Here is a 110,143-nt window from a genome sequence, read left to right as displayed (position 1 = left end):
TAGGTGTTGTTTGTTGCTGTTGTTGTTGTTTTGTTTCAAATTGCCAGTCAACACTACTTTACTTGAGCCAACTTCTGTTTTCTAGCCACGTAAACAAAAGTGTAAGTTTACTTTTAATTGCTTCGTATTAAATATAGGCAATGCCCGCACTATGTATTAGGAAAAAAATCAGAGCTGGAAGGTTAAGTACTGTCTCCCAGTTTCCCAATTTCCCTTTCCCGGGTAAACCAGCTCTGTACTTGTGAATCCTTCCAGAGACAGTCCTTACACACATAATGCAACATATAAACATTAACAAAAGAAACATTAATAATTCTCCGTGTCGCAAGGATTATTATTATGTCAGAGAGAAAGGAACCGAAGCACAGAGAAAGGTTGAGAACACGAGGTACCTGAAAAATCTAGATTTGGGACGCCATTCTTTCCTCTAGGGGTTCTCAAACTTTTCAGTCTCAAAGTTTACATTCCTAAGAATTATTGAGGATCCTGAAGAGCTTTTGTGTGTGTGGATTATATCTGTTTATAATTGCTATATTAGAAATTAAAACTGAGAATTTTTAAATGTTCATTAGTTTATAAAATAATGTCATTACATGTTAACATGACATGTTTATTTAAAAAATTCTATTTTCCAAAACAAAAAGAAATCACTGAGAAGCGTGGCATTGTTTTACTTTTTGGCAAACATTTTAATGTGTGTTCCATAGAAGTCAGCTGGAGCCTCACATCTGTTTCTGTACTCAAACTGTTGTGATGTATTATTTTGATTCAAGTCTGTGAAGGAAACCCAGACTCCTACAAGTATGTCCTTAAAAAGAGGAAACTTCACAGAACCTCGGAAGGGGTCTCAGGGACCCCCAAAATTCCAGACCACTCTTTGAGGACTGTTGCTCTAGGCAGCATTGTCTCTACCCGCAACATATCCAAGATGGAATTGAAAAGAGAATCATGACTACCACCAAATATCTACCATCATTCCCATTTTGCGAATAAGGAAATTGAAGCTACAAGATATTAAGTGTTTAGCCAGAGTAAAACGGCTACTACCTCACTACTGAGAGAGCCAAACAGTTGCTTAGTAAAGATGGAAACAAACAAACTTACATAGTGGAGCAAATACTGTGATTGGTGGTCAGGTTGGGCCAGAGCATGACATGGAACCAATTTTGTGGTGAGTGTCCAAGAATTCAGGAAGAAGAACCTTTGAAGGTCCCCGGGGTTGGAGGGGACTGAGCTCAACCTTGGAAGTTCTATGGCTTTGCATATGTCAAGAAAGGAGGCACTTTCCAGGGGAAAGAAAAGGTGAGATACTCGTTTACATCTGTATAAAACAAAGTGTGTGATTACAGCGTGCATCCCTCCTTGATCTCGCTTTTGATGATAGATATTGGGATGTTCTGAGACGAACAGGGAGATCTTCCTGGCCAAAGATTGGGTTGGAATATGGAATGAAATGAAGTAAATAAGGTTGACACCAGGGTTCAATTTTGAAATTGCAGAGACAGGGAAGTATCATCTGTTTTTTAATTCATCTTGACAGGCAGCCTGGAGTGCAGGAAGGAGCTCTTCCATTAACAACTGTGTGACCCCAGGCAAGGTACTCACACTCTCTGGGCCTCATTCATATTAACACCTTTACCTCACTGAGTAGTCCTGTGAGCGAAGCATATAAGGTGTTTAACAAATAATTGTCTCCTAGGAAGGTCATATTGAAATTAATGGAGGTGTATTATTTTCCTCTTGGGAGCTCCCGTGTCTTCGTGCCCCACATGGAAGGTATCATAGCCACCTGTCCTGACTTCAGAAACCCCACAAAACTGCTTTCGTGGGGCTTTTGAAATTAGACGTGTGTGTGTGTGCACGTGGTCTTGTGTGCGCATGAATGGCTGGATATTATCACCTCTAGAATACCCTAAAAAAAGAAAACACACACAAACCCTCAACTAATTTTTTCACACCCTTTCGAAAAATTTGCTCTCTTTTGTGTGTAACAGCTTTATTGAGATATAATAGTTTACCATAAAATTCAGCCCTTTAAAGCTGATTCAGTGGTTTTTAGTATAGTCACAAAATCATTCACCTATCATCACCACTGTCTAACGTCGGAACATTTTTTCACCCCAAAAAGACATCCAGGATGCATTAGCGGTCGCTCATATTTACCTCCAACCTCCTCAGCCCTAGGCAATCACTACGATATCGCTACTAGGTTTCCCTATTGGGACATTTCATATAAATGAGATCGGAGATCATGTAGCCTTTTGCAACTGGTTTCTTCCATTTAGCGTGTTTGAAAAAAATTTGTTGTCAATGTTTATTTGTTTTTGACAGAGAGAGAAAGAGAAGGAGCATGAGCGGGGGAGGGGCAGAGAGCGAGGGAGACCCAGAATCCGAAGCAGGCTCCAGGCTCGGAGCCGTCAGCACAGAGCCCGACGCGGGGCTCGAACTCACAGACCACGAGATGGTGACCTGAGCCGAAGTCGGACGCTCAACCGACTGAGCCACCCAGGTGCCCCTTTAGCATGTTTTTAAAGTTCAACTTTGGGTAGCATATATCAGTACTTTGTTCCTTCTTTTTTTAGACTCTTTTTTTAAAATGTTTATTTATTTTTGAGAGAGTGGCAAGAAGGGGAGAGGCAGAGAGAGGGGAACAGAGGATTTAAAGTGGGCTCTGCGCTAACAGCAATGAGCCTGATGCGGGGATCGAACTCACGAACCCTGAGATCATGACCTGAGCCGAAGTTGGATGCTCAACCGACTGAGCCTTCCAGGTGCCCCAGTACTTTGTTCTTTTTAATGACTGATACTGTTCCGTTGCATGGATATACCTACCACATTTTGTTTATCCATTCATGAGTTGATGGAAATTTAGTTTGTTTCGATTTGGGGGCTGTTAGGATCACACTGCTATGAACATTTGTGTGCAAGTTTCGTGTGAGTATATGTTTTCAATTCTCTTGGGTGTACACCCAGGAATGGAATTGCGGGCTCATATTGTAACTCTAGACGTAACCATCTGGGGAACTGCCAGGCTGTTTTGCAGAGTGGCTGTACCATTTCACATTCCCACCAACGATGTACGAAGGTTCCAATTTCTCCACATCTTTGCCAATACTTGTTATTATCTTCTTGATTATAGCCATCTATAGTGGGTGTGGGTGGGTGGGTGTGAAGAGGTATCTTATTATGGTTTTGATTTGCATTTCCCTGGTGACTAATGACGTTGAGCATCTTTTCATGTTCCTGTTGATGCTCCAAAGTATATCTTCTTTGGAGAAATATCTCTTCATATAATTTGGCCATTTTAAAATTGGGTCGTCTTTTTATTGAATTTTACACGTTCTTTATAAACATTCCCAAAACTGCAACCTTACCAGACAGATGATTTGCAAATAATTTCTCTCATTCTGTGGGTTCTTTTCACTTTTTTTGATGGTTTCCTTGGAAGCACAAAAGTTGTTAATTTCAGTAAAGTCCTATTTATTGATTTTTCCCCCTTTAGTCGCTTGTGCATTTGGTTTCCTAAGAAACCATTGCTTAATCCAAGACCACAAAAATTCATGCTTGTATTTCTTTCTAAGAGTTTTATACTTTTAGCTCTTACTTCTGGGGCTTTGCTCCATTATAAGTTAATTTTTATGTATGGAGTGAGGCAGGGGTTCGACTGGCACCATTTGTTGAAAAGGTTATTCTTTCCCTGTTGAATTGTCTTGACAAAAACCTGCTTCTTAAACTAGCATTCTGTGGGGAAACGTACTTCCGAATGAGGAACTCGAGGAAGTGGGACCATTGTAGGTTGGCAGAGTACTTTTAGAATCAACAGAGCAATGACTGTCACCACAACTCACGTCCAACGTCTCACTCTTTTAAGTAATTTATGTATACCACTGCTTCATGTATTCCTGACAACAACCCTATACAGTAGCCTCCATTATTATATCCGTTTTACAGATGGGGAACTGAGGCTCAAAGAAGTGGAATAACTTGCTGTATTAGTTATATATTGCTGCGTCACAAATTACTCCAAAACTTGTGCTTAAAATTATGCATATTTATTTTTTTAATGTTTATTTATTTTTGAGAGAGAGAGAGAGAGAGAGACCGAGCAGGGGCGGGGCAGAGAGAGAGGGAGATGCACAATCCGAAGCAGGCTCCAGGCTCCCAGCTGTCAGCGTAGAGTCCGACACGGGGCTCGAACCCACGAACTGCGAGATCATGACCTGAGCCAACGTTGGACGCTCAACTGACTAAGCCACCCAGGCATCCCAACAATGCATATTTATTATCTGTCAGTCTTTGAGGGTCAGGAACGTGAAAGCCACTCTCTCATGAGGTTGCAAATGAGGATGCTTGCCAGGTCTGTAAGTATCTGAAGGCTTGACCGGGGTCAGAGGATTTACTTCCAAGCTCATTCACATGGCCAGAGGCAAGAGGCCTCAGTTCCTCACCATGTGGACCTCTCCAGTGTTGCTTGTGTGTCCTCATGACATAGCAGTTGGCTTCTCCCTGAGTGATTGAACTGAGAGGGAATAGGGAATGAGTTACAGTGAATCTCATGACCTGACCTCGGAAATCACGTATCATACCGTTACGTCTGCCACATTCTATTCGTTAGAATCAAGTCACTAAGTAAGGCCAGCATTCTCTGGGGAGGGAATTAGGCTCTACCTTTTGAAGGGTGACATATGCAAGGATTCGTAGACATATTTTAAAACCGTGACACTTTTATCTCCCTGAAATGTTGGAGTCTTCTGGAATTGTCTTTTCCAACTTGCATTGTCTCTATTTCCTTGGGTTTACTTTCTCTGCCTGTTTTCAAGCCACCCTTTTTCAGGTTAGAAACATTCCTCACATGCCTGATGATCTTTGGCTCTCCATTCATGAAGGACTAAAGTACTTAAGGAAGCTCTGGGGTGGAGAGTGAGGCTTGTCTCAGAAGGAGATTCTCTGTGTGGTAATCAGACCCAGACCTGCTGTCTCATAGGTCGGGGGTGGGGGGGGGGGGGTGGAGGGGTGGATCCCCAAACATCAGTATCTATAGATGTTTTCTCTTCAAGCAGCCTCCATATTCCTGCCAGGGGAATGGAAGTCCGGGCCTGGGTTCTGAAAACCAAGCTGGGGCCAGGCAGGGAGTAGGGACTCTCTGCATTCAGAATGCAGACTTTCACTTGCTTTCAGTACAGCGCCTTCCCTAGGCCACAAGGCCACGCCTGGAGTACGTCCCTGAAGACCCAGGTGTCCCCCAGACCTCCTGTATCTATTGTTCAACCTCTCTCAGAGGTAAACCTCCCATCATCTGTGGGTGTCATGGAGGGAAAGGTGCTTGGCTGGGCAGGATAGTGAAAGAGATTTGGGGGTCCCAGCTGTTCCTTTTAAAGACTTTAAGCCAGTCCTTCTCTCTCCAACACCACCTTGCTCTCCAACTTCCAGAATGTTGTAACTATCACGGGTCCTCTGCCGTATCCTTTCCTGACTTCTTAGTCCTTATGGATTTATGCTTTAAAAAAAAAAATTCCTCTGCTTTCATTTAAGGGGGAATCTAATGGGAAAACATGTAAATAGCTAAACACATATGTTTACATGGTTTCATTTAAAGAACACAACATGTTTTTATCTTTTTACATGTTCATTTTTGAGAGAGAGAGCAAGCGGGGGCGGGGGGGGAACCAAGGACAACATATGTTTTTAAACAGCCTATCAGTTAGGAGTCAGTTGTAGTAACAGAAGAGGTTTGTTCAGAATAGTAGGTGCTTAAAACAAACTGCATGCACTAGAGGAATGGTTTCCAGGCTAGGCCTCCAGGGATGACCCTCAGAACCCTGCAGAACTGACCCTCCAGGAGAGCTGCTACCCGGACCAGAGTCAGGAAACTGGGGAGTAAGCAGCTGCTGTCCCAGCTGCCAGCCCCACCTTAGCCATGATGAGGGATCTGAGAGCTGCCGTCAGACCGTTGGCCTCAAAGCCACACAGAGCTCACTAGATCCATCCAGAAAGTGGATGCCTGGAGCAACAAAGCCGCTCCCCCCTCTACTTAACTCCGTTCTGAATTCAAGTCTTGTGTGAAGGCGTCTGACTGGTGGAACCCCAACCCCTGACACGCATCTGGGGGGGGGGGGCTTGCCATCTTTTAGCTTTCCAGCCCCTGCAGTGCAAGAAGGCACAGCGGAAAGAACTTAGAACAGGTGTTGAGTGTACCAATCTACCTATCCACCACAAAGGGTAAGAAAATGTGGATATCTGTTTTGTAACTGGACACTAGGATTCATTTCCTTGTTCTTCTCACCTTACCTAACTTCCTTCCTCCTAGCCTTGAGTTAAGGATTAAACTCCAGGGCCCAGTCAGCTAAACAATAGACTCTTGATTTCAGCTCAGGTCATGATTTCATGGTTCGTGGGATCAGGCTCCGCTTTGGACTCTGCTCTGATAGCACAGAGCCTGCTTGGGATTCTCTCTCTCCCTGTCTCTGCCCTTCCCTCACTCGCGTGCATGCTTGCACACACACACACACACACACACACTCTCTCTCTCTCTCTCCCAAAATAAATAAATAAACTTAAAAAAAGGCGGGGGGGGATTAAACTCCAGAAGCATCCCCTCTTGCCTTTGGTTAGGGGTTAGCAAACTTGGAGAGTAAATACTTTAGGATTTGCAGGCTAGATGGGCTCTGTCACAAGTATTTGACTTTATTGCTATGGTGAGAGGGAAGCCATAGACAACATGTGCACAAATGAGTGTAGATCCAGTAAGAGTTTCTTCACAGAAGCAGGCAGCCAGCCGGATTTGGCCTGCGGGCCATAGTTTGCAGACCCCCGTGTTTGCTGTTACTGTCTGTTGACTCAACAAATCCTTACTGAGCATCTACTATGTGTCAGGTGCTTTCTGGAGGAGGGGATATAGCAGTAAACAAGGCAGAGACGCCCCATGTCCCATAAAGTGAACATCCTACCTGGAGTAATTGTCTCCTCCCCCACCCCTTCCCTGCCTAACACACACTCTTATTTAACACTCCATTTAAATGGGGTTTTTTTTTTTTTTACTGTTTATTTGTTTTTGACGGGAGGGCAGGGAGGGGCAGAGAGAGAGGGAGGCACAGAATCCAAAGCAGGCTCCAGGCTCTGAGCTATCAGCACAGAGCCCAACACAGGGCTCAAACTCACGAACCCTGAGATCAAGACCTGAGCTGAAGTCGGATGCTCAACTGCCCGAGCCCCTTTAATACTCCATTTAGGTCGACCTTCCTGGACTTTCCTCTCCCCAGCCAGGGTTGGCACCCTGCCTCTGAGCTCTGGCAGGTCCCTGTGCACACTGAGGTCACTTGTACCGACCTTGTGCAGGAGCATTGTCTGCTTCTGTATCTGGTCCCCTGCAGAACTGCTAACTCTACAAGGATGAGAACGTCCTTGCCTCGAATCCCGCGGGGCCTGGCTCAGAAGCAGCCTGTGGTCCGTACGTGCCGAACTGACTTGAAAAACTTTTTGTGGAAGCTGAGAGATAAAACAGTAGACATAGTTGTGGGCACATTGGTCTGGCGTGGCCCTATTCAGATGAGAACTTTTGTTTCTCAGTAGAGCGATGGTGTAATTGACACGCTCCCTTCTCAAGTATGCTTGCTTATGAGTTTGGTCAAATGTTTCCATTCTTGTGAACACCACCACAATCAAATGTAGAATATTTCATCATACCCAGAAGTACCCCTGAACCTTTTTGCAATCAACCATGCCCCTGTCAAAGCCCAAACCCCAGGCAATCACTGATCTGCTTCCTATGGCTGCTGATTAACTGTGTTCTAAAACTTTATATACGTGGAATCATACCGTATGTATTATTTAATGTCTCGCTTCTTCATGCATCACAATGTTTTGCTTATATGAGTAGTCCGTTCCTTTTTATGGCAGAGTAGTAGTCCACTTATGGACATACCACAGTCTGTTTGTCAGATGAGAATTTAAAGATATCTCTGCCTCTTCCCCCAGAGCCTACCATGGGGGACTAGGAGAGTCTCATGTGGCCTCAAATGTACTAGTTGGGTATTATATCTGAATGAGGTTGTCTAGATAGTTGGGTTTGGAAAGCTGCAGTGCAATTGTGACCCCCCCCGCCCCGCCGGCCAGACACAGGACCCCTAGGTCTATACCTGAGTTACTGCCATTGAGCATGCAAATTATTGATGAAACATGCAAAATATACCACATTTCGGCAGCTCTTTCTTGGAATGTTCAACATTTGATAATATAATTGAAGTTGCAAAAAAAAAAAAAAAAATGGAAATGGCCTGGGTGTCTCTGACCCAGGGATACCCTCCCTGTAGTCTATTATTGTGGTTAGCCACCGTGGCTTTCCAAAACTCATTCCTTCTCCCTACATTTATCTGGTGCCTCTGTTCCCTCTAGTTCTGTCTCTCCCAAGGGTGGAGGGAGGCTGGCCCCACCTCCTGTAGTGAGGCCATCCACACAAGATCTGTATCGCCATAAGGATAATCACCCCTTATCTTTGGATAACACTTTTCCACTTTACAAAGCACTTTTGGACCATTATTTCACTTAAGCTGAGCCACAGCCCTGCGATGGAGGCAAGCTGCTTATTATTCTCACCTACGTTTTACAGATAAAGAAACTGAGGCTCAAAGAGGTTATGACTTCTCTGAGAGGCCAGGGAGCTGGGACTAGCGTTCCCGCTTGTGGCTGGCCATCATGTGCATTTTCTCCTTCCCCTGTGGCTTCCTGCATTGTAAAGAGGGCAAGATGTCCCTTGGGTTCCCATTCTTTATCGTCACATTTCTGAATTCACTGGGCAATGAACAGCATCCATTTCCCGAGCTCCTGAAACATAAGAGACAGAATGTGTTCAGAAGGTGATAACAATCATAGATAATTTTGTAGGCATGCCGGCTGAGTCAGGTGCTGTACTAGGCCTTCTAGGGATCTTATCTCTGTATTCCCAACTGCCATACAAGGTAGATATTATTATGCATGTTTTACAGATGAGGGAGCAGCCTTAGAGAAGCTAACTTGCCCAAGGTCACCTGCTATATTTCTAGAAATTCTCTAGCCTCTTGCCGCGGTTGGGAACAGTCTACTGTGCCTAGGCTTTGACATGACTTGATTCAAATGCTGGCTTTCCCCCCTGCTTCTTATATGATCATGTACTTTGAAGCTGTTCTGTCATCTGAAAGATGGGAGGACGAACCCCTCATTCACAGAGTGCTCTTCTGAGGATTACACGTCAGGCCCAACCAAGGTTCGGCCAATGAGAATCGTGGTTAGGCACCAATCTGATCCAAGAGGATTCGAGGGGCCACGAGGCTGGAAAAAGAGGGGTAGGAGGCATAGCAGCATGTGTGACTGTTGGGTATGCCAGAGGGGCCATATTTAAGTCTCAGCATCTCCTCTTTTGGGAACCTCTTTTGGGGGTCTTGTTGAGTGATGCCAACAGAAGCCTGTAGTTGTCGTCTTCAGAGAACGAGGTTTGGTTTGTTCAGGGTCACTGCAGCGTAATAAAGTCCTCCATCCAAGCCGGTGCATTACCTGCCTGTTTACCACAACTCAACACCTGGAGCTTCTGCCTTGCTCCCTCCCCATTCCAATATTAAGTGGAAGATTCTTCCTGGGTACAGCCCTCCCTGTATTCCCTGCAGGGGGAAAGAGGGCAGTACACTTAATGCCTCACCACATCTTTTGAAATGGAAAGGTACTGTCATCCAAACAGTGAATGGGGCACCATGCCCTGTGCCCGCCATAGCCCAAAGGCAAGGCACATGGCGTACAGAGCCCGAGAGCCAAGAGTGGGTGCTTGCCATGTTGAAGCAAGAAGTACTCTGCCCCGAGGAGCTTCTGCTCTCTCTTGGGTGGAGCCCAGGGTTTTCAGGGGGGACCCTTTCATAATGACGAGGTAGGCGCTGTCAGATTCAGGGTAAAGAGTCTGTCTCCGGGAATCTTATTCTCCACGTGGGTTCTAGACAAGGTACCTGACTTCCATCTCTCCATCAATTAATTCACTCAGAAGTATGTACCTCAGATGCTGGTATGGTCCTGACTCTGGGTTCGGCGGTAAACAAGGGCAAAGCTAATGGAGCTTCCATCTAGCTCTGGGACTCACCTGCCTTGGTGACAGCTCCTTGCACCCAGGCCTTCTGGCTGGATTTGCGTGGGGTTATTCATCCATCCACTCTGAATTCAGCTCAGAAGCCCTGGGGTAGCACCGACTGCCAGCGTATGTTGGATTACATCACCACCGTCCCTTCCGTGGCTTCCTATTATTCTTAGAATCTTGAGCGAGGCCTTCCATGGTCTGGCATCAGCCCCTACGTTTCTCCCTCTCATTTTCTGTGCTCCTGTTCCTCACATGGACCACACTCCCTCCCGTGTGCTTTTGCATGTGCTGTTCCCTTTGCCTGGTTGTTCTCTGTGGTGAACAGATTTTAAGGTGACCCCCATGATGTTCACCTCCTGGCCTTCACACTCTTGACTGTGGGGGAACCTGTGACTTGTTTCTAACCAACAGAATGTAGCAAAGGCTATGGAATGTCACTCCTGTGATTATGTAATGTAAGACTCCATCATGCTAACAGACTCACTTTAGAGCCCCCCACCTCACCCCTGCCTCTCTCACTCTTGCTCTCACTGGATTTGAAGGAGCAGGCTTCTATGAGTCCTGCTGTGACAAGAAAATGAATCTGCCAAAGCCTGAATGAGCTTGGTACTGGTTCCTTCCCCAGTCAAGCCTCCATGTGAGAATGCAGCCCCTGCATCACACCTTGATTACAACTTTGCAGAAGATCCAGCTAAGCCATGCCAGGACTCCTGACCCACAGGAACTGAGAGATAATAAATGCATTAAGTCACGAAGATTTTGTTTAAAACAAGGAAACTATATAAATGTGTTACTATTTTCTGTATGCGGCATAGAAAACCAATGTATTCTTTAATATTCATCTAGCTGACTTCTACTCATTCCTTTTCATCCCCATCCCCCTCAGATGCCTTTTCTCAGGGCAGCCTTCCCATCCCTCTCTGCCAAGGCCCAGTCTCCTGTTAGAGGCTCTCAGGTCACTGTATGCCTCGCCTGCACATGACCTGTCCAGGTGTAGTTGTGTGATCAATTACTATGTGCCCCTCTGCTAGACTGTAAGATCCATGCAAGCAGTCTATCATGGTCTCTGCTTCTCCCCACAGACTAGCATGGTGCCTGGCACATGAGTGTGCTCAGTAACCATCTGGTGAATAAATAAAAATTTATCAGGAGGAGTCAGGATGAGTGCAGTGAGAGACGGGGATTGTGCGGTGGTTAAACTCGGGGGAAAGCGGATAATGGCATCCCAAAAACTCACTTTTGTCATGACTTATCTGGACAATGGAAGCTAACCTTGTATGTCGGGGCATCCTTGGTGGGAATAATGTTCCGTACAGCAGTCACACTGAGCCACCCCCAGGGCTTGGCATGAGTGTGTTTCTCTTGGAAGTTTCAGACTCCTTCCTTCTTTCAGAAGAACATTTTGTATTTTGATCACCAGGCAACTCTCTTAACAATGTTCTCCCTTTGAGTTTCTGCTTTGAGGATGGAAAATACAGGGGGAGAAAAGAGGGACAGGTCAAATGAAGGGAGCTTCAGTTTGGCAGTTCGGGAAGGCCCACGCAATGCCAAATAGCCTGCTCCCATAATAGATAAATGGGCGAGTATGTGGCACGAGGTGCTGGATGTGTCCCCTTTCCCCCCAATCCATATGTTGAAGTTCTAACCTCAGGCACATGTTGTATTTGGAGATGGGGTGACTATACTTGGAGATGAGACCTAGAAGGAGGTAACCAAGGTTAAAAGAGGTCATAGGGGTAAGGCTTTAATCCATAGGGCTGGTGCCTTTATAAGAAGAGGAAGAGATACCAGAACTTTCTCTCTGCTATGTGAAGATAGAGTGAGAAGGTGTCCATCTACTGTCAGGAAGAGAGACCTCACCAGAAACCAAATCAACTGGCACCTTCCTCTTGAACTTCCCAGCTTCCAGGACTATAAAACAACAAATTTCTGTTGTTTCAGCCCGCCAATCTATGATATTTTTGTTATGGAAAGCTGAGAAGATTAAGACATGGAGTTATCCAGAAGGCTCTACTCTATGTTGTAAAAATAAGGTTGAGGAGCCTCAGAATTTAGTCTTGTGTTCTCCTGTATCTTCGACGGGATTTTTCCTGTCTCCTCTGGTTTTTCTGGCATCAAAGTTTAAACATGCCCGAGTCTCTACAGCTTTAAACACCCCTCTCTGGGGCCCAAGGCCCTTCCTCGCTACGGCCATGTTTTCCTCCCTACCTACCAGCCAAGCTTCCAGATTGTCTACACTTGCTGGCTTATCATGCTGTCATTTCCGTTTATTCACTCTTCAGTCGCCTCAGTGAGGCCTCCACCCTGCAGTAGCTCAGAAGCTGCTTTGATGTCCCATCCAGCAGACACGTTTTGGTCCCCGTCTGACTGTTCTCTTTTTCTCCGCCCTTTCTCCTCCTTTGAGTTTCTGGACACTGGTCCCTTCTGCTTCCTTCTGTCCCTTCCTGGAGTCTCCTTTGCGGTCTTTATCTGCCATCTGCTACTCTTCTGCCCTCATGGAAATGTTGATGTTCTCCAGGTTTTGTCCTTGGTCCCCTTCCCTTCTCACCCCACACCTCTGTGCATTAAGCTCCCCCAACTCCTTTATGCTCCAAGCATCCACTGCGGGCTGCCAAACCTATAGCTTCAGTCCAGATTCCTCACTGAACTCCCGGCCCAGATATCTAACTGCTGCTGGTGTCCCTCAGTCACCTCTAACTGTACATCTTGTAAGTCGAGCCTGCCGTCTGCCCCTCTCCACATCCTCCCCGCTCCTGCCTGCCCTTTCCCGGAACATGAGACCATCATCTTCTGCTCACTCCGGCCAGAGACTAAAGGTCAGACTCCAATTCCTCTTTTCCTCACTCCTCAGCTCTAGTCAGTCCCATGACCTACCTTTTCTGCCTCCTAAATGTTCAGGTTCATCCACGCATTTCTATCTCCTCTGCCTCTTAATCCAATATGGAGAGCCTGAAAGACTCTGACATGCCTGTTGCCTCCGTATGGCATTATTTTAACAGCCAAAGGGAAAGGTGCAATAGAGGTACCGAGGAAGAGGTCTTTACTCCTTCTAAAGCTTAAAGCTGCAGGAGAGAAGTAGATTGTAGGGTTTAGTGGATTTTTAATGAACGCTGCGTCATTGGAGCCACTCAAGGCAAGGATACTGTAATGTGGTCTACTGCTTTGCGTGTGACATGGGGCTGGACCAGAGGTGGCACTCTGGTGACCACGTCTAGCTCACAGATGCATTCCATTTGGCTCATATATGGTTCAAAGTTGTTAATGAGTTTCCAATATTAAAAAGCTGGAGAGTTCAACATAAGAAAATGGATGTCTAGCTTTTCTGGAAAAAATCAGATTTAGCAATTCTGGGCCCAGAGCGCAGGATCCAGACGGGTTGCTGACTGAGAGCTGTTGCATCCAGTGGCCTGTTCTCCACGGTCTTCACCTGCGGCTTTGCCTACTCATGCTATTGCCTGGACTCTAGAAGCATCCGAGTTTATTAAACCTGAGCTGGGTGTTCTCCAGTGTCCATCCAGCCTCTGCTTTTACGCTATCATATGTCAGCAACGGAGGAAGTTCCCTTGGGATTTTCTCTAGGCTCCGCTATGTCACTAATCCTGGAAAAGCCCCTTCCCTACTCGCCGCAGTAAGAAGCGTTACTGGACCTGTCTGCTTTTTCCTCTGCCTCCACTTCCCTTTCCTGTCCACCCCGCTGGTCTTACTGCTTCGGATACGCTTTTGGTTCAGCTCTTCGGTTCTCTGTGGCCCATTCGGTTCCAATATTGCATCTCTTCAAAGCCCAGCCTCTTCGGGCATTTCGGTAGAGGATGTGTGCCCGTGTCTCACCATTGCTCTGGAAGTTACATGACTTGTAGAATAAGACATGGGAAGATAGGTGAATGGGAAGTTCTCATATAAAGGTTCTGAATGTCCCCTAACAGATGCAGAGGAACTAACAGCTGTCCAGGGAGATGCTGGGCTGGTTAAAAATGCTTTCAGCTGCAGATAAGAGGAAAATGTCCTCAAAATCCTGAATAAAAGCCATGTAAGCAGGTGTCCAGAGCCTTGAGGTTGCTGGAGTTGGTTCAGGGCCCCTGTCACAGTCAGAGAACTATCGTAGTCACATTCAAGGCAGGAAGAAAGTTGTCTAATCAGGAAAGTAAATACTTTCCCGAATACCCCCAGTTGATTTCTGTTTTTATTCCACTGCTGTCACGGGTGTCCTTCCAAAAAGGATACGTTGGTATTCTAAGCATCAGTACCTCCGAAAGTGACCTTATTTGGGGATTGCATCTTTAAAGAATCAGCCAAGGTAAAAAGACGTTGTTAGAGTTGGTTCTAATCCAGTAAGACCGGTGTCTGTGTAAACACCAGGGAAATTTGGACAGAGACAGGCGCACACAGAGGGCAGGCCACGTAAAGAAACAATGGAAGAAGGTGGCCATCTACAGGCCGAGGAGAGAGGCCTGGAGCAGAGCCTCCCCTCAACCCTCGAAAGGAACCCGTCCTACCAACACTCTGCAGGTCTGTGAGACAAGAAATGTCCACTGGTTAAGCTACCCAGTCTGTGGTACCATGTTATGGCAGCTCTAAGACAGTAGGGTCAGGCAGACCATGACATATGGCTTCCTCTGGTTTCAAGAGAGACAGAGAAAGTAAGTATTTCATTGACATAGTGCTGCCCCAAACAAAATGGGATTCAACTGACGAGAAGAAAGAAGGCAGCAGAATTTGGAATGGCCACCAATTGCATCAGCCAATATCCTGGGGAGTCAGAGACAAGAAAAGCTGATCTATAAGAAAGAGTGCAGAGAAAGGATGAATTTCCTGGTCTGTCGATAAACAAACAGTTGGTTAATAGACACTCCCTAAGCACGTAGGGTCTCCAGCCCTGTGCCATTTAGAGGCTACTTCCACAATCAGTCTCTGCCCTTCCCTCAAGTAGCTTGTAAGTAGACTATAAGTAGCTTGTAAGATAGACACAAAATCTGTATTTATGGATCATATTTTCTTGGGCCCCAGTAGTCTGAGCACGAAAAACAAGGTTTATTCCTTTTTTAAAGTTTATTTATTTATTTTGAGAGAGAGTGAGAGAGTGAGCACGAGCAGGGGGGTGCAGAGAGGGAGGGAGAGAAAGAATCCCAAGCAGGCTCCGCACTATCAGCATGGAGCCTGACATGGGCTTGAACCCAGGAACCGTGAGATCATGACCTGAGCTGAAATCAAGAGTCAGACACCCAACCAACTGAGCCCAGCACCCCAGCATTTATTTCTTTGGCTTAGTCCCCACCTACTGAATTGTAGGAACCCCTACCTCAAACCTCCCTCTGGTAGAGACACTAGTTGTTCCCCAGTATCCATTTTCAGCTTCTTCTTTTTCATAATAAAATTCACAAGTTTTAGTTCAGCAAATGACCCCTCAGCCATGGACTGTCTTTGCCCCAGCTTCCCATGCAGTGAGGTGTGGTCACATGACCAAGCCAGGGCCATGGGATGTGAACAAAAGCGATGCATGAAACATTCGGGTCATCTCCTTAAAGGCAAAGTGGCTTGCTCCGGACATTTTCTTTTCTCATTCCTGCCAGCTCAGAAATGTTCTAACTCCAGGAGCAGCCTGGGACCCAGAGGTGGAAGAAGCATATTGAGGATGACATAGGAACTGGCCATCTGGTTTTTAGATGACCTTTGGAGCAGGCCTGTCAACCTTCCCTAGATCACCGGTTTCAGGAGAGACAGAAACAAGTATTTTATTTCAGTGGAAGTATTTTTGGGTCTTTCTTAACAGCAGCCTAGCTGTACCTTACTTGATGTACCCCCTGAGAATAAAGTGGGGGCATCCCATGTGTACTTGCAGACATAGTACCTTTAATGCAGTGTGCAGTGTGTGTGTGGGGGGGGGGCGGGAGGGGGTGCTCTCACTGTGACATGTCTTACATGTGCTTTGTTCCCAAGTCACATAGCAGGCCTGTTTCTGGCTTTCGGTTTCTCACTAGGACCCAGGAGTTAGGGGCGGGACTAGGGCAAGGCCGCACCTAAAGAGGTACTTTGAGGCTGTGCAAGTGTGGGATTGGCAGTGGAGAGTGAGTGGCTCCTTAAATTCTGTACCCTGGGGGCCTCTGGTACCACTCCCCGGTCTAGGACTGCCAGAAGCTATAGCTTCATTGAGGCCACCCTCTTTGTCTCTGAGGGTTCTTCTCCTGTTACATGCTTTCGACCAGGGCCTTGGATTGGTGAGACTGCCTCCTGAGCTCCAGCCCTGGTCTGTCTCTGGACCTCCTGACTCTATCTCCAAGACCTTGTTGGACAGCTCCCAATGGATGTCCTTCTCAATGTCCCCTGAATCTCCCTCATCTTTATTTACCCCTAGACCGCATGTCCTTTGTTCTGTACAGGGCATAGCCTGGTCCCCCACACCTCAGCCCTCACCCACACACTTTTCTCCTTCATCTCCACATCCTTACCAAGTGCTGCCCAGTCTCTCTTGAAAGCATGTCCTGAATCTGTCCCTTTTCTGTTCTCTCGACAGCTACCTTACATCAGGTCCTTGTCTTCCTCACGTGGATCACCATCTCACACGGGCCCTTCCAGAGTTTGGTCACTATACAAGCAGACTGTGGAGTTGGGCTACCAGAGGTTGAATTTGAATTCTACCACCATGTGACCTCGGACAAGCTCTTTAACTGCTCTGTGCCTTAGTTTCCTCCTCTTTACTTATTTATTTCTTTTTGGTTTTGCTCAAGATGACTTAAAAATTTTTTTTTTAATTTTTATTATGATTATTTTTAAAAATTGAAATCCAAGTTAGTTAACCTATAGTGTAATAATGATTTCAGGAAGAGAATTTAATGATTCATCACTTACATATACCCCCACCCAACAACCCTCCAGCAACCCTCAGTTTGTTCTCTGTATTAAGAGTCTCTTATGGTTTGTCTCCCTCTCTGTTTTTATCTTATCTTTGCTTCCCTTCCCCTTGTTCATCAGTTTTGTTTCTTACATTCCACATGTGAGTGAAATCATAGGATATTTGTCTTTCTCTGACTGACTTATTTTGCTTAGCATAATACACTTTAGGTCCATCCATGTTGTTGCAAATGGTAAGATTTCATTATTTTTGATCGCTGAGTAATATTAAATAATATATATGTATATTATATATATGTATATTTTATATATATGTGTATATGTATGTGTATATATATATACATATATATATATATAATATATATATATATATATATATATAAAACATTTAGATGTTATGTATCTATATATCTCTATCTCTCTCTCTATATATATACCCAGCACATTTTCTTTATCCGTTCATCAGTCTGTGGACTGATGGATTTGGGCTCTTTGCATGATTTGGCTATTGTTGATAGTGCTGCTGTAAACATTGGGATGCATATGCCCCTTCAAATCAGCATTTTTGTGTCCTTTGGATAAATTCCTAGTAGTGCAATTGCTGGGTCATAGGGTGGTTCTATTTGTAACCTTTTGAGGAACCTCCATACCGTTTTCCAGAGTAGCTACACCAGTTTGCATTCCCACCAGCAGTGCAAAAGGGTTCCTCTTTCTCTGCATCCTTGCAAATATCTGTTGTGTCCTGAGTTGTGAATGTTAGCCATTCTGATTGGTATGAGGTGGTTATCTCATTGTGGTTTTGATTTATATTTCCATGATGATGAGTGATGTTGAGCATTTTTTCATGTGTCCATTGGCCATCTGGATGTCTTGTTTGGAAAAGTGTCTATTCATGTCTTCTCATTTCTTCACTGGATTATTTGTTTTTTGGGTGTTGAGTTTGATAAGTTCTTTATAGATTTTGGATACTAACCCGATATGTCGTTTGCAAATATCTTCTCTCGTTCTGTTGGTTGCCTTTTAGTTTTGTTGATTGTTTCCTTCACTGTGCAGAAGGTTCTTACCTTAATGAGGTCCCAATAATTCATTTTTGCTTTTGTTAGTTACCCTTGCCTCTAGAGACACGTCATGTAAGAAGTTGCTGCAGCCGAGGTCACAGAGGTTGTTGCCTGTTTTCTCCTCTAGGATTTTGATGGCTTCTGTCTTACATTTAGGTCTTTCATTCATTTTGAGTTTTTTTTTTTTTTTGTATGGTGTAAAAAAGTGGTCCAGTGTCATTTTTCTGCATGTTACTGTCCAGTTTTCCCAACACCATTTGTGGAAGAGACTGTCTTTATTCCATTGGATATGCTTTCCTGCTTTGTGGAAGGTTAGTTGGCCATACATTTGTGGGTCCATTTCTGGGTCCTCTGATCTGTTCCATTGATCTGAGTGTCTGTTCTTGTGCCAGTACCATACTGTCTTGATGATTACTGCTTTGTAGTACAGCTTGAAGTCCAGGACTGTGATGCCTCCTGCTTTGGTTTTCTTTTTCAAGATTTCTTTGGCTGTTTGGGGTCTTTTCTGGTTCCATACAAATTTTAGCATTATTTTTTCTAGCTCTGTGAAGAATGCTGGGGTTATTTTGATAGGGATTACAGTTTCCTCATCTTTAAAATGGGGCTGCTAACAGGTTGTGTGTGTGTGTGTGTGTGTGTGTGTGTGTGTTTAAGACGGAATAGATAACACAAAGTGCCCGATGGAAAAAGTGACATTTTAGGTATAAACTGTTTAGGTCTAAACTATATCCCGTTTAGGTATAAACTGTTGTTGTTGTTGTTATTATTTCACATCATCCCACGCTCTGTTCCTTCCTCCCAGAGTGCCTCTCTAATCAGGTCACTACCTTGCTTGTAGGTTTTCAAAGCTTTCCATTACGCACTGTGGGGGGATGGTTGCAGTTACCGTTGCAATGTGTTTACTCCTCTCTGTATCTACTCCCTTAGTGGCCCTTCCATATTGTCTCTGTGCTTGGCCATGTTTTGGCTAATGAGGTAATGGAAAGTTTGTGCCACTAGGCAGAGGCTTGAAAGGTGCTTTCACCATGGGCTTGTCTTTTAGACTGAGCTGGTCCCCTGGGTCGTAAGAGACCACGTAGAGCAAAGGTCCCAGTCTGTCCTCACTGAGGCCCCTCCACCAACAGCCTACCAACTGCATGGATAACAGGAGTGAGGCTGTTCTAGACCATTGGCCCCAGCCAGGTGCCAGCTGACTGCAGAGATCAGCCCAGCCGGTTCAGACCAGAACTGTCCAGCTGACCTACAGAACTGTAAGGAATAATACATGTCTGTTGTTGTAAGCTGCTATAATTTCAGGGTGGTTTATTGCAAAGCAAAAGCTAACTGAAACACCCAGGAAATCAAGTACCACCTTGTCATCCCAAGAGCAAAGGTTCTCGTGATGACTCAACATACATTTGCATGCCATTCCCACGGCCCCTTATCCTCGAGGCCTCAGTTGGAGGTGAGCACTTGGGTGTTCCCAGGATACTTTATGCCTCCTGGCTTCTAAACCTGTGCTCAAGCTGAACCCCACTCCAGGAATGGTCTTCCCTTCCCTATTCTTTTCTCTCTCACATGCCCTTCTTGGCCTTCTGTGCCTACTGGAATTCAGCTCATCCTTTAAGACTTCTTCAAGGGGAATATTTTCCTGTGGTTGGTGGGCAAATTGGGAGCAGCCTTCCCCTGAAACACTTTACTTGATATCGCTGAACCCCCAGTTCTCCATTGTAATAGGACAGTCTTTCCCAAGGTGGGAGCTGTATTCTTGGAGGTCCAGGAGCACTGCTTTGAGAGAGGGATTCCCTTTTTAAATTTCGTCCAATCATTGTGAATTAACCAAGGCACTGCCGTGTCTTTACTCTCTCCCTAGCACTTGCTGGCCTCCTTTTATAACAAAGAGAACAGCCTCTGGAGCAGGCCGTCAGCAGGCAACAATAATGCTGTGTCATTTCAGTCATTTCATTATATGTAACATGTTTTTCCAGTTTTATTGGGATATAACTGACTTAACCATATTTATTTTTCTGGTTACTTTCTATCTATGACAAATGATACTACTTTCCATGTGTAGTAAGGATACAAAGTTTTCTTTTAAAATAAACATTAAAACATGAGTCAATTTAAAGGGGAAAAAAGTAAATAGTAATATCGTGTGCTGGTAAACCACCTCTCCAAGAAAAAAAGTCCCAATTTAGAGCGTGTGCTGATTCCCATGGTATAAACCCTCCCATCATACAATTTCCAATAACGAAGGTGGCACCACTGAGTGCAGAGCTGGAAAGGAATGTGCAGAATGAACTCTCTGAGTCTGTACAGCTGGCTCAAGTTCACTACCAGGCGGGTGGGTTCAGGTAAAGCAAATAATCAGCCACAGCCGAAGCTTGAGAAACACTTTATTAAAGTCACTTTTGGGGGCACCTGAGTGGCTCAGTCAGTTAAGCATCTGACTTTGGCCCAGAGCATGATCTCACTGCTTGTGAATTCGTGCCCCCGTGTCAGGCAGGCTCTGTGCTCAGAGCCTGGAGCCTGCTTCGGATTCTGCGTCTCCCTCTCTCTCTGCCCCTCCCCCCTCACACTCTGTCTCTCTCTCCTTCAAAAACAAAAAAATAAATAAATACCAAAAAAAAATAAAGTCACGTTTTGCACAAATCGTACTTGTCATGGCAGAGTGCTTGTGTCCTGAGGGAAGTGACTGCTTCCTGCTCCTCTTTGCAAACCTTGCAGTCCTGGAGGGGTCCCCACGGTGGGTACCTCCGACCAGGCTGAAACTTCTGGAAGAGGGTCTGGGTGAACTGCTCTTCCGTTTAGGATGATAGTGATGTGTTGGGACCTCGAGTTCCTGCCTGTTGCTAACTCAGCTCCAGGCAGGGGTGTGGCCCACCGTGGAGGACTCAGGAAGGCACAGGATAATACGCAGGCTCTGGCTCACACAGGTCAATGGGACTTCAGGTTTTGTTCCTACCTAAATGTACTTTTCCCTCAAGGGGTGTACAATAAGGACAAAGATGGGGAGAACTGGCCGGAGAAGGAGACATTAAAGGTCTTGTATTGGTTTTCTAGGGCTGCTGTAACAAAGTACCACAGTTGTCTCACAGCTCTGGAGGCCGGGAAGTGTGAAATCAACATGTTGGCGGGGCTGGTTCCTGCTGAGGGCTGAGAGGAGATCTGTTCCAGGCCTCAATCCTTGGCCTGTAGATGTCCCTCTTCTCCCTGTGTCTCTTCACATTGTCTTCCCTTTATGCATATTTGTTTGTGTCCAAATTTCCCCTTTTTATAAGGACACTAGTTGTATTGGATTAGGATTCATCCTACTTGACATTGATTGTAGTAATTTCTTGATGGGAAGTGGTCCCCCATTAGGGCTCTTAGTCATTGGAGTTGAGCTGGCTTTGGCCACAGGATAGTGTCCACAGGTACGCTGAGAATTTATCCTGCTGAGCAAGGGGCACACCCTCAGGAAATAGCCAGATAACGATTTGCCATTGCACAAGAGGTTTCCTATCTGGCAGGCAGCTGGGAGGCTTTCAGGAAAGCCACTGGGACGTTTTTGAGCTCTGGCAAATACCCAAACCTCTCTCTGTTTACAGGTGAAGGTGTATGGCTTCCATCTGGGTGACCACACTTGGACCAGGTCTCTATGGGGCCCAGACCTCCAAAGATGCTCTGTTTGGGAGCAGGAGCCTGTTTGGGGCCAGCTGAACTTCTTAACTGAGAAGCTTCAGTGGGGCTTTCCCTTGCCCAGCCCTGACCCTCTCATTTGTTACGCTGAAATTGAAGGTGGCAATGGATATCTTGTGAGTGAGAGATAACATTTTACCAATTCACTGTGTTGAATGAGATCAGTAAACATCACGATTGAAAATCTTAGCACTGCCGATCGATATTGACCGAGCACCCACTGTGTGCTGGGTATCATGGGAATATTTATTGAGCACTGCAGTAGAATGCAAAACTAGCCTTGATTGTCTACCTGCCCCTGTAACCATGTTCCTTGCAATGTGACACATTGCTGCTCCGGCCATCAGAAGATGGAGTCTATTTCCCTGCCCTTGAACCTGGGTTGGACTTGTGACTTGGTTTAGTCAATACGACTATGGAAGTGTTGTTTATGCCAGTTTTGAGCCTAGACCTCCAGAGACCTTCCTTGCATGATTCCACTCTTGCTCTGGGAACCACGTGGCTGTGTGTTAACCAGCCTGGGCTAGCCTGCTGGTGGATGAGAGACCTGTGGCCCAGTCACCTCAGTTGAGAGTGAACCATCTCCCCAGAAGCAGAGGCCTCTGGCTGCCTAGCTACTCTCCCCGGATGCATCAGGGAATCCAGCTGAGACCAGAAGAACTGCCCAGCTGAGCCCAACCTAAAATGTTGACCCGTAAAATCACGAACTAAATAAATATTTATGGCTTTAAGACACTTCTGCCTTTTGCGGTGCTTTATTAGACAGGAAAACAAAGTGCTGACTGATACCAGCACTTACCGTGTGCCAAGCTCTGGTTGATTTGAAATCAGGCAGAGTCTTGGGAGAAAAGACTGGTGCAGAGATGGCAGAGTAATGGGCATGGCGCAGTAAGTGCAGAAGATGTGGTGTTTGAGCTGGGCAGGAGTCTTGCCCATGTAGAGTTGGAGGGTCCAGGATGAAACTCCTGGGAGATGGGACTGAGTATGATAAGGCACGAATATGGGATGCCTTAGGCTGGGACCATCAGCCAATGGCATTTACTGAGACCTTACTATGTGCACAGAAGCACCGCACTGGCAATCTCAGATCTGTGTATGGCCTGGCAAGGAAGAGTAGACATCCACGTGTGGAAATCGGCCAGAGATGTAAGGCTGGTGGCTTTTTTTTTTTTTTAAGTAAGCTTTATGATGATACCCAACATAGGACTAGAATTCCTGACCCCAAGATTAAGAGATGCATAGTCTACCGACTGAGCCAGCCAGGTGCCCTGTAAGGGTGGTTTTAAGTGAAACAAGTTGCCGGGGTTGCTTTGTCCAGAGTAGTGAGGATCTTGGCTTGGGCAGAACAGGACTTGATCCAATTATTATTTGTATCTTGTACCTGGTATGTATGTGGCAGGGATAGAGTGATGACGAGGTTGGGGAAAGACTTCCATAGACAGTCTTCCTGAGAAGGAGTCAGAAAACATGGCCACTCCGGCATCCACCTGAGTGGTAACCCCTTGAAGGCGGGTCTGTGTCTTGTTTGCTCTTGACATACCCTGAGACACAGGATCCTGCATACACAAGGCATTCAGGTTGAAAGACTTTCTTTGGAGGCATTTCTCCTCCCCTTCCCTTTATTCCTACTCATCCATTGTATTCGTTTTTCAAATTGCCACAAACTGTGTGACTTAAAAGAAATATATTTTCTCATAGTTCTGGAGGCTTGAAGTCCAAAATCAAGATGTCTGCAGAGTTACTTCCTCTCTTGCTTCTTCCTACCTTCGGGTCCTTGCCCACACAGTCCTTGGGGTTCCTTGGCTTCTAGGCACATCACTCCCATCTCTGCCTCTGTATTCACATGCCCTTCCCCCTGTGTGTGTCTGTCTTTTCCTATCAGAACACCACTCACACCCTACTCCAGTATGATTTTATCTTACCTAGTATCTGCAATGATCCAAATAAGGTCACTTTCTGAGGTACTGGGGGTTAAGACTTCAAGATACCTCTTTTTGGGAAGACAATTCAACCCGTAACATCCATCAAGACCCAGAGGAATGTGTGTTCCTTATCTGACTGCCCCAGTCCCCGGAGGCCGAGTTAAATGTTCTTTCTTCAGAACTCCTACATATTTAATACACGCTTTTATTTTTATTTATTTTTTTTTTTTAAATTTTTTTTTTCAACGTTTATCTATCTTTGGGACAGAGAGAGACAGAGCATGAACGGGGGAGAGGCAGAGAGAGAGGGAGACACAGAATCGGAAACAGGCTCCAGGCTCTGAGCCATCAGCCCAGAGCCTGACGCGGGGCTCGAACTCCCGGACCGCGAGATCGTGACCTGGCTGAAGTCGGACGCTTAACCGACTGCGCCACCCAGGCGCCCCTAATACACGCTTTTAGAGCATTTGACATGTTGATCATTGACATGGGTTGAGTCAGGAGCCTCGCTTCGTTGGTCGTCTCCATAGTGCCTTGTAAAGGGTATATGGTGGGTCCTCCATAAATAAAGACCTGTGAAGCAGCCACCTTTCCCTGAGCTGTCATGCTCAGCGCTGCCCGGAACATTTCATGTATTAATCCTCACAGTGACCCCTGTAAAATATTTGTGTATTTTAATTCCTACTGTATAGAGGAGAATGCTGTTATTTAGAAAGGTGAGATAACTTAGTGCAGCCACAATTGTCTCTAACAACCCGAATGGGCAGCTGAAGTCATCACATGAAAAGTTTTCTATCCCCCCGTCTTCACGTTTCTCAAAGTGCCCCTGATCTGGCTAATTCAACTCTATTCTGTCGAGAAGAATCTGGAGTCCTATTTATTGATTTCGAGGTCTGTGCGACACGTTCGAGCCGTCTACACCCACGTTCGTTGTTTTCCCTCCAGAAGCCGCACACAAAGCGGATCCACCCTGCGGACGAGAGCGCGCGGGCCGCTTTTCCGCGCGCGCCGCTCCTGGGCGCAGCGTGAGGACCGGCTCACTGATTGGCTGCGCGCGGCCCGGGCCCGCGGCCTGCTCCCGCCCCGGCATCTATGCTCGCGCGGCGATTGGCCGAGCGGTCGTGCGCGCAGAGCCCGCGGTCCCGCGCTCCGCGCCCCGCCCGCTCCAGCGCGCCGCTGTTGCATGGGGCGCCGCCGGCGGCCGAGGGAGCGTGACTGCGCTGCGCAGGGCGCTAGGAGGCATTGTCGCTGTAAGTGGAGCAGAGAGCGGCCCAGAACGGGTCCCCACGCTTTGTGCCCCGCAAAGTAAATGTAGTCTGAGGCTGAGCGCTGGAGGGCTGGGGGCGAGAGGGAGAGAAGTGCCCCCGTTTCTGCAGCGTCCTCACCCCTCCCCCAGGTCACCGGGTGGAAAGAGCAGCGGTGCATCAGCTGCGGCTTCTGCAGTGCCAAGGGGCCCGGCGACGTGCCGGCTCCTGTTTGCAAACTGCTGCTGGACCCCGGTTGGCTCGCGGGAGTGGGCGCAGCGGTGGCAGGGAATAGGGAGCCGGGGGAAGCGGTGCCGGGCCTTGGTCCCCGCGGGAGGCGCCCTTGCCGGTGGAAGCTGTTGTGTATTTCGTTCCTGAAGCAGCGTTTTCTGGGCTTGCTTCCGTTCTGAGGGCCTGCAGACGCCTGCCTCGGAGCATGCCTCCTGGCCTCCGGGCAGCGCGGGAGTCCTCGGCCCTTGGCTAGCATCAGCGTTCCCCCACTGCCTGCTTTATTCTCCCAGTCCCCGCCTGCCGCGCGAGCCGGGGGCCGGCGACGAGGAGCCATTGGCTGCGGGCGCCGGGGGGGTGGGGTAGACGAGTGAGGCGGGCCCCTTGTGCCAGGCGCGGGGACCCTGGCCTGGCCCCGGCGCACACTCCTTGGAGACGCCGTCCCAGGGTGCCTAGGTGCCCGGAGCAGAGCGCGCACGGCGCTTAGAACCCCAAGGCTCAAAACCAGGCGCCGGCCCGTCCCGCTCATGCCCCAGCGGACTGCTTTCCCTTGGGTAGAAAAGTGGGTCAACCGTGTTTAGGTCTCGAGGGCTTTTGGGGCTATTTGGATACCATCCAGCCCTCAGCCTCTCACCTTCCCACCTGCTCCCCCGCTTGGCGTGGCCGGAAGGACCCGCAGGAGCCAGCGGTGGGGAAGCTTGCACACATGGCTCAAGAGGCTCGAGTTGCCCTTTGGAGCGGCTGCCAGGCTCTAAAGTTCCCAAGTGACCACACCAGTAACTAAATATAGGAGCAGCTGGTGCGGAAGGGGTGTCGCAGCAGCTCCTTTGCAGGGATCTCGGGGCTCCAGATAAGGTAGTATTCTCACTGGTGATGACAGGAGCCCCAGCAGCGGGCTGCAGTCAGGGTTTAAGCAAAAATCCTCCCTCCTCCAGCCTTGTCTCCGGGTGAAGCTAGGTTATAGATCCAGGAGGGCCTGTTGCCAGCTCCCACAAAGGAAGACAACTTTTCTGGCATTCAGTTTATTATATCCTAACTTACCGTCTGTACTTGTTCAATCACCGACTCGTCATGCATCAGTGTGGGAAGTGCTTAAGGTTTGCAAAGACCTTTCTAGAAAGTTATATCTCATTTACTTTTCAAAACCCAGCAAGGGAGGTGGAATTTCCGTTTTACAAATGCGGCTGCTCACAAACACTGATAACTTTCCAAACTCTGGTCTTAGGCTGTCCTCAAAAAACTTTCCCTAGCTCACTGCAGAAAAACGGACGACAGAGTTCTAGGAGGTCCTACAGCTCCCTCCCCCAGCAGTCTGGGGACAGACAAATTGGCTACCTGTCTCCCTCTTTCTCTGATCTCTTTGGGTCCCTTTGCTCAGACCATGTCTCTCTCCCCTTCATGCAGAGGGCACACATGCTCCTTGGGCCTGGCATCATGGCCCTGCCGGCATCTGGCTCATTCTTCCTTTTGTCACTAAGTTTCTCCTAGTCAGGGGAGGCTCATTCTGGCCCGTGCCCTGTCTCTGTAACTTGACTCCCCCCTGTGTGGGCCTTTTAGGAGGTGCCCAGAAGATATTTGCTGGATTTAAACATTTCCTGAGACTATGATGCACACTCTGAGGAAAGGGGAGGTGGGGGTGTATGGAGAGGGATGTGTTGCTGGGGTAACAGCAGCGAGTATGGCTTTGGACCCTGTGCTCCAGGGTCTCCACGATTTCGAGCACTTGCCTTGAAATTAGCTAAGGCTTCCCTTAGCAGAGGCAGTTCCTTGGGGACACTCTGACTTCCTTCTACCATCACCTCTGCCAGTGGGGTTGGCTAGATGCCTCAAGGAGCCCAGACTTGACCTTGTGGGGCTATCCTGGGGTCCTGTAGGTGGGTTCTGGTTCCAGGAGGGCTCCCTCGCATGCTGATTGCTTCCACTGGCCAGCATAACATTTCTTTTGTAGGATTGCAAGAGATTTGGTGGCCAGAATGGTGCTGACATGCAGATTTTGGCTGACTCATGTTGTTTATATAGACAGGGGCCCTGATACCCTGGGGGCAGCCATGCCTAGGGCCCTTTGCATTCAGTTAGAAGTAGGTCCATAGCTCTCTGTGCCACTTATGTGACCCAGAAAGTTTCCTATTTTTCTCAAAAACAGAAAACAGGAGCAACTTTATTTTTATCTCTACCTCCTTTTGGGGGTTGTTATATGCTAAATATATCTTCCTTTTTTTTTTTTTTGTCAAAGAGGACTAGTATTGGGTTGGATCTAAAGGGAGCAGTCAGTGAAGTTGGACAACCTTGCAGTGCCCTTTTAGGGACCCAGTACAGGCTCCCATCATCCCATCTGGTCTTCCCTCAGTCTGGACCCCTTGCTCCCATCTTGGGCCTTATGCCATACCTGGCCCTGCCAGGTTCCTATTTCACAGTCCTTTCTGTGCCAGAGGGACAAGCCTTTGTCGTCTGACCTGGGAGAGGGACAATCAGCTGGACTTTATGAAGGAATTCTCCCTTGAGCGGGGAGGGGAGGTGAGGGGAAGGGGGTTTCCTGGCCAGTTAGTGAAGGTGGCGATTTTAGGCAGCAGGAACTTCTTGGAGGTCTAGGGTACATCTGTGCTACCCAGAGCATCCTCTGGATTGTACGGGGCCCTTCCTCCTAGTTACCTGCTCTGCCTCCCAGACTTTGCAGGTCACTCCTGTTCCTGCTTTGATGCCCATTCTCCGACCCACACCATAGAGTGTCTTAGCTTGCCACCAGGGGTGAGGTTTTTAACTTGACTGGTTTTCATCAGTGGGCTCAATGGCCTACGGCACCCCCGCCCTGTCCCCACCTTACCTGGTGACAGCTAGTAGAATTGTAAGTATAGGGCCTGGTTGAAAGTAAATCAGCCTAGGGAATCCCACTCAGGGCTAGCACAGACCCTGGGCGGCTTAGAGATCTACCTTCTCTTGCGCTTGTGCCGTGTGGCCAGGATTGCCTCGGTATGTTTCCTAGAAAGCTCTCCATGAAAATCACAGGTCAGAGCTATGTCCTGTATTTCTGTCCTCTTCGTTCTTATGCCCTATGCCTTAGTGGATGCTCAATACATGTTTGTGATTATTGATGACAAATACTGGAGATAGGGCAAGGAAGGAACGTGGAACAGTAGGAAGACTCCTAGGCTGGGATTAGGAGGCCTAGGTTCCTGTTTGCATTTAGCTCGTTTACCTCCCTTCTGGGACCCTCAGTTTTCCCACTCATAGGGGTTAGAGTAAGTCGCCAAGACCCCGACGGCATTGCTATGACTCAGGCTTAAGGGATGGTCCTAAGGGCAGCATGGTGGAGGTGTTGGGTTTAGTTTGCCATAGTCACCACTATTCCCCACTGTCCCACCCTGGCCCACCTTACGCAAGTTGCCTACCTAGCACTTGTAGGCATTTGACTATAGGACCCTTCTCACTTAGACAGTGCCTTAGATTTATTGTAAGAATCCACTGGCTTGTCTTGTATGCAGATCTGAAACCCAAATGGTGGCTGTTGATCATCATCATCACCACCGAAGGATACTAACTAGGCATCTGTATTCAGCATGTGGTATAAAATGCAGGGGGAGAGCACAGTGTAGATCTGCTCCCTGTCTCAAGCTGCACACAGGCTGACTGGGGAGACAAATATGTATACTGTAAAATGCTCATAAACAACCCAAGTGGCTTGTGCTAAGACCTTAAGTGCTGCTGAAACTCAGAGGGAGGAGAAAGCACTGAGGGCCGAGGCAATCAGGGAGGACTTCCTGGAGGTGGGGGGGGGGGGTAGATTCTAGTCCTTCCTCAAAGATGAGTTCCACTGAGTTGTTTGTTCAAAGTCACATGGGTACGAAACCGGGATTAGAGGCCAGTGTCATGTCTGCATGTGTACTGTTTTATCCTCTTTATAAGTTGTTCAGACCTACATGTCCTGGGCCCTGGGCCCAGGAAAGATGTATGTATTTCTGTTCAGTCCTCATATGAATCCAGTGAGGTGGGTGTTACTAAGATCCCCTTCTCAGATGAAGAAACTACAGCTGAGAGTAGTTAGGAATCTTTCCCAGGGCTTCTGAACTAATAAATGGCAGAGTTGGGCACTAGACCTGTCTTCAAAAAACGGTCTTTTTCCATTGCACTGTGTGTCTCAAACCTTCAGTGTCAGCCTCCTTGGTGAGATGCACCCATACACGGAATTCACCCCTGTCACTCAGTGGAAGGGGGGCTTGGCCAGCCCCAGCTCAGCCTTGCCTGCCCTGCCTGTGTAGCTGAGCACCTAGGGCCTTTTTCATGGTCTCTGTTAGCAACTCCGAGCACTACCCTCACCCCCTTCTCTCTGTCCTCACATGCTTCTGCCTCTGACCCTCAGGGCGAGTTCATTGAGCAACCTAGCTGTCTTTGAAGCTGGGAATGGGCACTGACCTTGGCCCCAAGTTCATTCTGTCCCTGGGGTGCTGCTGCCGGTGTTGGGGGCAACTTTTGTAAAGAAGTGAGCACTGGATGTGGAGCTGGGCTGGCCAGATTGTTGCCATTTACTCTCTTTGACCTTGGCCAGGTCATCTGGTCCCTCTCTGTGCCTCAGTTTCCTTCGCTGTAATAAACAGGGAGTTGGAGACCTGTCTAGTTTGCTCCTTCATGTCTTTGCCACTTAAGAATTTTGATTGTGTTCCACAGCCTTCTTTAAGCCTTTTCTCCCGCAGTGATCCAATTTCCCTTCTCTTGTTTCCTCACCCCACCCCCTCTTTTTCCTTCTGGCTCTGGCGGATAAACTCTGCACCAGGCTGATCATCAGGTCTGCTGGCTAAAGCCGTATAAAACCGTAGCCTTCCCTCCATGTTGACAGGTGGGAAGGGAATTCTTAGAGGCCACAGACCAACCAGACTGAGCTCTGACTGGTCAGACCAGCTGCACTTGCCTCTGTGTCCCCACTCCCCAGCAAGCAAGAGGGACCCCGCAGAGGTACCGGGTGAGGTGAACTGGGAGCTAGGGGACCTGTCCTGGTGGTTGTGGACAGGGCACCAGCCCAGAGCTGTGCTCCGCCTCCTCCCCCCTGCTCCACCTGTTAAGTGAGTCACAGGCAGCACATACCTGCGTCCTCACACCCGCCTGGCCACTGTTTCAGGCGCTTGCCCTGTGTCCGGTGAGGTCACACGTGTGGATCCACCCTCTGATGGGCACATCGGCTGCTCCGAAGGCCGAGCTGCGTGTGGCCTGGTCTCTGGGCCTCTCGGGAGGAAGTGAGTGGCCTGGGCCCTTCCCTGCAGGCTTCCTGCAGCCTGGGTCCCACGGGAGGGTGGATTCAGGGATGGGTCCCTGGCTGGGGGGGGGGGGGGGGGAGGGGAGCGGGCGCTTCATGGCCCTGTGTCTTCCCCAGGCACAGGCCCCCTTGTGAGCAGCAGACCGGCCTGGTGGCCGGCAGCAGGACCCCCTCGCCTGCATGCTGAAGAAGATGGGTGAGGCCGTGGCCAGAGTTGCAAGGAAGGTCAACGAGACCGTGGAGAGCGGCTCTGATACCCTGGGTGAGTGAGGGCACCCTGTAGGCGGTGTGCGAAATCAATTTAGATATGAAATCGAAAGAGAATAGCAAAGAGACCATGTCCGTGCGCGCCCTCGTCACGAGGAGAAGTGTGCCAGGGAATCTCATTGCGGTCGTTGTTCAGTTTGTGTATACCAGGCCGCAGTGCGAGACTTATCATGGCCGCGGACAAAGAGGTTTGAAAAACACTACGTGAGGGCTCCCGCTTGCTGGGAGCCGATCTGCCTGCCCTTGCACTGCCGCTGACTCTGAGTGTGTTATGTGCCCTTGACCCAGGTGACCATAGCTGGCACTGCTGAGTAGCCCCGTGTACCAGGCCCTGTGCAGGTGCCTCATGAGTGGTGCCGTATTGACTCTGCACAGTGGCCTTGTGATAGAGCGGGCACTCGCCAAGCATGACCAGCCTTGGTCTTCAGATGAGGACATGAGGGTCGAAGGCAAAGTGGGCTTTTCCCAGGTCCCTCAGCCTGCAGGCCCCTTTTCACGCCACCGTTTTACCTCGGTTGTGTCTTATGTATTTTTTGCTTTGACTTGGTCATGGCATTTTAGGCCAGACAGTTATGCCAAGACTTCAAGCATCTAAGCAAACCGTCCTATGTGATTGAATTCAGATATTTCTTGCCTATTCGCGTGTACAAGGATTGTGTGCATGTGTGTGTATGTGTGTGTGTCTCCCGCTGGCATGTGTGTGCCCCCTTAGAGCCACTGACATGTTGTGAGAACCCAGAGGAGGGGAGCACACTCCTGCCTTGGGGATGACTGCATACACAGAGTGGGATTTGAGTTGGGTCTTTGGCACCCAGAGACGAATTCACAGGTAGGCCGGGATATCTGTGCCCATGCGTGTCTGTGTCTCTCCAAGGAGTGTTTCCATGGAGGTTATTGGCTGACCAACAGCCCAGGGACTGGGAAGATAGAGTATTTCTGTGCGCAGCCTTTGGTCCGGCGTGTCTGAGGCTCCCGGACAGGGCGTGGTAGCCCGGAAAGTGGAGGGTCACTCGGCCTTCAAGGTGAGCTAGGTCACTGCCTCTTTCAGGAAGCCCTCAGCCCTACACCATCCACCCCTGGCTCCCTTCCTCCTCTGTAGCAGTCATGCAGTGTCCCTAGAGGGCAGGGATTTTTGCCCCTGTGCCCCAAGAGCCAGAGCCGTGCCAGATGCCTTGTGTGCACTTAGCGTTTGCTAAACTGAGCTGAAGGGGGAGAGGCATCATCTGTGGCAGACGGTCTTGCGAGTTGTCGTCGGTTTTGGAGGCAAGCTTCTGGGGGAGGCTTCAGCTGGTGAGCTGACGGCCATAGGCCCTCAGGAAAAGCAGCCTGGACTGCTGTGCTGGCCTCTAAGGCGGTTGTACTTAGCCTGGTGTTCAAGACTCGCCACCTGTCATATGGCCTGGATTGGAATCCCCACTCTGCCACCAAATAGCCTGATACCCCAGCAGGCTGCTTAACCTCTGATTTAAGCTGGTTTTCTTCATGGATGTAACGGGGGTGTTAACTGTGCCCACCTCGTCAAGGGAGTTCAGGGGAATGGGGGGTCTGTAAGGTGTTGCCTTCGGGTAGTTCAGTGAGTCTCTGAGGGCTAGGGGCGGGGCCTAAGTCCCTCTCGGCCACAAACACGCCTCCTGCAGCCGTCAGCCGGCCACCAAGCTGGGTGTCTTCACGCTGTCTTCAGATGGGGAGTTCGGTGCAAATCAGCACGTCTCTGCAGTGAATAACCTACCCCTGCCTTAAAATGCTGCCGGGGAGAGGGACACATGTGCAGCTCAGCCTCTTCCAGATGCGTCATGGGAGCAAGGATGGGGGGGTGGCAGAGGCAGGAGGACAAAATTCTGACTTCCTGGAGTCGGTGTTGTTAGCGAAAGGACTTTGGGAGGCTGATGTCCCAGGCAGCGCTGGGATCTCATGCATGGCAGCACCACAAAGTTGCCCCCGTGGCATGGAGGAGCCGGGGGGATGGTGCCCTGCAGCTGGGGAGCCTGGAAGGCCACATGGAGTCTTGACTTAAATGTCTGTGGACCAGAGACTGCAAATGCAGTTCTCTGTGCAGGCCAGGTGCGGATTTCTGTGAAGAGTGGCCGCCCTGCAGGGGTGCGGTGCACAGGGCGTCTAGAGTGGGGTGTGCTGTGACCAGCCCCTTTGCACTGCCCGGCGCCGTGTCCGTTGAAAACCCTGAGGCAGGCGTCAGCTGCCCTGCCTGGCTGCTATGGTACTGGGATTGAAACCCTGAGTGTCCGACCCCAGAGCCCGGGAACTTTCCCTGCCATGCTGTGTTGGGGTGGGGACCTGGGCAGTTGCTGGTCCCCGGCATTGTGCACGCTGCAAAGCTTTAGTCATCTTGGGAGGGGAGTTGAACCTTTCAGCCTTGGCTGTCTTGACTGGAGCTCCAGACTTTCACGGGGAGATGACTGTGTCTTTAAAGTTAGGGCAGACTGAGGGAGGCTGGTTTATTACCTTTTTGGTGCCCAGTGAAGAAGCAAAATGTCAGACCAGGCCACTGTGGGCACCTGCAACCCAGGCCCTTCAGCAAGTGGAGCTCATTGGGCTCCTGCGGTCTGAGGGGTCTGGGGTCTAAGCTGTCCGTATGTACTGATCATCCGCTGTGTGCAGGGTGCTGGGGGGCTCCCGAGGGTTCTGTGCAGTAGAGTCGTGGAGTCCCAGCCCACCACTGTGGGACAGAGAGCAGTGAGTGACACAAGGGCTCCATGCTGGCCCTGGTCAGACACACACCGCAGGTGGTTGGAGTTCACAGGTGGGAGATGTTGCCAGGTGTTGAAGGCATCCAGGAAGGCTTTCTGGAAGAGGTGGGAATGGAAGTGGGTCTTGAAAGATGCGTGAAGGAACCCAGTGTGGTTCTCATGTAAAACAGCAAACAACCTGAAACAGCCTAAAAAACCAGCAGCGGGTAATCACTTTAATAAATTTTGTTACAGCTGTACAATGCAATTTATGTAGCTGTTAAAAGTGGTGCATGAAATTTCATTACGTGCTTGAATGAAGACTGGCAAATCTTTCCGTATAAGATGACTTGGAAAAAAGCAAGGATCCCAAACGGTACAGACAGATACCAGTTATGTTAAATGTGTGTATACTGGAAAAAATTGAAAGGAAATAAAACAAGACACAAAATGGATGTTAGAAAATACTATTGTGCATTTTCAGAACATTCTGTGATACACATATTACTCTTTTAAGTAGCGAAGATAGATTTTAGGGAGAGGACCACCCCCTTCCCCAAAACAGATGAGAGTTACGGAGGTAGCTCCTTGTGTAAGCCCTTGGGTGTGGAATGGGCTTCTCTGGCTTCTCCCTTCTGCTGGGTTCCGCTCCCTACCTCCCCATGCGCAGGTCCGGGGTGCAGCCCTAGGATGGCTGCTCAGAAGCCGCAGGTGTCTCTCTGCAGAGTGGAAGGTCCCAGTAGAGACCCGGCTGGGAGAGCTCAGTTACAGGTTCTCACCTTACTCGGGTAGGTCACCCTGGAAAGCATCACACACGCTCCGCCAGGCGCCTGTGGCTGCCCTCCGGAGCCAGGCTCGCTCCTCCTGCAACCTGAGCTGGGGTTCCCAGCCCTTGTCTCCCCACTGCAGGCCTCTTCATCCTCCGAGAAGTGGGTTCCTTTCCCTCTGGCCCCTGGTCTGCCCCTCAGCTTGAGTTGAAGCCACTTTTCTCCAGCCCCTCACCTCTCCTCAGCATTTTCGATTGAGCTTGTGCAGAGTCAGGAACTCAGGCTTTCCTCTCCATCCACTCCTTGTGTCCTCAGGTTAGTTCTTTCTCTTGGTAAAGGCCTCATGCACATCTGGGCTTCCTGGGTCCTTGAACCCCTGGGGGCCTCTGTCTGACCTCACTGTTCCCTCTGGCCAGTAGACTGGCGGGCCTCGATGCCCTGCACCCCACTTCTCTCCAGGGGAGAGAATCCCAGGCCTTTGGGGATGACTTTTAAAAACTGATCCTCATTGCCAAGGAACGGGGCTTGGAAAGGCCCGGCAGAGTGTGGGAAGGGAGGGCATGGCCGGCTGGGACAGAGGCCTGACAGAGCTGGCGGGAAGGAGTGCCCAGCACGAGCTGCAGAGGAAGGAGCCAGCGTTGCCCGGGGCCCGCTGTGTGCCGGGCACAGGTGTCTGAGACGACCTTTCTGTGGTCTTTGGTACTTTCTGCCTGCGGATTCCCATCTGTGTTCATTTCACAAAAGTTCCAAGTCATTAGCTCAGGGTGTGTGTCTGCCCCCTATCCCGCGGGGTCTCTTTGCCTGCACTTCCTCTTGGGGCTTCCATTCTGTGCGTCCGTCCGTTGCACCAGTATATTTCCTTTCTCTTCCTCTCTCTGCTACATTTTGAGATCTGTCTGCTGGTTCACTATTTGCTTGTCCATCTGTGTTTAGTCTGCTCTCGAACCCCTCATTGAGTTTTAATTTTTAAGGCTACCTACTTTATTTTCAAAAGTTCTGTTTGGTTCTTTAAAAAACCTGATTTCATATACTCTGCTTTCTTTCCAGATCTGATAAATCTTTTACCTTTTCTTTTAAAAACATCTGACTTAAGGGAATAATATCTTATTTCTGTTTTATGTGTTTAATCTCTTTTTTTTATTTCTTTAATCATTTGACTATACTTGTCTTTTTTCATCTTTTGTACTACCTTTATCACAGGGAGTTCTCAGCGGCCCACATCTCTTGTTCCTGTTGACTCTAGCTCACAGTGGGTTGTTCTGGGTGGATCTGATATAATTTGGGACCCTATACTCCTGCCTGATGGAGCCTGGCCTGCATGACCCTGGACTGAGGGCGTGTGCTCCAGAAGGGTTGTGTTTGCTTGCAGCAGATGCTTGCCTGCCGCTGGGTTAGAAACACATCTTTCTCAGCCCAAGGGGTGTCGGGGCCTCTAGGAAACTGAATATTCAAACCCTACACCCACCTGTGGTTTCCAAATCTCAGGGGGGTGATGTGTTTGTTGTTGTTTTTGGTTTTTTTAAAGTAGGCTCCACGCCCAGCTCAGAGCCCAACGTGGGGCCTGAACTCACTACCCTGAGATCAAGACCTGAGCCCAGAGCTGGTGCTTAACCGACTGAGCCACCCAGGTGCCCCTGTTTTTTGTTTTTTTTTTTAATTCAGTGCCCAGGCAAAGACAAAGCAACGTTCTAATTATGAAAAAGCGGGTCTTATCCCTAGTCCAGTCTTTCTCTGAAGGTAGTCCTTCAAAACCCCCGCTTTCCGCGGGGCTCTCGGCTTCAGCTTCCCTCAGGCAGGCCAAGCGCTGCATTCCTGACCTCTTCTAGGCCTTTCAGCCTGAGCCCCTTGGGAATGCCAGCCCTGGCCAGCAGAGCATTGGTAGCCTCCTGCCCCTGTGTCTTTGACATTCCTCTCTGACTCGTGCAGCTTGCTCTTGTCACACACCAGGCCGGGTTGCCGGCTCGTCGTTGCAGGCGTTGCGCCATTTAATCCTCACGCTGACTTTGTGAGAGGGGTGATATTAATATCCCCACGTTACAGATGCAGAAACCAAGCCACAGACCTTTCTAAGTCCAGGGTTTCTAAGTGTTTAGTAGCACGGAGGCATTCAGCTTGCCCCTCCGCCGTGCTGCTTTTGAATTAGGAGTTCCCTTGTTTTCAAGAAGCTGGAGCTAAGGCTGAGGGCGTGACACAGGTGTTGGGAGGTGGGGCCGGTTTCATCACAGCTCTAGGTGACCCTTCCCACTGAGGACTTGGGGAAGGAGATGGGGAGAACGTGGAGCCCCTGCTCCCCCTCATGCTGGCCTCGGGCTCACACCGGTTGGAACCACAGTGGGACCAGCCCTGTTCCTTGAAAAGGAGGAAAATTATCAGAGGCTAGTATCTGCCTGGTCATTTAAGGTGTCTCCGGTGGTGATGGGGACAGCCGCCATGGGCTGCTTCTGTTTACATACAGATTCATGGAGCCCACTCTAGAAGTTTAAAGGTGACATCCCAGGGTGGGCTGGGTGACCTGCATTTTAACACGAATCCTGTATGATTCTCCCCTGCCTTGAATTTTGAGAACCAGTGGTTTATGAATTATATTCTAGAACTTCCTTCTCCTGGTAGGTTCTGGGTGGCTGGGCAGGGAAGGGCATTGTCTGGGCTGGCCTGGGTGTGTGTGTGTGTGTGTGTGTGTGTGTGAGACAGAGAGAGAGAGAGAAAGAGAGAGAGAGTGAGAGAGAGAGAGAAAGGGAGAGAGAGAAAGAATGAATATGAGTGTGGTGTGACCCATCCTCAGGGAACTGAGCAGCTGGGCCACGAGCTGTGAGATGGTCAGGTGGGCAGACCAAAGCTAGTGACAGAAGGGACATATCCCCCCTTTCCTACTTCCCCTGTCTCCTAGGCTCACCCCTACTTTGCTGGGGTGAGTGCTTGTCTCCTCCTGCTCCCACCAGCAGATGGCGCCCTGTCACCAGCTGAGAGCTGAGTGTCAACTGAGACCCAGACTTGACCAGAGTGTTGGCTGGGCATGAGTGCCTATGTCCTGGCGTCCTGATGGGGCTTCCACTCAGCCCAGCTCACGTCCTGTATTTACATTCCTAGCTGACTCCCACAGGATCTGAGTTTGCAGCTCCTTTCTTGAGCAGGGGTATTTAGGAAGCACTTAAATATACTCACTAAATCTGAAGAATGCCTTCTCTGAGGTCAGATACTGCCCCTTTGTAAGAAACACCACATTGAGCACCTACTGTGTGTACCTCACTTGGAGGAACCAAGTGGCCCAGGAGTGGCCAGTGCGGAGGGGGAGGCAGATAGACACACGTATTCTCCCAGGCACACTGTCAGGGAGGGGAGATCGTGGCCCTGAGCCCAGGAGGCCGATGCCGGTGGGGATGACGGATGTGTGTGTTGCTCACCTGTCTCCTGGCCTGAGGGTCAGCCAGGCACAGGTCAGATGTGTGGAAGAGGGAGTGGGCCCTCACAGGGGAGCCCTCAGCCTGGCCGGGGCCACCTGTTCGTTCGCTACGAGGGCTGGAAGCCCCTGATCTGCTGTCCTCAGCTTCTGCCTCTCAGTTGGGAAGGCAGGGTGCTATAGCTATATACATTTGATTAAAACACACAAACAAGAAATGATAGGTATTACATGTGCCCAGTGTGCAACACATGAGACCCAACAGGTAAACAGTGGGAAGCCAGGCTTCCTCCGGCCCTGTCCTCTGTACCCTGACCCCTTCCTCCCTGGCATAGTGTCTTGTGGGAGCAGAGGGGGAGTTGTAAGGCCCTGCTGGGGTTACATTGGCAAGTTCTGGAATTGCTAGGGGTGAGGATGGTTAGCTGGTATCCCGAGGCTTTTTCAGGACTGTTTCTAGTCCTGGTGGGAGAGGACCCCAAAGCCCAAACGGATGTGGCCCAGGTCTCTCTATTCGGGTTCCCCAAATCCCCTTCTAGAACTTTGGGAGCTCCAATGACCAGAAGTCCCACCTGCCCCTACTCTAGCCCCACCGGGGATGGATGCCAAGAGTGGGGTTCACTGGTGGGCAACCTCCAGCACAGCCAACCCGTGTCTTGGGTCCCCAGTCACTGTGGTGCTGACACCGCCGCGCCCAGAATGCATCTGAGGGGTGGATGGGCAGATGCCCTCAGCCTCTCAGGTGTGGGTGCAGAACACTCAGTGCTCCCCACTTAGTCCTCCCCCCTCGTTCTTCTGTCTGCAGAAAGGAGATTGCCCATCTGTGAGAGCTGGTCCAGCCCTGAGCGGCCTCCAGGGAGGCCCTGTGGGAGGTGGAGTGCCCTGTACAGGAAGGAGGCCATGAACGTATGAAATACTTGCAGAACGAAAAATGAATCAAGTGAGGAGGACTTCTGCCTCTCCTGTCTTCGGGTGTTTATGCCCTGGGCGTTGCTTAGTGCCCGTGCTAAGGGGATTGCATGGAAGATGTGGCATTGTGGCTGAACTTAAAGGATGGAGAGCAGGTTTAGGGGAGTGGGTGTGGGTCACGCATCAGGGGAAGGCCATCCTAGGTGAGGTGTCTGTGTGAGCAAAGACATGGCAGCATGCAAGCGGGCACTTGTGACGGGGACAGCCAGGCTGTGACACGGGACGGTAAAGGGAGCCGAGGGTGGCTTCAGATCTGAGGGCCTCGAGTGTCACCTAAAGTAGTTTCTTTTTTTTTTTTTTAATTTTTTTTTTCAACGTTTATTTATTTTTGGGACAGAGAGAGACAGAGCATGAACGGGGGAGGGGCAGAGAGAGAGGGAGACACAGAATCGGAAACAGACTCCAGGCTCTGAGTCATCAGCCCAGAGCCTGACGCGGGGCTCGAACTCACGGACCGCGAGATCGTGACCTGGCTGAAGTCGGACGCTTAACCGACTGCGCCACCCAGGCGCCCCATCCTAAAGTAGTTTCTACAGTGGAGTCCTGTTGAGGCAAAATGAACAAACCTTTAGAAACTCTAAAAGTAAGAGAGAGGGGGCGCCTAGGTGGCTCGGTCGGTTGAGCATTGAGCGTCCGACTTCGGCTCAGGTCATGATCTCGCGGTTTGTGGGTTCAAGCCCCGCGTCGGGCTCTGTGCTGACAGCTCGGAGCCTGGAGCCTGTTTCAGATTCTGTCTCCCTCTCTCTCTGCCCCTCCCCTGCTCATGCTCTCTCTCTCTCTCTCTCTCTCTCTCAAAAATAAGTAAACATTCAAAAAAAATGATGCGGGGCTCGAACTTACAAACCATGAGATAATGACCTGAGCCAAAGTCGGACGCTTAACACCCAGGCACTCCAATAGGAATGTGACTCTTGATCTCGGGCTTAGGAGTTCAAGCTCCATATTGGGCATAGAGATTACTTAAAAATAAAATCTGAAAAGAAAACTGTCTTAAGCCTAGTTGTCCGTAAGTTTGGGCACTGAGACAGTAGTTGAACGTTTATATAAGTTACAGGAATCTTTGGCAATTTTCCACAGATTGGGAGAGCTGTACATTCTGGGTTTCTGCAGTTAGTAAAGAAGACCATTGATTCATAGTTACCTCAGAATCTTCTGGATTATATGGCAAAGTTAGATTTGGGAGGTGGCTAAATCCACCAAGTCACTCCTAAATTAGAGTCACTGGTAGATAACCCTTCTTTTTTTTTTATTTTGTCTTGAGCCATTCCATCCACTAAAATATGGTTTGTGAGCACGTTGGATGTTTTGGCATGTTGGACAAGCTAAACTAAGTTCCTCCTGTTGTATGTAGCCGGGAGCTTTCATTGGCAATTGATAAATTGCCACCTAAGTTTATAGAAATGCAAGGGTCTATCCATTGAGTGTTATATATAATGCAGGTTACATTTGAGTCAGATGGTACTTCTGGAGAGGTTTTTCCTAATGGAGGCCCCTCATAATGTATAAACACCAGAAAGAAAAAGAATATTAGAACCTGTCCAAGAGGTCATGAACATTTTAGCCAAGTTCCCGTCGGAATGAGGTACCGGGGACGTATTTGACATTATGTTAGTTACATTAGCGAGTAACCAGGATGTAATAAAGGCAGAGATGAAAGCCAACAAGTGGGTTTACTGTCTTCTAATACTACAGTTTAAAAGGAAAGAAGCATAGAAACACAGGCCTGGTCCTGAATCTTGGGAGAGCAGTCTACCCTGATGCCATCTACTTCTGATCCTGGCTTGTGGTTCGGACGGCTCTGATGATATTTGCGTGGCCCACTGGGCAATGGGCACAATGATTGCCTACGCATGAGCTATTGTAGCGATCTTTATATCCGGTTCAGTTTGCAGGGCTGCAGGAAAAAAGGGCAGTTTTAGTTCTCAAATGATTCCGGGTCAGAAAGGTGGGAGAAAAATCAAAATGTTAGCTTGGAGAGGAGGATGTTAGCCAGGCATTGGAGGACACCAGAAGAAATCAGGATCTAGTCTAGTTTATAACGAGTAGTATTGAAATCTAATATCTAACACAAAGGTGTGTTACTGAAACATCTTTTTTCTACAGTCACCCTGATTTTTACCAAAAATAGCCTTAAGACGAATTTGTTTGTAAAGCAAGTCTAGTTTTAACACATTTGGCCTCATTATGTTCATAAGCACTATTGATTAGTCATATAAGTTTTTTTAAAGTTTGTTTAGAGAGAAAGAGAGAGTGTGTGCACGAGGGAGGGGCAGAGAGAGAGGAAGAGTAAAAGAATCCCAAGCACTGATAGCGCCCAATCCCATGAACCGTAAGGTCATGACCTGGGCCGAAATCAAGAGTCAGACACTTAACCTACTGAGCCACCCATGTGCCTCGGTCATATAAGTTCACTGTAATCCGCTTTGTGCAACTTTTTCTAAGGAATTTTAGATTGAACTTTTAATAGCATCTCAAGGCCAGAAGCCAAATCAAATACTTGCTGTCAGATTTTCCTGCAATACCTATAGATTTGAGTATATTCCTCTTCTCAAGGTCCCCCAAATCTGAGGTTCCTGCACCTGCCAGGAAGTGACATTCTTTACTTACCTGGTAAGGCTGCTGGGAACACTGTAAGCAAGTATCGGGCCAACATTTCCAAGGGGCTCCATTGGCTTCATAAAGTCCACCTTAGTTCCTTCAAGCTGTCCTTTTTGTTCATATTTTGTTCTAAGCCTTCTCTCTAAATAGCCAGTCTCATTTTAGGACAGATTTTTTTTTTCCTTCATGAAAATGTATTCCCATTCCTCACACCTTTCTTATCAACAACACATCTTACGTTCCTTGCATTCCGAGTTGCTTTCCTTATCATTTCCCAGCAGTCCTAATTGCATTTATCAGAACTTTCACCTTTAGAAACCTCAGACTCCAGTGAAAGCTAAGTGGTGACTGATGGCGAACTGTCTGTTCCACCAGAAGTCTTCAGATTGGAAATCTGTGGACACATTTCATAATTTCTAGAAACGTGTATTGTTTTTCTCAGAGGACAACTTTCAGTAAAGCACAGAGCACATTTACCAACAGATCCAAGTATCTTGAGTTTCTCTGCAGTCAGAAGCCCAAAGCAGGCAAACCTACATTCAGGAATCAGTGCTTTAGTGTTCTCTCTTATTTGGAAAAGACTTAGATATCCAGTGAATTCAACCCAGTTTATCATTTAACTTAGCAACACTTCGAAGTTTCAGGTTACCAAAGATTTTGAAAGCTATAAACCTTTTTATTTATGCAACTTATTTTTAAAATTAATTAATTTATTTGTAAGTGCTCTCTATACCCAACGCATGGCTCAAACTCATGACCCTGAGCTCAAGAGCTCAAGAGTCATGTGCTCTTCCAACTGAGCCAGCCAGGCACCCCTCAATCTGTTTATTTTTAACAGTTACCCATGAAAACTTCATGAGACAGACGAAATTAACCATCATTTTAAGTCATTTTCTGCTGACCGATTGCAACAGATAAAACATGAAGGTAACCAGTAAACTCAGCTAGGAGTTAATTATCTGTATTGTATTCGATGTTGGTAACTCCAAAAGACATATGTATTTTAGTTGAACCTACAAACTGAAGCTAGTTTTAATACTGAATCTTTTCCCAGATCCGATGAATTTGAAAAACATTTGCATCAGCCTCCATCTTTCTGAGTTTTAGAATGCCCGGTTCTTATAAGCGCTTGCCTTTTAACCAATTAGATAGAGCCCTTTTACCAATTAATTTTAGCAATGCCGTCTGAAGGTAGAAAAAAATCTCTCACATTTATAACACACACGCACAAACAAGATGCGAACAAAATGTAGCCTTTGTTTCATTACTATTTGTGGAGAGGACATCAAAGGCCCGATTTCCAGATTCCTCCCTTTTATGAAAACAAATCTCATTGCAAGATAGCATTATCATTTATAGATCCATTAGTTAGTTATTTCTCTTTTTTCAGTGAGAACACGACCAGTTCTGTCCAAAGATGCCAAGAGCTGCACCAACAAACAACCAGATGAAGCCCAGAGGGCCTCAATGGGCATTGGTTCCCCCCCAAAAGCCAGGAGCTTCACCGAGTGACCTGAACGCCTTTCGTTTTGGGTTGCTTAGTCTTAACAGCCGGCTCTCTCTAATTGTGCTTGCTAGAAAACTAGTTTAGACATGTCAGAAGAACCTTGTTTGGACCATCTGAACCTCAGGTTATCCAAAATTACATTTTCCCATTTAAGTAAGCACTTGCATGTGGAGGCTCCCTAAGTGTTGTACCTACAGCCTGCTGGGGTTCCTGTGAGTGGTGGTTGGTTTTCTGGGAGCTGTTCCGCTTTTGAAGCGTGACTCCCCCCATTCACTTTAGTTTCAGTTTGGGAATAAGGCTTGAGAAAAATCTAAGGATATTAAGTGTGGTGGATCGAGAGGGTGGTGCTTGTGAACGTCACTTTCAGAGGGGCATGATACTCTCTATTATGTGTCTCAGTCTCTCCCAGCAAGGCCTAAGACCACCGAGGGGGCTCAAAGCGTTGGATGATCAATCCTTATGTGTGTGTCCCCGGACAAGCCAATTGTTAATTACTTTATGCGATGGGGAATTCCTATAGAACTGCTACACATCTCAAAGAATATCCTCAGACACTTTCCCCTAGGCTTTCAGTCACTGGAAAGCAGCATTTGGCCAGAAGGAGCAAGGGTCCCGTCTCTTCAGAGCTGAGTGGTTCAGTCTCTCGTATTTCTAGCCAGAAAATTGACTCAAGCCTTACATTAATAACATCAACTAGAACAATGGCAATTTAAAACAACCCACCCCATCCACTCCAGCCACTCTAGGTTATTCCCACCTAAAGAACATTACCAGTAACCCTCAACAGCTCAAATGAAAGTCAGGACCATTAACGTGAGGAGGTCTGGATACCAGGAGAACTCACAGATTCCCCTGTGAGGTGCCCTGAAGTCAGAGGGGCGCAAGGGGCCCTTGCTGGCGCTGAGCGCACGATTCCACGGCACCCCCAGGTGACCTTGGGCACCTCGCTCTGCTATCCCGCCGTCTACGCCAGGAAATGTGGACACAAAATGAACAAGCCTTTAGAATCTCTAAAAGTAAGAGAGAGGGTTTTATTCCAGCCAAGTGAGGACAGCTGCCCGGGAAACATGCTCTTTACAGGGAAGAAAGTGCTCTGGAGAATGAACAGTTTCTACGGGGTCATGTAGTTTTTACATCTTGGAAAAGCTCCAAAGATTACAGATTAGCATATAGGCAGGGATTACGAGTTTTAAAGGAATGCAGGGAGTAGAGGCACTGATCACTATCTCAAGGTCAGGGTGGTTTTTCTTTTTAGGCTACTCATTTACAAAGCAGGTGTACAGTGCACGCGTGGTGGGCAATGAATCAAGCTTTTCAACAAAGTTTATATACAGTCGTGTTGACCGAGAAAGAAAGCTAAAGTGGCTTCCCTTGTACATCAGACCTTTAGACCGTTTTTCCCTCATCACTAGCTATGCAGGGGTTAGGTTCTCAAGACAGCCTACGAATGAAAATCACCTAGAGTCAAAATGATCCACGAATAACGATGAGCCCACACTTACTTAATGCCCACGGTGTGCTAGACTGTCTCTGATATATGTCTTGTCCAGTCCTCCCTGTGAGCCTGTGATCTGTTCACCACTCAGCCTTGTGAGGTGGCTGCCGTTATTCCCGATATTCAGAGAGAGAAACTGGCACAGGAGGGCTAAGCAGCAGCTCCACGGGAGGGGATTTGAACCCAAGCTCTCCAACTGCCGAGTTCACGTTCTTACCCCTGTGTTAACCAACAGCATGGGATAGACTGTTTTGACGGCTGGGAATCCGGGGAAGTCACCGGCTGTGGACAGCAGACCCATGTTGTACGGAAACATGTGCCTTCAGATGCGAGAGTCACGCTCGGCATCTGCGGTCAGTACGTTAAATAGGACCTGAGTGCCTCTGCTGTACTTGATCTGGTAGTTTCTGAGCAGGGAGTCACACGGTCCAGGTAAGGTTCGGGAGGGTCACCGCTGGGTCCAAGACAGATGTGTGAGCAGCAGGAGGGAACCCGGGGAATGGCACCTTCCGTGTGCCGGGCCTGTGCTGGTGTGGCTTTGTCCTGAGTGGGACCGGGGGGCAGGAGACCTGCACGGAAGGCTGTGGAAGGGGGTGTGCAGCTGATTGGTTGTGGGAGCGTGCAGTTTGAGGCCTGGTCATGCCTTAACAGAAATAGGGAGGTCTAGGCTGTTTGGAGGTGGATAAAGGGTTTCTGATGAGTTTGGGGGTCCCCCACCCCTGAACAGGTGCACAGCAAGGGGACTGGAAATATTAGCACGACCATCTAGAAATGGAGATTTCTGTGGAGCCTGGGAGCAACCCTGTCTGTCTCAGCCCCCACCCTAATTCTGGGGTCCCTCGCAGCCCTCAGAGCATTCTTCACCTCTCCCTCCAGCGTAGAGCCACCGACACCTGACTGCCCTAGTGTCACTGGCGCTTGAAGTAGGCTTTTTTTTTGAAGGTGAAGAGAAATATCAAAATCACTTGGATAATGTGCGACTTCAAAAAATACCTGTTGGCAGAAGACTTAAAAAGTTCTGCCTCGGGGCGCCTGGGTGGCTCAGTCGGTTGAGCGTCCGACTTCAGCTCAGATCACGATCTCGAGGTCCATGAGTTCGAGCCCCGCGTTGGGCTCTGGGCTGATGGCTTAGAGCCTGGAGCCTGCTTCCGATTCTGTGTCTCCCTCTCTCTCTGCCCTTCCCCCGTTCATGATCTCTCTGTCTCAAAAATAAATAAATGTTAAAAAAAAAAAAAAAAAGTTCTGCCTCAGAGAGATAACCAAATAGAACCTTCTGTGGCATCAAGAGCTTGTGTCGCTCAAGTAGGAAAGCGTTAGCGCCCTGGTAGTTCAGCGAGACTGAGGAGTTTACGGAAATCAAATGTTTCCAGAAACGCGGCCGTGGCTCTGGCTGATGAGGCAGCCAGGGACACAGCATACCCTGGAGGGGCCTGGCCCTGGAGCTCCGACAAACCCCGGGCTGCAAATGTGGTGACTGGCTGAAACGAGTGATCTCTGCCTTCCTTTACAGGTTAGGAAATTGTGGTTTGTTCCGAGAGACCAGTGTGGCAGAAGGTCATTATCTTTGGAGGTGAGGTTGAATTCAATAGCCTTTTCACCGGCATCCGCCTCATCCTGGTTGGATGTGTTTTGCTAAGACACACGTTTTTGTCGTGCGCCAATTTGTCCCCAGGATTCCTTATTCTGTCGGGTCGGTTTCGGCACACCTTTACTCACTGTGTGCTGTGCCTGTCTATGTAACGCGCTGCAGAGGAGGGAAGGTGAGGGAGGAGGAGGGAGCTAACGACTGAGCTCTGGCAGGTGTCCCATCAGACCGTGCCCTTGCCTGTGTTTCTGCCAGGCTGTCCTTTGCCCAGATCTTTGCATCATGCCCTGCTCCTTCTTCTTCTCGTCTCCGCTGAGCGTCGCCTCCTCTGAGAAGCCCTCCCTGACCACCCTAGGAAGTGGTCTTTGTCTCAATTACCTGGTCTGCCGTTACACCATTTTCTTTTCCTGAGAGCAGTATTCCTGCTTGACATGGTCGCAGGTATCTGTCTGTATTTACTGCTCCTCTCCCTACACGAGAGTGTAAGCTCGGGGCAGTCAGGGACTCTGTCTTGCTCACCACCATATCCTCAGACAGTGTGAGCGTGTACCAGATACTGAGGAGGTATTTGTCAAATGAATGACTGCATCTGATCTCCTCAACGGCTCTGGCCAGGCGGTGTTTTCACGTCACTCATAGAAGGGGAAAGTGAGGCTCTGTGAGCAGCACTGGTTTGCCTGGAGTTTCACAGCCAGCAAGTCTTGTCCTGGAGTGTGCACTTGAGTCTGTTGGCCTCCCAGGCCCTCTGTAATATGCCACCCCGCCTCTGTGGGACCCGATCCCTGCCCTCAGGGAGCTCTCCACCTCGCCAGAAAGGGTGAGACAAACGGGTTACTAACTCTCACGTAAGACACAGACACGCAGAGCAGGCATCTGGACGGAGGGGCAGACATGTGACGGACAGGGGCCGGGGTGGGCTCGAGGCCAGAAGCTGAAGCTCACTTGAAGACATGAGCAGAGGTTTCGTGGAAAGGCAGCCTGCAAACAAAGCCTTGTAATAGGGTATTAGTGAGAGAGGTTTTTGAGGCTAAGGGAATAGGGCCAGGAAAAACACAGAGGTGGGAAAGTAAAGAGAGTTTGTAGGGAACAGTGAGCAGTCTGGCTTGGCTAGAGGGTGGGAACTTCGAAGAGTTGTATGAGGAGCTTCTGGAAAGGGAGGTCGGACCCAGATCCTTCGGTGGGAACGCCAGGTGGCAGAGGGTGGGTTCCACTTGTGGGGCATGGGGGTCCTGAAGGTTCTTGACTGGGAAGAGGTATTTGGGTGATGGGGATGGAAGCCTGGGGCAGGGCGCAGAGCCAGGGAAAGGGGCTCCTTAGCAAAGGAACAGCTGTGGTCATCGTCAAGGTGGATTCCAGGGGTTCAAGGCTGATTTCAGGTAACAGTAAGACCTTATTAGTTGGACTCATTACATATTGGCCGCAGAGGGCATGGTTCTTGCTGGGAACTCAAATATTAGGACAGATACTAGCTCACCATTTACTGCATTCCCCAAAAGGGCCTCGGACCCCCATTTTACAAAGGGAGAATCCCAAGGCAAAGCTTTCTCGGTGGTGAAGGTAAGTTCAGAAGTGTTTGCGCAGCTCAGTGCCAGGCCCGAGGGGTTGTCAACATACCTCTCCTGTCAAGTTCACCTCACATGGGTCCCAGATGCAAGTCTGCAGGTGTTTACCAGTTGGGAGAGGATGATCCAGGACAAGCACTAAGGCAGGTGTCCTGAAGTTAGAGGTGAGGCATCCTTCCTGGGGGAGGTAGGGCTGGCCAGCCCAAGGATTTGTGGGGGCAGAGGAGAAAGGGAAGGGTGTTCCGGACTGTGGGAATGGCACGAATGAAGCCCAGGTAGTGAGCGAGCTCCACGACTGGCAGGTGGGTGAGGCAGGGTGTGCAGGCTGGAGGACAGGCACTGGTGTTTGACGGAGTCAGATGCTGAGCACAGATGCTGTTTCGAGGTGTTTGCTGCCCTTCCCTGAGTCCATTCACCCAGCCTGTGACTTCAAGAAGCCCAGTTACCGCTCAGAGAACTCATTCCTTACAGGGTGGATTCCTCATCGTCTCAAACCCTGAGCGATTGTTTGGGGAGGAAAGGTGAAAACTCAAGTTAGTCAGTAACCATGCAGCTCTGTTGTCGTGCGGTCCTGTTGTGCCCTGGGCCCTGCCTTTGTGGATAAGTGCAGTCTCCCCACTGTCCACCACAGCCCCCTCACCACCTGCCCTGCTCAGAAGTGGGCTCCGGGCGAGCCGAGTTGTCTGGAGTCTCACCACCCCCAGAGATGTCCACCTGTACGTGTGTGCTCCTGCCCCGTGGCCAGCGCCTCAGCCGTGGCAGGGGTACCACTATGTCGGATCCAAGGCTTCTGTGTCCGGCAAGTCAGACCAGGGAAATGTCTTCTGGGACGTGCACTGGCCCCTACTGTGGATGAGGCACTGGGCTGGGCGCTGCGGGTGTTGGGGACGATGGGAGGGCGCTAAGGACACTATTTTTGCCAGCAAGAAACAAGCGTGCACCTCCCTTCGACCGTGTTGCAGGTGACCTTCACAGTTCTTGCCATGTCGGAGGGCCAGCTGTCCTCTTCCGTAGGTGGAATAACGTGGTCGACTCTGAAGTTGGGCTGCCCTGATTGGAAACCTCGCTCTGCCACTTGTGTGACCTTGGGCGAGTTACTTGATCTCTGTGATCAAGTTAAGTCTGATCTCAGTTAAGTTTCAGTGTTCTCGTCTCTAAAAGGTCCTCACTTTGTAGAGTTGTAAGGATGAAAATTATGTTATCCCGGTACATGTTGGAATGGAGGCCAGCATATACTCAGTGCTATAAAAGTATTAGTCATGATTATGTTACTTAACGTTTTTCTTTAAAGGAAATTAGCTTAATACAATTTAAAAAGACCTTTATATCATTACTACAAATGGAAAATCAATATAATTTTTCATAAATAGTTGATAACCATAAAAATAAATATGAAAACAAAATGCCATTACGAAATCTTAGGTATATGTGTTGGCTCAAATCTGCTCCTTCGTTGAAAAGGGGTTAAAGCAGGGGTGCCTGGGTGGCTCAGTCGGTTGGATCCGCGTCTGACTCGATTTCGGCTCAGGTCGCGATCTCACAGTTCATGAGATCAAGCCCCACGTCGGGTTCTACGCTGACAGTGTGGAGCCTGCTTGGGATTCTCTCCCTCTCTCTCTGCCCCTCTCCCCCCCCAAATTTTAAATAAGTTTTAAATAAAGTTAAAAAATAAATAAATAAAAACAAATAAAACGGAAAAGGGGGAAAGCAAAGATGAAAGGGGTGATGACCAGCTCTGGACTGAGAGTTTGAAATAGGAATTTTCACCACCTGGCTCATTGTCATTTGTATTGTGATTACCATCCAAGTCCTGGTTCTCAAAGAAACAATATCAGCATCGCCAAGAAGTTCGTTAGAAATGCAGATTCCTAGGGCCCACCCCAGACCCACAGATTCAGGACAAGACCTCCAGGTGATTCATGGGTACACTGTTTTCAGAAGTCTGGTCTGTAGTCACCAACTTTGTGTGTTCCACACATGGAGAGAAACGAGCCAAGTTCATTCTTTGTATTTTACACATGAGGAGCTTAAGTTTCAAGTGACCTGCCCGAGGTGACTTGATAAGTTAAGGGCAGCGGCATATCAGAATCCAGGTCTCCAGACTCGCTCTGCAGGGCAACATCCTCAGAAGAAGTCAGGCTCCACCCCATCTTTACTTACTGTGTGACCTTGAACAAATTCTTAACCTCTCTGAGCCTTAGTTTCCTTATCTGCAAAAGGAAACTGATGACAACGCCCTCCCTCAGAGGTGGTTCTCGGGATTGTCCAGAGAGGGTGCTCAGTCGGTGTTGGCCACTGCTATCTTCGCAGAAGACTTCAGGGCCTGTCCAGCCTTCTCCAGGGCCTGGCTCAGCGTATGGCCTCTGCTTGGGCCAGGTATGGTTGCTTCAGAGGTGTTGGTGACCACACCGTAGGCATCATTGTGACTGCTGTTTCTATTCCCTTTTGTCTCAACATGTTGGCAGTGAGTTATCTATTAAATTAAAACACAATTTAATATCTCAGACGGTTACTGTGTGTCATTTGGTTGTATTCTGCGTGGGATTTATTTGCTTCTGAATTTAATTAAATATAGGTCTTTGTTGATTGGCTCGCTTGCCAGGAAGACGAGGGGTTGTTTTGGCAAGTCCCAGGCCCTGCAGCACCGTGCACGGTTGTCTCCTTGTTGTGAGGCTGTTCCAGCAGGGGACGGCCGGGCCCCCCTCCTGCGGCCAGGCACGGGGCTGAAGCCCATGCTTGTAATGGATTCCCACGTAGAAGCGGTGTCTGCATGCCCGCGGCAGCGCCTCCTGTCCCTTGAGCGAGGCCACCTGCCGCCCTCCGCGCTGAGCCCCTCGAGGACATTTTATTTCCTGCTCAGAACAACCCTATGAGTTAGTTGGGTTGTCTTGTTCTCATTTTTTCTTAACTGAGGAATAATTCGTATTCGTCAAGCCCTCCATTTTATTTTATTTGTTTAAAAAAAAAAATTTTTTTTTTCAACGTTTATTTATTTTTGGGACAGAGAGAGACAGAGCGTGAACGGGGGAGGGGCAGAGAGAGAGGGAGACACAGAATCGGAAACAGGCTCCAGGCTCTGAGCCATCAGCCCACAGCCCGACGCGGGGCTCGAACTCACGGACCGCGAGATCGTGACCTGGCTGAAGTCGGACGCTTAACCGACTGCGCCACCCAGGCGCCCCAAGCCCTCCATTTTAAAGTGCAACATTCTGTGGTTTTGATCAGATTCACCATCACCACCGTCAATTTCAGAACGTTGTCATCACCCCCGAAAGAAACCCTGTACCCGTTAAGCGGTCATTCCCTGTTTTTCCCCTCTCCCCACCAGCCCCTGATGGTCTACTTCCTGTCTCGATGGATTCGCATATTCTCGACATTTTACAGCAATGGAATGATACAGTATGTGGCCTTTTGTGACTGGTTTCTTTTACGCAGCCTGCCGTTTTCAAGGTTCATCTGTGTCCTATCAGTACTTTGTGCCTTTTTAGGGCCAAGTGATGTTGCGTTGTATGGAGATAGCACATCTTGTCCATCCTTTGCTCCATTGATAGACGTTTGAGCTATTTCTGCTTTCCGGCTACTGCGAATAATGCTGCTGTGAATGTGCACATACAGGTTTTTGCATGATTCTTGTTCTCATTTTATTGAAGGGGAAACTGAGGCAGGGGTTAAGTGACTTGCCTGAGATCTCATGGCAGAAAAGACCCAGTAGAAGAAAGCCTCGTTTTGGATCCTGAGGAAGAGTGAGCTCTCAGGCCTCTCCTGTGGCCACCTCTTCCTTTTTAGGTCTCTGGCTTTCCTGGGGCTAGATCGTGGTCTGATGGTTGGTGTGATGGCTTCCGGCGGGGAGGGGGGTCGGAGGGGGGGGGCGCGGGGAACCAGAGGTTCAGCCTAGTTCTCCGAGGCAGACACCCTGCGCTCGTGTTATTTCCCACTGGGGAAAGGCTGGGGCTTCTGCAGTCGTCGGTGAGGAAGTACCTCTGAGATCCGGGTTCCCGTGTGTGCAGCGTCTTGCAGCCCTCGTCCCCTGGTCCCCCTCAGGACCATCTCCACTGACCCAGCGTTCTTAGTACTTGAGGGAAGACGTTCCCATGGGTAGCTGGATGCTAAGGATGTCACTCTCTTTAAATTGAGGATATTAGTAAGAAGTAATGAGTGCTTGCTATAAAAATATCACACAACGCGGAGATCTATAAAGTAGGAAATAAAAGAAGCAACTCCCCCAAACCCATAGCCACGTTCAAATTAAATGGTTTGCCCACATCCCAGAAGATGCCATGCCCGCTTCCCCCTTATCCTGAAGTGCCTTTCTGCTCTTCTCTGGCTACCAGCCAGGGCCCAGCATAAATCCTGTTGTGCTGGAACTTTCTGGACTTCTGTGGTCCTCTGTGATCTCCTCCTCCTGTGACCTTTTCTCTCCAGGGGGCATGACAGAGGGAAAGACTAGAGATCAGGAGTTGAACAGCAGCAGAATCCCTGCACCTGAGAGTAGTCTGTGGAGAAGGGGGTTTGTGAAGAGAGAGTAGTGCCAGGCCTCCTTTCTCAAACCTTCCAGAGCTGGTTAGCTCGGTAAACACCATGCACAGGTAACTGTTAAAATCCCGGCAGATTGTGTGCAGTGGGGCGCCGGTGCCTGTCCTTGATGACTGGTGTGTCTTGCTGGCCCTTGGTGTCCCGCATCCCCCAGCTCTGGAGACCAAGTGGCATTTCAGGGACTGGCAGCCGAGTCACAGAGGCCCGGCCGTCTGTGGTTTTGCTTCTTGTTCCAGTATGCCGGCCCCCACCCCTGGCTCCTGAGCATACGTGGAGGTGCTGAGAGTTTGGTCTTCTGGAAGGGGTGCAGGCACCGGCCTACTTTTTCATTTTCATGTTGCAGAAAAATCTTTTTTTCTCCATCAGCCTCTTGGACGAGAGCCCCATGCCGCACCGGGCCTCTGTTCTGATGCCCTCACACGATCCCACGTCTTGTGCTGTTGAACTGAACTCTCTCAGGGCAGGGGAGCTGGACAGCCTGGCTTTGAGCTGTGGTTCTTCTCTTTATGCATTGTGCGTCAGTTTCCATGATGACAAAATGGGGACGAGCATAAGAATACCTATCTCGCGGGTTTTTAAATTAGACAGAGTATGTCAGGTGCTTAGAAAAGTCTCAGGCTTAGGTGCACGGGTACATATGGTACATGGGAAGTACCATATAAGACAAGCTGTGATTAATAGGGCTCTTTGTTTCCAGGACTGTCTTCTGACCATGGTAGGGAGAGTAAGCATAGTATCGTAGTATAGTGTATAGTAATGTGTCGTGGAAAGACCGTGAGCTTTGGGGTTGGGTTACTCTGGATTCTAATTCCGGCTCTGTACTCGTGGGCATGGGTAACCAACTTCAGCAAGCCTCAGTTCTCCCCACTGCAGTGCACATTCTAGCATGTTCTAAGGCAGACAGTTCAGAAACATTTGATTGCAGCTTGCAGCCTGTCCTTTTTGACAGGAGCATTGGCCCAAGAGCCACTGTTTAGTAAAATCGTGGAGCCACAGAATGTCAGCCCGGCTGAAATGCCCCAAATCTCATAGTTCCAACTCTCCTTTTACAGAGAGGAGACAGGGCCCTTGGAGAAGCTGTTTCTCTCAGACTCCGTGGCTGAAAGCAGAGGGGCTGGGGCGAGAACGGGGGCCTCCTGAGTCTAGCCCATGGCTTCTTCCTCACCAAGGGTTGCCTGTGCCTCTTTCAGAGCTGGAAACATGAACAAGGCCAGAGAGAAGAATGAAGACAGTGGCTGTGTTTTGAAATAGCCTGGTCTAGGGGAAGCAGGAGGCACACAGGGCAAACCTCAGCTCCCTACACAAGCCCCGGACCGGCCAGCTCTCACTAACCGTGAGTGACTGTCACTATTGCTACCACACTGTCCTTAGTCAGGGCCAGTAACCGCTGCTGGTGGGAGGCCTAGGCCCTCTGTGCCAGCAGTTCTCGGACAGGAGCGGGCATCGGAGTTGGAGGGCTTGTTCAACCACAGGTGGCTGGGACCTGCTCCTAGAGCTTCTGATTCTATAGGTCTAGGCTGGGATCTGAGAATGTGCCTTTCTAACAAGTTCTGGGGTGATGCTGTTTCCATAGGTCCAGGGATCCCACTCTGAGAACCACTGTGTTGACCTGGCCCTTGCTACTGAGAGTGGTCCTTGGACATGCCTGGTAGAAATGCAGAATCCCAGGCCCCATCCCAGACCTGCAGCAACAGCAGCCTTGCCTTAGCAGGTGCCCAGTAGTCTGTGTGCACGTCGTGGTTTGAGAGGCAGTGGTATAGTATGGAGTTCCCCACTGTGGCTGCAGAGCGGATTCACCAGGAGAGCTTTGGAACCCGCGGATTCCCAAGCCCCAGCTCATACGAATTAGGTCAGAGTCTCTGGGAGCGAGACTCGCACATCAAGAGTCTATAAAGCTCCCCAGGTGACTCCTGTATCGCCACGTCTGAAAACCACCAGCTAGATCCACAGTGGCAGCCACGAGGGGTCTCAGGGATGATGGGTTCCAAAGGTGGCATTGGATGCAAACCAAAGGCATGAGAGCGAGCCAGAGCAGCCTGCCTGCGGTCCCACGGCCGATAGTGACACATCCAGGCTCTGGATGTCAGATAATTCTTCTACTAGCTCTTTCAATTCTAAGTCCCCTTAGCACAGTTCATGTAGCTGCAGTGTACCAGCGTCCACAGGAATCCCCCAGACCTTGGAAGATCGGTGTGCTCATTGGAAATACAGCCTCCGGTTGTATTTCAGAGCAGCCTTCTGTCCTGAGAGTTCTCTGTTCTAGGCAGGCAGTGTGCGCGGTGGTCAGGGTCACGCACTGAAAGCCGGCTCTGCCACTTACTAGCCAAGACCTGTGGCTCTGCGCCCCAGACTCTTCCCCTAAAAACAGGGATGGTAATGATAGTGGCCACCATGGAGCTGATTTGGAGATTAAGGGTTAATGTGACAATGCTGAGGTCAATGATTTGCACACAGGAAGCACTTTATAAATGTTAATTATTATCTCAGTAACTGGGTGACCTTGGGTAAATCACATGACCTTGACCAATCCAGGCTTTTAACTTCTCTGTGACTCGGTTTCCTCCTCTGTTAAATAGAGGTAAGCAGAGAACTGACCTTACAGGGTGATTATGAGGAGTAGATGAAATTGTGAATCTAAAGCCGTAAGCTCAGTTTCCCACACACACGGTTGGCATCAATGAATAGTGGCTCCGGTCGTGTGTTACAGACTAAGACGCTGCGCAGGAGTAAGTAAGTTCTGGTTGGGGCAGGCTCTGAGTTGGGCCAGTCCTGACTCTCTAGAGGGAGCATCTAAGGCCATAGGGATTGAAGGCTTCTGGGATATTTTTGCCTGGAGAAAAGCTTATAATGCCCTTTATCCTCCTTGATGTAAAGGATTGTCATGCCAAGGCAGATCGACTATGTGTGATCCAAGAGGACAGAGTAGCAGCTATCATGTAGTTCATGAGAGAACTTTCTGATAGTTAAAACTATTCTGTAGAAGGGAGAGTGAGCTCTCCATCACCAGAGGTATTCAAGGAGAACTTTAAGTCCTCTGATGGAAACATTAAGAGAATTTCAAGTCTGAGATTAGAAGCTACATTAGTGTTTCCCAGGTTTGCTTATTGATGAGAATCATCTGGGAGCATTTATTAAAAACACAGATTCCCTGGGGCACCTGGGTGGTTCAGTCGGTTGAGTGTCCAACTTTGGCTCAGGTCATGAACTCGCAGTTCGTGAGTTTAAGCCCCACATCGGGCTCTGTGCTGATAGCTCAGAGCCTGGAGCCTGCTTCAGATTCTGTGTCTCCCTCTGTTCCTCCCCGGCTTGCACTCTGTCTCTCTGTCTCTCAAAAATAAATAAAGATTTAAAAATACACACACACACACACACACACACACACACACACACACACACACACATTCCCTGCTGGTCATCCCAGACGAATTAAGCAGGCTAGTCCAGGACTAGCCCCTCCACATGATTCCTACTGGGAAGTTTGGAAAACATGGGCTAAATGACCTCCAGTCTCCTTCCAACTCTGAGATTCTTTGCAAAAGATTATGGGGAAACAGCAGGTGTGGATATGTTCCAGGCCCTTGGCACCCTTCAGATGTGGTGGTCATATGCTTCTGTGACTTTGGCTGGTTGTCCAGAGGAGGCTGCACAGGCCCATGTTACTTGAATTGGAGACTGGAAAGGGGGTGTGAGGTTGGAATGGTGTGTGGGTAGCCCAGGTGGGAGGAAGGAGGTTGTGGGACTGGACATTTCTGGGCTGATGTACTTGGGGAAGACAGCTGCTATGAGGACCCTTGGAAGTAACTTGAATGACCTTGTGGCTTTATGTTTCTTCCGCATGCATCGTGAACACACTCTCACCACTATGGGGAGTGGGGGTGCATTGCACAATTGATTCTCGGTGCCTGAGCCCCGAAAGTTCCATCTCATATCCAGTACAGTTCCATCTCCAATCCAGTAAAATCCAGTACAGAATTTCTTTCTTTTATGGAGCTTTCTTGTTTCTCTTACCGATGAGGAGCTGGCTGCCCTCAGTTTATACTTGAATTTGCCAAGTTTTTTTTTTCCAATAAAAGGTATTTTTATAATAAATAAGTTTTCTGTTTTAAAAGTAAATTATCACTATATATACTTGAAAAATATTTCTATTTAAATATAAGTAGTAATAAATTGCTCAAATCCTTTGTCATTGCTGTTGAACATTCTGGTTATTTTCCTTTTGATCTTATTTCCCAGGCATATGTACCTTTTTTTTTTTTTTTACCTAGTTTTACACGTATTACAGTGCACATATAATTTTTTTTATTCTGATTTTTAAAATGGTATAACTTGAGGGGCACCTAGGTGGCTCAGTCGGTTAAGTGTCTGACTTCGGCTCAGGTCATGATCTCATGATTTGTGAGATCAAGCCTACATCTGGCTCTGTGCTGACAGTGCAGAGCCTTTTTGGGATTCTCTCTCTCTCTCCATCCCTCCCCCACTCATGCTGTCTCTCTAAATAAATAAATAAATAAATAAATAAATAGCTGTTTTTTTATATGCCGTAACTTGAACCATTAAACAAGAAAAACGATGAATGAGCATAGGTTGATAATACTATTTAAGAAGCTTGGGGCGCCTGGGTGGCTCAGTCGGTTAGGCGTCTGACTTCGGCTCAGGTTATGATCTCGCGGTTTGTGAGTTTGAGCCCTGCGTTGGGCTCTGTGCTGACAGCTCAGAGCCTGGAACCTGCTTCCGATTCTGTGCCTCCTTCTCTCTGCCCCCCCCCCCACTTGTGCTCTGTCTCTATCAAAAATAAATAAATGTAAAAAAAAATTTTTTTTTAAAAAAAGAAGCTCTAGCAACATTTGGGAGGTAGGGGTTGGAATGCAAGAACTCCAAATAGAAAAATAGCAAGAGACGTGAGCAAGCCTTGCCACAAGGGAAATAGAAATGGTTAATTAACCATGAATGATAATCAGTCTCATTATTGAAAGAGTTGATTAAAGCAAGGGATGTCATGTCCCCTGTTCATATTAGCAAAGATTTTTTTTTTAATGATCCATTTACTTATTGGGCAGAATGTGTATTAATTGGCATAAATACTCTGGAAAGCAGTTTGGCAATACATTTCAAAAGCCATAGGTTTATCCGTTTACTAATTATATTCCCCTCGCCCCCCTCACCCCTTGTTAACATCTTATATTCTTTTCTCATCTCTCTCTCTGGTGGTCTTAATTTTTTAAATTGAATTACATTGAGAATTTTAAATAATATAACTTTTTTTTAAAACATAAATAATTTATAGATAGATCATTATCTTTTTAATAAAGATAAATTTATTTAAATAAAGATAAATTTTTTGGAGAGAGAGAAATGGCGTGAGCGGGGAAGGACAGAGACAGAGAGAGACACAGGATCCAAAGCAGGCTCCAGGCTCTGAGCTGTCAGCACAGAGCCCAACGAGGGGCTCGAACCCACGAACCATGAGATTATGCATGGCCTGAGTTGAAGTCAGATGCTTAACCGCTCAACCGGCTGAGCTGGCTGAGCCACCCAGGCTCCTCTAAAGTTTTTTTTTATTTATTTACATAATCTCTACATCCAGCGTGGTGGGGCTTGAACTCATGACCTTAAGATCAAGAGTCATGTTCTCTTTCGACTGAGCCACCCAGACGCCCCTAAAGCTAAATCTTTATTCTACTTATAGATCCTTTTCACAGTCTGTCTTATTTTTTTAAGTATCCGGGTGTTCTGTATGTTTTATACAGTTAGATTTGTTGATCTTTGTGACTTTTTTATGGCTCCTAGGTTTAGAAAATCATCTCCACTTCAGACGTTGTATAAATATTAAGTTCTGTTTACTTCTGATTTTTTTGTTGTTTGATTTCAAAAAATATTTCAAGTGTAATTCTCTGTAGAGTTTACTTTGATTCTTAGGTTAATCGAGAGTCTCTATTTTGTTTTCCCAGAACTATTTTTTTTATAAGTTTTTTTTTTTTTTTTACTTTTTAAATTTTTAAATAAATTATTTTTGAGAGAGAGAGACAGAGTCTGAGTGGGGGAGGAGGCAGAGTGAGAGAGGGAGACACAGAATCCGAAGCAGGCTCCAAGCTCTGAGCTGTCAGCACAGAGCTGGACGCAGGGCTCGAACTCATGAACCGTGGGATCATGACCTGAACTGAAGCCGGACGCTTAACCGACTGAGCCACCCAGGTGCCCCTTCCCAGAACTATTAATTGGTTATTCTGATATCAGTTATTAATCCTCCCATTCCCCAATTTATTTGTGAGGCCTTCTTTAGCACTTATTAAATCATGACATATTATTTATGGATTATATTTTCTGGACTATTTTCTTTCTATAATCTATTTTTCTTTGTGCTTTATAATTTTATTTAAATTCAAGTTAGTTAACATATAGTGTAATAGTGGTTTCAGGAGTAGAATTTAGTGATTCATCACTTACATAGAGCACCCAGTGCTCATCCCAACAAGTATCCTCATCAGTGCCCATCACCCTAAATTTAGCCCATGCCCCCAGCCACCTCCCCTCCAGCAACCCTCAGTTTGTCCTCTGTATTTAAGAGTCTCTTATGGTTTGCCTCCCTGTTTTTATCTTATTTTTCCTTCCTTTCCCCTCTGTTCATCTGTCGTGTTTCTTAAATTCCACATATGAGTGAAATCATATGGTATTTTGTCTTTCTCTGACTAACTTCTTTCACTTAGCATAATACATTCTAGTTCCATCCACATTGTTGCAAATGGCAAGATTTCATTAAAAAAATTTTTTTAAATGTTTATTAAATCTGTGGAGGGACAGAGAGAGAGGGAGACACAGAATCCGAAACAGGCTTCAGGCTCTGAGCTGTCAACACAGAGCCTGATGTGGGGTCCAAATCCACGAACCACAAGGTCATGACCTGAGCTGAAGTTGAATGCTTAACTGACTGAGCCACCCAGGCACCCCTCATTCTTTTTCTTTTTTACTGTTTATTTTTTGAGAGAGAGAGAGAGAGAGAGAGAAGCAGAAGGAGAAGGGGACAGAGGATCCAAAACCGGCTCTGTGCTGACAGCAGTAGGCCCGATGTGGGACTCAAACTCATGAACTGTGAGATCATGACCTGAGCCGAAGTTGGACTCTCAACAAACTGAGCCACCCAGACACCCCAAGATTTCATTCTTTTTCATCAAATTTTCCATTGTGTGTGTGTGTATACACACACATATATATGTATACACATGTATATATGTATATGTATATGTGTATATACACACACACATACATACATACATACCACCTTTTCTTTATTCATCATTCGATGGATATTTGGGCTCTTTTCATATTTAGCTATCGTCGATAGCACTCCTATAAACATTGGGGTATATGTGTCTCTTCGAATCAGCATTTTTGTATCCTTTGGTTAAATACCTAGCAGTGCAATTGCTGGGTCTAGGGTAGTCTACTTTTAACCTTTTGAGGAACCTCCATACGGTTTCCCAGAGTGGCTGCACCAGTTTGCATTCCCACCCGCAGTGCAAAAGAGATCCTCTTTCTCTGCCTCCTTGCCAACATCTGTTGTTGCCTGAGTTGTTCATGTTAGCCATTCTGACAGGTGTGAGGTGGTATCTCATTGTGGTTTTGATTTGTATTTGCCTGGTGATGAGTGATGTTGAGCATCTTTTCATGCGTCTGCTAGCCATCTGGATATCTTCTTTGGAAAAGTGTCTATTCGTGTCTTCTGCCCATTTCTTCACTGGGTTGTTTGTTTTTGGGGTATTGAGTTTGATAAGTTCTTTATAGATTTTGGATATTAACCCTTTATCTGATATGTTATTTGCAAGTATCATCTTCCCATTTTGGGTGCCTTTTAGTTTTGTTGATTGTTTCCTTTGCTTTTTATCTTGATGAAGTTCCAATCATTAATTTTTGCTTTTGTTTCCCTTGCCTCTGGAGACAAGTGTAAGAAGTTTCTGCAATCGAGGTCACAGAAGTTGTTGCCTGTTTTCTCCTCTAGGACTTTGATGGCTTCCTGTCTTATGTTTAGGTCTTTTGTCCATTTTGAGTTTATTTTTGTGTATGGTGTAGGGAGGTTGTTGTCCTCTGTTTAATTATTGTAGCCTTATAATACTGGTCACGCTCTATCTTCTTCTTTTTTAGGGAGAACTTGCTTGCTTATTCCCCTAGATGAAATTTAAACCATTTCAAAAAATGGTTTTGGATTAAAAAAAATTTTTTTGATGTTTATTTATTCTTGAGAGAGAGAGAGAAAGAACATGAGTGAAGGAGGGGCAGAGAGAGAGAGGGAGACACAGAATCCGAAGCAGGCTCTAGGCTCCGAGCTGTCAACACAGAGCCCAATGCGGGTCTCGAACTCACAAGCCATGAGACCATGACCTGAGCTGATGTCAGATGCTTAACCAGCTGAGCCACCCAGGCACCCCAAAAAGTGGTTTTGGATTTTAAAGTTAAAAAAACTTTATGACTTTTGAGCAGGAATTACATGAAACCATCTATAAACTGATTTCTGGAAAAAAAAATCTCATTTCAGTTGTTGGTCGTTAACGAGCATGTTCTGTATCTTCACATACAAATCTATTTTTAAAGATACCTTTGTGAACTTTTATACTTTTATTAATATTGTCAGATACATTTTCCATTCTGATTATCTCTATATATTCTATATTATTATTGCTATTTGAAATAGGATCCTTAAAAATTATATTTTATTGCTGGCATATGGGAATATTACTGAATCTTGTGCTTTTATTTTGATGAGCCATTTTGCTGAGACTTTTTTTCATTTGCATAGTTTGTCAGATGCCTACTTTGGTTTTTGGAGGTTATGCGGCCATTTCACGTGCACTTGATAATCGTTCTGTTTCCAGTGTTTGTTTTCTGTTTCTTTGGCCAGAACTTCCAAGACCATATTCAGGGATACTGGTGTGGGAAGGCGTCCTTACTTTGCTCTTCGTTTTAAAGGGAAAGCCTCTGACATTTTCCTTGATGTTGCTTCTAGCTTGAATGAGATCTGTCGCTTTTACCCAAAGGGGCTGTTGGATTTACAGGCACAACAAAGACTCCTTTCTAGCCCTTTGCGCATCTGGCACGAAGCACTAGGGTACTCCTTGTTTGGAAGTGTTTGCCCTTTCTAGAATCCCCAGCTTGCCCTAAACTTTGAGCCTACAGAGCCAGTCCATTTCCAGACCTTGGTCTCCCTGGACGGAAAGCCTGACTTGTGGGGATTCATTCCTCCCTGCCAGGACCTCTGACGTAAAGGCCGGCACCTGACACTGGATGGCGGCAGGGCTAGAGGCACCTGGCACAGCCCTGGACCAGCGGAAGCAGTAAAGGCACTTCTTACCAGGATGCCCTGCAGAGGACTCCTGCAGATCCTCAACCATCTGGACTTCTGCCCTTACCCCACCTATCCCCTTTCTTTTCTCAGACCAGCTCAGTGAGGTCACCAGTACCCCTGCCTTGCCCTCTGAGCCTGCTGGGCACTGCTGGCCCTGTGCTCTGGAGGCCTTCCTGGTCCAGTGGGAAAGCAGACACAAAGAGAGAGGTTAACACAATCAGGATGAAGAGGTCCCATTCGTGCTCTGTGAGACTCAGAGGCTGGAGCAACTAACTGCTTAGAGCAGTCAGAGAAGGCTTCTTAGAGGAGGTGACATTTGAGCTGCTCTTAGAGCGAGAGTAGAGAGTCTGTGAGGCAGATGAGGGAGAAGGGCTTCGATTATGATTATTTTGGTAGACTTCGCATTATTGTTGCCGTTCAGAATGGGCTCTTTAAAAACTATATTTTATTGCTGGCATGTAAGAATATTAATTGAATTTTGCATATTTATTTTGGAGCAATCTTCAGAGCCTTAGGGGCCCGGGGGTGTCTGGCCTCTTTGGGGACAAGACAAGAGTTTGCAGAGACATGGGACAGTGCTGTCTGAGTTGGGTGGTGCTCCTGGGGTTCAGAGGTGGGAGGGCGATCCCCAGTCACGGGGGTGATCCGGGAAGATTTCTGAAGAGGTGGGATGGGGCTGGCCTTGAAGCCTAGAGAGGATTTGGCTAGAGGAAGGGGAGGGTGGACTGGAGGAGGTGCAGACAAGCAGCATCCTCACTGTGCACCTGCCTGCTACTATGTCACCACACTTAGTACTTTTTATACTTGATTTTCCTGACAGCTCTGCCAGGTAGATGACAAGACCCCTGTTCCACAGATGAGGAAACGGGGGCTCAGGGAATTTAAGTGACTTAGGTGAGCTGGAGAGCCTAATTTCTGAGCTTCCATGCTTTCGGTGCCTCCCTTTTTAAAATGTAGGTACCTAAAAAACTGCTTTATTGGGAAAGAACTCACACACCATACAATTCACCCATTTAAAGGGTACAATTCAGCGGCTTTTGTATATCCACAGAGTTGTGCAGCCGTCATTACAGTCCAGTTTTAGAACCCCCCCCAGCCCTAGGTTGCCACCCCCCAGGACCCCCAGCCCTGGGCAACCACTGCCCTCCATTCCGTGTCTATACACTAGTCTGTTCCCGATAGTTCATGTCAATGGCCTCATCAAGCGTGTGATCGTTTGTGACTGCTTCTTTCACTTAGTGTAACGTTTTCAAGGTTTACCCGCGCCGTAGCATATATTGGTACTTCGCGGCTTTTTATTGCCAAACTATATTCTTGTTTCTGGATGATACCACATTTTGCTTATCCATTCATCTGTTGATGGACATTTGGGTTGTGTGCACTTCGGGGCTATTGTGAATAATGCTGCCGCGAGTGTTCCCGTGCGACGTGTTTTGTGTGGACGTATGTTTTCATTTCTCTCCGGTGTAGACCTAGGAGCGGAATGGCTGGCTGGGTCGTGTGGTGACTACAGGTTTTACCATTTGGGAAACTGCCAGACTGTTGTCCACAGCGACTTCCCGGCTGCCTCTTGTGCATGCTTGCCTTCAGAGTGACAGGGCTGGGGAGAAGGTCAGACCACAAAGTCTGTGTGAATCGCCTGTTTTCAAAGAAGATTGTCGGAAAGTAGTGTGAAGACTGCAGCTTCACTGTGCAGTCTTTGGTGATTCCAGGAGGATTATACAGGAGCTCAAGGACGCTGCCACAAGTGCCAGTCGTGAGCTGCTCCTTCTGCTCATAGGCCATGCCACTAGACAAGGTGTTGAATAGACCCAAAGGTTCGGGGTGCCGGAGAGGGACAAGTGCGACCCGTGGTGATGAAGGCTCTCGGAAGAGGGAGGGCAGGGTTTCGAGGCTGGCACAGGGGAGACGAGTGAGAGGAAAGGACTTGGGGAGGAGAGGCAGGGTCGGGGCCTTGTGGTTCAGGGCAAGTCCCTGAGCAGCTGTGGCCAACTGTCCTCTGTCTTTGTTCTTTGGCTGCAGATCTGGCCGAGTGCAAGCTGGTTGCTTTCCCCATTGGCATCTACAAGGTCCTGCGGAATGTCACCGACCAGATCCAGCTCATCACGCTGGCCAACAACGAGCTCAAGTCCCTCACCAGCAAGTTTATGACCACGTTCTGTCAGCTCCGAGGTAGGCCCCAGTCCACCAGACAGGAAATCATTCCCCAGGGGAGGCTTCGAGGATGGACCTGTGTCCTGCCTGCAGCCTGGAAGTCTCTAAGTGTCACTCCTCCCTCTCGCTGGCTGTGAATCAGACTGACCGATGGTCAAGGGTGTGGGCCCAGCGGGGTGTTTAGGGTCCTGAGACCCACAAGTAGTTATTTCTCAGTAGACTTGAACGAGCCCCCATCCTCCTCCCCAGCCTAGCACTGCTTTCCCGGTTCAGGAGTGACAGATGCCGGGGATGTTGGTGTTTCCTCTGCTGGGCCCACGCAGGGCAGTGGACAAGGGTGCCTGGCAGGATGACGGGCAGGAGGCCAACAGGTGGGCATAGTAGATTCTCTTGAAACAGCTCCTCTGGGTGGGCCCGCAGGATGCAGTGGCCACTGCAGTGCACCCCCCCATCCTTCTGTGAGGGTCCGCTGCTGCTCAGTGAGCTGTGGGGTGGGAGAACCAGGGAGGGCACAGGAGGCATAGGAGAGGTGATTCCCACCTTCTGGAATTCTATCTGACAGGGGCATGAAAAAGGTCCAAGGGCCCGGTTAGAGAAATCCATATGTCAGATGCTGGTGGAGCGGGAGGGACATGAGCAAAAGCGTACCTCCCACGGCTGATTTCAGGCCTCCTAGAAGAGGTGGGGGCATCGGGCAGAGGCAAGAGGGAGGCGTGAACTGACAAACAGGTCCCAGGGACAGAAGGCAGCTTGTAGAATGCTCAGCAGCCAGCTATAGGCAGGACGTGGATAGGTCACTGGCTGGGTGGGAGGGGGGCGTTCTGGGGCAGGACTCGGTTCCCCGGAGGCACTGTGGGTGCTTTTCACCAGGCTGTCCCGTCCTTCATTTTCTGGGGGCCACTTCTCTGCACAGATGAGACGGGCCCTCACGGCCAGCAGGCCCGATCGGCTGCAGTGGTCAGCCCTGGCAGAAATTAGACTCATCTGAGGAACTTTTCTACAAACACAGTTGCCTTGGCTCTACCCCCAGCCCAGTTGAAACAGAATGTCCGAGTATGGGCCTGGGCCTTGTACGCATCTTTTAAAACCTACATCAGTCATTCTGAAGTGGCAGCAGCCAAGGTTGAGGCCATGGGTCAGGGGTTATACATGCCAGTGCCTGAGAGACGAGTGTGCGAGTACTAAATGTCGCGGTTTCAGTGGTGGGGACCGTGGGAGACGTACCCCTCTCCGCTCTGCCAGGTATGCCATGAGGATGTTGGGGTTTTGTCAGTAGAAGCTAGAAATACGGGTTTTGTGTGAATTTTTACCAGGTGTTCTATAACACGGAAGCCAATAAAACACCCTTGCACAGTAGATTTAGCCCATGGGCCATCAGTTGGAAGAATCTCCCATAATATATGAGATCTGTCTCTGCCATCTCATTTCATGAATAGAAAAGGAAGGCCAGGGAGACTCAGGCTTATCGGGGATCTCGGAGCAGCACCCCCACGTCGTCCACCTTGCAGGCCAGGGCTGCCTCTCCAGGCCTCCCGCATTAGCCCAAGGGTCCCCTGGAGATGTTTGCTTTGTGGAGGAGGGTGGAAAGATCGAAAATGGGTGGTAGGGTTGGCTGGGACCTCCAGGAAGGGCAATCAGGAAGGGTGCTTCCTTTGGGTAAGAGGAGAGTTCGTTTGTGCTTTCCTTCCTTGAACCTTCCCCGGAGCACCTGCCATATTCCAGACCTGTGTCTGGAGGCTGGGAGACAAAGACTGGCAGACCAACTCCCTCCTGGAAGGAGCCCAGGGTCACAGAACAGACTTGTCAACCACACCAAGTCCTATGATGCCGGCGTGGACAACATGCTGGGAACAATGGGAAGAAAACTTAATTCTTCCGGCGAGTGGTGTGGGCAGTGGGTGGGCCGGGAAGCAAGGGCTTTCAAAGGACTTGACACTGGGCATTGCCTTGTGAGATGAATAAATAAGCCCTCTCCAGGGGGCACAGCGACACATGCCAGAGAAATGCGCTAGAACCCATTGTGTTTGTGGCTTAGCTGCGGAAATATATTTATCATAAAATACCCTTCTGGTCAGAAGTCTGTGGAAAGATGCAGTTTGAACCCCCTCTGTGTGGCTAGCAGCTGCTGACTCCCCCACACCACCCTGGATTACAAAGGAAAAGCTGCGATGTGCCCAGTAATTGGGTTTCACAAAGGCGGTGGCGCTGGTGACCGGGGGCAGGGAGGGGCTGGAGCCGAGAGTGGCTCCTGGCTCCTGGCTCCTGAAGAGATGCTCCCAGCCCCAGCCTTTATTATATATAGTTTCTCTATTAAATAGAAAAGTCCCCTCCTTTTATGTGTGAAGAGGAAACTTGAATAGGTTCTGCTGAACTTCCCCCAGGCCTGCCGGCTTCCCCTTCCCTGTTCGTGGCTCTTGACTGAGAAGGCGGGCTGCCTTGGTGCCGGGGAGAAAGGCATCCGCTTCCTCCCTCCCTGCCACACTGTCTCCTGTGGGAGCCCCGGGGAGTGTCTTCTGCTGGGCTCGTGGCCTCCTTGGGTTTGCGTCCCCTTGACACCCTTCACCCATTTTATAGAAGGAAGAAGCCAAACCCGAGAAAGCCAGTGGCACAGATGGAATCCGTGCAAAGGGCAGGCGCGCCCTGTGGAGTGGCGGGTTTCATTGTCGGACTCTGGCTCTTCTGTCCCCTCTTCTCCTGCGTGCCTGTCTCCCCAATTCCTCCTCTCATTCAAGTCATTCTGCTCCCGGACTGTGCCCAGGGTCTTCCAGGCCCCGGGTGTGCGAGAGACACCTGTGGAAATCCACAAAGAGCCCCCGGATGAGAAGCACAGGCTGTTTACTCCGAGCTGGCTCCCACAGGGGAGTGAGCAGCTGGCGGGCGGCATCGAGGAGAGACTCAAAGGCAGCGGAGGGGCGGGAAAGCTTTGTAGAGGATAAAAGGCGAAGCTGGAGGCAGGCCAGCTTGCAGGGGGCATCCTAACGTGACTGGTTAGGGTGCCTTTTGGCTTTCCGGAGTTAGCCCTAAGTTGGAAATTGGAATAAAAATCAGAGACATTGTCAGTAGTCAAGTCCCGGCTGTTTGGGGCCAGTTGTTACGGGAGTGTTACAGGGCTTCCTGGACCGTCAGAAGAGATGGCAGTCTGACTCCCTGCAAGTTGGACCTGGAGCAGACTGGCCTCCTCGGCTGGTTACCGTGGCTAGTGGGTTGGCTCTCTGGGCAGGGTGCTGCAGGCTGTGGGCCACAGTTCTGTTTTTATGTTTGGTCTGGCCGTTGTCTGCGTGTATATTCAGTTGCTCACAGCCCGTCTTTCAACTCAGCTCAGCAGTTCCTCAGGAGCACCTGTCGTGGCCCGGCTGGGGGCATGAGCAGGTGAGCGGTGGCCCCGGGGGTCCAGACGCACTGGGCGCTGAGCCCTCGCGGCTCCACACGGAGGGCTTTACACGTGTCATCTCAGTTACCCCCTCCTGACACCCGCCATTTAGGATGGGGTGAGACAACAGAGACCTAGACGTGGTTCTTGGGGAGCTCCCAGGCTCTCGGGGCAGGGGGGCGTGTGAGTGGACAGCCACCTCAACGTGTGGGGGGTGACACAGCAGACATTTCCTTGAAGCCTGGCGTGCCAGGGGGCACAAGTCTATTCTGCTTTGGGTGGGTGGGTGGGTGGGTGGGTGTGTCGGTCTGCTAGGGTCGCCACAACAGAGCACTGCGGCATGGGGGGGGGGGGGGTGGCTTACATTTACTTCTCACAGTTCTGGGTGCTGCATGTCAGACACCAAGGTGTTGGAAGGTTTGGCTTCTTCTGAGGCCTGTCTCCTCAACTTGCCAGCGGCTGATTTCTCACTGTGTCCCCACGTGGCCTGCCTGTGGACACGTATTCCTGGGGTCTCTCTGTGTGTCCTGACTTCCTCTTGTAAGGACACCAAGCAGATTGGATTAGGGGCACCCTAACGGCCTCATTTGAACTTGGGCACCTCTTTAAAGACCTCACCTGCAAACACAGCCACACTGGGAGGTACCAGGAACTGGGACTTCCGCATAGGAATTTGGGAGGCGGGGGGAGACATCACTCAGCCCAAAATACTGGGGAGTCGGAAGCCTCCAGAGGAAACGGCTTGGAGGGGTCATTGGACAGAAGGAAAAGGGGGAGTTCCCAAGGCCTCCTTTAGGAAGATGGGAGGTGTGTTTGGGAAATGGACTAAAATAAAAACAGTACCACGTGGAACATTACAGAGCAGAGGATATGGCGTGTCATCGGCAACTGGTCTGAGCAAGTGAGTGGTCCTCAGAGAGTCCGTCAAGGAGGAGCCAGGGCAAGTGACCCCAAAGCAGGGGGAGACGGGGGCTGGTGGCGGGGGGGGGGGTGTCTCCCTCTGTTTCCTGCTTTGCCTCGGCCCACTGGCTTACTTTTCTTTTTGCTAATGGCACTGAGTGGATGAAGGAGGAGAGAAAAAGGCATCCAGAACTATTTGGGGAGAGCAGGGCAGACACTGAAGCCTTGTAGTGGTCAGTTAGGCGCTTTGATTTTAGTCTGGGATCAGGCAGATCTCCTCTGTTGGGCACACATCTGGTTCCCCCTGCATAGTCCACCACCGGGATAGCGGGGCCTGGGAGGGTCTTTCTCACCTGAGTCATTCACAGGGGGCAGCTCCCTGTTGCTGATGATCAAGAGTTCCTACCTGATACCAAGGTGGTGATTAGTTTGTGGCCTTTTACATCAGTTTTCGCCATCAGTCTTCAAGGATGTCTATCCCCTGGGGTTTCCTGGCCGAGCTCAGTGGGGCCAAGGCCAAGACTGTGTGCATGCTGTGGGCAGTGGGTCAGCCCTCCCTAGCAGAGAATGAAAAGAATCCCAAGTATTATGGGCTTTAGCATTCCTTAGGCTAGAATCCCAGAGATAGGATTACCAAGGCCAGTGTTTCCAGGCTGTTGGTCTATACTACGAGGTCATCAAGCCCTGATGTCACCCTGAGCCTGGGGCCCGCCAGGTGAGGAGACTTGTGGTCAGGCTGAACCAGGACCCATAAGATGAGAGGCTGGGCTGTTGGATGTTCAAAGCATAGATGCCCAGTTCTGGGGCGTGATGTTTTCTGTTTCCCTCTGGATCCACTCTCCATGCTGATCCTACCCTCACTCACCCTCTGGCTGTGGTCAGGTGGGGCCAGTGGGGAGCCCCCCAGGAGGTCAGGGGAAGAGAGAGAAGAAACTCAGTGAATTTATTCCCCTGGCACCGTGAGGTCCATCTCGGGCTGGCTGTGCCCCTCGTCCCAAGGTCACTTCTCTTGAGCCAGTGTTTACGTGACTGTCCTCCCAGGTTTCCTCTGGCTGGTGACAGCTCCCTGCTTCTAACCCGGGGTTCCTGCACAACCCCTTGAGATTTCCCTACTGCTTCCTATACCTTTGTAAACAGTTCATTGCAAATAAAGCCTCCTTGATTATCCTGAGTTGAGTGTTTCATCTGTTTCTGGTTGGGGCCCTGATGGATGCTCTTTGCCACTGACTAGCTCTGTCACCACAGGCAGGTTGTCTAACTGTCCTTTGCCTCAGTTTCCCCCGTGGTATCGTAGACTCATACTGGTAAAGCCTTCACCTCGTAGGGATCCCGTGAAGATTGAATGAGTTAGTGCATGCACAGCCCTGGGAGCCGCTGCGTCCCCAGCATTATCCAACACAGTCTTTGTACACGGCCGTGGGTGTTCAAAACTACACACGGAATGGGCGAATGAATGACTTCTCACCGCACGGTCGGTCAGCAGAAGAGTGACCCCCCACAGATGTCCACGTCCTAGTTCTTGCCACCTGTGATTATATTACCTCACACGGCAAAAGAGTCTTTGCAGATGTGAATAAGTTGAGATCCTTGACATGGATTAGGTGGGAGGTGGGTGGATGTCCTCGTAGGGTCTTCATGAGAAGGCAGGAGGGCTAGAAAAGGTGTGATGGTAGACATGGCCACTGGAGTGATGTGGCCACAAGCTTCTAGAAGCCGTTTCTGGCTTCGGTCAAGGCACGGACTCTCCCCCTAGACCCTGCAGACGGTACATACCTCCCCGGCTTGGTTTTAGTCCTCTGAGACCATCTTGGCCTTCTGACCTCCAGCGCCGTAAGATGATACACTCGTGTTGTTTAAAGCCACCAAGTTGGGGGTAATTTGTCACAGCAGCAGTAGGAAACTGATACATAGCTGGAAGAGTTGGGAGGGGGGCTTCTGCCTCAGTGTCCCCACTTTGCTTGCTTACTCTGCTCTCCCACTTGACCTCACTGTGGAGCCAGGGCTGGTGCTCCAGAGGGGAAACCTTCTCCAAAGAGCCACCATGCCCGCCTTCCTCGGCTGCCCCGCTTCCCTCGGTGCCTCCAGCTTTTGGTCCCTCCTGTGGCACGCAGGCTAAAGGCGGGCGGGGCTCAAAACGACGCTCTGTGGCTCTTGTTCAGACCCCGAGTGGGAGCCACTACCCCCACCGCTGTGAAAGAGGAGGAGGAACGGTCCCGGTGGGGTGGAACCTGAGGCCTGCTTCCCTGTCCAGCGCAGCCCGGGCCTGGGACACTGGTGGGACGTGGCTGGCTCTCCTTGGAACATCCAGGCAAGCGTGTGCTGCTCCAAGGGTATTGCTGGCGGCAGAAGAGCTGTTTCTTGGCTCTGTTAACTGCACGTCAAACCACCCTACCATCTATTGGTTTAAAACAACAGCGTGCTATTTCCTCCAGCTCTGTGGGTCGGCTGGTCTCTGCTGGCGGTTCTGCTGGGGTCCCTCATCCTCCAGGGCCTCGCTCCCCGGGGCCTCTAACCTGCTTGGACTTCTTCACAGTGGCTGGGCTCCCAAGAGGAAGTGGCTGGTGCCGAGCTTGATGCCTGAACTTGGACGTCTCCTGAACGTCATTTCTGCTGTATTCTGTTCATCAGAGCGGTCGCAGGGCCAGCCCAGAATCCAGAGGTGGGAACGAGTCTCTGCCTTGTGACGGGAATTGCCCCAAAGTCTCAGCCCAAAAGGCCTACGGCCCTCTGTGGATGGCTTTTGTGGTTTATTAGCCAGACCTCTGATGGATGGCACTTATGTCATTCTTTATGCGCTCAGCTATTTGTGGCTGCTCTTTGGCAGCCACTTTGCTAAGAGCTGTGAGGAACTACCAGACCCTGGCATTTCCAAGCTGTGTGACCTTCGGCAAATTATCAAACAACTTTGAGCTTTCATTTTCTCATCCTAAAATGGACATAATAGTAATACATCGTGGAAAGTGTGTAAATCTCATAGGCTGTTAATTTGTTCACTTCATTTATAAATCCTTATAAACCAAACTGTGTCCTTTTTCCTGGAAGGTGACAATAAATAAATAAAATAAGTTACCTTTGGAGGGGTCTTAGAGGTACCCTGGAGAGCTATTCCTGCCACACAAGCAGGAGAACGTCTCTATCCTGCACCTCGCCAACCCCCGGAAGCCAGCAGACCCAGGACTCGTGTACGTACCTGGGGCCCTGGGACATCTGCAGCTCAGCATAGGCTCTGATGCCTCAGTCCTGCAGGGCCCCAGCGAACATGTCCCGCTCCCTGTGTGACAGGGGGCTTTGTCATTCCCCTTCATTTCCCTGTTCCGAGCCCTCCTTCACTCCTGGCTCTGAGATTTAAGAGTTTCCATCCCTCCTCTGCCCTTCTTACGCACTTCTCGCACGTTTCTCTAGTTGGTATAAAACTCCAAGGCTTCATTTGAGGTTCCTGCTATTTGTTTTGAACGAGCAGTAGATGCACACGGTATGGTATTCCAAGGCTCAGAGAGGGAAATAGCGAAACAGAAGTCTGCCTGTTCCTCCCATCCCCAGATATCCATTTCCTGTACCCAGAGGCACCTGCTCTTACCAGTTCTAGAGAGGTTCCGTGCCAGTGTGAACACGCCAGTGTGAACACACGTGTACTTAATGTCGGTAGCACTTACAGGATGAGGTCAGTAGTGTTATCAGCTCTTTGTTTCAGATGAGGAACGCTGAGGCAAGAAAGGGTTTACTTAAATAACTTGCCCGAGGCCACGCCACGAGGACAAAGGGTCAGATCTGCGGGTCCACATCCAGAGCTCCTCTGTGAAGCTCCTTTGTAGGGTGTGTGAACTGTTTTGCGGTTTGTGTTTATCTCCTAGCAACGTATGTTAGAAAGTGGTTCATGTCAGTACAATGAGAGTCCCCTTATTCTTTTCACGAGGCAGATGGTTAGCACTTCGTTTTAGTTATTTCCAGACCTGGTTAGATGAGTTTTCTCATCCCTTCCTTCCTTCCATCCACGTAGATGTGGCTTTTGGAAACTCGGCTCTTGTCTCTTCGCCCCTCTGCCCACTGTGGACAGCAGCTGTCTGTGCTGAGCATGGACCAATTGAAGGTCACCTACTGCCTCACTCCAGGAGCTGACTGCCCTACAGGGGGGCCCTCATAGGCAGCAAGCTACATGATTGCTCACTGACGCAGGGTCACAGCCACGGTGCTGGCTGATCCTCAGTGGGCAGGTATTTTTGGAGCTGGCACCTTCCCTCACTGCCCGGCTACATAATTACTACAGGCCAGCCTCATCTGTCCTTTAATGGAACCAGCAGGTTTCCTCTGTCTGCTGGGGTCAGTCCTAGGCCTCTGAGTCACACTTGGCAACTGTCCAAGATACGGATGATACGGAAGTAATAAGAAGAACTTGGGGAAGGAGAGGTCCATTAAACAGACACCGGAAACCACAATTTACTAAGGATAACAAACAAGGGAATGTCACGATGGGCTGTTCTCAGGCTGTGGACAGTCTTGGGAGCCGGATGGAATAAGGTCTTCTCCCAGGGCCCCTGTCCATTCTGGGAGCCCAGGTTGTTTGACTCTGAACCCTGATGTAAGAGAGCAGAAAGAAGCATGTGGAGTCCCATTAACGCAGCCCCCTGGGACCAGAGGACCTCCGCCCTCTCTGTCCAAGAGAGAGGCTGGCGGGGCCTGGGCATTGTTGTGACACCACCACGAAAAAGAGTATATCGTGGCCCCAGGGCTGAGAAGCAAAGCCAGCTTGGCTGCAGGTACGATTTCTTTTTGAACCTTAGCCTACCAGCCGATCAGGTGGCTGGGGCTCTCGTCCACACTTCTGTTCTCCCTTTGAAGTGGAGATGGCAGAGAAAACCTCAAGTGCCAAGGGTAGGGTGACATAAAGTCCGGGAATTCAACAGGACTGGGACTTTAGATGTGGTGGATTCGATCCCAAGAAACCTGTTTTCTTAGTCCTCCCATGGTGACGGGGGCCTGGAAGCTGTTCCACGGTTTGGTCCCCACTCAAAAGCTACCGAGTCTATTATGCACAGCATTGCACTCATAAATTTGACATAAATTCTCTAGGCCCAGATGATTTCACTGGAGAATTCTATCAAACTTTTAAACAAGAATTAACATCAGTTTTACATAGTCTCTGCCAGAAAATAGAAGAGAGGGGCATGCTCTCCAACCCATGCTATGAAGCCAGCAGTGCCTTGATGCCAAATTTAGATAAAGACGGTACGAAAAGAAAACTATAGGCCAACGTCTCTCATGAACTAAGACACAAAAATTTTTAGCAAACTATTAGTGATCAAATACAGCAGTATACAAAAGAATTGTATGCCGTGACCAAGTGGGGCTTACTCATTTTTCCAGAGGTGCAAGTTTGGCTCAACATTTGAAAACTCAGTCGGTGTTCCCCATCCTATCAAAAGCTAACAAGGAAGAATCCTGTGATTCCCTCTGTTGACAAAAAGGAAGCACTTGACCAACTAGGCAAACGAGAGAAGTACCTCAAGGTGGTTAAGAACATCTGTAAACATCCTATAGCTGACATCAGACTTACCGATGAAGCGTTTGTTTTCCCTGTAAATTTGAGAACAAGGCAAGGATGTCTGCCCTCATCCTGAAAGTTTCAACTACTGTAGCAAGACGGGAAAAAAATAAAAGTATAGATTGGAAGCGAAGAAATAAAACTGCCCCTGTTTGCAGACGACATGATTGTCGCATAGAAAACGCCGCGAAATCTACAAAAACAAAACCCTCCTAGGACTCATAAACGCGTTCAGCAAGTTCCCAGGGATACAAAGTCCACACAAAACGCACACACGTTTTCCCAAAATGCTTTCCTTGGCTACCTGTCTCACGAAGAGTCAACCCACCATCTTCCCGGGGTCTCAGACCCTGCCTAACCTGGTTCCAGCCTCACATCTACCACTTTTCTCCTTGCAGTCCGCACTCTGGGCACACTGACCCCTTTTCTGCTCCTCAGATGTGTCAAGTTCTTTCCTACCTCGGGGCCTTTGTACTTGTTATTCCTGATAGCTTTCCCCTGGACTCTTCACACACTAGTTCCTTCTCATTCTTCATTCTGGTCACAAATGCCTTCCTAGCAATCTGAAATAATCTTATTTCCTTATTTGTCTTTGTTCCTTCCCCACCGCACCCCCCCCCGCCCCGCCCCCACCGTTGGTGTGTAAATTGTTAAGGGAAGGAACTGGTGTTCTCCATGACTTCCCCCACAATCACGCAGGAGCTGCCATATGGGAGGTGCTGAGTGAGAGAGTGAAGGCTGTTTTGGTATCACTGTGTCTCTGACTTTCCCGTAAGTCATGTGTCCCAGCTGCATCCACCTTCTTCGTGATTTTCCCTTTCTGTTTCTGCTTTAAAGTTCGCTTTCAATTTTGGTTCCCATAAAGGCTCCAGAATCCAAGAACTAAGCCCCATGGGTATTGTACCTCCCTCACAGAAATTCCATTTATTGCATGCTTTTGCTTTCCAAAGATTATCCTTTTTTCATGTTCAAGTGCTGGGCTGAGCGCCTAGGGGGTGCTTAATGACTATCACATGTCACACAGCACCTCTGCCATTCACAGCCCCCTCAGGGCATCCTCTCAGCCCTGCTGTAAATGGGCAGGGAAGACCTCCTCATAGGGCTGTCCGGGGAGAGGGAGGGCCCACGGACACAGGAGGAGGTAGACTAGAACCAGCCCCTCCGGCTTCTGCCCCCTTCCCTCATTCAGCACGACATAAACAGGTTTGCTGAGTACCCTGAGAATAGATGTCGCAGAGATTCAGGATGCCACCCTGGAAAAAGCTGGGTACGCGAATGGCCCACTTCCTTTGGGGAGTGTGGCTGGGGTTCAAACCCTGGTATTGGGAGTTGGGAGAGGAAAGTCAAATATCTGCGGGGAGAGGTTGGGGTTCGACCTTGAACAAGTCATTTCCTCTCTCTGCAAACTGGGGGTAATAGGTTATGATAAAATGAAAATGCTGCTTGGCTGTAAACCCTTAGAACAAGTACCCGGAACATACTAGCGTCCATAGGCGTTAGCTACCATTATTCATTTTTGTTAGAAGTCCCATACCCAGGGAGCTACACTTCTGGCGTCCAGCAGAAGAGCTCTTCCCTAGAATCCCTCCCCCACGAGCCGAGCGCTTTAGCACGTGCCGAATGCAGCAGGTTCCCGGGAGTGGGCCGACACTGCCACGCCAGAGCACCTCTGGGTCCCCTTTGAAGCTCCGTAATGGAAAGTCTCCCCTTCCCTGCCAAGGTTCAGTGCAGCCTCGTTGATGACCTTGCTGCAGTTAAGGACCTGAACGCCAAGGGCATGAGCCCTGCCCACCCAGCTGCTACTCCCTCTGCACCTTTTGCTCTTCAGAAAAGCTTCTGAACTGTGAGAGAGGCCGCCTTTCAGACAGATCCAGCCCCTCCTCCTCGCAGCTGAGTCTTTTCTCGGAGCCTGTTGCTGAAGAGACAGACTTCAGAGAGCAGCCTTCCTTGGGGAACATGAAGCCGGGACTAGGGGGTGATTTTGTATCCACAAGTGTGAATCTTTAGAGCAGCGATCTCCAGAGGATGCACCAAGCAATGACTTGGAAAGCTGCCTAAGTTCTCTTGAAGGAAAAAGGCAGGTCTCAAAAGAGTATGTAGTCTATGATTGCATTTTTGTTTTTTAATGTTTTATTTATTTTTGAGAGAGCATGAGCAAGGGAGGGGCAGAGAGAGAGGGAGACAGAATCCGAAGCAGGCTCCAGGCTCTGAGCTTGTCGGCACAGAGCCTGATGCAGGGATTGAATTCGTGAAATGATGACCTGAGCTATAGACAGACTCTTAACCGACTGGGCCACCCAGGCGCCCCTGCCTTTCTGTTTTTTTAAACAATGCTGGTCCATCCATTAGTCTACCCATCTGTCCATCCATCTGTTAGTACGTACACAGAAAAATATGGAAGATTGAATACCAAACGACTCTGGTACTCCCTAGGGGTGGAAACACGTACAGTTTTCATTTTTCTGTGTTCCATAGTTTTGTGATGTCTGTATTTCTACGGTGAGCATGCACTGCCTTTGTAAGCAGAAAATACATTTAAAGGTAAACCAGCCGTACCGGTCAGGGTAGGCCAGTCTCGCATGAGGAGCAAATAATCCCAAATTTCAGTGGCTGGAACAAGAATTGGAGTTACAGTTGGCACAGCGTCTGGTTTCTGCGATAGCTGTCAGCACCGCCCAGGGCTAGGCTCCCTGCCACCTTCAGTAGCGATTGAGGACTGGGCCGTGACTTTCCTCGAGCGTGTAGCTCCACAGTAGCACATACAGGGTCTGTGCACAGATGCCCCCTGTGTTCCGGGACATTCACAGATAAGGGAACGGGGAGATCCAATGACTGTCCCCTTTCCTCAGGGAATGGCAGGGTGGGGGGCATCCAGACACCAAGGTTGGGGCAAGGCTAGGTGGGGCCGCGGGGGAGCGGAATCTGAGGAAGGCTGAAGACACTTCCGTGTGAAGCTTCAGGACGGAAGAGCAACGCGAGCCACTCTGCTGGGGAGACGTACCAGCATCAGCCCGGGGCTTCTCCACCACCAGGTGGGGGAAGCTTTTCATCGGACTGATGTCATTTTCACCACTGCTCAGTGCGTCCCGCCGGGTCTCTTTCTTGCTATTCAGTAGCTTTTCTGTTCATCTCTTTATCTTGCTCCAGCTGTGAGTCAAGAGCTCTGCCTACCCCCTTCCCTTGCATGCTGTTAGTGTGAACATCACCCAGAGGGTTTTGTGAGATCACAGCCACTCCTCTTAGGGCTGGGGGAGGAGCAGGACAGGAACCCCCTCTGCCCGAGGTGGAGCCCAGAACTGCTGAACAGAACTTCCAGGTCCAGTAGATGCAAAGACCTGCCCCTAATCAAACCTCTGCTCGCTCCAGTTCCCAGGCACCGTGGGCAGGCCGCCACGCTTCTATAAAATGATTTATGTCCTTTCTCTTTCCTTCACCTTAGGAAAGGACAGAGTTAGTGTTTGTTGAACACCCACCACATGCCAAGTGCTATACACATATCCCCTCCTTCAGTGTTCCTGGCAACACAGAGGTTAAGTTTTATCATCTCATTTTTTTCGAGATGAAGCGACTCAGAGAGGTTTGGTGATATGCCCACCATCACACAGCTAGTAAGTGGGGCAGCTAAAATCTGATACTGGATCTAGCTCCAAAAACATCATGGGCTGCCTCCAAAAGGGTAGGCAGAAGACTTTATAAGCAGTGTTGAATGGAGAGAATGATGGCTCAGATGGGACAGGCTCAGACCGTGACAGATCCATGAAAGGCTCATTCGTCCAAGCTTTACAAAATGTCAGGTCCCTACATTTTGATGCCCCAGGTATCAGAAGGCCAGGACTGCTCCGTCACCCAGCATGGTTAATTAAAAAGTACAAGCCATGGGGCGCCTGGGTGGCGCAGTCGGTTAAGCGTCCGACTTCAGCCAGGTCACGATCTCGCGGTCCGTGAGTTCGAGCCCCGCGTCGGGCTCTGGGCTGATGGCTCAGAGCCTGGAGCCTGTTTCTGATTCTGTGTCTCCCTCTCTCTGCCCCTCCCCCGTTCATGCTCTGTCTCTCTCTGTCCCAAAAATAAATAAACGTTGAAAAAAAAAAAAAAAAAAAGTACAAGCCAGGGGCGCCTGGGTGGCGCAGTCGGTTAAGCGTCCGACTTCAGCCAGGTCACGATCTCGCGGTCTGTGAGTTCGAGCCCCGCGTCGGGCTCTGGGCTGATGGCTCAGAGCCTGGAGCCTGTTTCTGATTCTGTGTCTCCCTCTCTCTCTGCCCCTCCCCCGTTCATGCTCTGTCTCACTCTGTCCCAAAAATAAATAAACGTTGAAAAAAAAATTTTTTTTTAAAATAAAAAGTACAAGCCCAACAAGGCATTCCTGCCTCCGGAAAGGTTTGCTCAAGAACCACTCTGAACAGAGGGCTCTTCTTCCTAAGCTCTCTGACCCTCGTAACTTTCCGTTTTGCCTCCGTTTGGTTGTTCTGGAAAAGGGCAACGCTCACTCCTGTCAAATTACACCTGACTGCTCACATTCATGCACACCGTGCTGCGGGGTTAGCCCTGTGCTAGGCTGGGAGCAGCGGGAAGCATTTGAGGAGTTTCTGGCCTAATCAGCCTACGGCAGTTCCTTTGTTTCGTGTCAAGTCTTTCCCGAGTGCCCTCTCTGTGTCAGGCCTTGTGCTGGGCACACAGGATACGAGGATGCACCTCACGGGTCCTGGCCCTCGAGGGGCCTCTGGCCCGGCCTTGGGTCCTGGTTTGGTAACTCACTTGGCTTTTTCCTTGGTGTTCAACTTTAATGCTTGTTCTAACACCTTCCGTGTCCTCTTTGGTGGACCACGCCAACACCACCCGCCTGCCTGCCTGGGGTTCTTGCACCTCAGCCGGCTCTGCCTGCTTCCCCGTTTGCTGGGTTCCTCTGGCCCCTTCCTTCTCTCCCTGGCCCAGCAGTACCTGGTTACCCACCGCAGAGGAGCATTGCCTCTTCGGCCTGGGCTGTATCGATGAGACACTGGAGGCGGGCCACGCACATACCTACTTGCCATCCTCAGCGTGATCTCCTCAAACCTGGACATAAGCAGCAGGTACCCACCGGCCTACGAAGCAAACCTGTCTGAGGTGCAGGAAAGAAAGCCCCTCTGGTCATTCTGGATACCTCCGTTCAAGGATGTCGTGGCCCCTAAACTAGCCTCAGTAGTGATGTCCACGTTGCTACCTTGAAAAGGGGTGAACGATGGCTGAGGGCTTCCTAGACTGGCCGTACCCCTCAGTTTTTGTGTTGGGGGCATTGGGCGGAGCCTTCATGCAGCTCACCTTCCCAGACTAGATGGCCCGTCTCTACCATCCCCGACTGACTGATGGCAGGGTGTTCTCACGCTGAGCAGCAAAGACAGCCGGCAAGTGAGGCTTCTGCTAGTCAGGGATGCTCCCCCGGGGTCCCTGCAGTGGGAGCAGGCTGTGGGGGTGGGGTGCCAGGTGAGGCCGCTGAGACCCCCAGGGAGCACCCCACCCACGGGCCCTGACTGTGCAGGCTGCACAGGGAGGCAGGCTCCTGCAAGGCTCTCGGAAGCTGTCTGTAGCGGTGGATGCTTCTCACGGTACCCAGCCATCTTGGGGCTGTCGTTAGACTCACGCCCCACAGGGTTTGATAAAAGGTTTGTTTTTGGTTTTTTGTTTTTTGTTTTTCAACGTTTATTTATTTTTGGGACAGAGAGAGACAGAGCATGAACGGGGGAGGGGCAGAGAGAGAGGGAGACACAGAATCGGAAACAGGCTCCAGGCTCTGAGCCATCAGCCCAGAGCCTGATGCGGGGCTCGAACTCACGGACCGCGAGATCGTGAACTGTCTGAAGTCGGACGCTTAACCGACTGCGCCACCCAGGCGCCCCAAAAGGTTTTTTTTAAATAGCAGTTCTGAACATGTCAAAGACTCAGGATTTCAAAGCCAAGAAAGGGAAGATTCTCTTTCCCACCCACCGCAGCAGTTGTCCCGGTTGCCCCCCCTTTCCCCCCGCTGTGGGGTCTGGCCCTGGGGTGTAAAGGGACAGGGCCAACAGGTGGTGGGTCCCCTGAAAGCTCGTGTGCTGTGCGGCTGTGATGCTGGGACTGTACTTGTCAGCTCCCCACTGGTCGGTGCTCCAGACACCTGCTCCCCAGAGGCCTCGGGACCCTGAGAGGCTGCCTGAAGCAGGAGAGGATGGTCTTGTGTTCACTATAGCTTCAAGCGAAGAGCGTTCTCTTCTCTTCCAAGCCCACGTTTGGGCAGTTAGGAATACGAGCTTAGCAGGCAACTCATTACTGATTGGATTACTGCATTCACCAGGTACCTGGCATGGTGTGCCTAGCTGTCTGCCTACCCGTCTGTCTCACATACTTACATAGCACTAGCTGTGTGCCTAGCACTGTTCAGAGCCTTTTTCGTGCCTTAACTCACTAAATTCACAGCAGCCCTGTAGAAGAGTCTCGTACTGTCCTCATCCTACAGACGAAGAGACTGAGGCAGAGATAGATAAACAATTTGCCCAAGGTCACATAGTCTGGAAGGGGCGGAGTCCAACTCCGAACCCACAAACACCAGGCCCCAGAGCCTGGCTTTGTCACACCCCCGTGCCGTATGGCCACTTCCCCACGGGAGGGGACGGGGCTGTACCCCGATCTCACCTGTGTGGCCCAGCCGGTGAGGTCTGCCGGAGGAATGCGGCAGTTCCAGCAAGGTAGGGTCCAGTGCCCCGGTGTGAGGAAGCCTTCCCAGAGTTGGCATTCCCTGCCATGGCAATGAAACAAACCTGGGGACAGTTGAGAACATCGGCCACCTCCCCGTGCATAACACCGACTGGCACCTGCCAGCGAGCTCGGCAAATGGAGCAGTGCCCTCAAAACTGCCCTCTTCGTCGCCAGCAGCGGCCCCGTGGAGGCCAGACCGGCTCCCTGAGTGGCCCACTGCAGGCCCCACCCGCACTTGGACTGTGAGTGGGGGATATGGGGGTGCGTTGGCAGCCAGACTGCCCAGAGTGTAGCAGGCACGTTCTTAGAAAAGGGGGGCTTAGGGAAACACGCCCAACAGGAACTGAACAGCCGGGAAAACTGGGCCAGTTCTCGTCTGAGAACAAATGTCCATTGCAGGCAGGTGGCTTCGGAGACACTTCATGAGGCAGCTACCCCCCCCCGCCCCCCCCCCCCCCCCCCCCCCGCCTGGGATGCTCTCCCCACACACTCCTCCGCCGGTGTAAGTGCGCCTGGGGCCCAGATCCCTCATTTGACAACAGCCTCCAGGGAGAAGTGAATAACACTGTTCTTCTGGAAAGTAATGAGTTTTTTTTCCATTTTTATGTAATAACAAAGAACAACTCAGTTTGAGAAAAAACAACGTATAAGTGGAACGGAAGTTTGGCAGAATCGTGAGGCTGATACTCAGATTCGTTTATTTATTCATTCGTGCACTGGTCAGATACTGAGTACTCAGCATGTACCGGGCGCCGTGCTGTGGACACTTGTCTACGGCAGAGCAAAGCCCCGCTGTCGTGCGGCTCCCATTCTTGTGGACAGGTGGCCAGTGTACAAATAGGTCAGCAGAGTTAGGTGATGATGGTTGCTGTGGAGGTAAACACTGCAGGGGAGAGGACCCTGCTTTAGACAGGGTGACATTTGAGCAAGGACACACATGAAATGGTGCACAAGCACTGTGAATATACTGGTCAAGAACATTCTGGAAAGAGAAGACTACAAGTGCAAAGCAGCATGCTTGACGTGGCCGGCAGAGGCAAGCCCAGGAAGCACTGGACTGGACGCTTTCCTGCGTCTCTTCCAACACAGCGGCCTTATAACTGTGATCTGAATAGGGACATTTTCTGGTTTAAGGTGTGGCTATCTAACAGCCTGGCTGCTAGGGGGGTGCTGAGTTTGTGGGGGGCAAGCAGTGGTTCTCTGGAGGTGGGAAAATGAGAGGCAGGCCAGCCAGGCCCCCTGCATTATCTGTTTGCTCCCTGGGTGAGGGGTGGGAAGAGTCATTGTGTATCAAGTATTTTCTGAGCGACCACAGGGTGCCCCTCAGAGGGCTGGATGTAGGGAACAAGATGAACCAGATGCCGTTCTTGCCAGCCTGAGGCCCAGCGTGGCAGAGCAGGGGCCTGCGGGTGGCGTGGGTGCAGAGAGCCCGTGGGCCGGGGCTCTGCTCTCACTGCCAAACCTTGGGAGGGGGCGTTGGCACCTGAGGGCAGCTCATCCCCCACAGCTCAGGGCTCCATCCTGGAGGGTCAGAGGGAGGAGCGTGGAGCACGGAGGGAGGAGCAGGGCCAGCCTGGTGGGGCCCAGTGCGAAATGAAAATGCAGGATCCTCTTTCAGAAAGCAGTGCCATTAAAGGAACCATTAAAGGAACATAAGCTCTTTCTTTTTTCCGAGGTCTCTCTCAGGGTGTCGTGGTACTTCTTATTTGCTATTTACTGTCCTTCTAATGAAAGAGCCATCAAAACTCTGAATTATTAGCGTGGATTTTAACCATCTTTTTATTTATGTTCATTTATTTATTTATTTATTTATTTATTTTATTTTATTTTTTAATTTTTATTTATTTATTTGTGGGACAGAGAGAGACAGAGCATGAATGGGGGAGGCGCAGAGAGAGAGGGAGACACAGAATCGGAAACAGGCTCCAGGCTCTGAGCCATCAGCCCAGAGCCTGACGCGGGACTCGAACTCACGGACCGCGAGATCGTGACCTGGCTGAAGTCGGACGCTTAACCGACTGCGCCACCCAGGCGCCCCTATGTTCATTTATTTTTGAGAGAGAGAGACCGAGACAGAGCACGAGCTGGGCAGGGCCAGAGAGAGACAGAGACACAGAATCCGAAGCAGGCTGCAGGCTCTGAGCTGTCAGCGCAGAGCCCGGCGCAGGGCTTGAACTCCCCAGCCGTGAGATCATGACCTGAGCCAAAGTCGGTCGCTTAACCGACTGAGCCACGCAGGTGCCCCTTATCATTCATCTTTTTTTTTTTTTTAACGTTTATTTATTTTTGAGACAGAGAGAGACAGAGTATGAACAGGGGAGGGGCAGAGAGAGAGGGAGACACAGAATCTGAAACAGGCTCCAGGCTCTGAGCTGTCAGCACAGAACCCGACGCGGGGCTCGAACTCACGGACTGCGAGATCATGACCTGAGCCGAAGTCGGCCGCCCAACCGACTGAGCCACCCAGGCGCCCCAACATTCATCTTTATGCAGTACAAGGCCAGTTTTAGATGTGCGTATCAGAGCATTTAACTTGTGTGTAGTAAGATTACACAATTCATATTTTGTGACTCGTTTCTAGAGGGGGCCTTTTGTGGGCCAGGAGGACAAATTCAGACTCAGGAAGGTTGTAAGGTTGTAAGGAGGAAGGCAGGAAGTGCAGCCTCTCGTCAGCGTCTAGGGTGTCCCTGCCCCCATGATGCAGGGCGCGTGCACATGAACCTTCAGGCCTGACAGCCCCCACAGCATGCTGGACCTCCACGCTTTGTCCTGGCCAGGGACAGGATGTAGGGAGCTGCAGCCAGGCAGCTCAAGGATCTTTAAACCTCAGCATCAGGATGTGTTTGAACCTGGGTCAGGGTGGGTGAGAGGCTCCCTCCTGCCTAGACTCATCCTCCAGCTGCCACCCACTGGACATACTTCGGTGATGCCAGCCAGAGGGCAGGGAGTGTGGGGGACAGCTGGCACCGTGCTCCAGCCGAGATGCCGTGGGCACACGTGCCCGGCTGATGTTCCTTGTGCCCAGGCCCCTGCCGGGGACAGAGAGCTCACACAGTTGCAGAGCAGGGGTGAAGAGGGGAAGACCAGCCTGCCTTGGGGCATCGGAGGCAGGAGAGCAGGCTGCTGAGAGGACCAGGCATTACCTGACACCCCATGACTCTGGCTCTTTGTAAGACACAGATTCCAGGATAAATTTATTAGGACTTTGAAGGTAGTTCGGTCTCCGGTGTGGGACCCTCCTGAACCTAGGACCCCATGTGATTGCACTGGTCACAGACCCATGAAGCTGGCCCTGGGAAGAAGAGCTGAGGTCATTCCTCAGGTCACTTGGCATTTCTGGGCATCGGTTTCCTCTAGGTGAGACAAGATGACAGGGTTCACCTGAGTCATGTAGCAGAGGAGGGGCTCACTCAAGGTCACGTGTGGACAGGGGCTGGGAAAGCCCCGGAAACCAAGGCCTCCGCTGGCCCGGCCTCTTTATCTTGGGCTCACGGCAGTTCTGCTTCTCTGTCTCCCCCACACTCCAGCCGCCAGCCGGCTTCCACTGCTCCCTTAGGTCCTTCCCTAATGTTAATTGAGCACCTACATGTGCCAGCCATGTGCTGGCGTATGCCTGGTCTTCACACAGCCCTGTGCTGTGATGGTAATAGCAGGGTATGTGAATGCGAACTTTGTGCTGGCCACCATGCCAGGTGCTTTACCCATGCTCCCGGATTCAACCCTCCAACAACCCTGTGAGGCACTTACTATTATTAGTCCCTTCCTGCACATGAGCAAACTGAGACCTAATGTGGTTAGATAACTGAGTGAACAACTCTCAGGCAAGGTTTGAACCAGGCAGTGGAGAACCCCGGTCCCCCTCACTCTTAAGCTCTGCGTTATGCTACCTCCCCGTTGACGCTTGGTTTCTGCCCCTCATGCCTGTCCTTGCCCAGGGTCCCCCAGGACCTCCCAAGGCTTCTCTTTGTAGAACACATTTCAGCTTCGGCTTCTACCATGGCCAGCCCTGGCCAGATCCCCAAGGGAGGGACTCCCATAGGCCCAGCTCGCCTTCTTCCCGGGTTCCTGCATGGGTCACTGGCTGGCTCTCGGAGCAGCCGCTGTCGGGTGGGAACCCACGCTCATCTGGCCAGTTGGGGCTGAATAGGGGAGTGGGGGTCACATGACATAGAAAGACCTTGGCTGCCCCTGGCTGCTCCTCGAGCAGGGAGGGTGGTAGAAAGTGGTGTCCCTCAGCTGGGCTGTGGGTGTGGGGAGTCCAGGGACCTGTCCTCCCGACGCCCAGAGTTGAGGCCTTATCTGAGGAAGTGAGGAGCCAGCCCGTCCTGACGCTTTGTGTAAGCCACGCTTTGGTTGGGAGAGCCTTCCATTCTAGAGCCCAAAGCAGGGAGCCCAGCTGGCATGGTGGGGCGGGCCCTCCTCCTGTGCACACATGCGGCAAGCCCCTTGAGGGGTCTGCCTCCATGGCTGGGGTTGCCTCTCTGCCTTCCTGGCCCAGGTGCCGCTGTCCCTGTCATCTGCCCCCATTCACCCGTCCTTCTCTTCCTTCCTCACATGGCAGAGCTCCACCTGGAAGGGAACTTCCTGCACCGGCTCCCCAACGAGGTCAGTACCCTGCAGCACCTCAAGGCCATCGACCTCTCCCGGAACCAGTTCCGTGACTTCCCCGAGCAGCTCACTACCCTGCCAGCTCTAGAGACCATCAACCTGGAGGAGAACGACATCGTGGGTGAGCGGCCCCGGCCGTGTGGGCCCCGCGCCTCCCACTGTCTGCAGTTCCTCCCTCTGCCCTCCCTTTCCTCAGGGGCTCACGGGGTCACGGGGCACAGACATGGGGCTCCGGGGTCAGACTTGCACAGACATAAAGGCCAGGGTGAGCCTTCCAGTCTGAGACACCTGAGCACGGGCACTGAGCCCGGGAAGGGAACCATTTTGAGGCCCTGCCACCTGCTGGGGCTGGGTTGCACACCTGGCAGGTAGAAGGCCTGGGCTTCCTCACAGCCTGCCCTGAGCCAGCGGGCCACCCCGGTCTACGAGCTCTCTCTCGCATCTCCGTCTGCTGGTCTGGGCTGCCTCCCAGGCCCTCCGGCTTGAACCTTATATACATCTCCTTCCACCTAAGTTCCCCATCTCCCTCCCTGGACTCCACAGTGAGCTCTTCACTGGTAGTGAGCAGGGGCCGCCAGGCAAATGTGTTCAGAGCAGGGCCTCTGTGCCTAACGTTGCACGCCTACAGTCCCCCCAGGGAACGCGAGGGTCTCCGCTCTGGGTTCAGAGTGCCTTCTGCACACGGCAGGCCCAGCGGGTGGTCCTTTCCTCCTTGTGGGCAGCTCCCCCGGGCATCGGGCATCCTCTCCAGATGCTCACCAGGGCCCCTCTGCCCTCCTCCTCGGCTCCCTCGACTGACTGCCTTGGCTCCCTCAGAAGCCCCTCTTCAGCCCTGTTTCTCGGGCCCTCTCACGTCACGTCTGATGTTGGCAGTGTCAGTAATAACCCCCTCTGGTTCTGCTTTTACTTTTGTAATTGCTTTCACAGCCATTATGCCATTTGACTAAAAGCAAGAGCTTTCTAGTGGTTTGGAGCTGGATGGAGAGCGCCTGCCACCCGCACGTGCTGAGTATCCCCTCTGTCGGGGATGCTGCCTGCAGGACCCTGGCCGGGGCGGGGGGTCAGGACCAGGTAACCTCTGAGGTTTGGAATCCGTTCTTTTACAGATGAGTAAACTGAGGCTCAGAGAAGTCATGAGAGCCCATCAGGTTGCACAGTGAGACTCCAGAAGTGCCAGGCCGGGTATACAAGACTTGGCTCCGTGTCTAGGATGGGATTCCTTGTCTGGTCCCTGGGAAGGCCCTGGCGATGCGCTCTGGTTTGGACTTTTCCCTCCCAAGACCAGGATCCCTGAGTGCCTTTGGCCCCGAGGTGGCTCCCCAGTCCCTTAAGCCCTCGTGCTGTCTTTAGGTGGAAGGAACGTGCCCAGAAGTGCTCTCCCTCCTGCGCTGGTGTGACTGACTATGGTCTTGCCCTAAGCCCTTCCTTCTCAGCAGGCTCTCCTCACTGGGCCTTTCCTCCCCTGCCTCCTGTTCTTCGAGGCCATTCCTAATGCCTCTGTTTCCTTCTGCCACTTACTGAATGGAGCGGTTACCAAAGAGGGGCTCCTATGAGCTGATGCGAAGACCAGAACTGGGTTCATAGCTGCAGGCAGGCAGGCCAGGACAGGCCCTGGCCATTGGCTTCCCCCCTTCCTGACCGCAGCCTTGGAAGACTCCCATCACCTCTCTGTGCCTCAGCTTCTTCCCAGCTTTTAAACGGAGGTTCTCCCTTCACCCCCACTCCAGAAGGTAGCTTTGCCCTCATCAGGGGAGCAGGGTGTGGGGGCCTCTGTCTGCCTATAGTACGAAGTGAGCAGTCCAGGGTGGTACAGATCCCCCACTCCTTCCCCTCCCACCAGGCCACCCAGATCCCTCAGCAGCGACCGTTCCCGAAACAAAGATCGGCTGTTTTGACTCATTCTCCTGTATAGATATCTCTTCCTGTTTGTAAAGTGACAGTAATAACTACATGTGGGAGCTCCTTACAGTTTTCCAAGAATGCTCATGCACAGGCTCAAGGCCTATTTGATAGATGTAGAAACGCAGGTCTAAGAGATTTCCCCTAGCCTTCATGGCCAGGGGTATGTGGTGTATCTGGCCAAGGGAAAGAGACATCGACCCCTGGGCTGTTTCCCAGGCAGTTCCACCTGTACAGAGCATCCTGCTGCCCAGCCTGGGTCCAGGCCCGGGGAATATGGACATGCTGGGGACTGCCCCTGTTCAGCAGAGGCCCCTGCTTTCCCCCAAGTGCGCAACAGCTCCCAGAGGTGCTCGACTGGGCCACGGCCTGCTCCACTGCGGGAGGCCTCGGGGGTTCTCCCACATGCCCCCCAGATGGAGAGAAGGGGCACATGGAGGCAACTGCTGTTCCCTTGCTGGAGTCTCCTCGCTTCCTTTTTCTCTCTCTGATCTATCCTAGTTACTTAGATTGCTTCTAACTCCCCAAAACAGCGGGAGGGCCAGGCCACAGTCTTCATAGCCCGGCGGGATGGAGGAGGGCTTTAATCAGTGAGGAAGGTGAGGGCTACACAGTCCTTCATTACGGAAATAGCTTTGCACTTTTTGCCAGCTGTAGCTCGTCTGCAGGATCTCATTGGGATAATTGTAGTAGGAGCTTAGGATGCCTTAAGAGTGACATATTTTTCCCCTTCAGGGCCCACAGAGGGTGTTAGAAACTGTTTTTCCCTGAGAAATAAATTTGAGATGCGTGAGTTGCCTTTAGGCTTTAGTTCAGCAAGCAGAGAGCAGGCAGCTCTGAAGCAAGCCCCCAGTGCAGCACAAGGAGACTCGGTGTGAAGGGGCTGCCCCTGAGGATACCTCCAGCCTGGCCCTTGGAAGACCTGGAGGCTTGTGGCACCCTGGGAGGGGTCGAGGTCGACTCCTTTCATCTCCTGCTTTCTGGATAACGCTGCTGCCCGATATTCCTCCACTCTGGGCCAGAACCGGGGGGGGAGAGGAGAGAGGGCTGCAGTTCGCAGAGGGGGAAGGGATGGGCTAGGAAGGACAGGGACACTCGTGTCTGCTTTCTGATGCCAGCTGCCAGCAGGTCACGGTGCTGCTCCTTGGTGCCCAGCCGGAGCTGAGTGCGCTCAGGTCGTGTATCTGGGTAGCATTGGTGGCCCCGTTGCCGCCCCCTGTACTGAGAGTCGTCTGGTCTGTGTGTATGATGTCTCCATACCCTCCTCTCGGAGCTGCTCTGCTCCCCATCCCACCCAGCATCGAGCAACGTGTCTGCCATTCAGCAGGTGCTCGGGTGGTTGAGAGCACTGAACTAGGCAGGAATTCCTAAGCCCCAAAGGCCCTCTGGAATTCCCGAGGCACGGCAGGGCAGCTTGTTTCGAGTTGCTGGCTGTGACCCACTAACGAGCCCTGAAGCCAGATCAGATCCAAAGGTTGAGGCCAGAGCGTGATGGGGTGCGTCACCTGTAGCACGGTAATGCTGCTTTGTGACTTCTATTTCAGTTTCACCTACACACACAGACACGTGTACTGGGTTGTGATGTAAAAATGTATTTCTCACCGTGGGTCGTGACGAGGAAATGCCGGAAGCCACTCCCTTGAGTTGTCCTGCAGAGATCTGGTCTCTGTCCTCAGCCAGCCTAGCTACTTGTCCCCCGCAGCTCACACCGCCAGCCACACAATACAGCCCTCCCTTCGCTCTTCTCCACCCATGTCTCTGTCCATCACGGTCACCACCGTCTGCATCCTCCTGCTCACTAGTGGGGCTGGAGTGAGGACAGGCAGGGAGGCTTGGCTGAGGAGACGAGCTCACCACCCAAGTATGGAGTCAGGTAGATGACGGGTTCAGGGCCACCTGTTTATCCCCACCCATCCCCCCTCACCACCCTACTGGCCTGCACTCTCAGTCTGAAAGTCCCTCCTCATGTCTTATCATTTTCTCTGTCTGGCCACCCCCCACCCCGGGGCTGCAGGTCTGGGCCAGGTTCAGGTGAACGTGAAGTCATGCAGATCAAGGGGCCTCGACCCTCCCCGCTGGCCACCAGGCACACACACAGCAGCAGATGCCCCCGTCCAATGGGTGGCTGCCTGGGTCCTGGAGACAAGCCTACCGGGACATAGTTGTTTTCTCTAGGTGCTCCCGAGAGGAGGAAGAGGATTTGTAGCTCAGAGTATTTATTCAGACAGCAGCGAGTTAACAGGTTTCTGGGATACGGGATGGCCCCTCTATTTTCCAAACCAGAAAGTGGCGGATGGGCGCTTCTAAGTTTTTATAGACAAGGCTCCCTGGGGGAAAGTGGTCTCTGGAGAAGAAATAAAAGCTGCCAAGGTGAATGAGGTGCAGGCCTTGACCTCAGGCCGCTTACAGGCCGTGAGGGAGGTGTGAGTGCAGGCAGGTGGTAAACCACCACACCAGAGAGAAGTCACGGTCAGGATGCCGAGCGTGCCAGGGGGAGGATCCGGGCAGAGGGTGGCCTGCCACGTGTCCTTGGAAGGTGGGGCTCCCGGGAGAGGCCGGGGAGGGTTTCAGAGGAGGTGGAGACGCTTAGTCACCGTGGGCGGTGACATGAGGATGGGACGGATCACTCCTCCTGTGAAAACCCGGAACCAGCTCCCTCACCCTGGCAGCTGCCACCCGTGACTCGAAGGTGGAGGCAGGAACCACAAAAAGGCCACAGGAGAACCTGCTCCCGCACGGCAGTTGGTCGTACTCCTGGAACATGTGGGGGTGCAGACAAAATCAAGTAGTTAGGAGACTTCAATTTACTAAGCAGGGGGCTTTTTCAGTTAAGCTGGAATCAATTTTCCATAACCCTCCGTTCACTGGGGTTTTTCCCAGCGTTCCAGAGAGAGCCAGAGATCAGAGGAAGACAAGCTCCTGCTAAGAATTTAACAGGGCAGTAGCACTATGGAGGCAAAAGCCAAGTGTCTGTATCACGCAGAGCAGCTTTGGGCCTCATCTGCTTCATCCTCCCCTCAGGCTGTTTCACTTCTTACCATCGAAGCCAGTAGTTCTCAGAGTGGGGTCTCTGGGCAGCACCCGAGAACCTGTTAGAAATGCACAGCCTCCGTGGGGCGCCTGGGTGGCGCAGTCGGTTAAGCGTCCGACTTCAGCCAGGTCACGATCTCGCAGTTCGTGAGTTCGAGCCCCGCGTCGGGCTCTGGGCTGAGGGCTCAGAGCCTGGAGCCTGTTTCCGATTCTGTGTCTCCCTCTCTCTCTGCCCCTCCCCCATTCATGCTCTGCCTCTCTCTGTCCCAAAAATAAATAAACGTTGAAAAAAAAAAGAAATGCACAGCCTCCAGCCCCAGACCTCCTCAATCAGAAATGGGGAGAGGAGGGGGCAATTTGTGTTCACCGGCCCCCACCCACAGGCGATAGGGATGTGTGCTGAAGTTCAAGAACCCCTGCTCAAGGCTCCGGCTTCGCAAAATGTCATCTACTGACCCGCAGCGGGGGCATCACCTGGGAGCTCGTTAGAAGCGCAGACCCTCGGGCTCCACCTCGCTCCTCCGGGGTCAGAATCTGCACCTGAGCAAGGTCCCCGAGTGGTTTCTGTGCACCACGCAGGCTGGTCCAGGGCCGTTCCCTAAAGCCCCGGGTGCCATCTCAGGGCCGCTGTCTGTGCTGTTGGGCCCCCCAGTCCCCCCAAGCACTCCAAGGCTTGGCTCTCCAAGCCTTACAGAATCCCACAGGGCGCACGCCACAGACCCCGCATCCGAACCCCCCTGGAGTGTGGGCGAAAGAGGAAGGCTCCCAGGTCCGCTGTCAGACCTACTGAATCACAGTTTCTGTGGACGGGCCAGGGGTCTCCATTTCTAACAAGTGACCTAGGCCGGGGCAGCAGCGTGTTCATTGAGAATCTGTGCCCCTGCCCCCCACCTCTGGACTTCAGTCTCTTGTTGTAGTTTATCTGGGCCATGCGCCAGCCCTCAGACGTAAGGTTTCCACAAGTACGGGACGCCCCTCCTGCAGTACAAGGATGGGAGTGGGGGCGCCGTGGGGATTTGGAGGGAGCACGCCTGGCCTAAGGGGTCACCAGCACCCCTGCTGTGGCCCGGTGTGTCACAGGGGGCCTGGGCCCTGTATCATAGCGTCCTCCCCCTTCTCTGACAGGCAGGGGCAGACAGATCCTTCCAGAGAGCCACAGCTGCACTCTGGCCTTCATCAAGAGAAGTCCTCCAGAACGCAGCCTCTGCTGTCCTCCTAGGCTGGGGGCACAGATGCCCACCAAGACCTCAGGATCGCCCTCCCTTGATGTTCACACAGCTGTTCCAGCCTCACCCTGTTGCACAGAATAAATTGGTCAATGTCACAGGGGCAGAGGGAACACAACTTCGTTTCACTTGGGGGGCTCTAGCAGGCTGCCCAGCTGTGAGAGGCTCTGCAGGCTCCGGTTGCTGTGTGGGGGTGGGGTGGAAGCGCTGAGGGAGTGGTGGGCGTGGAGGTGGGCATAGGAGGACTTCCTGGAGGAGGGTACCCAGTGGGACTGGTCCTTCTCTACCGCACAGCCCCCTGTCCCTCTAGTGGGTAGAGAGGGAAGTCTCACTAGTTCTTCCCCTAGAACCCAGAAAAAAAAATTTTTTTTTTAAGTGTATTTATTTATTTTGGGAGAGAGAGAGTAAGCAGGGGAGGGACAGAGAGAGGGAGACAGAAAATCCCAAGCAGGCTCCGTGCTATCAGCACAGAGCCTGACACTTGTCCTGAACTAAAACCAAGAGTCTGACACTCAACCGACTGAGCCACCCAGGCGCCCCCAGAAAATGTTTTTATTTTTTTTTATTTTTTAACGTTTATTTAGTTTTGAGAGAGAAAAAGAGCACGAGCCGGGGAGGGATAGAGAGAGGGGGAGACACAGAAACTGAAGCAGGCTCCAGGCTCTGAGCTGTCAACACAGAACCCAACGCGGGGCTTGAACCCACAAACCATGAGATCATGACCAGAGCCAAAGTCGGACACTTAACCAACTGAGCCACCCAGGCGCCCCTGCCCCCCGCCCCCCGAAAATGTTCTTTAAGCAGGGAAAACCCTGGAAGAGCAGAAGTGGAAATAATAACTCTATTCGATCTAACGAGACAAAAGTAGACAAACTTCTCATAACCTCATAGCTAGCACGCCTAGCACAGCTCCTCTGTAATTTACCTCGTTTAATTTGCTCAAGCCTGTCTTCTGGAAAGGAGGTGTTATCACCACTTGACAGCTGAGAAGAGAGGCTCACAGAGGGGACGCAGCCTGAACAAGGACATGGTGGAGGTGGGATTTTAAGCCAGGTGTTTGGTCATCCCCGCCCATGTGTCTTTGGTGTTCCAGAGCCTGTCCAGTCTTCATTTGATGGGAGAGGAGGGGGTGGGTCGCTGTGTGAAGAAACAGGTGCCAGGTGCCACGTGGCTGGTAGGCACCCGTAAACAAGTTGGCAGGTTGCAGAGGGATGGCTGTCCCCCACTGGCCTCACTCAGCCCTGGAAAGAGGGCCGGAGCTGTAGAGAAAACTCGCCCTGGGAGAGGGCCCACCGCAAGGCCTCGTTAGCTGGTGGTTTGCAAGAGGCTGATTAGCAAACGTCCTTCCTGTAGACGTGAAGGGCCTGTCAGCCCCTGAGACAGGTCAAAGCTGAGAAGTTGGCCTCCCGGCCTCCTCCTCCATGAAGCTGCCAGGCTCTGTTGGGGGTGGGGGCTGGTCTAATCTGAATAGGGATGAGTAACACGCTGCTCTGTCAGCGGGCTGTGCCCAGAGCTGCAAAAGTAACTCGTGAAATCAGCAGGTTGTATCTTGTGAGTGCCTCCATTTTTCCACCTGGTACCACTTGGGGTTTAGCCAGGCCGCGGTCCTGGTTGATCGGAACTGCCAGGCCAGGGAGAGACTGTGCCAAGGCCACAAGGGCTTTGAGAGGTCAGGCGTGCCGCCCACCCTGCAGGCCCACGGGCGCTCAATACGATGAGGAGGCGGCAAGTGAGGAATCTCGGCCAAAGCAAATGCGTCTGGACACCAGGCCCTGCCTGCGGGCAGACCAGGCAGTGGCATAAGTGGGGGGCTTGGCTCTCAGCTTTCCAGGGCAGGTGCTTGATCTGTCAGTGCCGGCTGCCCTCCGAACTCCCCCTGGGCCCAAGACGCAGCTTGAACCACAAGCAGGGAAGGCTTCTTAGAGTTTCCCCAGGCCGGCCTGCCTGCCTGTCTTTGCTCCGGAGAGAAGGGTGATATCACCCCATGGTGATAACAAAAGCAGAAGTCAGGGCAGACTCTTCTTCACCTCCTTCTGCCCCTCTCCTGGTGGGCTGGAGCCCCCTCCAAGGTAAAGAGCCTCTGAATTGGACTCCACTCAACCCTTACCGTGCTCCCGTCGTCCCTCCTCTCCTTTGGCATCTCAGAGTTTCGTAGCAGAAGTCTAAAGCCCCACTTACATCATTGGCATGAACACGTCCCCTCCCCTCTGCACGGCTCTGTTTCATCCCTGCTGCACAGTGGGGAGGATGGTTCCACCCTTTGGAGCTGGTGTCAGGGTCCACCGTGGTCACTTCCCACCAGCTGCTTGTCCTGCCATTCAGCCAGCCTGGAGTCCTGGCTGCGTGCTGCCTGCTCAGCCTCCTCCCCTACTCCTTGCCCTCCAGCCTGCTGGGCCTCCTGCACTTACCCAGGGACCAGGACAGAGGAGGCAGGGGATATTGCTAAAAGGTTGGATAGAGGCTAATTAGTGGGCCGCAGCATCCAGGGCAGGGCTCAGCTGGCCAAGAAAGGTTTGCCAAAGTTGTCCTTGCAGAGGATTCTGAGAATTGCGGCACTTACCCAGGTCCCCAGGAACCCACCTCGCCTACCCTACCAGACACACACACACACACACACACCCTGAAGCAGGCTGCTATGCCATTTCTGGTCCCACTCTTGCTTCCGGGCAGGAAGGGATTTGAGACAGGCATGTAGTAGCTGAGAAGAGGGAATGACCACTGTGTGCAGGCTTTAAGGCTGGCAGGTCTGGGAGGACCCTTTTCTCCTGAGCCTGGATCTAGGGCTCCAAACCTGTCTGGGGGAAAATGTAGCCAGTCCCCTCCCTGGGCACTGCGTTCGGACTTCTCTTGAGCACAGCTAGCTGAGAGCAGTCGGAGCCTTACCCTGTCCCCTCCCTTCCAAGCACTGTCAGGGGTCATGGAGGAGAATGACTTGCCCTCAAGGTGGCAGCTTGCCTGAGCGCCACCGCAGACTCCTGCTGTCTCCCAGAATGCCCTTGTCCAGCGTGACAGTACCAGGCTGTGCCCACGGGCAGCGAGCGGTGGTGCAGGCATCCCTCGAGCTGGCGAACAGCTTGGGGAGGTAATCATCACACAGCGCAGGGAGTGCTGGCCGCCCGTGGAGCCAGGAGGTGGGACAGGCTGGGAGTAAACAGGCTTTAGCAGCAATTAGTGCAAGTTAGACATGGCTCCCCGATGTGATGGGGGGGGGGGGGGGAGCTCCTGTTTGCAACCCCTGCTCACGTGTCTGCCCACAGGGAATGAGCAAGTGGAGCTCTGAGCAAAAGACCTCTCACACACTTGGTCTCTGCCCAAATGGAATAGGATTCTCTGTGCCAGAGATGGTGGTAAAGCCTTGGTTACTTGAAACCTCCAATTACCCAAGATGCTCTTGGCATTCTGTTCGTGGCACACAGGCGAACAGCAAGAAAAGAGTTATTTGACGTTTGTTTAAAACAAAACACTTGCATGCTCCGCTAGGCAGCCAGCCAGTCTTCTGTCCCTGTCCAGAGTGCTGGAGAGTAGCTCCTGTGCTCCAAACCTCAGAGCTCAGGGAACGAGGCTTGCAGGAGCATAGGCATGAATTTAGGCAGTGGACCTGTTCATTCATTCACCAGTGGTCATTTTTTGGTTGAACGGCTTGCTGTGTGGCAGGCACTATGCTAGAGACAGATGGGATGGACAAGCCATGTTCCCCGGTCTCCTGGGGCTTGTGGCACGGCCAGTTACACTAGCTGATAACTCACTGACCATTAACTTCACATCTGATCCTCTCTAACGACTTTTTGAGTATGCTCTTGGCTAATCCTCGTGACAACCTTGTAAGGCAGACAGTTATTCTCCCCAGGTGAGGAAACCAAGGCATAGGGAAGTTAAGTACCTTGGCCATGGTCATGCTGCCTAGGCAGAGAGCCAGGGTTCCAACCCAAGCAGTCTTGCTCCAGAACTTCAGCTGTTCAGGACAGTGCTCGGCATAGGGAGAGATTTTTGCTGCAGGGAGATAGAAAGCCACAACAGAGTTACAGCGGAAGCACATGACTTTGGTTGGAAGGAAGCTCCCTTGGGGTGCATAGTAGGGTCTAAGATGATGAGGCAGGATTCCCCAGACCATGTAGGCTGTCAGCTCCGCTCCTGAAAGCTCTGCCTCACAGAGCAGCACAGCTGGCAGCATCCCAGGACGGAAGGGCTGTACGCGTACTTTCACTGGATTCTCCCGTCAAGCCTCATTCGTACGTCCAGCAGCGCTCGAGCCAGCTGCCCATTCACACCATCTGGGGAGCTTTTAAAAACCCTCATGTCCAGACCACACTCCATGCCAGTTAAAACAGAATCTCTCGCGGTGGGCTTGGGCCTTGACGATTTTCTCAAACTCCCCAGATGGTTCCAGTGTGCAGGCGTGATAGAACCGCTGAGCCAGAACCTTCCATCAGTACCCACATTCCGTCATGAGGAAGCCGCAACCTCCCTCCTCCTCCCGGTGTCTGTCTCTGTGTGTGTCTGTAGCTACATCAGGATGAGAAAATCGACAGCCTGGCCCTGACCTCTGGGCTTGGCTGGGAGAGTGGCAGGGGTGAGCTCTGTGGACTTGCATCTTTCCCTTGGGGTTCTCCTTTCACACTGACCCTACTGGACCCTGAGCATGGGGCCCCACTGCCCCAGTGCCCCTGAACCATAGCACGCATATCTGTAGCACAGCACGCATATCTAGCATTTTCAGAGGGAGCTCTATCAATAAGCCAAAGGCAACTGAGGACACACAGATAACAAAACAGTGGGCCCGTTCCCAAGGTACAAGTTTATGCCGGAGAATCCTAGTTGAAATGGGGACTTGGCCTGAGCTCCGGCACCTTTCACTCAGGGGCCTGCAGTCCTGCTGGGGCGGGCTGCTCAACACGGCTCTCCAGCAGGGTGCACGGTCAGATTCAGTGGCCTCACCTTAGTAGCTTGGAATTGGCCATGGTGGGAGTATTTGCACCACACAAAAAAAAAAAAAGCCAGTAAATGCTGCAAATCGGATTTTTCCCACCTCGGGGAGTAGATTGTTAAACATTAGCCAGCACACCGCTGGCTCACATCTCCCTACTTCCTTGCTATTGTTAGCGTCTTGACCACTCTCTCCCACTACCACCTTCAGCTTGTTTTGTTTTTCTAGAAGCTGGTTTCCCTGGGGGTAGGGGGGTGGGGGCGGGGGCTACCTAGCTGCTTCTTACCTGGTGGTTATCTTAGGAGCTTTTCTTCTTTTTCCAATAGTAAGGGAGGTCTTAATTCTCTGACAGTGGTCCTAAATCTGAGCAGAAGGGTTTGTAAAGTTAGCATTAGCAACCTTCGTTTCCAAGCATGGAGGAGAATTTTCAAAGGAGCCATTTTCACATCTGCCCCCGCCCCTGGGAGAAGAACCTTTAGGGGAGGTGATTATACTCCTATCTGCATATCCGGTCACCCCTGCCCTGCCTGACACTTGCCATACACACAGCAGGTTTGACAGTTCTGGTCCGCCACGCCCGTTTTAGATACAGGAACACAGCCAGCTGGAGGGAGGGAGGGAGGGAGAGTCCACAACAGAATTGTCATTCTTTAGGCAGTTGGAAGAAAACTAAAAGAGACCAGCCTGGGGTTGTGGGTGCGGCGGGGGTGGTGGCTCTGGAGGCGGGGGGGGGGGGGGGGGCCTTCCGGTGGCCCACATGAAGGGGGTTGTGGGGGGAGAACAGAGACTTCGGCAGGGAGGAACAGTAGGCACAGTAGAGCAAAGACCGGAAGTCTGACCGGAAAGATAAATGCCAAGCAAGGGCCAGGCAATTTGATTTACTTATTAGCTGTCTCCAGAGCAGCCAGTAAGACTGTGTAATTTATTTATGAGAATTGTTACGATCCGTCTTTGATCGCCTATCAGAGCCGGGCCAAGGAGTGTGCGGGAGGAGAAGCTCGTCAGCCCTCCTTTGCTGGCCAACCTGGGGACGTGGAGGAGGGAATCACAGCAGGGACTCTTCTCCTCCTTTGTTTCTCTTTCTCTGAAGCCTGTTGTGAAGGAGAAAAAAAAAGCGTGTCTAGGTTCATTAATGGATTCTTTCTTTCTTTCTTTTTTTTTTTTTTTTTTATACAGTTGACACTGTTACGTTAGTTTTAGGTGTACGCTATTATAGTGATTAACAAGTCTACATGTTACCCTCTGCTCTGCTCACCACCAGAGAATCTACTGTCTGGCACCACAGTAGTGGATTCTTCTTCTTTTTTTTTTTTTAATGTTTATTTATTTTTGAGAGAGAGACAGACAGCACGAACAGGGGAGGGGCAGAGAGAGAGGGAGAGACAGAATCCAAAGCAAGCTCCAGGCTCTGAGCTGTCATCACAGAGCCTGATGTGGGGCTCAAGCTCATGAACCTTGAGATCATGACCTGAGGCCAAAGTCGGATGCTTAATCGACTGAGCCAACCTGGGAGCCCCACAGTAGTAGATTCTTAAAACACTCCGTGCTCCCCATCCTCTCCCTGAGGTGCTTACTACATCCTCCACAGCTCGGTAACCTTATCCCTCTTGGGGAGTGGGGAGCACATTATGGTCCCCTCCATAATGGCCCCTGTGAACCCGTGAGGCTGAGGACCATTTTATAGATGAGAGGTTGAGGTTCAGGGAGGTTAAGGGGCCTGCCTGAGGTTGCACAAATTTATTTTTTTTTTAAGTTTATTTATACTGGGGGGATGCAGAGGGCAGAGAGAGAAAGAATCCCAAGCAGGCTGACAGCCCAGAGACTGACAAGGGGCCCGAACCCACAAACTATGAGATCATGACCTGAACCGAAATTGAGTTGGATGCTAAACCAACTGAGCCACCCAGATGCCCCCGAGGTTGCACAATTTTAAATGGCAGGTGCGAGGTTAAGGACTGGGGGTCCCTGCCCTGTCCACTCCCCCAGATGGCCTGTCTTTCAGCAGGGGGCTCAGAACCCCCGATCCACACAGTGTTCCCTGAGGGCTGTGGAGCTCAGCTTGCAGGATCCCCAGGGGCCTGCACTGTCCTCTGTGCCTCCTGAGGACAGGGGCTGCTTCTGTGTTCTTCCTGTACCCCTCTCCCTGCCTCCCACCCCTGCTAGGATGCTCGGTCCAAGGTTCTGTGGGAAGGGATAGGCTCAGACACTGTCCCCGTCTGGCTCCTTCCAAGCCTTCCGGAGGGACAGACCCAGCCGTGAGTGAGGGATGCACATGTGAATGTGCTTTCTTGTTACGGACGTAATTCCCTGTCTTGCCAGGTTACCATAGTTTGCCTCCTTGTCTCTTGTGGCATTTTGAGTGGGGACTCGAGGCTCTGCCGAGCTTAGCACAACATCCTTGATCTTAGTCGATTAAGTTTCCAGGCACCAAGGGTTGCGTAAAGGCTGAGGAATGGGGACAGGCCCGGCTGCCAGGCGAGCCTGGATTCTCGAGCACGAATGTGGCCACAGTCACCTGGAGAGGCTAAGATGGCTTCCCGGTCGCTGCCAATAGGCCTAAGGTGCCTGGCCTGGGGTGCTGCCCCTGCATCTTGACCCAGCACCTCCGAGGCCATTGTGAGGAGGTGTTCCAAAGGTGCAGACTCCACACTCCTCAGCGTCTTGGAAAATCAGGAATTCTGGCCAGAAGGAGATCATCCAGGTCAGAGGTGGGACAGCCAACCATGTGTAAACTCTCCCGTGTGCTCCAGCCCGCGGCAGGCAACGGGCGCCATGCTTAGTTTCTAAGCTGCCAGGGAAGCCAGAGAACTTGCACCCTGGGCCACCAGGATAGGGAGCCCCGGACCCTAATTCCAGAAGGGACCTTAGATGTCATGGGGCCCAGCCCCACCCAAAGCAAGAATCCGAGGCTGCTGGTCCCTGCTGGGTTCTCTCTGTGCTGGGCGGGTCCCTCAATACCTTTTGCCACTTCTCTGGGCCCAGACCCCTTCTCCTCTCAGGGTCCTTTTAGACCATGGGTGCCACATGTATGAAGAGCCCTCCGGAGTGCTTGTGTTTATCATCCTGTCTCTAGCGGGTCCTTCTGGCACAGAACAAGTTTGCCAGTCGGTGGTGCTAATGATTAGCGAAGTAAGGTCAAGCCGACCTCAGGGAAGTAATTTCCTCTAAATACTGCCCACTCTGAGTCCGCTTTTATTGATTACTGCAAGCTGCCACAGACAGAGACAAGAGTCTGGGATGGCTGTCTGCAGCGGGAGGAGGAGGGTCAGACAGGGCCTGGAGGCACCACTGCAGCCCGGTGAGGTGACAGGAAGGTGCAGTGGACTGTGCCCCACCCAGTGTGCTGCACTCCCGGTGTTGAGGCCAGGGTGGGGTCCTCCTTCTCTACCACGGGCCTCCGTGTGGCTTTAGGCCTCACCGTGGAAGCTCATCACCATCACAGCCATGCACTGGGGGCCCTGGGAGAGTCAGAGGAGCGTTATTCGGGCTTCATAAAAGTACCCTAGGGGCCTCTGAGTGGCTGAGTCCGTTGGTTTCAGCTCAGGTCGTGATCGCGTGGTTCATGAGATCAAGCTCTCCGTGGGGCCCTGTGCTGACGGTGCAGTGCCTGCTTGGGATTCTCTTTCTCTCTCTCTCTCTCTCTCTGCCCCTCCCCTGCTTGCGTGTTCTCTCTCTCTCTCTCAAAATAAATAAAACATTTTTTTTAAAAAAAAAAGGATTCTGGAACTCCCATCCTACGTTCTGCGGTCACAGGCTGAGAGGTGAGGTATCCCCAGAATGCCTTGCGGACTCTGCCTGTTCGTTATCTGTCATACTGCAGGTCGACAACAACTTGAGTGTCCCTCTCCGTACCACGGGCGGCCATGTAGTCATAAAAATGTCGCTGACTGGCAACCTGAAAAGCTGTTTACAATCCGCCGTCGAGAAAAGCGCGTTATGGCATAGTATCTAGGAGGCCATTTTTGAGCTCCCGCTGCTCCTCACATGCACACGCAAAGCGGAGATGCCGTAAGGCCACGTACTAACACGCGAAAGGCGATTGGCTCTAGATGGTGGGACGTGGGCGATTTTGGTTTTGCTCATCAGTGTTTTCTCATTTTCTAAACTGGATGGCTGGTGCTAAAGGGCCTGCGACCTGTAACAACCTTGGTCCACAGACGCCTGGTCCTGCCTGGAATATGTGCACAGAATGGGTCAGGCCAGGGGAAGGGCCCCAACTCTTGAATGTACTGCGGTCAGAGTTGCTTAAGCGAGTGGTGGTGACAGTGGAGCCCAGCGCGGTCCCAAGCCTGAAAGAACTTAGGAGCTAGTTTAGGAGGCAGAACATTCATTCATTCATTCATTCACCCAGCACATAGTTGTTGAGCACCCTGTGGGCACTGTGCTAGGTATCGCATTTGCAGGGTGAACAAACATATCCATCGGTCTCAGAACAGGATCCACAGTACGTGTCTGGTGTGAAGTGTTATGGGAGTTTGGTTGTACACCGTGGAGAATGACAGGAGGTAGCCTGAGCTGGAATATGAGGGCCAGCAGGACCTCGCCAAATGGTAACGAGAGCACGGCCCACGGGAGAGGGGAGAGTCGAGGCCCTCTTCCTCTCCAGATGCGCCGAAGTCCAGAGAATGGCTTCTGTTACCTCCGTGATGCCGATGTGCCTTGGTGGCCTTGGGAAGCATACTTAACCTCTCCAGGTTTCTGTTTCCCCATCCACAAAATGCAGATCATTTCAGATCCTGCTCCACCCCGCAGCCGTCTCTGTCTCTCCTCAGGATGCTGTGAGCATACATTTTCCTCTTTAAGCCTTATCCGGAAACTTCTAGTTGGCCCCTTGGGCTTGCCGATTCCTAGCTTGGCTGCTCCGGTTCGTCGACTCTGCTGTTTTTGACACGGTCTGCTGGCCCCACTGCACCTTCCTCCAAGCTGCTTATATGGCTTGAACGGTTGAGTCAAGGCAAGGAGCCACGCCTAATCCCGGCTCTGCACCTGAGGGGGCATCACTGTCTGTCAGCAGAGTGGCTTGGAGAGCACCGTGGACCCTGGAGAGGCCGGCCCTGTGGTGGACTTGGAAATGATAGCTGGGAACTCAGGCAGCACTGCTGTCTCTAGGCTAGGAGTTGTGGGGATTTGCTCCAAGGCTGGGCTGCAACTGGTCTTCATGTCATGCCCAGCAGACCTGTGGCAGGGGCGTCGTCGGAAGACACCCCCTCCTCTGTCCCGCTCTCATGAGCACCAGTCGTTCTTCAGGCCCCTGGCCTCCCAGGCCCAGGGATGGAGTCAAGAGGCCAGAGAGAGAGAAATCCTAGTCCAACCCCCTCTGGAGAAAGTGAGGCAGGACCAGTGGTCCCCAGTGGCAGGTGGGGAGAAGGGGTGACTTAGCAGCTTGGAGCCTCAGTCCCCATCTCTGAAGTGAGGCTGTATTGACAGTCGAGGCTACGTTGCCCTCAGCTCGGGGCCCGGCCCTTAGCGAGTTGCTCAGTGACACCTGCCTGCCATGATTCCCTTGCGGGGGCTGAAGGGCCGGTGGATGGAGACCAACTCTGGCCTTGGCCTTACCCCTCAGCATTGTGGGACGAAACACAGGGATCTGGGGATTTAGGAATTGTCCTGCCTTCACCTGTCAAAGAAAAATCAGAGCCGGTCAGTGATGAAAGCAGTAAAAACAGATTTTATCCGGGACTGTTACACTAGAGAAGAGACTGCAGTGCAGAACCGGCTTGATCCCAAGTGCAGCGTGGACACGTGGGAATTGATAGCCAAGGAGCAGGGGCGGGGGGATCAGTGGGCGGAAATTACAAAGAGGAGGTTATCGGGTGAGTGAGGCCGAACCGACCTCCCAGGATTCCTGCTGCAGTCAGGCCAGGGTGAGCAGACCCCACCTGGGGGTGGTGGAGGATGACGAATCCGATCAGATACCAAGGCTGGAGGATCCTGGCTAACCCAGTTTATCAGGATTCTAAACTAGACAATGAGAGTCGAACACAGAAGCACAAAAGTCAGGCTCTTAATTTTAATTGAAGAATTCGGGGAAGCCGAAGTAGAGTCAGAGAGTCTGTGTCCTCACCAGGAATCTGAGGCTCAGCTTCCTTATCTGCAAAATGGGTTATTGTGAGAAACCAGCCGGCACAGGGCCTCCAATATCAGTTGCCAGAAGCAGCCTCTTTTGCTGAGCCCACTTCCACAAGGCGCTCAGCCTCCCTGAGCCTTGATGTCCTGTGTCACGTGGGGGTTACAATACCCTGGGAAATGACTTTAGCTCTGAAAAGCCCAATGCAAAGGGGTTTTCCGATCTGGGTGAGCGGGGGGCAGAGAGCATGGTGTCTGTCCCCCACCCACACTGCTGGCTGTGTTGGTGGCCATGACCATGACAAAGCTGCTGCTAATTAGTGAGGAAGGTAAAGTTTTCAAGTAAGTAGCCCTTTTCAAAAAAAAAATTTTTTTTAACGTTTATTTTTGAGAGAGAGAGACAGAGCACGAGTGGGGCAGGGGCAGAGAGAGAGGGAGACACAGAATCCGAAGCAGGCTCCAGGCTCTGAGCTGTCAGCACAGAGCCCGAGGCGGGGCTCAAACCCATGAACTGTGAGATCATGACCTGAGCCGAAGTCAGACACTCAACCGACTGAGCCACCCAGGCGCCCCATCTTCCCAGCCATTATTGGTAGGGGAACCTCACTTGGAAGCCAAGAACCACCGTGGGCAGCCCCTTCCTACAGCCCCCCTGCACAGCGCCCCACCCGCTGAGCGGTGGGGAGCGGCAGGCTGCAGGCAGGGTGGAACAGGATGTTAGCATACACGTGAGCACCAAATAAGCCCTGCGTGTGTTCATCTTGCTTTTCCTCCCGTCCCAGGAGTAGGTCGGCTCCCAAGCCGGCTTCTGGAAAAGCCTTGTCTTTGCTTCCTTCTCTACCTGATGGGCTCTGGGTCCCTCCCACCACCTCCTTCATCGTCCGTGTCCTCTCTTCTATCACGTAGGCTCCTGCCCGTAAGACAGGTAATGACCAGCCCCACCTGCCACCCTGGTGATTCAAGGGCAGAGAAGATCCTCTGCCTTCAGGAGTTCAAGAGTTTTCTGTGCTGCCGGGCCTGGCGCACAAGGCCATGGGCTAGGCCCTGTGCTAACAGAGCCGGGCCCTCCGGGCACTCAGAGCTAGGTCCCTCAAGGTGCCAAGGGAGGGCGAGCTCCTGGGAGGGGATTTGGCTGCCTGTGCCAGCCCTGGGACTCCTGCACGTGCCTCCTCTGGGCTCTGAGCAGGTCTCCGTCTCCACCATCAGCCTGGCCACCCGGTGGCTCGTGACCTGGGTCAAAGTTGCTTCCTCCCACTGTGCCTCAGTTTCCAACTTCCTCCCGGCTCTGACGGTCTCTCTGCCGTCGTCTGTACAGCCTCTGGCCGGCAACCCATGAAAATGAGTACGGTGAGGGACTTTCAGGTTGGCCCTCTCAGCAGAGGCCACGTCTGGGGCTTCTGACCTTTTCTGAGTGGCGGTGAAGGGCTCGGGGAGCTGTGGCACTTCCGGGGAGGGGGGGACATGTGTGGCTCAGCGCCTCTGCCCTGCCCCCGCTCTTCCATCCAGGTCATCTCCTGGTAGACTCCTGCCCACTGCTGGCTGAGCTCTGGGGCCGGCGCCTTCCCGCTCCGAAGCTGTGGGGCTCGTCCTCAGGGATGGGGGTGTTGCTCGGCTGCTGTGCACAATGCAGGTGCCAGACCCGTGAAAGGGAGCAAGGGGCCCTACACCAGCCGCTGGGTGGCCGGAGCACTGTGCGGGCGTACCGCATACAGTCTTCCCCTTGGTTTCACCGTCTCCCTGCAGTTGACAGGCGAGCAAGCTCGGATTCCGAGATCCTCCCTGGGGCGATGGTCAGTCACTGGAACAGCTAGTCTTATCTTTCTTTCTTTCCTTTTTTTTTTTTTTTTAAGTTTATATATTTATTTTGAGAGAAAGAGAGTGCCAGCAGGGGAGGGGCAGAGAGAAGGAGAGACAGAATCCCAAGCAGGCTCCCGGTAATCGGCACAGAGCCCGATTTAGAGTTTGGACTCAAAATTTGTGAGATCATGACCTGAGCTGAAGTCAAGAGTGGGACGCTTAACCAACTGAGCCACCCAGGCGCCCCTAGTTCTCTGTTTGACTGAACCAGCCAGGTACCCCAAAATGTGGGACTCTTTATCAAAAAGACAGATGATGGCCGTGATATTCTTCCAAAATGGTGGTGTCCTAAAAATGACAAATGAGCCCAAAGAGGACAACTACATGCAATACCTGACCCTATACTGGACCCTGCACTGGAGGGAGGGAGGGACTGCTACAAAGGACATGGTTAGGTCACCTAAGAAAACTGAAATATGGGCCGTATGTTAGGTAACTGTTCTCTCAGTAGAAACTCATGAAATTGACAGCTATGTTTGCAACAGAGAATGTCTATTCTTAGGAAATACACAATGAAATAGGGATAAAGGGCCATGATATATGTTACCCTCAAGTCAGAAAAAAGGTGTGTGTGTGCGTGTGTGTGTGTGTGTGTGTGTGTGTGTGCGTGTGTGTAGAGAGAGAGCGAGCGGGCATTTGCACAAATGATAAAGCAAAGAAGGTAAAATTGGTGAATCTTGGTGAAAGGTATGTGCTATTCTCCGTACTGTTTTTACCTTTACAACTTTTTATAAGTAAGAAATTATTTCCAGGTAAAAAGAGTAACCTGAGAAAATAATATTTAAAATGTCCCCAGGTAAAAATATTCTTACACTGAATGTCTAAAGTTGGACACACACTAGTAGGTTCCACTTGTCTTAAGCTTAGGGATAGGCAAATGAATCAATGGTGAAAAAAGTCAGGGTGGGTTGGGGTGCCTGGGTGGCTCAGTCGGTAGGCGTCTGACCTCGGCTCAGGTCATGATCTTGCGGTTTGTGAGTTCGAGCCCCGTGTCGGGCTCTGGGCTGACAGCTCAGAGCCTGGAGCCTGCTTCGGGTTCTGTGTCTCCCTCTCTCTCTGCTCCTCCCCCACTCACATTCTGTCTCTCTCTCACAAATAAATAAACATTAAAAAAAATTTTTTTTTAAAAAGTCAGGGTGGGGATAAACTGGAAAGAAGCACAAGAGAACCCTATGTGTTATAGCTCGATCTGGATGGAGGTCACAGGAGTGCATACCTGATTGTACGCCTTCCTGTAACTGAGGCGTTTGCTTACATGTATATCAAAAAAAAAAAAGTGGTGGTGCTCTGGGAAAAAACATAAATAGACTGAGATCTATAATACAGTACCATTGACCTAAGTTAAAATTATGTGGGGGCTCCTGGGTGGCTCAGTTGATTAAGTGTCCGACTCTTAATCTCAGCTCAGGTCTGGATCTCAGGGTCGTGAATTCAAGCCCCACGCTGGAGCCCACCTAAAAAAATACCTATATTGCTATATTATAACATGTCAAAGTGGTCTAAAATTAAAAACGAAACAACCACAGGAGCAGAAAACCCTCAATCTGCCCAACGCAAAGCACGCAAGAGAGGTAGGAGTTGATTTTTGTCATTACTAATGGCCTGGCCCCGTCCTGGCTGGAGTGGGAGGTTACACGGTGTGTGGGCTGCTTGCAGAGTTGGATCAGGGCGGAGGGAATGTTTGCCTCCAGGGCGTCTGGGCCTGCGTGTCATGGCATTGGCTCCTGGTTGGTGGCCGGCTATGTGCAGCCACTGTTCTGAGTGCCTTGTATTAACTCCTCGGAGCCTTAGGACGACCTTATTGGATAGGTGGTATTATTCCCCCCATTTCACAGGTGAGGAAACTGAGTCACAGAAAGATGGTTTAATTTGCCCAAGGATACACAGCTAGAAAAGGGCACAGCTGGGATTTGAACCCAGGTGGCTTGGAACATTCTCTAAACTACAACATGCCCTCTCCTAAGTAGACTGTCCCTTACAGTGCTCCAAAGTGGGGAACAGAAACACAGAGTGGTTGTCCCTCGCGTCTCCCTGGGCCCCATGGGAGGGCCTGGCTCCCTGGGCTGAGAGGTCCTATAGGCCCTGGTGTTCCAAACTGCCTGCAGAGCTGTGCCCTCAGGATCTGGGCCTGAAAGATGCCTTCTAGATGCCACTGACACAACCTCCCAGTCCCCTCACTGCGCCCAGCTCTCACTCTGGCACCCTGGTCCCATTCTTTTGCCCCTCCCTCCCTCCCGCCACAAATACTCCTTCCCCTCATTCAGATCCCACCTACCCTTCACGTCCTGGCTCGGTTGCCATCTCTATGCCCAGCCTGGCCCCTTCCTCCCTGGACCCCTGCAGTCTTTTTGAGAACTCGGATTCCAACCTGGGCTCCCCTAATTATGAGTTTGGGACCTTGGGTTGCCTTGAGCAACTTACTGAATTTCTCTGGGCCTCAGTTCCTTTTCATAGTAGTATCTGATGTTCATCAAGTACTGGGCAGAGTACATCTACTCTCCCGTTTGTCCTCAAGCCACCTGGCAAGGTATATCCTATAATATTATTAGGATTAGTCATTTGCTCACAGCTGTTAACGTGGCCTACGGGATCTTGACCTGAAGACTGAGTGATCCTAAAGGTTAGATATGAGACTCTACTGATAGCAAGAGCAAATATAGCTGCTGCCTTGTTCTTTCTTTTTTTTAAATTGAGGTAAATTTCATGTGTCATAAAATTAACCATTCTATTTACTGACTTTTTAAAAAAAAATTTTAATGTTTATTTTTGAGAGACAGAGAAAGACCATGAATGGGGGAGGAGCAGAGAGAGAGAGGGAGACACAGAATCCAAAGCAGGCTCCGGGCTCTGAGCTGTCAGCACGGGGCCCGATGCGGGGCTCGAACCCATGAACCGTGAGGTCATGATCTGAGCCAAAGTCGGATGCTCAACCGACTGAGCCACCCAGGCGCCCCATATAGATTTATTTTTAAGTAGGCTTCATACCCAGCACAGAGCCCAACGTGGGGCTTGAACTCACAACATGAGATCAAGACCTGAGCTGAGATCAAGAGTCGGACACCTAACCGATGGAGCCACCCAGGCTCCCCATAAAATGAACCACTTTAAAGTGCCCAGTTGGGTGGTATTCGGTACATTCACAGTGTTCTGCAACCTTCACTTTACCTAGTTCCAAAGTCTACTTTCCTCACCCCAAAGGAGGCCCTGCACCCACTCTCCCACCCCCGGCAACCACTAGTCTACTCTCTGTCTCCATGGAGTTGCCCGTTGTGGGCCTTTCCTATAAATGGAATCCTACGCCGTGTGACCTTTTGTGTCTGGCTTCTTTCATGGAGCGTAATGTTTCTGGGGCTCATCCCAGTCATGGCGTCTGTCAATGCTTCCTTCCTTTTCATGGCTGAATGGTATTCGGCTGTTGGGATTTAACCACACTCAGTGTATCCTCCCCCCTGTCGGTGGGCATTGGCTGCTGTGACTAGTGTCGCCGTGGACATTCCTACACAAGTATTTGCTTGAGTTCCTGTTTTCAGTTCCAGTTCTACCCAGGAGAGGCTTTGCTGGGACAAATGACAATCCTAGCGCTGAACTGGGTTTGGGGGCACGTTTCCCGGAATGTGGTTGTAATGGGGTGATGGGCCCTGAGGGCCCCCCACCCGGGGCTGGGAGCCAGCAGCTAAGCCCAAGTGCGGGGGCTGATGGAGAGCTGGATCGGCGTCTTCCTGTCCCTACCTACCTGGGTCCCCCTGACCTGTCCTCTCTTCTCAACAGACGTACCCGTGGAGAAGCTGGCCGCCATGTCCGCCTTGCGCCGCGTCAATCTCCGCTTCAACCCGCTGAACGCTGAGGTGCGCGCCATCGCTCCGCCACTCATCAAGTTTGACATGCTCATGTCTCCTGAGGGCGCACGGCCCCCTCCACCTTAGGCCTCCCTCCTCGTGCCCACCCAGCAAGGGACAGAGGCCACCTGGCCTGGCACCCTGAGGGGAGGGAGTCCCACAGACCCATGGGAGGCCGAGCCTGGGGGGCTGGGGGCGGGTGGGCCAAAGAGCACGTGGTGGGAGGGGGTGCAGCCGGCCCCGGATAGATAGCTTAGAGCAGTAGCGGGCCCTGGAATGCCCAGACGGAGGAGGTGAGGTGGGGCTGGAGCCTGGCCGCTCACAGCTTCTGTGCACACTTGGGCAGGACCCCCACCCTCTCTGAGCCTTGTTACTTGGGGAAACGGGCAGTGGCGGAGAGGGCCTTTGCCTCCTCTGAGCTCCTTGGAGGCTTTTCGGGCAACAGATGCCTTCAAGTCACCTTCAAATCATCGGGCACCTTCTGAGCCCACAGATGGCCGTCGCCGAACGCTTTCTGGGTCCCTGTGGGTTTGAGACCTTGTTTCTGGTGTTGAGAACCAGCCTCTGCCCTGAGAGGACCAGAAGACAGCCTCCATCCGTTTATCATTTCCCGAGGACTGACCCACATGAGGCCCCCTCTGGGGCCCTATCCTCAGCCCTGTGGGTCTCTGGATTGGCAGGAGCCTGAACCGGGAGACACGGGAAAGCCGTGGCCAAAATGTGGTCGTGTGCTCTGGCCAGAGCTGAGAACGTGTATATAGGAGCCCAGTGGCCCATCGGGCCAGGAACCCGGAGGAGCAAATCAGGTCTGCTCTGTCCTTCCTCATGATTAAGCAATCAGTGGCGTAGGAAGTTCTGAGGACAGACCAGGTGAGCCTGGCATCACCCCTTGAGCCCCAGGAGAGGTGACTTGAGAGAAACAAAGCCAATTGTGCCTGTGGCTCTGGTACGAGGTAGTTGGCTCTGGCATCTCCCTCTGGCAGCAGCCCCACTGCCTCACCATTGGTCCACCGGTCCATAGAAGGCTCTATGGACCATTGGATTTGTGGCTGGCCAGCTCCCAAGCTCCCACCCAAAGCCCGATGACCTAGTCATTCCTGGACCCTCCACCTGGAGTCTAGGATGTGGCCAGGCCACAGGGCTATCTACCACCCCTGTCTGCCCAGGACTGAGGGGTTTCCTGGGACACGGGATGTCAGTGCTACCACGGGGACAGTACCTGGCAAACAGGGACAACTGGCTTCCTACCAGGAGAGGGCCTGGGGCTCTTGATTTCTGATAGCATCTGTGGTTTGGAGAAGCCCTGATCTCTCAATCCCCCAGGTATCTAGCTCCCGTCTACTCATCCGTGGAGCAGGCAGACTCACAGTCCACAGCCCATCTGGCCCGGACCTTCGTCTTGGTCGGGAGACACCCAAGGCTGCAGGACTTGGGGCAGGCCAGGCCACCAAACCCTACATCCATGCACTGGTAGCCACTCTTCGACCCCCAGGGCTAAGCCACTCCCAGCCCAGACCTTCATTCTCAGACCGCTGTGTTCCTTCCCCCCCCAGCCCAGGCCCCCTGTCTCTTGGCAAGGACTGTTGACCACCACTGTTGGCCCATCACTGAGCACTCAGTGTCCCGGGAGATGCTCATCTCATAAGGCCTGGCTTTCCAAGCTCTGGGAAAGGGGTTTGCAGGGTGAGGAGGAGGTCAGGGTGGGATTTTCGGGGCTGCAGGGTCCGCTGTGGATGAGTGAGAACTGTGGTCCAGGCCTTACCTGCCCTGTGCCCTGGGGTGGGCTTACTCCTTGTCAAAGAAAAGGTGCACTTTTCTGATACGCACAAAGGCGCTGTATGGCCAGAGCCTTGCAACTCAAAGTGTGGTCTGTGGACCGGCAGCACTGGCATCCATGGGAACTTGTTAGAAATGCAGAATCTCAGGCCCCACCCCAGAACTCCAGAATCAGCACCTGCATTCAACAAGAGCCCTCGGTGATTCCTGTAAGCACTTTACTGTTTGAGGAGTAACGGCCTAGGGGTGGCCCTGGGGCTGAGGTTCTCAGCCCTCCCCCTGCTACTCCAAGCCTCTGAGTCTGTGCTCACCCCCCTCCCTAAACTAGCTCTGGGAGACCCCGGGCCTTAGATCTTTTCAGAGTGTGTGTGTGACTCTCCCGGTGAAGGGAATGACCTGAAGTCACCAAGATATGAGGGTTGGGCTTGCCTGGCCCTCTGGACACTGCCTTTCTGGTTAACCTCTGCAGAGCTAGCGCCTGCTTCTAGGTCCTCACATCAGGCCCGTTGCAGGAGTTGCTTCTGGAAGTTCTTTTGTACTCCTCTTGGAGAGTTTGCCCTCGCCTGTCTGGGAAAGCTTGAGCAGTCAGAGAAACCCCCTAGTCACAGCCCCCAGTGTGAATGAGCCCTTAGCTTCAGTCTGCAATAAAGAATGCATTGGTTTCATCTGCCTGATTGGCGCTTCCTTCATTCTGTCCACACAGACCTCCCGTGGCCTGGGTGTTAAACCCCAGGGGCTGCCCCTCTTGTTGGAAACTTGAGATTAAAAAGGATACCCTGGGGTGATACTCAGAATACTCCCAGATGGGTGCAGGCCCTGCCGGTAGGAGTGATACGTGCCCAAGAACCATGCTGCTGCAGGACAGACAGATGCCAGCCCTGGGGGTGCCACACACTTGGAAAAGGATGAAGGGACCTGCTGTTCCCTACTCGCGTGTGTGCTCTCTCTCTCTCTATTTTTTTTTTTTAAATTTTTTTAATGTTTATTCATTTTTTGAGAGAGAGACAGAGAGCAAGCAGGGGAGGGGCAGAGAGAGAGCAAGACACAGAATCCAAAGCAGGCTCCAGGCTCTGAGCTGTCAGCACAGACCCTGACACAGGGCTCGAACCCACAAACTGGGAGATCATGACCTGAGCCGAAGTCAGACACTTAACCGAGTGAGTCACCCAGGTACCCACGCCCCCTCTCTCTTAAAAATGTCTTTAAATGTTTACTTATTTTGAGAGAGAGGGAGTATGAGCAGGGTAGGAGCGGAGAGAGGGGAAGAG

General features: G+C 51.0%; 1 protein-coding gene and 1 long non-coding RNA gene across 6 annotated transcripts; one reads left to right on the top strand and one right to left on the bottom strand.

The window, feature by feature from the left end:
* Positions 1-24,730: 24,730 nt before the first annotated feature.
* LRRC20 (leucine rich repeat containing 20) lies at positions 24,731-109,540 on the top strand. Of its 5 annotated transcripts, none has more exons than XM_045439496.1 (5): positions 24,731-24,826; positions 30,408-30,552; positions 63,008-63,157; positions 84,215-84,382; positions 90,316-90,517. In XM_045439496.1, exons 2-5 carry the CDS (start codon positions 30,471-30,473, stop codon positions 90,498-90,500), a joined length of 585 nt encoding a protein of 194 aa, XP_045295452.1. In that variant the 5' UTR covers positions 24,731-24,826; positions 30,408-30,470; the 3' UTR covers positions 90,501-90,517. The 5 variants fall into 5 exon arrangements, with proteins under 5 accessions (XP_045295452.1, XP_045295453.1, XP_045295451.1 ...); XM_045439497.1 differs by lacking the exons at positions 24,731-24,826; positions 90,316-90,517 and adding exons at positions 30,161-30,270; positions 107,032-109,540; XM_045439495.1 differs by lacking the exon at positions 24,731-24,826 and adding an exon at positions 30,161-30,270.
* On the bottom strand, positions 65,958-68,364 carry LOC123577362. The gene is made up of 3 exons (XR_006701820.1): positions 67,816-68,364; positions 66,300-67,000; positions 65,958-66,159 (listed from the first exon to the last, which is right to left on the bottom strand). It is a non-coding gene; the product is annotated as an uncharacterized LOC123577362 (long non-coding RNA).
* Positions 109,541-110,143: the final 603 nt, after the last annotated feature.

The sequence above is a fragment of the Leopardus geoffroyi genome, chromosome D2 (assembly GCF_018350155.1).
Source record: "Leopardus geoffroyi isolate Oge1 chromosome D2, O.geoffroyi_Oge1_pat1.0, whole genome shotgun sequence".
Classification (NCBI taxonomy): Eukaryota; Metazoa; Chordata; class Mammalia; order Carnivora; family Felidae; genus Leopardus; species Leopardus geoffroyi.
The sequence above is the reverse complement of the archived record's forward strand: the minus strand, read 5'-3'. Positions and strand labels throughout refer to the sequence as shown.

Bases quoted from the DNA above. Each gene is read 5' to 3' on its own strand.
- LRRC20 (XM_045439496.1), top strand. From the start codon at position 30,471: ATGCTGAAGAAGATGGGTGAGGCCGTGGCCAGAGTTGCAAGGAAGGTC. The intron at 30,553-63,007 runs GTGAGTGAGGGC...CTTTGGCTGCAG, and splicing joins GAGCGGCTCTGATACCCTGG to ATCTGGCCGAGTGCAAGCTG. The intron at 63,158-84,214 runs GTAGGCCCCAGT...CTCACATGGCAG, and splicing joins CACGTTCTGTCAGCTCCGAG to AGCTCCACCTGGAAGGGAAC.